This window comes from Cydia pomonella, chromosome 26 (assembly GCF_033807575.1).
Source record: "Cydia pomonella isolate Wapato2018A chromosome 26, ilCydPomo1, whole genome shotgun sequence".
NCBI classification, from domain to species: Eukaryota; Metazoa; Arthropoda; class Insecta; order Lepidoptera; family Tortricidae; genus Cydia; species Cydia pomonella.
Window position 1 is genome coordinate 10,016,232 of NC_084728.1, and position 113,691 is coordinate 10,129,922.

A 113,691-nucleotide genomic window follows, 5' to 3' on the forward strand; every position below is an offset into this window, starting at 1 on the left:
CTTAATCATAAGATGTAATGTTTTGAAAAGATGTTTCCCGCCGAGGTTCTTGCAATACCCTCCTCCAATTGAGAGGGGATTTAAATCTTCTCGGGTCAGAGGTGTAGAGTAAGAGCCGGTATAGCTTTATTTGACGTTCATAAGCGCATTGTAATATGCCTACTTGAATAATAAAATATCTTTATCTTGAAGTTTGACAGGGATTCAGGGACGAATAACGCTGTCTAATTCTAATGGAACTATCCCTTTCGGCTATTTAGGGCTGTCAAAATTCAAGTCATTATCTTGTATAATGGTTGTACACGCAAAGGGACGTCAAGTTGTGCCAACCCTAATAATTGCTCGTAGGAATGCTAAGCTGAACGAAGCCGAGGATGCCCGAAAGGATCAGTGTCCCTATCCCTAGTGATGTCATGTGCCATACCCACACTGAACTGTCCATCGGTGGACCTTTTTACAAGTTGCTGTTTGTACGATTGAAATTAAAGAGATGTTTTATATATGGAGTGTGGAATTAAGAGGAGTGACATCTCTTATGGTAGAACTGTTGCAAAAGTGTCCAGCTGTCAGCTACAAATAATAGTTCCAAATTCCAAATCTCTCCAGAGTAGCGCTAGAGTAGCTAAGAACCTAGGCGCTATTTTACGGAGTGAAGTGCGCTGTCTATTTGATGTTTTTATTCAAGTATTCTAGGTATTGTAGCGCCACCTATTTAAGGTTTTTTGATGACACTTTTTGGTACACGGGGATTTATTTCCTTACCTCCACCTTCCGTATTTTTATACTTTAAGATTAGAATTTTTTTCTTCCATAGCATAGAGAAATATGAAGTGAGCATAGAGTGCTCACTCCATACATCAGCTTTGGTACCAAAACGCTTATTTTCGTTATGGAAGGTAAAGGCAAGGAAAAGAATCTCCATAGGCAGAACTGTTGCAAAAGTGTCCAGCTATAAATAATAGTTCCAAAACTTTCCAGAGTAGTAGCTAAGAACCTAGGCGTTATTGACGGAATGAAGTGCGCTGTCTATGATTTGATTTTTATTTTAAGTATTCTAGGTATTATAGCGCGACCTATTTATGTTTTTAAGTCGGAGATTTTTGGTACATGGAGATTGTATTCCTTAACTCTACCTTACATAATTTTCGTAGTCGACACTCGACAGCTAGCATCGAGTAGCGGAATTATCAGTACCTGGTAGTTAATTTATTTGTTAATTAGCTATCCAATACTTTACTCAGACTTTGTGAAACAGACCCATAAACTAAAAGACATTTAACTATACTAATTAATTAAAACTAAGTATTCAAATTAAGTATAAATGTAGATATGTCTATTTGTCAAGGACTTAGGTCATATATCGGGGCTTAAACTAATTAAGGTGTATTATTCTAATTCCGATTGGCTACCGAATGGACACCGTAGGTTAGCCGGGGCAGAGGCCGACTAAGAAGGAGGCGGGACGGCTTCGATTCATTTTGCAGCGAGTGGCGGTAGCATGCATTATGCACCAGTGACCAATGGTGGAACAAAGGGGAGCCTAACAGTGGGACACGAAATCTTTGACGTATATCTAAGGACGGGCCTTATGGACAACAAGAATGGGGCCAGTACAGCGGTGTCACACACACGAATTCTCGCCATTCGTGCAGTTTAACGCCACAACGTGATTGGTTGATGAGTTCGCATCACGCGCACGATTGGCTCGAATTCGTTAGTGACACCAGTGAACTAGCACCATTATTTGTGCCCGTAAGGCCCGTCCTTAGATATATGCCAATGCACAAAATACGCTATAAAAAAAAAAACCTTTTTTTGACATAAGTGTATAATGAGATTATCTTTATTTACAATAACAATATACATAATGGATATAATATACAGCTGATTACTATAACTAACTTATATCTAAAATAGGCCCTTGAGGCATTGTACCAAGGATGCTGGCGGCATTTCCTCGTTGTATCGCAATACTGATACGTTGTGCTAGGAAGCCGCCAGCTCTTCGGTCACCAGTTACGTCAACCAGATGCTTCGTGATTTCTCCAAAAAAACTTGTGCGCGCTGGGACCCCTTGGACCTAGAGTTTCAACGCCAAATGGTACAAAATGGCACTCTATACCGAGGCTCTTATATTTATTACATTTCGGCGCTTTCCGCCGCTGCGCCCGCTTTTACATTAGTCCGTTGGAGGTGGGACGGTGCCAGTGTGTCTACGCTGGTAGCATCCCACACTAACATCCGTCCCAAGCTCTAAGGAACTAAGGAGACTCCATCAGGCCTCTTGCCATCATCCCTGATAATGCCAGTCGGCTCAAAAAGAGCAGGCACATTGATGGTGGCAAGAGATCGACGGATTAAGTCACTAGGTGAAGCGTCTTGAAAAACGACCTGCACTTTTTTGACAAGATAATCCAAGGTGTGCCATTCGATCCACGTCCGTACCGCAAGAACATATATGTGGCGTACATACGGAAACCCCCAGTTGCAAACCAATCGCCAGTCTTAGGGAGGTCGGATCCAAGAAAGTACCAGTATATATATGTATCTATCTATTATACATATCTTTGTCTAGTACCCACAACACAAGCCTTATCTTAATGTGGCGCTAGATCGATTTGTGTAAGATTGTCTCATGATATTTACACACAGTAGGTACGGTCAACCAATTTGATTCCTAGGCCACTATAGGACCATGTCATAATGACTTCTACGACAGTACTTATTGAGTGATGCATGTCATGTATAGACTAGCTAAAGCGACAAGGTTCTATAGTGGCCTAGGATTCAAATTGGTTGACTGTACAGGTACACGACTTTGATGCATGATATTGCCTGTGGAAAACACCATTTTGAGTAACATCAATCGGCTTCTGTTTAATTTACAATAAATCTATCACGCATAAAAGCATAATACACCTATATCAGCGTCTCTTGCTATCCATAACTTAACAAATAAGCTCATATCTCAGTATGGATTCAGTAGCAAGATACGAGGTTTCGAAGTATATTTTTAATCAAGTTTTGGTTGACAACGTCGCTTACAACCTTCTGGAGGTGTGCGATAGAGTTAGCATGTCATTTGTCACATGTCTGCTAAATACGAAGCCGGATCGAAAATCTGGTTCGAAGCGGTTTGGTTTGGAGATAATTTTCAGGCTGAAACCGTTAGGGTGAGGTCCTGGTGTCGAAGAAAACCACGGATTTTAATACACTTTTAATAGCAAGAAAACACGCCAGATATAAACTCAAAAAAAGTCCAGAAAACAACATATATAACCGAATATCACGTGATACATTTTTGCACGACTACGTGCGGCCCCGTCCGAGGATGCATGCAGACTGGTGGGGCGCAATGATGTTTTACTTAGGTAGCAATTTGCCTATGCAATTTTATATATAGTTATACAGATACATTTGGTTTTAACAATATTTGTGAGCGCGTCGCTAACATAGCCCACCCCTAGTGCGAAGCACTATTCTACAATAGGCACAGGAGCGACGCGTGCCGCGGACCGGCGCAGCACTCCTCTTTGAGTGGTAACCTCGACGACTCTGACTCGTCCATCTCGACCTGGAAAGACAGTTTTTACAATACCTCGTGGCCACACGTTTCGTGGCGAATCAGGATCCACTATCAAAACGAGGTCACCCTCGCGCAGGGGTCTCTGATCCTGCTGCCACTTCTTACGAGGTAACAGCAAGGGCAGAAACTCCTTCAGCCAACGGCGCCAATACATATCGGCGAGCCTTTGCGCAGTCCGCCACTTTTTCCTTAGGTACAGATCGGAATCGTCAAACTCTCCAGCTATAGGTAAATTCGCAGAGGAGCCCAATAGAAAATGGTTAGGGGTAATTGACTCAGAACTACCAGGTTCGACTGACACGTGTGTCAAAGGCCGACCGTTGACCATATTCTCCACTTCGGCCAGCAAAGTCAATAAAACTTCATCTTTTGGGGCGCGTTCCTTAAGGATGACGCCAAGCGATACCTTTACCGTCCGAATTAGGCGTTCCCAAGCGCCACCCCAATGAGGAGTCCTAGGAGGAACAAACGTCCACTGGGCGCGATTGTTGGCCGCCTCTTTTTTTAAGTCCTCATTATTTATTTCCTTAATGGCGTTTTTTAGTTCGGTGTTAGCTCCCCGAAGGTTTGTGCCATTATCCGAAAAAAAATTACTAGGCCACCCACGCCTAGATGCCATTCTTCGAAGGGCTAATATCAGCGAGTCAGTGGTAAGAGAATGCACGACCTCAATATGTATCGCCCGAACAGTAAGGCAAGTAAAGAGAACGCCATAGCGTTTCTCACGGCGTCTGCCGACCACTACCTCCATTGGACCAAACAAATCTAATCCACAAAATGAAAAACAGCGCTGATGATGAGCTAAACGTGCTGCCGGCAAATCACCCATTCGTGGAATCAGCGGCTTAGCCTTTCTCAATCTACACAGCATGCAACGTGATGCAACATATTTAACGGTTGGACGCAATCTCAACAACCAATATTTTTGTTTGAGGTCGTTGACTACTGCCTCCTGGTTCCCGTGCGCGGCCTTGACGTGCTGATGGCGCACCAGGAGTCGCGCCACCGGATGCCGTCCGTCAAGGATGATGGGCCTCTTTGTCGCCAGCGGCACATCCTGCGCGGCGTCAATGCGACCACCAACGTACAATAGACCTTCGTCACCTAAATATGGAGTCAATGTCAACAACCTACTATCGCGTTGCATGTTCTTACCATTTTTTATATCGGCGATCTCATTGGCAAAGGAGTCCATCTGTGCCTGCTTTAAAATCAACAGCTCCGCCCGGGCCATCAATGAGCAGTCGTCATGGGTAAGTTTCTTACATTTAAGTATGAACTTAAGTACAGCAGCCGTTGACCTAAGTAGCCGAAGCCAAGAAGAAAATCGTTCCGGATCTGGAATGGGTAAGTTACACGACATATTTTCTTGTGTGTTTACAGTGACGTGCCCAGAAAATACCTCGATTGCCTCAGGTTCAAAAAGGTTAAGCGGCCAGGACCTTTCGTGTGAGTACAAAAACTGGGGACCCTTAAACCACTCATTCATAAAAGATTCGTAATTGAAAACCTCTCTAGTCGCAATATCGGCGATATTTAATTTTGTAGGCACATAACGCCACTCCGATATATTCGTAAGGCTATCGATCTCACCCAACCGGTTCGCCTCGTATGCTTTGTAGACGCGCGTATTATTATTTAGCCAGTGCAACACGGTAGACGAGTCGCACCAGAAATAACGGCGCGCGGCGGATAACTTATGTTCTCTTCTTATGGTGTCCGCCAAACGTGCAGCCAGCAATGCCGCCTGGAGCTCAGCACGAGGCACCGTCAAGGGTTTAACCGGCGCGACGCGACACTTACTGGCTACAAATGCGACGTATATTTCGTCATCCTTTATCCAGCGAAAATAAGCCACCGCACTCATTGCCTTAGTAGATGCATCGCTAAAAATATGTAACGATAGGTTTGTATAACCATCAGTAGTAGTTGTAATATTATTTTGTATCACCTGTGGCGGCGTAGCACCCGTAGCACTGATGCCGGACGCAGCGCAGGCACTCGCTTGCGTCACAACGTTCGTAGCGGGACAGCGTAGACCATCTACGCGGCAGACCGCGACGGCAGATGCATTCTCCTTCGCGCTCCCACTCCCTGCGCTGCGTTGGTACCATCTAGGTATGCGAATCTTATCAACTACCTTGAGTAGTTCGATCCATTCGCACCACTTTTTATAAATACCATCAGGAATGTCATCATCCCAAGAAATATTCAGACGCCACGTGTCCTGAAGCATAATTCGACCCTGTACTGTAAAAGGCGATAAAAACCCGAATACATCAAATATCGACATAATAACGCGTAACATAATACGTTTTGACGGCCTTTGTTTATGTCGAATTATACTATCAGGGATGCGTTTAAGCGAGACGTCGAAACCTAATTCATCCTTACCTGGGAACCATAGAAGCCCAAGCGCCCGCTCGCCTTGGAACTGCTGGCCGACTTTGAACTTTACCGCAACTGTGCCTAAAGTCTCTTTTGGAATGCTATCGAGAACAGCGATGCTATTACTTGTCAAGTTGCATAACTGGAAACCACCCGCTTTGTGTATGTCAGTGACATTTTTAACCATTTGGATAGCTGTATCTTCGTCAGGGAGGCTCTGTATATAGTCATCGACATAATGTGAATTTACGATCGCGTCGACCGCGGCGGGCATAGATGACTCATATCGCGAAGCATTTTTATTTTTTATAAATTGTGCAACAAAGGGTGCGCAATTTGCTCCAAATATTAAACTAGTCATAACGTATGTCTTAACTGGTTCCGTAGGCCTGCTTCTCCACAAGAAGCGTAGGGCGTCCTGGTCCTGGGGTTGAATCTTAACGCGTAAGAACATGTCTTTTATATCGCCGGTTACGCCTACGCTGTGTTCGCGAAAGCGTAACATAATACCTAGTAAAGAGTTAAGTAAATCCGGACCTTTTAACAGGTAATCATTTAGGCACAACCCTTCCGATGTGGCCGCAGCATCAAAGACCAGACGCAAGCGTTTTTTGTTTACGTTGTCAACGCCGAAATGTGGTAAGTACCACGTCCTTTGAGTACGTTGAGTTTCCTTCAGTTCTGTGGCGAAATCATTATTTAATAAATGATCCACGCGTTCGGAGTACCTTTTAGAATAACCAGGATCTCGACTCATTTTCCTCTCGATGCCTTTAAGCCTATTCAGAGCGCTCGGGAATGAGTCCGGCATCGTACAGTTGGGGTCCTTCCAGGGCAAGCCTACTTGCCAGCGCCCGTCGACGAGACGAGCGGTGCGCTCCAGCTGTTCGACGGCCCGCACGTCATCCACGTTCTGTCGCGGCTTACCTGATATTCCAAGGGCGTCCAGCGCGAATCCGCGCTGCACCTCCTCGTGAAGGTCCCGTAGCGCTTGCTCCTCGCGGCCGCACTCACTCACGAACAATACCGCCGCGCTCGCTTCGCGCTCGGCGGGGGCGTCGGCGGCACGCGTCGCTCTCGTGACGCGCATGGGTCCATGTATACACCACCCCAGGGGAGACAAAGTAGCAGACGGCTCATTTTTCTTACCTAAGATAACTTTTAAAGGCACTAACAAATGGTAGTTATCTTGTCCTATAAGTACTTCCGGCTTTAGATCATTATCATTACACAAGGAACTTGCAATATTTTTTAAATGTGAATATTTAGTACAATCGGTAAATGATAAGCTATTCGGAGGCAAACTTAACTCGGAAACACTTTTTGCTTTAATGGAGTGAACCTTATTGTCCTTACCAGAAAGTTCAAATTTCACCACCATACTGTCGCACGTTATTTGATTATCTTTCCAAGGTCCTTTCACGCGCATTGTTTCCCGATGACCGCGGAGTCCGGCACGGGCAGCTAAGTCAGCACTTATCATTGTTACGCAAGATCCGTCATCGAGTAACGCACTACAGTTTATCACTTTACCGTTAGCCGTATACACACGTATAGGGACCACTTTAAGGAACACTTTGCAACTACTCGCGTTGATGTTTGTAACAACCTCCGCCGTCGGTGGGTCCGCGCCTGCGGCGGGTTCCGCCGAGTGCTCCTGGGGCGCGGCGGGCTCCGCGGCAGCGATAGGTACCTCCCGGGCCGGCGCGCGGTCGCTAGGCCGTCGCGCAGTGATGTTGTTTACAAAGTGAAGTAGCTTGTGATGCGCTTGCCCACAATTATCCTTATCGCACACTGGTGCCGGGCAGGTTTCTCGGCTGTGGCGGGAATCTAGGCATTTGTAACAAATTCCATTACGTTTTACGTATTGCCAACGTACCTTGCGAAGGGCCTTTCGGAATTGTTTACACTCTGATAGTTTGTGTTTTGATCCGTGGCAGAAATAACACTTGTCGGCATTATCTTGCTCAGATTGCAGGAATACATGTTGCGGGCGCGGGTTCTTATCGTAACCTTTAGTTTTTACGTTGTCAGCACGTTGACTCATAGTATAAATGTTAGAAGTAGTAGATATGCGTATAGCTTCCGTATTCAAGAAGTCTGCTAAAATATCCAAACGTGACTTCGAGCTAGTTTTAATAAGAGGAAAGCTATAATCCGACCACTTAGATAATAGAACAGTAGGTAATTTAGATAAGATTAGCGGCACTAAGCTCATGCCCTGTAGGTATTCTTCACGACCCACTGACCTTACAGCTTCTACGAAGTTCTGCACCTTTACAGAAAATTGCACTATATCCTTTTGGTATTCTGAGGAGACGGGTTGGATCCTTTTAATATCTTGCATGAGCTTAGAAATAATGCAGTCTGGATTACCAAATCGTAGCTCCAGCGTTTCCATAATACGTTCAGGCGAAGTTGCACTGATGAGCAGAGCTGAGACTGCATCTTTTGCCGCTCCACGCAGACATTTACGAAGCCTCCACAGGTTTTCTTTGGGGCTAAATTGGCACACTTCTGTCGACTCCTCATACGCCCTTTTAAATTGCAGCCAATCTAACGGGTCTCCGCTAAACTCGGGTAAGTCTCGGGGTGTGCAGATGCGGCTCAAAAGGTTAGTGTTAGGTTTGTTCTGGACAGAGGCAGCGGCTAGGGTCTGGACTGTTGCAGCGAGCATTTGGATCGTGTCGCGTGAGGTACCCGCAACGGGCTCATTCTCAGCCGGAATATGCAGCTTATCCAACTCCTGCTGGCTTTTCTCCATCCAGTTCTCGATGTTTTGTGTGCGATCCTCCTTATCATGTGAACTGTATACTTCCTCCTCCTCCTCCTCTAAGTCGGCTAGGTCTGCCTCTAGCTCTTTATCAATAAGCTGCATCCGAATTTCCGCTTTTTGCTTTTCCGCTTCCAACAACAATCTTTTCTTACGTGCTTCGATAGATAATACCGAAGAACTTGATTTTGATTGTGAAAGCGAGCGCGCACGGCGCGACTCGGGTTTTATAGCACTACCCGCCGCCGCTGGTTCTGTACGATGACTCGTAGTTTCTGGAACTTTCTTTGTTTCTTGTTCGGCATGAACAATATTTTCTTCACCTTGTTCTTGGTTTTCTACGCGCTCTTTGCGTGTAGCCCTCCGTGTCTTCATTTTTGAAGTATGAGACATCAGATCCGGTTCGAAGACCACTGAAACCGTTAGGGTGAGGTCCTGGTGTCGAAGAAAACCACGGATTTTAATACACTTTTAATAGCAAGAAAACACGCCAGATATAAACTCAAAAAAAGTCCAGAAAACAACATATATAACCGAATATCACGTGATACATTTTTGCACGACTACGTGCGGCCCCGTCCGAGGATGCATGCAGACTGGTGGGGCGCAATGATGTTTTACTTAGGTAGCAATTTGCCTATGCAATTTTATATATAGTTATACAGATACATTTGGTTTTAACAATATTTGTGAGCGCGTCGCTAACACAGGCTTTACTTTTATGTCAGCGGCCGACCGTAAATTCCGCCAGATCATGAGGTTCCTAGGCAAATCGTGAAACGTGAAAATCATTGTACTTATCGTTCCCTGGATCGAAGGAGCCTCGCTACGCGGGGATTTTTAAACAGTTTGTCCTTCATTTCATTTCACTTAATCTTTATTGCACAATACATGAAGGTACAAATGGCGGACTTAATACCTTAAGGCATTCTCTATCAGTCAACCAATCATTCGAGCATTTGAAGCAGCCTTACGAACCATTGACATATATCTAAGGACATGCAGGACAGGAAGGCACTAAGAATGGTACCTACTAATTCAGTGGTGTCACTCACGAATTCGAGCCAATCGTGCAGTTTAACGGAACTAGTTGCGACCGCAATCGCGCGCGTGATGCGAACTCATCAACCACTCGCGTTGTGGCGGTCCGGTGATAATCGGCAGTGCAGCTCATGAAATACAGCGTGTCGTGAACAAAACATTTCCTTTGGCGGGATTGGTTCTTAGAACCCAAGGATGCATTTAACCACCAAGTTTGGAGACTGCAAGATTTTTGATGTACATTTTTAGCCCCCTTTTTAACCGACTTCAAGATTTCAAAAGGAGGAGGTTATCAATTTAGTTGTTTTTTTTTAAAGCCCTAGCCCCGGACCCCGCAAGGCAAGAGAGGATCAGGATTGGTTGACTGGTAGAGAATGCCTTAAGGCATTAAGTCCGCCATTTGTACCTTCATGTATTGTGCAATAAAGATTAAATAAATAAATAATTAAGAGAGGATCAGGCCGTCCCAAACAGTCCTGGCGGCGCTCAGTGGCATCCGAGTTGACAGCAATCGGGCTATCATGGCCTGAGGCGAAGCACGCAGCCCAAGACAGAACGAGATGGCGGCGCACTGTGGACGCCCTCTGCCCCACCTAGGGGACGTAGGACTTTAAGTCAAGTCAAGTCACTTAGGGAACTACAACAAACCATTTTGTAAGTAGCTAGACCAATTGGAGGAGCCCAACCATCCCCCAGAACCACATACAGTTTCACACAGACATACATATTAACTGTATCCCATACATTTTATTCAAGAGAAAATAAGTAAGGTCTGGTTCTGGGATCTTAGACTATAATGCGTCACCCTATACTTACTTATGTGTTTTTTTTATTAAGCAGAAACCTACCCTATCCTTATATGTATAGCTGTGAGCCCTGGTCCCTAACACCGAAAGAAGAAAGTTCGCTCCTGGTGGGGAGGAAAGTTTTTCACAAGATCCTGGGACCTATTCAGAGGGATGACGGCACATGGAGAATCCGGAAAAATGCCGACAACGAGAAGTTAGTCGAATATCATCGAAAACGAAAGCCCACATACTTCGCTGGTTTGGTCACCTACAGGGAATGGGAGAGGAACGGGCTGTCAAGAGGGCGTTCCTGGGTAGCCGACTGGTAGCCGGTGGGTCGGCCAGATATCGCTGGGAAGACAGTGTGGTGGCGGATCGCTGGCTGGCCGAACTAGCAGAAAGTTGGGCAGGATCGAGACAGGTGGCATGAACCTATTGTTCCTTGGACCTTATATATAAACCCGAAAAAATCTCACCATCGCGTTCTAGGAAATGCGCGTTGGGAACAAAGTGCCATCTTTTGATTAATTTGGTAATTAATTATCTTAAACAACAAATCGCTAAGTTGTGACTTTAAATCCAAAATATTACATATATTTTATTCTAAATAATTTTACAAATATTTTAGTGTTAATTGCCAACAAAAACAACCATAATAAATTTCCAAAATCGCTACTACTAGTGACATCTATCGGCGAATTAAGTCAAACTGATAATTGCTGAAGAAATTCATAATATTAAAATATACGGTTTCAACATGGCACGCTCTCGTTACGGAGCCCAAAATTCATTTTGGATCATTCAGCCAAACGCAAACTAGTTGAGAAGTAGAAACATCTGCAAACGATGAGAAGAATTCACTTTTAAGCTGTTTCTGCTTATACAAAATTAATTTTCAATATATATTTTGTTCATAGTTTTTTCTCCGTTTTTAGGGTTCCGTGCCCAAAGGGTGATTTTATTTTATTTTACTAAGACTGCGTTGTCCATCCGTTTGACTGTCCGTCTGTTAGACAATTGAAAATTTCACAGATGATGTGTTTCTGTTGCCACTACTAAAAAAAGCGGCCAAGTGCGAGTCGGACTCGCGCATGAAGGGATCCGTACCATTTGAGACGTATTAAAAAAAAATGTACTTGCTAGATCTTGTTCAACATTTTACCACTTTGGACACACATTTTACCACTTTGGAAGTGTCTCTCGCGCAAACTATTCAGTTTAGAAAAAAATGATATTAGGAACCTAAATATCATTTTTGAAGACCGATCCATAGATACCCAACACGTATGGGTTTGATGAAAAAAATTTTTTTTTAATTTTATGACGTATTAAAAAAAAACTACTCACTAGATCTCGTTCAAACCAATTTTCGGTGGAAGTTTGCATGGTAATGTATATCATATATTTTTTTTAGATTTTTCATTCTGTTTTTTTAGAAGTTACAGGGGGGGGGGACACACATTTTTTCACTTTAGAAGTGCCTATCGCGCAAACTATTCAGTTTAGAAAAAAATGATATTAGAAACCTAAATATCATTTTTGAAGACCTATCCATAGATACCCCACACGTATGGGTTTGATGAAAAAAAAAATTTTTTTTAATTTTATGACGTATTAAAAAAAAACTACTTACTAGATCTCGTTCAAACCAATTTTCGGTGGAAGTTTGCATGACAATGTATATCATATATTTTTTTTAGTTTTTTCATTCTGTTATTTTAGAAGTTACGGGGGGGGGGGACACACATTTTACCACTTTGGAAGTGTCTCTCGCGCAAACTATTCATTTTAGAAAAAAATGATATTAGAAACCTCAATATCATTTTTGAAGACCTATCCATAGATACCCCACATGTATGGGTTTGATGAAAAAAGATTTTTTGAGTTTCAGTGCTAAGTATGGGGAACCCCCAAAATTTATTGTTTTTTTTCTATTTTTGTGTGAACATCTTAATGCGGTTCATAGAATACATCCACTTACTAAGTTTGAACAGTATAGCTCTTATAGTTTAGGAAAAAAGTGGCTGTGACAGAATCGGACAGACAGACGGACATGACGAATCTATAAGGGTTCCGTTTTTTGCCATTTGGCTACGGAACCCTAAAAACAATAAAATTAATACTCAAAGGGCTCCTATACAACAGACATGATTTTTTGCCGTTTTTATAGATACCTAATGGTACGGTGCCCTTCGTCCGCGAGTCTGAACTGAATCGCACTTGGCCAGTTTTTCTAATTTCATACGATTTCATATACACCCATTAAAACAAAAAAAAAGGTTGTCTGTAAAGTCGGTTTACTGACGATAGTTGAACATGACAACGAAAAAGAAAATTTTATTTTTATTTGTTTGATAGATATTTTGTATGGATATATTTCACTTCATACTTGACGAAAACATGTAAATGTATTATTGTATAGCAGCTGTCCACGCGGACGCATCGCTCACTCAAGTAGGAGAGAGACAGATGTCGAACGCTGCCGAACGCGGAGGCCGATTGTGCCTCTTTGTCGCTCGTTGCGCGCTCTCGCTTGCACTTCAAGCCTTAAATGGAACGCCTCAGAGCGAGGTAACGCCGCATGAGTCATTTTTTTCGTGCGTGCAGCCGGCTCCATCGAATTACAAGACGTTGTCACGTCAAAATATTACTTAGTTAGTTACTTAGATAATGTGCTAGTCAGTCAGTGCTAACCCGTTATACTTACTTGCGTATTTTTACATGCAATTAATGTTCCCACCCTCCCACCGCAAAAATGAATACGCAAATAAATATAACAACCCACCACCGAAAGTACAAAACTTGACACGTGTTTCGCCTCTCTAGGAGGCATCCTCAGGAGATGCGGGAGATGTTGACGGTCTGACGTCCGACAACTAAATCATTCAGGGAACTTTAATTGCATGTAAAAATACGCAAGTAAGTATAACGGGTTGGCACTGATTGACAAGCAAGTTATCTTTTCGCAGATAAGCACATTCATATTTTTTGTTTTAATTAGTATGCATTTCCGCAAAGTAACGCCTGATTCTATTAATTAAATACTCGTACACACATATCATATCACACTTTCCATAGGTAACTGCATTGTGTTAAATGTTTGCGTTCACTATATACTTAAACAAATTAAAAATTATCTAATCAGTAACCGTTTGTTTATCAGATATCATCATCTTCCTCGCGTTCTTCGGGATCCGCTTGGAAACTAATCCCAAGAATTGGCATAGGCACTAGTTTTTACGAAAGCGACTGCCATCTGACCTTCCAACCCAGAGGGTAACTAGACTGCAGGCGATTATGGTGCAAGTAAAAGATCTTGATGCATACTTAATAGGGATTTAATATCCGGAACTGATACACATACGTAGCTGTTTTAGAAGAAAAGAAAATTAATAAAGAAATGAGAATATACATTATATATATCTGACTGATTGCTAAGAAATTCCAAGGTGTCACATATATGTTACCGACCCTTTCACTTTAAACTTTAGCACTCTTAGCAGTCTATTAGGTACTTTTATATATTCACCCTAAGTAATGGAATTACTTGCTTCCCTGGGGGTCTTAATACACTTAATTAGTCTAAATTTAGGGTTCACGCGAAAACAACTAAATACTCTCTCGAATTTAAATTGTCGGGAGACATACTAACATTTAACTAATTTTTTTTTTATACTAGGTCGGTGGCAAACAAGCATACGGCCTGCCTGATGGTAAGTAGTATCCGTAGCCTATGTACGCCTGCAACTCCAGAGGAGTTACATGCGCGTTGCCGACCCTAACCCCCTCCCACCCGCGTTGAGCTCGAATTATACGGAGTACGCGAATGACGGCCGTCGTGAGCTGCTCGCCCTGTTAGTGCTTTAGTGCTTGAGAAAGGAGACCTAGGCCACAAAGTAAATAGCGGCCTATAACCTATCGTACGTACAGTCACGTCTGAAAATATCGATACGGACAAAGTGCCAAAAATATACACACTGCCTTAATATATGGGAACTAAGGTTGTGTATACATATTTTTGGCACTTTGTCCGTATCGATATATTCAGTAGTGACTGTAAGTAATCTATATTCATGTACAAAATACTAAAAGTTTCGTTCTTTGAAATAAACATTACTAAAATGTATAAATTTACGTTCTTTTATGGATGTAATCGCACACGATCATCCGCGGATGCGAGCATTTTATTATCCGCATCCGAGGATATCAATAAATCTGCATCCCTGGTACGGAACTAGGGTTGCCAGATCGAAAGGCGCTATTATCGGGAAAAGATATCAATTTTTCGGGATTTTGGGACTGAAGTCGGGAAAAAAAAAACGTTCAAATTATAGTAATTGTATTAATAACAACGATATTTTACATTATTGGCACTACGTCAGCTGCTCTGCCCATAGACGTTTTTATATAAAAATAGTATAAATTCTTTGAGATCTTGAACAAATAAAAAAAAATGTCTTCTCATTATCTACCTATACTATCATACTTATACTTATTAGGTATCAATAATCAACCAAATTTATGGAAATAATTTATTTCTTAGCTTGCCACATGTATTTTATATTACTTTTGACCGATTTTACCATTTCTTGGCCTTTTTCGCAATTTAAGCTAAACTTGAAAGTCATGCAGTTTTCGTCAAAGTTGAGTCGAATCATTAATTCGGCTTTAATTAGATCCATTCCCATTCTATTTCTTTCTTTTGTGTAGAGGTAAGGCAAACGCGCTCCCGCCCCGCACCGCACCACTCACCGCACAATCTCACGCCAGCTCGCCACGCGCGCCCCGCGCGCGTGCAGTCAGACGCCCTTGACGCGGGTCGCTCGCTCGTTCGCTCGGCGACAGTTCGGAACTTGAAATTATTGTTTTATTATAACGTGAAGCTGTTTTTCGGGACAGTCTTCACTTCGTCGGGAATAGGGAACACATGCTAAAAATCGTGAGAATCCCGCCAAATCCCGACCATCTGGCAACCCTATACGGAACTGTCACGTACGAGTCCGACTCACGCTTGACCGGTTTTTAATTTAATGCCCTAACCAATCTAATGTTATCACGCTAAATAAACTCATTCAGTACGAAAACACAAGTTGAGAAACACATGTTGTACTGACACTTAAAATGTTTTTTTTTTGTGAGTGTTAAAGAGAACAATTAGGTAAATTTGGCCTGAATCTGGTGACACAGTACCCGGCCAGTGCAGTCTGGAGGCACTGGATTTCCATTCACATGGATTCAAGAGGTATTTATTGTATATAATTGCAATATCATTTTAATATCGGTTTGATAAGTGCACGTTCGATTTGGTCTGTAAAAAAAATATTTAATGCGCTTCCAGAAAAAATTGTTTGTTAAAAATATTTAAGAGATAATTGCCCACGGGAGCAGTAGAGTTTGAGCTTCGCAGTTTGGCAGTACTATTCTGATGTAACACATATGTACCGTGTATTATCAGAATAAATGATTAGAAAAAAAAAGCAAATCTAATTTGAAAGCCAAGCAAGACACATGGCACTGCAACTGTACTGCCATATTTTATAGTAGAAGAGCCGACAGCGAAATGTCTGGATTGGAATTGGTTTCATGGTGGTATCTGATGGGTATATTTTTGGGGTCCCCATGGTTGAGAGCGCGTTTTGAGAGCGTCTGCCAAGCACTTCCGGCAAAAAAATACTGACAGATTTCGCTTTTCTGTGTCTACATGTAAATTTCTAACAGCTGCCATAACTGTTTCGATATCAGATGGGTTATGTCAGCCTCCCTTTTCCGCACTGGAAGTGGCTTTCTTTTTTAGAGTTCCGTACCCAAAGGGTAAAGCGGGACCCTATTACTAAAACTCCGCTGTCACCAGGCTGTATCTCATGATAGCTAGCCAGTTGAAATTTTCACAGATGATGTATTTCTGTTGCCGCTATAACAACAAATACTAAAAAGTACGGAGCCCTCAGTGGGCGAGTCCGACTTACACTTGTCCGGTATTTGTACTTTCGGCAAGCTCCGCCGTGGCAGACTATCAAATTTGGACTTAGCATCACTTTTACGGGAAACCAATTGTGAATTTCATCGCGGTATCAAGTCGGTACGAAATTTTGAAGTCGACTCTTCTACGATTAAGTAATAATTAACTGCCGTTGCCGTGCCGTTAGGTGAAGAAGCTAGATCTTAAATTATAGCTCTTAATTACTATCTATATTTCCACAAATATTTTGTTAGTAAGCGACCAGTATTGTAGCCATACGATTAAATAAATAATAAATAAATAAGTAATAACTAATTAAGTTAACTAACTAAATAAGTTTTGTTATTAACATTTCTATGGACTAATTACGTTTCATGCAAATAAATTGAATAGAAAATGTGTTGTTCTGTTCGAATCCCAGGAATTTATTTGCGTTTTCGTTATCAATGTTGCACTGCAACAATTTGCAGTTAAAAATACCTAACTAGTAAATTAAATTCACATAATAAAAAGATAATACATAATAAACATACAGATAACGATTACTGAGGCTTAATCATAGATTTTCTTTTTATAATAGTACATTGTGATACAAGTGTGCTAGTTTGGTCTCAACACACGAAAAGGCATTGTATAATTATAAGAAAGCCGATGTATGTTAAGGCGTTGAATCTCTAGGTCCATGGGGTCCTGTTGACGTAACTGGTGACCGAAGAGCTAGCGGCTACTTCGCACAACGTATCAGTTTTGCGATACAACGAGGAAATGCAGCCAGCATTCTTGGTACAGAGCCGCAAGTGGAGACCTTAAGCTTAGGCTCGCGGTTGAGGCAGCGTATCCATTTGCGCGGCCTCGGAGCGAGGCTGCCGCTCGACTCGAGGCTGCCTCTAATGGATACGCGGCTTATGGCTCGCACTGTTGAAAAAGATCTCGTGTAAAGCCAAGCTTCTAACTGCGCCCTAACTTCACAAACTCTACACCTTAGTCAAAATGTGTGGCTTGGCCGTTTCGTTACTACAAGAAGTAATATTTATTTGTATGTGTAGTCTAAAACTTTCCCGTCTCTCCTACTATCCTGACTGCAAACCCTACACTCCAGTCCTATCTTCTGGGTGCTCCGGTGTCTCGGGCGGGCTGTGGGTGCCTACGGCGGGGTGGCAGGGGTTGTTGCGTAATGAGCCGGTGTGCGAGCGTACTTCGTTTGATTTCGCGTTTGAGGCTAAGCCGGTGGGATGTGACGCTGACATAATCCACCGACTCGCTGGCTCTTAGGTTGAATCATCAGTCATGCGAGCTTACAGTGCTATTTTGTATCAACAGCACCTCCCCTTTGTAGTCTCCGCTTCCTAGTCCTTGCTGCAGGATCTACTGGCTGGAGTTACCCCAAGTATCAGTATCAGTATGCGTATGAATAGGCATAGTGTTTGTTGTAGTGTGCGTGACAGCTAAAAACGGCGCCCCCTCGGCTTGACTACGCATATGTAAGATCCTCATCCGAATAATGAATATAATCAGGCGTTACTTTGCGGAAATCCATATTAATTAAAACAAAACCATATTACATTGCTTATCCGCGAAAAGATAACGTGCTAGTTAATCAGAGCTAACCCGTTATACTTACTTGCGTATTTTTACATGCATAATGTTCAATGGATTCAGTCGTTGTACTTCGGGCCATCAACATCTCCTAAGGATGTCTAGAGAAGCGAAACACGTGTCGAGATTTGTATTTTCGGTGGTGGGTTGTTATATTCATTTGCGTATTTTTTGCGGTAGGAAGGTGGGAACATTAATTGCATGTAAAAATACGCAAGTAAGTATAACGGGATAGCACTGATTGACTAGCACGTTATCTTTTCGCGGATTAGCATGTAATATTTTTTGTTTTAATTCTTACATCCGATATCGAATAGGACAATGTGAAAACGCTCTTAGGGTTACCTATAATAGATACTTTTGTCAACCCTGATTTTTAATCAATTTGTTTAAATTGTAAACACAAAACCCTGATAACGGGTTTTTTGATCCCTGACACTTCATTTGACATTGCTGATAGTCTATATTTTGCTACTTTTTAGGCAAAAGGCGGACAAATTGTTTACTGACCGCCTGTGAAGTTATGGAACTATAATTTCGACGACCGGTTTGGCCTAGTGGGTAGTGACCCTGCCTACGAAGCTGATGGTCCCGGGTTCAAATCCTGGTAAGGGCATTTATTCGTGTGATGAGCATGGATATTTGTTCCTGAGTCATGGGTGTTTTCTATATATTTAAGTATTTATAAATATTTATATATTATATATATCGTTGTCTAAGTACCCTCAACACAAGCCTTATTGAGCTTACTGTGGGACTTAGTCAATTTGTGTAATAATGTCCTATAATATTTATTTATTTATTATTATTTAAATGGGCCGATTTTCATCTAAAAGGAAACTTATCACAAAAAAATAGTATTTTTAACAATCGTGATATACTAGAGAGCTTTTCAGTCAATATGGTGTTTAGGCAACGAAGCTTGCTGAGTTGCCTAAGTAAGGTACGAGATTGAAAAACTCGATTATATCACTATTGTATACAATACTTTTTCTATGAGTCATCTAAAATAATACTCTTTTTACTATATAACCTATACTAAATAATTAATACGGCCGGCGTAACAAGGCTCGATAGGATACGCAACGAATACGTCAGAGGCTCCTTCAAAGTTGCACCCATAGGGGGGTGGAGAGACGAATGCGTTGGTTTGGCCATGTTATGAGAAGGGACGAAGAGTACCCAGTCAAAAAGGCCTTGGCTATCCCGGAAGAAAGAAGAGGAGGAGGGCGCCCGCTAGCTACGTGGTGGACAACCGTAGCCAAAGATCTGGAACGGGCACAGCTGAACACAGAGACAACCCAGGACAGGTGGTCCTGGCGCCTAAGGACGAGGAGAGCCGACCCCAAATTAAGGGATAAGGCAAGGAAGAAGAAGACTAAATAATTAATGAAAATTGGTAAGTATCTCAGTACAGTAAGTGGAAGCGCTGGTGGCCTAGCGGAAAGAGCGTGCGACTTGCAATCCGGAGGTCGCGGGTTAAAACTCCGCTTGTACCAATGAGTTTTTCGGAACTTATGTACGAAATATCATTTGATATTTACCAGTCGCTTTTAGGTGAAAGAAAACATCGTGAGGAAACCGGACTAATCCCAACAAGGCCTAGTTTACCCTCTGGGTTGGAAGGTCAAATGGCAGTTGCTTTCGTAAAAACTAGTGCCTACGCTAAATCTTGGAATTAGTTGCCAAGCGGACCCTACGCTCCCATGAGCCGTGGCAAAATGCCAGGACAACGCGAGGAAGAAGAAGTTAAGTATCTCAGTAGGTAAAAATGTAGACATATACGCGCGACCTCCGCCCCGCGCCCCTTTAGCGGTTTCGATATGGGAGCGTGGCGGCACGAAATTGTTTTTTTTTTATAGTTGACTCCAGAGTTTCCAAAGGAATTTTATAGGTGAGTGGGATCCCATACATGAAAAGTACGCAATAATATTTTGGTACACGAAATCTTAATTCAACCATTACAGTCGACGAGTAGAAAAAATTATATAAATAAATAAATAAATAAATAAATAAATATTATAGGACATTATTACACAAATTAATTAATAATATAATTTTCTACATCTACATATTCACCTAATTTTATAGAAAAGTGACGAAAAAAATGCAACAATGATATAAAAATCGGACCAAGTACCTACGGTGGACAGATTTTAGCAGGTGGATATGTAATTATGTATTTCGTTCCCAGTTTTCTGTCCAGTAATCTATTTTTGTCACTACATATTTTAGTAACTATTCGATTTCACGGTCACTGTTAAAATAACATCTGCTACTGATGCTGTACATTGAACACGTAAATCGAAGAGGAAACCCATATTGAACAGGTGAGAATTTTATAAGCTAACCATTGCAATGTTCAACATGCTAATGTCCTGTCCTTGTCACCACCTCTATTAATAGTGACGTGTCGTCCAAAACAGATTCATTCAATAGGGTTGTTTCCATCTACAAATCTTAGGGCAGAATTGTATCCCAATAAATTCTTTTGGATTATAAGAACATGTTAAACTACTTTTAGGGGACCTGTAATGACCATATTTTTGTAAATATTGAATTTAAAATATCTTTTGGCATACGTCACGTGACCAAACTCGAAACGTCTTTGAAGATTCTGATGACGTCACAACTCTCGGATTGACACTGTTGACAGTTAGATGATAAACAACAAATGACAAATGTCATGTGTTGACAGTTCGTATCTTCTACGTGTGTATGAAGTTATGTGTCAAACCGTAAACTGTGACGTCACACAATTTTCTAAGAGCGTTTTGGGCGCGAAAGCATCTGTCAAAATATATTTTGTTAATTTAACATATTTAAAGCCGTTTTTAGTATAAAAGTTGAACGCTTGTATTACGTTCTCGATCGTTTCAAAAAATTGGAAACAACCCTATTCTATACATTTTGATCGTGCCGCGTGAACTACCACTCGCGACGCACGACTCCAAGCGTCTTGAATACAGTCCGTGGCCTTAGGGCCAGGGCTATAACCGCGAAAATCGAAGTTCTTCAATTGCAGGCATTTTTCTCTGTCACTCTAATTACGTCTTTACTCGGGCTGGCCTGTGAACGCACGCAAAAAAGATCGTGGTCATGCTGCTGCGTCCACACTAACGATCATGATACGCGTCGGTGCTACGCAACGGAGATATGATAGGTACAGCAAAATGATACAAATGTGGAGACGCACGCTCCGAACGTTCGTTTCGTGGGGTGGCGTTAATTGTAGTTGTACTAATAAAACTTTTTAACAAAAAATAAAACCGACTTCAAAAATTACCAAAAGCGCCATACATGTACCTATAACATTTGAAGAGTTCCCTCGATTTCTCCAAGATCCCATCATCAGACCCCGACTTGGTGCCAACGGGACCATCTCGGGGTTATACCCGTTCGATTAAAAAAAATATTTGAAAATCGGTTCACGATTCTCAGAGATATTGAGATAGAACATACGTACAAAAAAAATTCAATCGAATTGAGAACCTCCTCCTTTTTTGAAGTCGGTTAAAAAAAAGGAAATAACCCACATACGTCATTACCCAGAGGGAAATACGCCTTTAATAAGTATTTTTTGACAATTATCCTTATATTTCGGTACTAAACTGAGTAAATTGTGTAATAATAGTTGCTCAGTATGAGCAATATACTCACCACGGCAAATATGGCCTCAGTATTGAAAAAAACACTCAATAATCTTATGTTATTATGACGAAATATATTTATTACTATTATTTTTACCTTTATTATGTTAAGCTTCGATCCCGCCTGGATGCTGGCAAAATTATCGACAGGATTAATGGAGCCATTTTGCAAGACCAAGTCAAATTTACTAATATAAATAGTATGAATAGTATAATGATCAAATTGCGGGACTTGGCGACCGGTTTGGCCTAGTGGGTTGTGATCCTGCCTACGAAGCTAATGGTCCCTGGTTCAAATCCTGGTAAGGGCATGTATTCCTGTGATGAGCATGGATATTTGTTCCAGAGTCATGGGTGTTTTCTATGTATTTAAGTATTTATAAATATTTATATATTATATATATCGTTGTCTAAGTACCCTCAACACAAGCCTTATTTGGCGACCGGTTTGGCCTAGTGGGTAGTGACCCTGCCTACAAAGCCGATGGTCCCGGGTTCAAATCCTGGTAAGGGCATGTATTCCTGTGATGAGCATGGATATTTGTTCCTCAGTCATGGGTGTTATCTATGTATTTAAGTATTTATAAATATTTATATATTATATATATCGTTGTGTAAGTACCCTCAACACAAGCCTTATTGAGCTTACTGTGGGACTTAGTCAATTTGTGTAATAACGTCCTATAATATTTATTTATTTATTCTATAATGAAAACTATGTAAAAATGTGTAGCTGTCATTACAATGATTTGAACATAATTATTATTCGATATACTTAACTTGAATTATTGTCAAAATAGTTTGAGTCAATGTTAGATATTTACAGTTTCAACAATAATATTTTTAGATTACTTCAAATATGAGTCACTTTTGTTATAATGATTTAGAAATTGCTTGCTATCGATATCGATAACACTGGAGTCGATATTTAATTCATCACTAGCACAGATATGGTTTTGTCCGGGAAAAACCGGGCTATGAACATTACTCAACTTCAATTTCAACATTTATTCAGCAAATAGGCCACAAGGGCACTTTTACACGTCAACATGGAATTTACATACAAACACAAACAAGCACTCAACAATTTTAAAATACAATTTACTATTTTTTTAATACTACGTCGGTGGCAAACAAGCATACGGCCCGCCTGATGGTAAGCAGTATCCGTAGCCTATGTACGCCTGCAACTCCAGAGAAGTAACATGCGCGTTGCCGACCCTAACCCCCTCCCACCCTCGTTGAGCTCTGGCAACCTTACTCACCGGCAGGAACACAACACTATGAGTATGCCAAGGAAGCCGCCAGTTCTTCGGTCACCCCATCATCCTCGCACCGTCATCGCTGGGCTAGGGTTGCCAACCTTAGTGCACAGATTTGCGGGATCTGAGTATAAAATGCGGGACTCCTTCACCCGGCCTAACTGGGTAAGGTATATTGATCGTCAACTTATTGAAAGGCATGCAGAATTAAACCAATTTCACTTTCTTATTGCACATTAAAATATAACTTTTACAACAAATATTTAAATTATGTTGTTCTCGTGCATTACTCGCGTCGTAATATATATTCAAGTTAAAATCACGCGCTATCACATTACTCTAATTTACAAGTGAACGTTTAAGTGCGTAAAATCTGGTCTAGCCTGAAAGCGGGACAAACGGCGTCCCGCGTGGGCTCTTTGGACGCATACTTTAGGGCTCCAGAAACGGGACGTCCCGCATATAGCGGGACGGTTGGCAACCCCAGCTGGGACCCTGGGACCCCATGGACCTAGAGTTTAATATCCTATTAGATTGAATTCGAAAATATATTTCGATTGGTTGATTAATCCTTTTGTTCATTCCCTTATCGCTAGTGGCCTAAATAATCACATACAACGTTTTTTTCCTGTTACTTATTTGAATTATATAAAACCCCGGCCAAGTACGTGTCGAACCATGCATAATGGAGCGTTCCATAATATATATATATATATATATATATATATATATATATATAACCATCCATTCATTCTCCATTATGAATCAAAATAAGTATTCCGTGACTTCATACGTTATGAAAATATATAAATTGAAACAAAAAAAATAATTTTCAAAATCGGTTCAGAAATGACGGAGTTATGGAGTAAAAAACATACAAAAAAAAACATACAACCGAATTGATAACCTCCTCTTTTGAAATCTTGAAGTCGGTTAAAAATACAAAAAGAGAAGTCTTGTGTTTCGTGGCTATCGCGTTTTTCTGTTCAATATTTTTTTAATGTTCCTTAAAATCAGTCAAATTAAAAGCAGTAGTTATTAAAGATTTTTATTTAATTTTATTCAATATTCTTAAACAGCGCGGTCACGCACAATTTAATATTTTTCGAAAATAGTAATTGATTAGCATTAGGTACAGACGTGTGTTACGGACGGAAGAGCATGACGAAAATTATAAGGGTTCCGTTCTTGCTATTTTGGCTACGGAACCCTAAAAACGCCTTTAAGGCACAGAACACACAGACGTTGCGCGGCAAAATTATATTAAACCCACGAACGGGAGTTACGCTAAAGCTTGTAAATATGCGATCTTTACCTGTCTCTTTATTAAAATAGAATAGTATAAAATTCTAAAGTCTTTTGGTATCATTTTTTTGTACTACGTCGGTGGCAAACAAGCATACGGCCCGCGTGCTGCTAATCAGTCTCCGTAGCCTATGTACGCCTGCAACTCCAGAGGAGTTACATGCCCGTTGCCGACCCTAACAACCCTCCCTCCCCTTGTTGAGCTCTGGCAACCTTACTCACTGGCAGGAACACAACACTATGAGTAGGGTCTAGTGTTATTTGGCTGCGGTTTTCTGTAAGGTGGAGGTACTTCCCCAGTTGGGCTCTGCTCTGGGTATTTTTTTAAGGCGGTTTTCAATAAAACGATACGTCAAGATCGTGTAGTATTTTCTTATGCTAAAAAACGATGTATCGCGCAACACGCTACGCTGCGAATTGCGATCCGTGTGTCCAACGCCTAATCTGCTGATATTATTATATAGGATAAACTATATTAAAATTAAATCTATTAATTTGTTCCAGTCATCATGTACCGCTTCCTGTGGCTTCTCTTCTATATGGTTCACGCCAAAAATACCAATACTACTCGTGTATTTAAATATGTGAATAATGACCAAATAGTTGAAGATTGCGAAAATTGTTTATCAAAATGTTGTCCTGGTGCGCAAATTAGTTTGATATTTAACAACACAATCAATTGTGTTGACAATGTGTTCAATGTGACTAAATTGGAAGATTATGAAGTAAGCATTTTCAACAAAGATGTAAAGAAGAAGATTATTAAGACAGGGAAGACGTTGAAGAGCTTCAAGTTCGTGTATAGCGACGTTTTTGAAAAGCTGAAAGACAGAACGAGTTCAAAAAGTATGGAGTTCTACATTTTGGAGGTTAGTGAATATAGTTGGACAAGAGTATATACGTGGGAAACGGTTCTCTAAATCATTGCCAAAAATTATTTTAGCTACCTACCCAATATCATTTCGCAATCAATTATTCGCATAATTTCATTTTGCTGAATGATCTAGTGCAGGGGTTCCCAAAGTGTGCGCCGCGGCGCCCTGGTGCGTAAAGAGGGGCGCCGTGAGTTCTATCATTATCCGAAACCACAAATATTCGCGGGTACCTATTTGAGCGCTCGCATCGGTAAATAATATAGCGTCGTGTCACTCTTTTTCGACCGTGATTTTAAATTTACAAGGGCGCCGTTGCAAAATACTAAACTTGTAACTGCGCCGCATGTTGAAAAAGATTGGGAACCCCTGATCTAGTGGAAACTTAAGAGCCCGGTAACGATTTTGGAGCAAAAATGTAAAATTGATAGATTTAGTCGTTGAAATTGTACACCTTTTGTTACGTAATATTTAAATAACACGTATTGGTTTCTATTAGCACGTCTTCTCGTCTTGCCTTTTAATAATGAGGTCGCAAGCGTGCGTCCCCGGTAATATGTGACGAGAAGATTTAATGTGTTTTTAACCATAGAGACTATACATCTCTATTGTATTGTAGTAATTATTTATTTTAAGATTATTATAATGTAATGTTTACCCAGGTATTGGCTGTTGTATTTATAAATGTTGTTATGTATTTTTCATGTCACTATATGATGTTACTATAAATGTTGTATTGACTTGTAAAAGAGCCCTTGAGGCCTACTTGCAGAATAAATACATTTTTGATTTTGAAGGGACAGTTTTTAAAAGTTCATCTAAAAATTATGGTAGTAAATTATTATTACATTATAATAATCTTAAAATAAATAATTACTCCAATACAATAGAGATGTATAGTCTCTATGGTTAAAAATACATTAAATTTGGAGATGTAAAAGGTCCCCAATGTAAGAGTACTAATACTAATAAGATTTGGAAGTGTAAAGTCTCTCTGAGTGTGAAAATAAAATGTAGTATGTATTGGTACATACTACATCAAGAATATTATACAATATTATTAGTATAGTCTCCACGGTATGTCCAAACGACAGAAAAAATCTATGTATGTCTGAATCTGCTTACAAAATTTCACGAAACTCAGTTGAGAATTGCGAACTGTAGAAGAAATCATCGGACATACGAAACAAAATGGGCTGAGTCAAAATAAGAAAGATCTGCGTCTGACTGTTTTGATTTTTGCGTTTATTGTTGCCGATTTTGTATGTTAGGTGTATGCTTACGGCACATTTTTTTTGCCGTTTTGTGCGCTGTTTGAAGTAACTTAAGTTCTTATAAAAACCAAAATATCAAAAATTCTTCTAGCTAAAATTCAGAGAGGAAAATGTCGGGAACTTTTGTATGGAAAAATTACTAAAGCCCGACCAGAAATATATGATCATTGTCAAGAGGGCGCTGTTATTTTTATGTATAGAGTGACAGTTCAGTTTAGTATGAAATTTTTAGTTCAAGTGAAATTCCGCAATATGGCGCTCAGGCTTTACTAATGTTTGCTATTAATACAAAATTAATTGAACCTATTTATTCCAGGATGGCAGTAAAGCCGTTCGGAAGCTGAACTACCTGGACCAATGGCCTTATCCTCCATGGAACTATACGACACATTGCGTGGAAGTCCAAGCTATAAGCAGGAATGGCATTGACGTTAAATCTACCAGACTGATACATCGCGTCATTTTTAAGAAAATGAAAATGGACAACCACATTAAAGATGTTATCATTGCATCTGGTACGTGAATAAAAGTTCATTATGTAACTGATATATAAACGGCCGGCTAGTCGACCGCGAGCCAGGAACAGATTTCCATGACCAATTGCCTACCGGGCGAAAACTCGTATAGTGGTTACCGGCTATGTAGACCTCGTGGACATCAGCTGCCGCTCCGCTAGTCGGTTGAGTGATGGCAGCCACCGAAATGCGTAAAATAAAACAGATGATAGTTCAGACGCTATTGTTAATTTAAAACGTCAGCCGGTTATATCACGGTGGTAAGAACGTCAGCTGGTCTAACGATATTTGGCTACCTTTTTGCTTTCCGCCGCCTCGGTAGCTGTCCCAGCCCTGGTCGAAGTAGGTACTGGAAGAAGGTAGATGGGACGGTGCCAGTGTATCGCATGTGGCGTCCCAGACTAGCACCCGTCCCATCTTCCACGGGACCAGGATCATACCGTCCGGTCTCTTGCCATCGTCCGAAACGCCGTTTGGTTCAATGATAGCGCGTTGACGGTGGCAATAGACCGGCGGATGATATCGTTTAGGGCAGCGTGCCTGGAGATTCGACCAGCGCTTAAATGACAAGAAAGGCCGTGGTGTCCAAGCACGTCGACGATTGTGCTGCAGGGGCATCTGTTCTCTAGTTGTGTAAATCTAATATTCAATCAATCAATCAATCAATCAATTCTTTATTCGTTCATGACAGGTACATAAATAGGTGGTAAGTCAGTATTCTAAGGAACAGCTATGATGTGCCTTTTGGCGTACGAAATAATTTCTTATTATCTAACTATATACATATTCAATAATTTATTTACACGGGCAATGAGCTAATGAGATTGGCATATGCAAACATATATTTCAATAAGTCAATTCATATAGATATATTAAAAAATAATATTACTTATTTTCTACAGCTATGCTGATATCCTGCTTGTTCCTCCTGCTGACTCTGGTGGCCTACGGTGTGCTACCGCAGAAAAGAAACCTCCCAGCCCTCATGCTGATGGCACTGGTATCATGCCTGATGACCACGTTTTTCTTCAGGGCCGTCCAGGTGTTCACTGAACATGTATCCATCAAGAAGAATGTGTGCACTTTTGTGGGTGAGTATTTGAGCACACATTTATACAATATTACATATTTATACAGTGTGTCCATAGCCGTTGGACAAAGCCGAAATGTACATATGCATTAGGGTATTTAGAACCAGTGTACAAAGTATCATAACAACCGGTGCAGCGGTTTCGAAGAAATTAACAAATTACCATTTTTTACTTTGGAGCAGCCTGTATGTGTTAGTAGCTCCTAAGGTAATATCTTCAAAGAATAATATGGAACCTTCTTCGAACTTTTTGATTATCTTTTTTATTTATGACACTAATAAGCTTCTGCCTTTGAAAAATGTCATCATTATCAAATATTTCGAACAAATTGTCAAAAACACTGTCAAAGATTAACACAGTCTGTTTCTTTTTGTTGTCGATTATTGCAAATAACTTTTGGTCGATTTTTTTTTTTATCTTTTGTTCTAATTAAAAAATATTAACGTCAGAGCATTCCTGAGAAGTAACCCTACATCTGAATTCAGGGTTTGTCCAATGGCTAAGGTCAGTCTGTATAATCCTCGTATAGGTACTTAATATTTTTTAGTTGCAAAACTTTGATAGGGTATTACGCAAAACTCTGCGCAGGGGGCGCCAATAGCACAAACAGTCAACAAACCGCCTTGATGCATCAATGTCATATTTATTCGTAACAAATAATCTGTGAAAACTTGTCAAAAAACTGTTTACGACATAGTATATACACCGTGTTTTTTTTCCGCTCATTTCAAGGGTGCATTCCTGAGCTTAAGTTAAAGTAACTTTCTCAAAGACAATATTCTAATAACTCCATTACGGATATGAACAATTTTTTTTTCTTTTAAGGCCCTTACGAGCGTGTAAACTTGCCTTAGGGCCTGTGTACATATTGATTAGTGATTAGTACGAGTTTATTCATTTGCAAACAAAGTTAAGTACTATCTCGAACGATTGTTCGAAATGACATTAATATATCACAGTTTACAATTGTTCGGTTTTCATTTTTTTTTTTATTAACTATGACATTTAGTTTCCTTAAACGTACTTACCCCGGAGTTAACGGAATTCAATAAAAACACGGTGTATAGGTCACTTTATGGATTACGGTTTGTGCTAGTGCTGCACTCTGGCGGCAGAACATTAGAGTTATACTCCTTATTTTCTTTGCATTTTTGAATCGTCATAGTGATTTCTCATTTTATCGACTACCGATATACATATATCGATACATGTAGAGCACATTTAAAAAAAAGATTAGAGGTAAACAATGTGTGATCTTATCGCTAAAGAGCAATCCCTTCCAGGTAAGTTTTAATACATCAAAATTTTAGAAGAGAAATGCAATAACAGTTAACAATCTCATATTTTACCAGTTTAGCGTATTTTTTTTCTACATCATCTTCAAAATCTGGTTTGATATTCCATTAGTTAAATAAATAAATAATTATAGTTTTTCCTAATTATTTAAATTAATTATTTTATAGTCAAATTTATTATCTGCTATTAACTATTCATTGTTTTCATTGAATATGTTTATTTCACATTTTCAACTAGTCAAAGATCGCTATGTCTCTGACTTCGTTCGTTTCATAAATGTCTTTCATTATATAACAACTACATAAACGGCTATATTTATGTAGGTAATTATTATGAATTACAGGTCTAATGCTCTATTATTCATTGTGGGCCAGTTTTACGTGGATGAACGTTATGTCCTACGACGTGTGGATAACTACATGGTAAGAACATTTATTTTATCAGAAATCAGAATTTTTATTTGCTTACAAACATGGTCAGTACAAAGTACTATGTATAACATAAGGTATTAAATTTCACATGATTTGTGAATAAAGACATGCAAATATAAATACTTATTCTAGTATGAATTATATTACCTATTACCAAACAAATAGTCAATTTATTTATTTATATACTTAATAGGTACGGGCAATTCCAATTCTCTTAGTGTAAGGCTTGAGTGAACGCTCGAGCTGGGCGTGTAGCGTAGCGGGCGTGTGGCGTGCATGTTAAACAAATGCAAACGTATTGGCTATGTGCGAAGTGCATGGTGGGGGTATAGTAAAGCAATCGCAGCGCACGCTGTGGTAATAATTAGCACTAATAGAGGTTAGCGTCTTTAACATTTCGTACAAATTATACGCATGAAATAGAATTTTTAATTTACGATATCTCCTAAGATATTCATTTAAATTGTATGGTGTAAGATACCATTGTAATCTGTATGACAACAACTAACGTACTTAATTTGATAATGATTAATACTGTATACATGTAAATACACACACACACGCACACACACACGCACACACACACACAATTACTGGCTCCATTATTCCTTTTCTTTTTTACTTTTTTACTATTGCATGTCTGACAACCCCGATACTTACCTAGTTCTATAAACAATTGTTATATGTGATTTTAATTGTATACATATATTATTAGACTTACTTAAATTTTCGTGTGACAATCTGTAAATTAAGGAAGAGCGGTGTTGCCCAATACAGGCAAATTTTGCTTACCGGGTAGCACTATCCCCTACTTTATAAACACCTGTATATTTTACGAAAATAAATAATTTTAATTTTAATTTTTTTTTTTTTTAAATAGCTTTGCAAATACCATATATTAGGTGATCTTTTTCTAGATGTTAAAAATAGGTATACTCGTAGTAAGTTTTCCTTAAAGGATAGGCAATACACCATCGCGGACTTTTTTGTAGACCAATGAAAGAGGGACAACTCTTGGATACATTGTGTTTTAATATCACAAACGGATTAGGCAGCGTTTTCGATTAAAGCTCCGAGACAGCGTGATTTTTTCCAACATCCTTATCAAACATCGTCATATTTCAACCAATTTTACAAAATACCTTAACAAATTATACACTTAAACCTTCCTCAAGAATCGTTCTATAGATAGGTAAAAACCATATGAAAATCTGTTCAGTAGTTTTTGAGCTTGGGGGACGTTTTACAAGATGTAGTGATTTGACGTTTTCTGCTGGATTTACGGATGCTGGGTGGCGTGACAGTCATGCACGTAGCGAATAGGAGCGGTCTTAGTGCACGCAACTCAAATTCTGAGCCCGACGCCACGCTGCACGCCCCGCCGCACGCTCCGCTTCGAGCGTCCACTCAGGCCTTACACTTATGGTAAAGGCGGAAGCGAGTTGCTTTACTGTTATCTCGCCTGCGCGACAGCAGCAACAGCATGCTAAAAGTGTTAGCCGAGCACCTCGACTGCCCGCTTACCAAAAACTGGGTGGGGAGTAGGGGTAGTTATGTGCAGAGTTAATTAGTATAACGAAAAAAAAATGTTAAACTACTTCCTTCTGCCGGAGCTGACCAGACTGACTGACTGAGATGTATGTATATTTCTTTTTGTGTAAAAGGTACCTATAGATATTTTAACTTTACGTAAGGACTGGGAGAAGTGTGTTCGACATCTCGAGATTCCGAGCAAAGTCCAAAGTGCAAAGAGTCTCTATAATGGAAATACTCTACGCTGACGATGTATGTCTTATGTCCGACAGCATGGCGGATCTTCGAAGCTAAGTTGACGCTTTACGTCTCTCTTGTCAACGGTTTGGACTCGTCATAAGTGCTTCCAAGACGCAAATCCTCAAGCAGCCACCAAGAGGTAGCGAAGCTGACTCAGCAACGCTTTATCTAGATGGGAAACCACTAGAAGAGGTATCACGCTTTAAATACCTTGGAAGTACTATCCGGAATGACAACACCTTGGCTTCGGAGATTCCATTCCGCATCGCTGCCAATTTCGGACGACTTGCTGACCGGGTTTGGAAGTCCCATGATCTTAAGCTAGTGACGAAGATTAGCGTCTACAAGGCGCTAATTATCCCGGTCCTTCTGTATGGTTCAGAGACTTGGTGCCTTTACAAATCTGATATAAAAAAGCTGGACACCTATCACCTTAGATGTTTAAGACATATACTCAGAATCAAATGGCAAGACAAAGTTCCAAATTCTGAAGTCCTGCGTCGTTCTGGCCTCTATGGTATGGAGGCTCTACTAATGCAGCGACAGCTAAGGTGGTGTGGACATGTCCTCCGTATGGATGACCGCCGGTTGCCCAAAACCGTATTCTACTCTGAATTGGTGGAAGGCAAACGCAAGCACGGCGGTCAGCATCTGCGTTACAAGGACGTGCTCAAACGACACCTGAATGCTTGCAACATCAACCCTGAGCGCTGGGAGGAGCTTGCTGCAGACAGAGCATCTTGGCGGTCCACCATTTTTAACCACATCAAATCGTTTGAGGAAAACCGCCTCAATGCCTTAGATACCAAACGCCAACAACGTAAAGAGAGACCGAAGCCCTCTTACACGTATACATACAACGCGTCTGGCCAACTCTATTGTAACACCTGCAAAAGAGTCTTTAAGACCAAGTTCGGCCTGGCCAGCCACATTAGGGCCCATAATCGGCGTAATCCGTAATTGCTGAGGTCGCCGTCATCGAAATCGATGAGGAGGACTATACACTACTTTTTTTCAAGCCTGTAACGAACACTATTATTTTTATTTTATTTAAAGGATTTTTAAAATTTAAATTATCGATTTTTTTCTAACCTAGGAATCATATACAACATACTTTGTGTAAACTTTATCATCAACCCCAAAATAATACATCTATATTTACAAAAAAAAGTTGGGCGCGATCACTAGTTTTATGGATGTATCGATAGTTCAGATTGTCGATATAGGAACTCCCTATCTTTCACTAAATGTTGCCCCCTAGAATTCGATGTCTGTGCTGTAACCGCGAAAATCGAACTTCACGGCATTTTTCTCTGTCACTCTAATTACGTCTTAGTGAGAGTAAAAGAGAAAGATTCCCACAATTTGCTAATTTTGGTTTTTGCGGTAAACTCTCTGGACATTACGTTTGCTCATGTTGATTGGTGGGCGTGAGATGCAGTGCAAGTCGTGTCTTATAAATATCAAAACTTAAAAAAATAAAAATACTGCACAACAATTAAAATGTGATTTTAAAGTACCGTAACCACATTAGGTACTTATGCATTGTATTCATTTATAATATAATGTATTCATTAGCGAATCAATAATACCTTATCAAATGTGAATATATGCACGTATTTATTAGGTACTCGTTCATTTTGTTTGTGACGTGTAGTGTAATTATTCAAAAACAAATATGGACAAAGTATGTATCTACGTATGTGGTAAATTATAATACCAACTAACACATTATTTATTCGATTTCCTTAAATAAAAGGAAGGAAATCAATTACCCTGTAACATACATTTTTATCGCAAATACGTTGTGCGAGGAAGATTCCAGATTTCTGCATAAAACATGTGCGCGCTGGGAACCCATGGAGTCATGGACCTAGAGTTTCAATACTATTATTGTACTCTACTCGTACTACTATTGTTTTTGCACACTAACCTTCTGGACGATTCGGTTTTTCGACCTCCCGCAGAGCTCGGCTTTCGGCCTTCGCATTTAGACGTAATAATATGTTCTGTGTTTGAGCCTAACCTCCCAGACGTTTCGTGCTTCCGGCCCTACGCGAAGTTCGGCCTCTATATTTAGTCACTTGTACTGTTGTTCTGTGTTTGAGCAGTAACCTCCTGGATGCTTCGGGCCTTCGGCCCTACGTGGAGCTGGGCCTTCGGCCTTCGCAATAGCTGTCCACACCACGTTTCACGTAAACCTTTGCAGGTGTGGCCTTGATACAGCCTACTCTCATTTTTTAAATATTTTTTTATTAAATATATTAAAAACGGGTCACTCACGTATTTTAAATCAAATATTGTTCGATATGTTTCAAAACGAGGGTAATTTCTCGCCTCCCCTGCTGCTGCCGTCGCCTGCGCCGAGTCATCAGTGGCGGAGAGTTGCAGCTTACAGTCTGTGCTGGTCCGCAAACGCGAGCTCCCGATGATTCTTCTCAGTATGGAGTGAAACATGTTGAGCGATTATTGACTTAAAATACATGAGTTTTGTTATTTAAATGTTTTATTTATTTGAGTATTCAATTGTACACAGCAACATATACAGTCAACGCTGGCAACCCCACAGCAAGATCCTCTCCAAATTCTGCTGGTACAGCACATACGGGTTCGGGGTACCCTTATTAATGGCTGCCTTCGTGATCGGTATAGACTACGCCGACCTGTCGGCGGTACCAGCCTTCGCGAAACCACACTTCGTGAACAGCCCTTACTGCTACTTTGAAACGCGTAAGTTTTTGTACCACGTCGGTGCCAAATAAGCTTATTATCCGTCTGATGGTAAGCAATCAACATAGCCTGCTCTAGGGGTGTTACAACCCTTTCGGTATAATCCTTTTTTGAAGAACACGAGTCCTTCGAGGAAACCTTGGCAGAGCTCATTCCAAAACTGAAGCGTTCGCAGGGGGCCTCTATTGTTTCCCATAAAGTTTTAAGTCATAATGTATTGTTTGTCCGCATTTTCGTTAGCCATAATTTGGTTTTTCTCAGAAACGTGTAACTTCTCAGGATTGCCGTAAAACAAACCTAACCTAACCTATCTATAGGATCACTTAACGAAAATCCTGAAAAGTTTTCGGTTTCAGAGTTATGACTAATGATAATATGACTATCATTACATTATGACTTTCAATAATTATGCCAAACAAAGGGATCCGGTTCGTAGGACTGAATCCCTCCTAAATCGAAAACTAACTTATGTAAATGTAACGTTGGGATGTCGACTGCAGCTGCAGTACTGTTGCTGCGTTATTGTTGCCGTCGTTATATCAGTCAATTTTCTTGTTCAAATGATTGACAATGGCCACCTTGATTTCGTCACTCATTTTATCAAGTATATTAAAGTCAGACCAAGATAGGAAGCTATTTTGACAGCCCAGACGGTGCAAGTGTCAAGTAAACGACATAATTTCATAAAAGTTTGACGTTTAAAAGAACCCGTGCACCATCTGGGCTATCAAAATCGCTGCTAACTTATCTTGGTTTGCGTCTAACAGATACACCGGGTGTTACGGTGGGAGAGCCATCTTGGTAATGACGCCTCGTGGTTAATTTCCTTTATTTTTTGCTCATTAATATTGTTTAAAGTGTACAATTTTGCACTAGGGTCTCGAAGGGGAAGCTAGAACAAATACCGTGTTTAATAATAAACAGACGTATACCGGGTGTTTCCTGTAACTGGAGCAATAAATTAAACTGTAGGCTGTACTCGTCAAACTGACCAACATTTGTTCAGCAACTTTTAAAAATAACTTATGTTTTAATTTTTATTACACTTTAAAGTTTATTCTAAGGCGCAATGTATTGCAAAACGTGTCATGTTTAAAGCGCGACAAGCAACGTCAAACACACTGATGTCAGCGTACATTGAAAATAATATTTAATTTGTATGAAAAAGATGAAATCTAAAGATTTCGCAATTTTTAAAAGTTGTTAATCAAAAGTTATATCGTTTGAGGAGCACAATATATGGTTTAATTATTTGCTCGTGTTACAGGAAACACCCGGTATATTCTATGAGTAACAATCTCTACACAAATCCTCAGAAATTACAAAAAAAGTTTAACACCTTATAAAACTACGTTGAACTAACGTTCGCTAGTTGACCGATGTAACAGCGCCATCTACCGGGACATTGGGTAAACCAATTCCGATATGCGTTTCGTACAATACTGATAGCTTATTATGCAGTAAACTAATGTGGAAGCGTGCAAATAAAGAAGAATTAAAGTTTGAACGCGTATGTATGACCCACCATTCTGGAGACAACGGCCGATAGTCCACATGCTACTTGTAGGTAAAGTCCAGCTATCGCTTTACAAGAGCTAATAAGCGTACACTACCTTGTACTAACCCCTACATACAGTATTCGTCGTATATGTAGCTCCCAATACCATGAAACTGGCTAAGTAGTCCCACTGGACTGAAGCCATTTAATTTTAACAAACTGAACTGAACAGATTCCTTAGAGTTGACATCCAAACGTCACCTTTATGTTCATAGAAAATACGCCCGTTTCAGTCGCTTTCGTAAAAAAATTAGTGCCTACGCCAAATCTTGGGATTAGTTGTCAAGCGGACCCCAGGCTCCCATGAGCCGTGGCAAAATGCCGGGACAACGCGAGGAAGAAGAGGAGGAGAAAATACGCCCGTTTTCCTGCCGTTTTCCCGAACAGATAATTTGAACCAGAAGTCTATTTAATCGACAGAGAACGAGCGTCGCCTGTACGTGAACGGGCCCATGCTGGTCACAACCATCATCAACATTTGCTTCTTCGTGATGACGGCGCGTTACATTTGTCGGAACAGGGCCAAGCCTGGCGGTAGCGGCGACAGCAGAAATACTAAGAAAGATCAGAACAGGTGATTACACTAATTCTTCATTGAAAAACCACCGATTTTTCAATACTGAAGAAAACACATTTATTAATGGCAATCAAGCGTGTAACCCAACCACCGCACCTTTTCGGAGCTTGCAACTCTAATGGAGTACACGCACGTTGCCGACCCTACCAGCCTGCAAGAATAAATCCTTAAGAGCACTGGAAACCTTACGCATCATCTGAAACTACTAACTCTACATACATACCTACAGAGTAAGTAGCAGTGCTATTATTTTGGCTACGGTCTTCTGTAAGGTGAAGGTACTTCCCCAGTTTTGCTGCTCCAGATTCGAGTGAGATGACACTATTTTTCTTTTGGTTGGACGCAGTTTAAGTACACACATGAATCCAAAACAACATACACTGCCCGAATGACAAACTATTTTATTCAAAAATAAAACTCAGGCCGGGTGGCCTTGTGGTCAGGGCGTACCTAAATCCCGTAAACTGAAGGCACTGGTTCGACGCCGGCATCACTTTTATTGTATAATACTGAGGCCCACCTAATGGTAAGCACAGTGCCCATACCCTTTCCACCCCTTTCTTTTGAACGTAGTTTAAGGACATACCCGGGTCCGTAAGACTTGGAGGGTTCATTATTATCAATTTATCAGTTTAAATTTAATTACTATTCCCAGATTTATCATCTACTTAAAGCTGACAATAATCACCGGCATCACCTGGCTTCTGGATGTGATGGGGGCCTTTATAGATCCCGAGCACTGGGGGTGGCTAGTGGTCGACATCTTCAACTCCCTGTCTGGATTCTACATTTTCTACTCATTCATTTGCAAGAAGGAAATGATCATGCAACTTTGCAAGAGGTACGCGGCTTATTTTCTATCACTGTTCAGCATCCACAATATCCTAACAGATGAGAGGAGAGGAGTTACGAATGGCAGTTACTATAAATACAAGTTCTGACCAACTCTTAGTGGACTTCAGTCCCCAGGCACAACACCTGCCTGGAGAGAGTACTTTCTCTCTCTCTATCTACAGGTATAGATGGACTTTGTGCATATTTCTCCTTCTCCCTCGTTCCCTCATTGCTGAGGATTGGGACCACATGTACTTTGTCTCTGTGCGGTAATAAGCCATGTGGACTGCATGGTTCAGACTGCCGCCAGCTGACCTCTTCATAGCGTTCGACCATCTCATTTGCGGCCCACCCCGAGCACGTACATGTTACATATCATCCGTTGTGTGGACGACATTCGGTTATTCACGAGTCACTTCTGGATGAGATTAGCTCAGGACCGGGACAAGTAGCGTACTTGGAAAAGAGGCATATGGGCTATGCTAAGTAGTAGGCGATAAAGGGCTGATATATGATGAGGGGTATTTTTCAGCCCTGAACTGGGAGTGGATAGTCTCCCTAGACCGGACTCTTCATCTTCTACTCGTTCAGTTGCGCGAGAGAAATGTGAACTTGGCAACAGGTAACTCAAAGACAATGTATTTGTGGACGTATTTACGTTTGAAAACATATGAGTATATTAAATTTTGTCTCTTTCTCACAAACACAAATTTTCTAAATGACGAATAGGGACAAACGATTAATGTGGCTTGGATTTGACAGACGGTCATGAACGCTATTTATCTTTGTGTTTTCAGATTCAAGATAGAAACGAGTTTTGCACGTCAATGGGAGTCCACGGTGGTCACTAGCGTGTCCGTAAGTACAAACATAATCTGTCTATGTTTTCTGTGCACAGTTAGAATCAATAGTAGCGGATGAAATATATTAAGTGTCAAGTAAAATTCTGAATAAGCTACTTGCCACTTATCTGACGAATAAAGTCATCATAGGCGTTTCACAATCTTCAAATAAGCTTAAAAGGTAAATAAAGTACTCAGTTTTGTAGGAAGTTTTATCTGGCAGTTATTTTATTCCTAATTAGCTATCCAATACTTGGACATTGCGAAACAGGCCCTTAGCCCCATAAGTATCTGACATCCTGGATAACTCTACCAAATAAAGATTTGCATTCAAAAGTAACATGACTTATAATTCTAAGTTATTAGAGAATTGTAGATACCTTTGACGCGTAGTTTGATCTGTTACCTTTGATGGTGGCTGTAAAGGAGCCCACTCATTACTAGTTCTCCGGACGATATCGGCCTGTCAGTTATTCGCAAAAGCTGACAATCGCCAATAACTGACAGGCCGATATCGTCCGGAGAACTGGTAATGAGTGGGCCCCTTGAATGAATGAATGAATGAATGAATGAATAAATATTTATTGCATGTCACATTACATATGACGAATGTTGCGCCGCTCTGGCTGTCTGCCAATAGCTGTCAAATATTGGGGTCCGAATCTGACCGTAACCATTTCTTTTTTGCGAAACCGAAGGTTCGGTTTTGTTCTAGCTTCGGCCTAAATATAATTTTTATGCCGAAATCTACCGAAACCAAATCTTCGGTCGGGTCAAATATTACGAAGATGTCCTATTTATGTTCACATTTTTTCCACGCCGTGCGTTGTCGCTTGTATGTCCCCCACAACGCACTTCGCATATAGCCAATATGTCTCACTGCTAAGTGTAATCCCTGAGTGGATGCTGGAGTTGGGCGTGCGGCGTAATGTTAAACAAATGCAAACGTATAGGAGCGGCCTCAGTGCACGCAGCTTGTGAGCCCGACGCCACGCTGAACGCTGCGCCAAACGCTCCGCTTCGAGCGTCCACTCAGGCCTTACACTAACCATTTTTTTGACGAAACCGAAACCGAAGGTCGGTTTTACTCTAGTTTCGGTCGAAACATGATTCATGTAATACCTTATTCTGACAACTCGAAAATGTACGTTTATTTGCAAACGTCACTAACTGACATGCCCGCAAAATGCCGCCTCGAGTGCGGTATATGGTAATTATATTGTTTCCGCTCGCACAGTGGCATTGACAACAGCATCATGGGCGAGACAGCAATATAATTGCGTGCGAGCGATAGAGATAGGATCAGGCGGGTCAATGTACAGCTTTAGACCTAACACGTATACGAGGCGTTTATTTAGTCACCTGCAATAATTTACAGGCTGAATCTATAGATGACCTTATAGGTCGTACTGAGCAACTTTTACTATGGGACCAACCTCGAAAATGCAAAAAAAATAGTTATTTGCGATACAAGGGAGTGTTTTAAATCGACACGAGTTGCGAATTACCTATTCGCACATGTATCGTACAATGTTTTACAGTACATATGACCCTTTAAATTTTCGACATAGTTACATAATGTGCTAATTTACGCACTAGTGCGGAAAAGTAGCACCATATGTACTGTAAAAATTATTCTTCCATGTGTCAGAACACGTTAGAATTGGCCTGTGAAACCAGTGGGGAGACACTTAGAGCGTTCGGGTATTCTCGGCTCCGTTCGGCTCAGCATTGCTCTGAGCAAGTATTAGGGTTGGTACAACTTGACGTCCCTTTGCGTGCACAACAGATAAGATAATCACTTGAATTTTGACAACCCTAAATAGCCGAAAGGGATAGTGCCATACATTATAAAGAGACAGCATGTATCCCTGAACTGCTGTCAAACTTTGGTTTTATAGGAAGTGTCATTTCTGTACGGAAGTACTATTATTTATTTTGTCTGTCTTTTACAAATTTTCGGGACCATGGGGTCCCGGACATTTGGTAGGCGTGCGTGGGGCCGAAGCCAACACGTAGAGGCCCCTTGTATATTATTATTATTTTATTTGATACACTAGCAGCTCTTGGAGCTGATGCGTGTATATCGCATCACTTGTGTTTATTTAGCACTTTTTAATGTTCTAAAATGTGTATCTAGTCTATTATATAAAGAGTTCACTGCGGTTATTATGCGGTGAAACTAAACTAAATATTTATTTTGACAGGTGACGAAGAGACAGCTGTCAGAGAAAGAAACGACGCCGACCGAGCAGAAACTGGAGTTTTTTTCTGATAAACCGGGGGTCAACTAAACTAGAACCATCTACTTTTACCATTGACATATCTAAGGATATTGACTGCCATCTTTCGACACGGCTAAAACTCTTAGAATGACATAGGCTATTAGACCCATGTTCTTACACGGATATGTGTTAAATATCAAACGGTGTCGCCATCTACTATCCTCTGTATCTTTAGGTATTTAAATAAAAGTAAACAAAATCTACCCTCATATGGCTCCATAAAATAGTTGAGGGTAGACGAAAACATTACATGATCAAATAATGTAGGATAGAGTCAGGTCGTTCAGTGACAGCTCCAGGCGGTTTTGTATTTGGTTGGCTAACCAATAAATGTTATAACTACCCGAAAATGTATAAATTGTTTGTTTACTTTTATTTAAATACCTAAATATAGACTTATAGAATATATGCCAAAGGTATATTGCCATCTATTCGCGCATTTTTTATTTTATTATTCGAGGCACGTTTTATTCTTAGACTTAATTTATTTTATACGGAGTTACAGAGGCGGCGTTAGGCGTGGGCGACGTGGGCCTCCGCCTACGGCCTCGCGGTCCGAGGGGCCTCGCGCCTCTAATGAGTATAATATCTCGGACACAACATTAAAATGTTCGTTATTTCCTGCGCCACCAGAGGGCCTCGCTAAATGTAACTTGCCCACATAAAATGTTGGTCTTGCCCCGCCACTGCGGAGTTACATATTATATATTTGACTATAGCTCGTGTCATCCACGATGACGCGAAGATTTGTCAAAACTTTGATAAAATGACAATACGTGTCAAGGCAGCAGTAGCAGTATGGTTCCATTTTTATCACCTGTCACTATGCCTGTCACTTTCGCGCTTACATACTTGTCAGAAAGTGACAGGCATGGTGACAAATGATAAAGAGCCGACCATATTAGCCCTACTGGTGTCGTCGTGAATGACACGATATATAGTTAAATGACCTGTTAGATATTATTTGAAAATATCTGAACATATTTAACCCCTTGATAATAGAGTTCCTGTTCAGATATTTTTGAACACCTTGACTTGATTGTAGTTGGTGTGAAGAAGCTTAGTCTTTATAAGAGTGAGATTATTAAGTTCCTGGTATAATTTTTATAGAAGTTTTTGTTCCTAAGTGTTAAAGTGTTTTCCATGTGTTTAAGTATTTTTATTATAAATATTGTTGTCTAAGTACAGTCAACCAATTAGATTCCTAGGCCACTATAGAACCATGCCATAATGACTTCTACGACAGTGCTTATTCAGTGATGCGTGTCAATTATCTAGTAGTTAACTAAATAATAAATAAATAAATAAAATATCTTTATTTCGAAGATCAGGCTTCATAGTTGTTAGTATTATGTGAAAACAAAACAAACAAACTTAAAACTAAAGGTTAGTGTTATCGGCACATTTCACATTGCTTAATTAATCCCTCAATATGGGCTAGTTGCTACCCCTTTAATTTGCCCAATCCAATGAGCGAGGATTGGGCTTTCATATTTGTTAGCAATAGCTAGTTAGTTAAAACGACAAGGTTCTATAGTGGCCTAGGATTCTAATTGGTTGACTGTACCTTCAACACAAGTCTTATTGAGCTTACTGTGGGACTTAATCAATTTGTGTATTTTTTTTATTCCTACCACTTAAGGGCGTCCGCTGGCTGGTGCGGATGACGAAGCGGGCGCCACGTTTGATGTCCTTGTTAAATGGCATGCTTCTCTGAGATCATCTGTTAGAGAAATGCAAAAGAATTAATTTGAAAATCTAAGTGTAAACAGTCGTACGAGAACTACATTCAAATATATATATATATATATATAATATATATATATATATATATATATATTTAATTTTTCAAATATAATCATAGTAAACATGTTGATTGCTGAGTCATAGACTCCATACATCCGTAGTTTTGGTACCAAAATGCTTATTATATTCCCAGTCGACATCTAGGTTATAATATTAGCTGAAAATCGATTATTTTAATAAGACTTTTTATTTGCCGCGATATCTATTGTCGAGTAGCAGTACTGAGAGTTCCGCTACTTGATGCTAGATGTCGACTGCGAATATAATAATCGTTTTAGTACCAAAACTGATGTATGGAGTGAGCACTCTATTAATTCTTATTTCTCTATGGCTGAGCCCAGAAATAAAATCACTTAAATTGTGACACGAAAAAATTCGCGGGGTCAAAATAAGAAAAGCGCTCAACATCTTCGAGCAGCACCATTTTGTAAGTGGGCATTCGCACTATTTCCCCTCTGCCGAAACACATGCCAAACTGGGGGCCTACCGCGAAAACCGAAATTCGCAAATTGCGGAGATCTTTAGAGAATTAGACATTTTTTTTTATATTAAAGATCTCTTCTTCATATAATTTTTAAATGGCATTTACTAAAAATTACAATATTGCTTATAAATGTATTTACATAGATGTTAGGATACTTTGTTACAAGATATTAAAAAGGTATTAATGTGCGTTATTTTCTAAGAAACATTGCAGTAAGTAAAATACCGTTTTTCAAAATGTACCAATAAGCATATTGTCACCTGATATTTCAAACAAATAATAATACTCGTACATCATAAAACTTATTATAATAAATGTATAATATTGTGATGTAAAGTTGCATAGTTTTATTTAATGTTCCTACATAGCATCATAGAGAAACAAGAAGTAATAGAGTGCTCACTCCATACATCAGTTTTGGTACCAAAATGCTTATTATTTTCGCAGTCGACATCTAGCATCGAGTAGCGGAACTCTCAGTACTTCTAAATCTAATGCTCAACGATTTTTCGCTAATATTATAACTAGAGTAACCGGAACTCTATTTTCAACTCCTACGCTTACTCTGGTTATAATATTAGCGGAAAATCGTTGAGCATTAGACATTTTGTTTGCCGCGATATCTATTGTCGAGTAGCAGTACTGAGAGTTCCGCTACTCGATGCTAGATGTCGACTGTGAAAATAATAAGCATTTTGGTACAGTTAGCATCAAATACTTTGTAGCAACCAAAGTAGCCAAATAGTTTGGTACACCATATATTTAGTATGGTGTACCGAACTATTTGGCCACTTTGACTGCTACAAAGTATTTGATGCTGACTGTACCAAAACTGATGTATGGAGTGAGCACTCTATTACTTGTTATTTCTCTCTGATATCACTGAACCATCGTGCTCATATAACGACGTAGGTTGTCAAATAGATAACTATGTTCATAATATTTCAGTACAATTAATTTGTTATAAAACAGCAAAGAGCAAATAAATAAGCAAAGAGGATTGAGTATAATTTTGTAGTCAACTAAATTTACTGCCATCTTTCGACATAGGACTAAAACTCTTAAAATGTCATATAGCTATTATACCCACGTTCTTTCACTGATATGTGTTAAATATCAAACGATGTGGCCATCAACTCGAATATAGGCCAAAGGTATATTGCCATCTATTCGAGCATACATTTTTCTTGATTTTGGTGGTATGTTTTTTCTTGACTTTATTTATCATAATTCATAAAACGGGGTTCTATGTATCTTTGCTGCATATAAAATATAAGATTTAATATCGACGCCTCCTTCCGGATATGCTCGGAAGTAATTGGTAGGTTTCGACTAGTCAACAATAGATGGCGCAGTAAACAAATTTTTAAAAACACAAATGTCATGTTCAACTACTCGATAATAGATGGCGCTATTAGTATCAAATCACTGAATTTGATGTCATTCGCTTTAGCTTGCAAAGTTTGGAAAAAAGGAAACCTATAAACAGTATTTCATTGTGTACAGTATCATATGGACGAGTACATGGTATACTTCATGTGTATCCCCCCCCCCCTCACCCTGTACACATTTTTTGGACTTTCAAAGCGACTATTTTCAAAACTTCACTTATTTAAAAAATAAAGGACCTATTGAATCTTAAGAACTTACTTGTTCTTGTTGTTGTCTTAGTTGTTGTATGTTATTTTGAGGTTGTGCAATAATAGTATTTTATGCAACAGTTGTATAAGAAGGGTCAAAAAAGGCGAGTGGCGTGAGTTACAATGTGAGCCGGAGCCGAACATTGTAAAGGAATACGCCACGAGCATTTTTTGACCTACTTATACAACGTTGCATACAATATTTTTCCTACGAGTCAACAAAAATAATATATGTACCAAAAAGTCTTATTTCAACCATCTGGGAAACTTAAAATCTAAAAATAAATAATTAAAAACTATCCCCCTGCGGCATGGTGCCGTAGATGCTGGCAGTATTTCCTCGTTGTATCGCAATACTTATTCTCTGTGCGAGGAAGCTGCCAGCTCTACGATCACCGGTAGTGTCTGCTATTTTCTTGGCTAAATCCTTGAATAGTGTAGACGCACGTCGGACCCCACGGGCCAAGGGTCTCGACGCCAAAAGGTACGAAATCGTATTCGGGGCCGATACCCCTATATTTGTTTTTTTTTTTATATATTCGGCCGCCTCTACCGCCGCGCCGGCTCTTGCAGTTGTGCCGTGGAGATGAGACGGGGCTAGGGTCTCTACACATGTGGCGTCCCACACCAGCACCCGTCCCATCTTCCACGGAATTAGTGACATTCCGTCCGGTCTCTTACCATCGTCTCTTACAATACCAGCTGGCTCAAGAAGAGCTGGCACGTTCACGCTGGCAAGAGACCGGCGGAGAATATCATTAAGCGCGGCGTGTCTAGAGAAGCGGCCGGCGCTCCTTTTGCAGGAGAGCCCGTGATGTCCGAGGGCGTCGACATCAGTGCCCCAGGGGTGCCCCCTATGTGGAGCACAGACCCGGATGCCGAGTCGCAGGCAGGTTGCAACGCGCAGAGTGTGCGGTTCCAAAAATGTGCCTGTGTGTACTGAAGGAAATGCGTGTAGCCAGGCGCCGGATTCCTTCGTACCCGCCGCTAAGAGTCTGGCGCGTGAGGAACCTATGCTGCGACTTAAGAGAGAGTCATAGATAATTTTACAATGGATGTCATCCCAGGTCCTTTAAGAATTTAGATTTTCGGGAAAATCCTTACCCGGGCAGGCGATGGACCAGGCGTTTTTAGCCTCGGTTAAGCCAGCAATCTCATAGTTTGGAGGACAGGCCCTTAGGATTTTGCCTACGAGAATTGCTGAGCTATGAACGGAAGATAAAAACGCCGGGGTAGAAACACTTGAAATTTTGCGGATCCCTAACCCACCGTGGCGAATGGGCAAGGATGCCTGGGTCCAGGACTCTTCGCTAAGCTGCAAGTTTAAAATTGATTCCAAATTAGTTTTGATAATGTCGTCCAGAGGTGTTAATAAATTTGGAAAAAGAGCAACAGCGAAGTACATACATTAATTTTGGTACAAAGAGGCAGAATTTAATAATTGATAAAGCGAAATGTGGACTAATTTCGAGAAGACGACGGAAATGAAATTCGAATACGATTCTTCAAAGATAGGGAACCCAAGGAGGCAAAGAGAGCTTTTGTTTATTATTTTAATGTTTGGTGTATGAAAACTAAATTTTTGCCTTACATCCAGTTGATTTAAAGAGACATTATGGATAAAAAGTTCACATTTACTGTAGTTTAGGTCTAAGCCAATTGTTTCAAATTTTGATTTAATGGGCGAAAGATCGGATAGCACGGATTCGAGGTCGCCTCCCAGGGTTCCGTCGTCTAAATACCAAACATTAAATTTTGATTTTAAGTTTTGAATAATTGGATTAATGGCCAAACTGAATATTGCCGGCCCGAGAGGATCACCTTGCTGGCAGCCGACTTCTAAAGATATCATATTATCGCGGTGAATTAATTTGGTAGGGTCAGCATAGCAATGCAAAAGGTAGTTATAAATTTCGGGTATGTTGTTCTTTATTTCTGTCTGTAAGGTATCCCTATCCTTATTTCGAGGCTTTATATGTTAAAAAAAAAAACAGATGTATAATCCAATAGTTATTTACGATACAAGTGCAGAAAATAGGAAATTCGCATTAAATAGTATTTTATGCAAACGTTGTATAAGTAGGTCAAAAAATGCTCGTGGCGTATTTCTTTACAATGTTCGCCTACGCCTTCGGCTCCAGCTCATTGTAACTCACGCCACTGGCCTTTTTTGACCCTTATTATACAAATGTTGCATAAAATACTATTCTAATGCATATAAAACGAACTATAGCGGGTAAAAACAATTCATTTTGTTCTATTAAGTCACTCAATACCGCTTGGTAACAATGGTAACATGAAATAATCTCAAATAATAAAGACAACCCTAAAGGGTTAAAAAATAAACATAAATGGTTAGCGGGTATGGTGATAAATTTATTTTTCCTAAAACGCGTTAAAGCAGATAAATAGAAATACCTAGGTCAAAAACAAAATTGTTTGTTTGTTTGTTTGTTTGTTTAAACTTTATTGCACAAATTTACAAAAAGAGTACAAATGGCGGACTTAACGCCTTGAGGCATTCTCTACCAGTCAACCATTGGGCTAAACAGAAATAGTTAGTTTGGTGCAGGATTGTAAAGAGTTGATATGGAAATAGACACAAGTCGAGACTACTATGATACTATACTTACACAAATATATATTTTAAATATACCTACATATATACATATTCAATATATATAAATAAACATACATATATATAATAATAATGTACCTATTAGTGTGAGATATCACGCAGACATTTAGTCACGAATGTTTTCAAATAAGTGCTTACGCAACTTGCTTTTGAAAGAAAGCTTGCTCTGAGCTTGTCTGATAGGCAGAGGGAGAGCATTCCACAGACGTATTGCTTGGCAAGTGAATGAGTTGGACAAGAATCCAGTCCGATGAGGGAGGACAGCCAGCTTCAGAGTTCGAGAAGTACGAAGAACATAACCAGGATGGGCTGTTATAAATTCAAATTTAGACCTGAGATAACTGGGTGAGATAAATTGTGTTCACGTCTTGTACATTTTTCTTTCCTGTGGACAATAGTTAACAGCTTGAGGGCATTTAGGTAATGATTTTAACGTATTTATTCAAATAAAAGGAGATCCTTTTCATGTGGATAAGAGTTAAATAAGAATATTAACCTTTAAAGCCCTTAACTTTTTGGTATGTCTACAGGAAAGACGTGAACAAAGAACGATTCAAAGTACGATAAGATGAGGTAATCCATCGTATGAAAAATACAGAAAGCTTTTACGAGCGTGGTAAAATAGTTATTTTGCAACAGAAGAGCAAAGTTTGATATTTCTTCGAGTGCTTATTTTGAGTCCCGTGCAAGCGAAATAATTTTGAAAAAAAAAAACATAAAACGCCTATAAACTGTCTTGAGTTATATCATTGATCGTCAAAACTACTTTTATCGATCAAATTCACAGCCTAAACTATTAAATTGAATCATCGAATACCTGTTTTTTAGTGTTCTTGTAACGTTATATATCTCCAAAACGATGTCTGAAAAATTATTAAAACTCACGAGTAGTATAATGGTTGTAATATAAAGCACAAAAATAACTTTAGCTATGTTCTATGTAGATAGCTACTCTTTTAATTTTATTTATGTTAACGGCACCAATCATGGGACATTTAAGAGAAAATTTGGAGTATTTTTGATATTCCACCGACATCTGTAAAATTTCTACCGCTTTATGCTTTAAAAGTTGAATGTTCAATTCGTCCTTTATGTTTTCTATGTATTTAATGAAAGCTACTTCAATTGTATCAATATTATTAACCAATTGAAACTTTGGTTTTTTGCTCCAGACATGGGATGTATGGCGCAATTAATTTTCAAACTAACAAATATCAATGAAAAATTAAACTTAAGCAACTTTTTGGCTCTTGTTTATGGTAAAATATTGCCAGCGATGTTAAGCTGATGGTAAATACTTGTTTTTGTGTTTTTGTTGTTTACCGGTGCTGTACAGGGGTATTACAGGGGTGTGTACTATATAAAACTATTTAATTTTTTGTTTACCTTTTTTGTCAAGATTAAGCAAGGTTAATTACGCCTAGAATAATCCCGTTAACTAATAAACACAACGACCTCTAAAACCCAAAATTTCATTTAAACCTACCTGCAAACCCATTACCCGTTCTAGTCCAAATTACTACCAATAAAGTACTTACTCCGTAATAAAATACTTAGTCTGTGCTCACAGCTTGGCCGCAGGCTCCAGTATTGAACGAGTCATTATTGGATGAAATGAGTTTAAACTTACACGCAAATAAACATACCAAAATACGCCCTATTCATTTTAAATAAAGCTCAAAATCCTTCCTCTTAAAATCACCTGCAGTAACCTTAATCTATCGCTATTTAAAACTACGCTTTATCTCTTCGATCTTAAAGCTCAAAATGCCTTAGTTGTATGTTATAACAGTCAACTCCCAACGGAATAGGCGTGGCCTCAGACACCACTAAGCATTCGCTACAATCTTCGTCAGTCGAGATCCGACGCTCAATCGCGAAGTGAGTGCAGTGTTGTGTGAAATGGAGTCCGAAATAAGCAAAATGCCTACCAAAATACCACCGAAAAACTTCTCAATCGAATCCATCGTCGGAATAAACGAGCGAAGATCACCAGAGATCGATATCGAGAATTCTATATCGCAGGATTACGCGAATTCGGAGGACGAAGAAGCTAAGATCCGGGATGCGAAGATGGGGTACTATTTCCAGCAGAATCGGGTGCCGAATTTCCCGTTTTTCATGTCGTATGACAAGAGGGTGATGGGATTTGAGGGTCAGGGGGAGGAGCTGAAGCGGGCGAGTCCGGGCAGCGCGAGGAGCGAAGTTGATAGCGACGGGGTTGACGAGAGACCACATGGTGAGTGAAGAATTACATTTTTATCATATCATAAAAAGAACAAAACTATTTTATTACTTATCACTCGGTAATAAACCTGAAGAATGCCCGATAAAAAGATCGCACTAAAGATGACTTCAATAGGGCGCTTGATAATTTTTTTATCTTGTTTATGATTTACGATAGTTTAAATGTTTTTTATGATTTTTTTATACCACGTCGGTGGAAAACAAGCACACGGTCCACCTGATGGTAAGCAGTCACCGTAGCCTATGGACGCCTGCAACTCCACAGGTACATGCGCGTTGCCGACCCTTTAAAAACATGTACACTGTATATGCTACATTATGGTATAACAGTGTTTTTCAACATATTTGCTACCCCCTCTATATGTAAGCTTTGTCGTTAATAGGTAGAGCACATTGAAATTTCTAATTGTTTATTTATAATTAATCCTAAATTTCTAATTGTTTACTGCATATCAATTACCGGGAAAACATTTTTATACTGATTTTTCAGGTTATAAGTAGAACATCTTCAATATTATTTTCATATGAGTAGTTATAATATAGGTACATATTTATAAATAATAGATTTAGAGCTTACACACAATGTATTATGTATAAGGTTTTTTTTAAATCTTTATTTATTTATTGAGGGTTTTAAACAAATGCCACCCTCATAGCGGCTCTCTAACAAAACTACACCAGTCTAATTTTCACTATTTCTACGTGCTATGATATCGATGACCATAGAATAAAGGAGCCCAGCCTCTTCCGAAGCTGGGGATGCTAGGATGCTATTGACTCGGCCGAGGTCATAGGAACAGACATTAAGCAAGCGACGCTGTGCGACACCTCGGCGACATTCCATTGTTATATGAATGGTATAAGGTGTGCGATACCTATTTGTTTCGAGACAATGAAACGCCTCCTCAAACCGACAGTAAAATGTGTTTGCCGTCGGCAGCGTTACAAATATATATAAACGCGGACTTGCGTTTCAACCTTACGTCGTTACTTTACCACTGATTCGCACTAAACGCTACGCATCCAGCTTTATCATGCGAACGGCTAAGGAGTGGAATTCACTTCCTGCAAATCTATTCCCAGTCCACTATAACTTGGACCTTTTTAAATCGAGAGTGAATAGACATCTTTTAGGTAAGCATGTTCCATCCTAGACTGCATCGGCACTTTCCATCAGGTGAGATTGTGGTCAAATGCTTACCTTTTCGCAATAAAAATAAAATAAAAAACCAACTATTTTGCAATAACACTCTTGATTTAAACGAATTATTGAATAATAAGGATTAATTAAACTATAGTCACAATGATAACAACTATCCGTACTTAAAATTTACTCCAAATTTACATCTATTAAATTAATATACGTACCTATAGTTCGTTTTTTTGCATTAGAAAAAAAGGTAAACAATCCTGACATGTCTTTTTATTGAAAAACGCTTTTTTTAAATCAGTAACTATTACTTATGAACGCAAAAAAAACCGACGAATTGAGAACCTCCTCCTTTTTTTGAAGTCTGTTAATAATGTAAATGATCGTATATGATTTATAATTGTTACATATTTACCGTGGCATATTTTTCAAAAGTGTTTTTCAAAAAAAGACACGTCATTATCGCTTACCTACTTTCTAATACTGAAAAAAAACGAACTATACACCGCAGAAAATATTTATTCTGTAATTTGTATTGATATTGACTGTATGTGACGTTATTTACATATACAGGATATATACAGATGTAGTTATTACTATAAATAACTAGCTTAAATCTAAAATAGACCCTTGAGAAAGGCCATAGCTGCCAGGTTCTGCAAAAAACTTATGCGGGCTGGGACCCCATGGACCTAGATTTTCAACGCCAAATGTATTTTACCTAAAACAAAATGTAAACATGCTTTACCTACTTTTTTTCCTGGATATTTTCTCAGTCATTAAAAAGTACCTCTATTTGTACTTTTTATGAAGTCGGTAAATGTCGGCGTGTTCAAATATTCCCAACATTATTACCGTATTGTTTAAGTTATCTTGTAGCGGTAAATTTTTAAAGTCCCGCCAAAGGTTGTATTGTACCGCAAAAGGTTTATTAGGCTTTTACAGACATTTAGAACATTGTCATTTCATTTAGATTATTATGACAAAAAGATATTGCCGAGTGTGCAAGTAGTTTTGGAAATATATCCGTTAAATAATTCAGTAATTGCAGGTGTAATAAAATCTTTAGTTTGTCACATTAAATATTGCAAGTTGTTTATTAAAGTGTGTAAATTCAATACGAATACAAAACCATATTGATATTAATTTTGCTTAGAAATACAATCAAAATATTAACCATACAACATAATTGGGGCCGCAATTAAAGCAACACGTGACGAGCTTTTTAAAGTAACTGTCAACGCTTGATGATATTTACTATAAAATAAAAAGATCGTATCTAGTAAATTATTGCTCGGTAAATTTCCAAAAAATAATTACGGGGTTACCTATTCTTATTTTAGTGTAATTTTATGTGGAATTAATTTCTGAATTAAATTGAATAATTAAGTGTAACTTATAAAAAAACTAAATCAATGATTACACGGATAAATTATATATCTGGTTTAATTTATCGCCCTCATTAGATTTACACACTGTATAATTTGATAATATCTTCTTGCAAGAAAACAATGTGACTAGGAACTTTGATTAAATAAAAAATCAAATATAAAGTAAATCCCAATAAAAACACAATAAAATATTTCCCCATTTAGCCTTTTTGTAGGTACAGTCCACTTCATAAATATGTATACATTTCTTTACCTTAATCCATTGTAATAAGATGAAAAAATTTATAAATATTTATGAACTAGACTGTAATAGATGAAAGTATTTTAAATGTTACATTTGTACGCTAAGTCAAATAAAACTATCACCCCGACAAGCAGATAAAGAAAGGATTACAATTAGCTTAAACTAAAATAACAGTTTATCCCCAAACAAAGACACCCTAAGCGATCTCCCTAAGCCTGCTTATTCTCCAATCGAGCATCACAGTGTTTACAAAACACATAAAAATATTCTCCCTTCGTCAGTCGGCTAAAAAGGGGCACGGAGCCCCGCGGGACGCACTTATTCAATCAAGTGATGAAAAGGGGCTCAAATCACAATTATTTCTATGCATCAGGTGTTTTATCATCAAGTGATTAAGTATGTAATTTGATAGGCAATTTGAAAGGGGTTTGATAGTTTTTTAATGATTTGTTGATACCGTGTTTCGGTATTTTGTACTTCGATTTGATATACATATTTATTATAGTCGGTCAAACAACGTTGTCAGTAGAAAATGGCGAGAAATGAAAATTTTCCACGCCTACATTTTTAAAATTTGCCGATATTTTTCTACCAATGGAAATGGCTTGACAGACTATTTCTATAAATACGGGAATGTCACCGTTAAAACAAAGTGTTCTAATACATAAAATATGAGTTTGGAGACAATTCTAGACAGGTCTAGAGTGGCGTCCTTTTGGAGTAGGCTGCGCAGCTCTGAGAACTGTATCCTAGCCACGATTAGTGAGGATTTGCACAGTCCAATCTGTAGGTTTTGGCTGTCTCTGCATCAAGATGCGAACCGAAAGTAGTTATTTTATTTTATTTTATTCTAAATTGTAATTTAAAAAAAAATATTATTGTTATACGGTTACTTTACTTTTTACACTTTTGTGCCATTTCAAATTGTAAATTCTATGTATCACGTTATTTTATATGGGTGCTTGCCTGAAATAAAATCAATTTTTTTTTTTTTTTTTAATTCTACAAACTCATATTGTATTGAATATAAGGCAATAAAAACTGTCACTAATCGTAGGAAACCTCGAAAATAAACCAAGGTATACATTTCAACACTAAAATTATAAACAAATCTAGCAATAAATAAAATCCAAGGAGTTACCAAGTCACGCTTTAATAGACAAATTGAACACAGTAGCACATATTGTTCTTCATTGCTTCTGTTTGCCATTGTCAGCCATCTTGCCAGCGTGACGTCTGTCAACTTTGCCGCCAAAATGAAAACTATAGACAATACCTTTTCCTTTGTTAGGTGTTGGGCCACAACTTTTGTTTTGCTCAATTATGGAGTATTTATTTTGACCGCGTCAACCTTTGAAATTTCTCTTTTATGGTGTACTATGGTTACTTGTCTGTTGTTTGGTTTCTATTTGGTTTTATTGCTTCCACATTTTTGGTCAATGCGGTGTTTTCTACGAAAACGCTTGTTTCAAACGGGAAGTTTAGTTACCAAATAAAATTCTTAGGAAAGTAGGTTGGTATGCTTTATTTTTGCACGAAAAACTAAGGTTAGGTTAGGTTACATGGAACAAACATGTGAAAGTTAAGGTAATAGATTTTCAATTGGATAAAATAATTACATGTTACTTGCTTGCTTAACTTGTATTGCTCTGTCCATAGCTATATTTCTTTGATCGGTCTAATCTTTTATATGGTTATTTTTTAAAGGTAATACAGATTATTTTTGCATCAATTTGTAAATTTTTGATTCAAAGAATTTGTTTGCATCGATGGCAGTTATATATAACCATTACAAAAAAAAAGAAATCAGTGCATTTAGTATGCATGCAGGCGTGCAAAAATTGTAAAAAACAGGTAATATCTACAAAAGCACATATATTTTACATAATTTAATAACCATAAATAAGAACTATTTACTTTAAAGCTCGGGTTGGGCGTTGGTGGCATAGAGTCAGACCAAGATAAGTTGGCAGCGATTTTAATAGCCCAGACAGTGCAAAGTGTTATTTTAAACGTCAAATATCTATAAAATTATGACGTTTCCTTAACACTTGCATTATAATAAATACTTTTCTAGCATGAATTTTTTCTAGCATTTCTAGTGTGCATAGGCTGGGTTATCAAAATCGCTGCCAACTTAGCTCGGTCTGACTCTAGCAACAGATATTATTTTCAGCTATTTATCATTAAATTCATTCATGCTAGAAAAGTATTTATTAAAACAAAAAAGATATAGTCAGGTTTATTCCAAAATATGAAAATGATATTTTATTAAACATATTTAAACTCAATAATTTGTTGAATATCCAACTACAGATTGTTTCATTAACACATCATAAAATTAAAACTGTTTGACATGTTCACTATAAAGCCTAAGGTAAATTAAAGGCTAGCAATTAAAAAAAGCTAAAAAACAAATGCAACCATAAAAGCCCCGTTATCTTAATCCCAGTGTTACCCTACCTCGTGAGCGAAAGAGACGGCGAACGCCCCGCCCTGATTGGTGGGGATAACTGGACACGTTATTGGTTAGACGCGTTATAGATTTTTAGTACACCCACTTGCTACAGTCGCCTTAAATGTTGTCATAGACAATCTTCCTTTTAAGCGCGCTTGAAATTTGACAGTTTGTGTTCAGCCAGTATTTTTTACTTTTGTAAAGTTTGAATATGGAAGCGTTCAGGAATTATTCGTTGGATCATAAAATGTTGACAGTTGATTTTATAACGAATCATTATGATGTTACGCCTCCGCCATCACCGAAAAGCAAAGGTATTTATTAATGTTTTGTCAACTAATTTGATTTCTTAAAGTTACTAGTATGTTATAGGACATTATAGGACATTATTACACAAATTGACTACTTAAGTCCCACAGAAACCTCAATAAGGCTTGTGTTGAGGGTACTTAGACAACGATATATATATAATATAAAAATATTTATAAATACTTAAATACATAGAAAACACCCATGACTCAGGAACAAATATCCATGCTAATCACACGAATAAATGCCCTTACCAGGATTTGAACCCGGGACCATCAGCTTCATAGGCAGGGTCACTACCCACTAGGCCAAACCGGTCGTCAAACATGTTACATTCGAAAATCAATTAATTGCGTAACTTATTCTTGAATATGCTATCACAATTGGTATTCTAATGTCATAATACATATAACTATACATACGCTTGTTATGCATGACTATACATACGTATTATGTAATTAAATCGTCAAAGCGTGATCATAAAATCAACTCTTATATACACTTGCCATCTGGCACTAGATATCTAGACTTTCTCAAGCTAATGAAAGGTTCATTATTCTTAGTACTTAATGAATACAGATGTTGTCAAGGCGTTTTGATATTGAAAGCTAAATAACTTAAGTACTCACAAGTTAAATTATAATAAACGATTTGGTTGATGTAGCCAAATGGACCTAAGTATTTTTATATGTTTCACTTTTTTAGGTAATTTAGGTAACGTATGTATAAAAATACTAGAGGCATATTGTGGTTTAATAACAGGTTATGATTTGGATCTAGATTGTTACGGATTTGATCTGTCAAATCATATAGGTAGATAACAAATACAAATTAAATCATAACCGGTTACTATGTCAGAATACAGCTCCTTGTGTCTATAATTTTAAACGGGTTTTTATTGTCTTTAAGCGATATCGTTATTTTCCTGTTATTATTTTTATATTTAAACATCCAGGATATAATATATAATACGGACACAGAATAATATTATCGTCATCCTTTAATAAATATTATATTTTATAAAATCCCTTAACACACACACACACATACTCACACACACAAAACACACACACACACACGCACATACACATGCGCGCAAAACACTTAAAAGTGGCTCTTATACTTGAAGATTTAAAATTACATTAGTTACTTTGCTACTCGCATCTTAGTTTAGTATTACATAGTTTACTTACATATTAATTATTTAGTTTATACTTTGTAGCCATCATAGTTTTGCTTTTAGCTTCTAGGTAATCACTAAGGAAGAGCGGTGTTCCTTAACACAGGTATTTCTATACTTAAAAAGGGACACCAACCTGTATTTTGTTAAATATGCTTGTGAGAGAATAAATCATTTTTCATTTCATTTTCAAATACCATATATTATCGAACACTAACGGTCTTTAAATTTGAACTTCGAAAAGTACCGTTTGTTAGGAAATTAGGCCCAGTTTTAAACCTAAACAAATCGCCATAAACACCTTAAGATAACACCCAGGTAGATGAACCAACAACAATGCATGTACTAAACCTTTTAACTCGCTAATTTCAACGTTAATCCAAACGGAATAAGACTTCATAAAATGAGATTGGTGTTTTCGAGCTGTAAAGTTAACCTTGTCAAAATTGTAAAAGTAATTATGAGCTTTTTACAACATCTTTGAAAACGCCGACTCCTTTGTTGTTGTTTATAACGTACAAAAACTTCGGTACCGTATTCTTCTCGATAATTTCGAGTTTAATATTTTTATTAACGTTTTATTGCGCACCGTTAGGTTATCACATTATGGTCACATTTTATGGCCTTTGGAGTTGCCGCTAAATTCGCTTAGTGTTTGTATTCAAATAAAAAATTAGTCGTGAAGACTACAATATCTAAATGAAGACGTTCCTATTATCGATAATGTTTTAAAACTTTACATATAGGTTGTTTGAGTTCATATAAATATCAGGTGAATTTCATTCCTCCACCAGCCTAAGCTAATATCACCTGATATTAACTGTACTATAATGACACAAATACATGTATATCCCCGTGCTTCTAGAAATAAAATATCATAATTATTATGTGTCGATACTTATAATAATGTAGTTATCATAATATTACCTAAATCAATTTCAGTCAGTCATTACCAACCACAGCAGATTTCGGACCAAACAATTGACGAAATAGTTTATTTAGCCGCATCATTTAACGTCAATATTTGAGGCTAAAACCGTGAGCATACGTCACGTTGGCAGTTTAGTGAAGCTAAATGGTTCAATTAACATCAAATAAAGCCGTATTACTGGCCACAGCTGCCAAATTAAATCAAAGGCATCAATGCATTGTCTATGGTAGAAAAAGTTAACAGCGCGGGTGGATTCCCGCCACAAATTGACAAGTGGCCATTTTTAATTGTGCACACGTTTACCAACTTAACAATGCTGTTAACAAAAGCGCTACTGTACTCCGCAAGCTCTATTTTTGTACGCGGTAAAGCTAATTCAATATTTCGCCACCGGTAAATATAAAATTGTGCAGGAGCGAGGGTCGAGAATGTAATATGTCTTGTCAATTGGGCTTAAACTGATTTTGTTTTTATTGCGCCGTGCTCCCTACTGAGATATTTATCTTCATTATATCGTTGCCGACTAGTAGATACGAATTTTATTATGAAAATTGTGTAGGGGAGAGCGGGGACATGGGTAATTGGGTCCGTAGGATAATTGTTCAAATGGATGCTGCAAATTGTTTCTGGTCCGCTGGGAGCGTAATCCTTGTAACACTATTTTCAGCATATTGTTTTAATATTTTTAAACATATTTATTATTGATGAAGAGAGACGGTAATGGAATTATGCTGATTATATTTCATACAATCAAGTTTTCTTTATACGTTGCTTAGGTAAGTTATTTTATGTTCATTTTGTATTTTTCTAATCTGATATTTTTAGTTTAAATTATTTTAACTTTGAATTGTCTTTACAAATAAGTTTTAACTCTTCTACTATTAGATACTACCGGGAAAACTAAAATATCCTTACATTTCCAGATTATTTGAAAAAAATACAAGAAAATCTTTTAAGTTTACGTCCACAGTTTATTAAAATGGTGCTCGATTCAATGCAGAGCAAAGCTCAGTCGTTCGGATAAAAGTATTGTCTTGAAACAATATCACAATCCTATTTCATCAATCTCACCCAATTAACATTAGTGCTGGATAATGGATTCACCGTAACTATCTGGCCAGTTCCATCCATAGACAACCGGTCTATTAAGCGGGAACACACGAGGCAATCGCCGGCGCGTGGCGAGGGTGCCGATAATGCCAATAGCAAATTTAGCTAACCATGATATCTGGTTGTAAATCAAGCTGAATTAAATCGTAGCCCATGGTATTAAGGACTTGATAGATGCAGTTGTATATTGGGCGGATTTGCCGCTTAAATTGAACGTCACTATTATTAATGAAGCGTTCGATTGGGCGTTCTTTGGCATTTATGGCGTTTTATGGCCAATTAGCTACCTCCGTTAGTTTTGTGTTTAACATTTTAGTGCTTTATGATATATTCTTCAGTGATGAAAGGTAGAAAGTATTCAAATTTTAAGTCTATTTTTAACCGCCTTCAAAAAAAAGAGGGTTCTCAGTTTGACCCGTATGTTTGTATGTATGTATGTATGTTTGTCCGCGATTATCTCGCGATTGGCTGAACCAATTTTGATGCGGTTTTCAGAAAAGTGTCACATTCTAAGGAAGGTTTTAGTATATATGGATGGTTTGAAAAACAATTGGACCCGGTAGGTAGGCGCTGCTATCTGTATATCGTCAAACTTGATTTGCTGAAACCGATTTAGATGAAATTTCGTGTGTATATTTCAACGGGATCCTGGATGGTTTGGAAACACTATTGGACCCGGTAGGTGGCGCTATATTTTTCTTTCTGGAAACATTTTGAACAACCTAATTTAATAGACTAGACATTGATTTAAGTTTTTTTTTTTCATGCACTACTGTGCTTGAGAATGGAGACATAGACACTCCGAAACTATCGCGCGAGTGATTAAAATTACGTGAGTAGTATAACACGCGATAACATCAATTAAGTTATCATAAAATTCTGAGTGTAACGTAGTACGGTTATTTTTTATCATAAGATTGTCATTTAACACGTACCTAGGTCAAGGACTTTAATTTCGATACCATTTCGTACATTGTCACAGTGACAATAGTATGAGGTCCCTAGCTATCACTTATACAATTAAATAAATAAATAAATAAAATAAATATTATAGGACATTATTACACAAATTGACTAAGTCCCACAGTAAGCTCAATAAGGCTTGTGTCGAGGGTACTTAGATAACGATATATATAATATATAAATATTTATAAATACTTAAATACATAGAAAACACCCATGACTCAGGAACAAATATCCATGCTCATCACACGAATAAATGCCCTTACCTTACCAGGATTTGAACCAGGGACCATCAGCTTCGTAGGCAGGGTCACTACCCACTAGGCCAAACCGGTCGTCACAATTGCAATTGATACCTAAAATAATTTCCCCGATGTTTGAATATGACGAAAACGCTAACGCAGCTAAATAAATTTGCAAAAATTTAAAAACACAGACTGTTTAACATTACAACCAATTATATGACGTAGAAATCTTTTGATAATAAATGATTAAGCCTTAAGGGGTTGAAATGAGTGTTGAAAATTATTACGACTTACTCGGACATATAATCGTATACAGACTATTCTGTACCCCTAGTGTAATTTTGTCGATAGCGAAACGTGACGTACGCGTTTGCGTTAAGTCTCATTTTGTATGGGTTTTTGAACAGCGCGTGTGACTAGCCATATGCCTATTATATTAGCCTCGACTTTATATTAAAATACATAAAAAATAACGAAATACCTTGTAAAAAACAAGTCTTCTTCATTTGCATTTTTCATTCATAATTTCACTGCGTATTCTGACAATTACGACTTGAAGGACACGTTTCCGTATTTCACCACTTGTGATGACAATTAAATACGTAACATACAGTAAATATTAATTATTTTGGTTTATATCAATGTGCGAAAATAATAAATAATATTAAGACCGCTAGTTGTTACCTGGTATTAGTTTTCTTTGAAAAGAATATTTGTAGTCTTACATGCATGTAAAATGTATAAGTATTGGTACAAAAAACATTGACTTACTTAATAATAAACATAAAATATTTCAATACAGGCGTTATTTTCAGAAAACAAAACTATAATACCTGAAATTAAATAATGGTGTTAGCATATTCATGTTTGACAGGTTTTGGAACGATCCCTTTTTTATCGATTGTTTTGGTCTACTTAAACTGACTATTAAGCAAATGCTGTCATTGTGAGCGTAAACGACATTGTGTGCGTGAACAAGGTAGTGTGCGTAAACGTCATTGAAATTATCTCCGTCTTTCTCTGAGCCGTGTATGCGAAAGAGACACAGTTGATAATTGGCATTAATATGAACGTTATTGTATAGGGAGTATGGATTGGTAAATAAGATGTAACTTATGACCTTTCTTCATGAATCGTATGTTGTTACGTGCCGCGAAGCGAACAACCTCTTCTCTGATTTTGATGCCCTGGTACATCAAAGCTAGAAATACGTCATAAATCTTCACCTGTCGTCATTGTGTCGCTATTGTGTCGCTATATTGTCGCTAGTCGCCAATGTGTCGTCATTGTGTCGCTATTGTGTCGCTATATTGTCGCTAGTCGCCAATGTGTCGTCATTGTGTCGCTATTGTGTCGCTATATTGTCGCTAGTCGCTGTTATGTCGCTATTTTGTCGCCAGTCGCTAATATGTCGCTACTAAAGAGTATAAAAGGGCCGGAAAGTACGGTAGGGGGGGATTCATTCTTCGACCATCGGACTAGCAGTATCTCTGGCTTTGAGTAAGTCAAGTTTCTCTACTATTCTTTCTATTTGTTTGTGTTTGCTGGGAATTATCCTAGTGAATTTAAACTTGTAAGATTGTGTCTGTGTTTGGCATTGCGGGGACAATGTTGTCGTAATGCTAAGCTTAGGCTATGGTGGAGATTCTTTACTTTCTTATCTGTGTTACTATATTGTGAGTTTTGTTAGTGAAATCTAATTTTGTTATTTTACTACCTTTCTATGAGGTTAGTTTGTTATTTTATAAAGCCAGATCACTGTTTGGACTAACAGTTTGTCCATCTAAGCAGCTTCTCCCTAACGGTGACAAATTGCAGCTGTTTAGAAGTCTTTTGCTCCAGGTTGAGAGGACTTGGCGTCTCTTCTTTACCAACATAAGAGGCTAGCATACTCTCCCTAGTCTCAAAGTCCAGCTGTTAGATGAATGTGAGGGCATCACGTGCGTGCCATTGGGAGTAATCCCTACTCACTGAAGTCTGCAGTAATTGAGGCTAGGTCCCGTATTAAATATATTTATATATTTCGGTACTCTGGTTCGTGCTTGTGCTGGTTGCAGGGAAAACTTCTGTCGTGATTGATACCAAACACAAACAAAGTCTTAGTCATGGCAGCGTTTCCCATGTGGCTAGTGCGGGTGTGGGCTAGGATGCCGATGTTTTTATATACATGCTAGGGCGGTCTATTCTCATCCACCGTGCCCACGTGGCGATGAGGAGGGGGCCAATCACACAGACACTAGGGTTTGCTATACCTCGGTTTTGTCGGCCGAATGCTTACAACTTAGACTTAGGGATACACTTGTGTATGTTCCAAATCACTAGATCAATGGTAAGTACGATCTGTGTTCTGGACATACTAGATTAGGGACTAAGGGCAGGAATAGGGTAGAGTCAAACACACTGTTATAGGGTCTCTCTTAGGTTTGGTCTATAAAGTTGATTGGTTGGTGTATATTTCTCTTTTAAAGGTTCTAATGACGAGAAGCTATGGTTTTATATCTTGTACTAATGCTAATATTAAGTGAAATATTGGTAATGGAGTCTAATTACCTAAATCTTCCAGACTGTTACTTATCCTGAGTGGAAAATTGAAGGTTACCTGTAAAATCTTTTATCTATTTATTTTTATTTCTGGGTTTTTTTGGTGTAGAGACGAAGTACTGAGTATTGCAATCAGGTTCTAAGGTATTTATAAATTCAATTCTTAAATATCAAGTTGGGTTTAGGAACACAGACTATTCTAAGATTAAAGAATGGTTTGTTTTAGAGACCCTTTGGCAGGCGAGCGCAGTCCATTGGAATCTTTGAGTGGAATAATGCTCACCTTGATATTTCGATCTCATAAAGTACAATAATGAGCTAAACTTGTACTTCGTTTATACATTTGAAAGGCCTGGGAATTCAGCCTTCCTTTAGCTATGGGGATTGGGTAATGGCTTAGTAGCCTTAGTTTTTGGATATGAAAAAAGATAAGTAAATGGTGTCTGACGAATACTTATCGCTTCTCTTCGTCAGCCCCTAGGATTGCATAGGTTTCGAAGCGTTGGTCATAGCCTGTCTGGCTAATAAGATAGGAGTAGGTGGCCCGATTGATATTGCTAATCGGAGTAAGAGTCTTCAGACCTGCATCTAGCATTAGAGGCAGCACGTGAGAATAATTCACACCTCGCTTAGAAGATAATAGGTAATAATATTTCATTTTAAAAGAATTGTGTGTAAATGGGCTTAACCCAGGAGTGCTGCTTCAATGTTACCCCGAAGACTTAATAGGAGTAGCAGGATTTTACCAAAAATATTTTTATATTTATATTATCTTACATGCTGCAATACTATTTTTATATTATCTTACATGCTGCAATACTATTTTTATATTATCTTACATGCTGCATTACTTTTCTAACGATTTAATATAAGCATATTTTAAATTACTTCAAAAATCACATTGACGTTTCTGTATTTGTAATTTAAGGCTACTCCCGTCGTCTACGACCTTGCGCGTGTGGGCGGAGCCTATATCCTTTACCACGACACTGCTCATACCTTGTCGATGGTTATATATTTTCATTCTACTTATAAGGTGTCATATTTAATATAGAAAAAGGTTTGGAATAACTTAGTCTTACGGTATTTTGCTGAAGGTTGAATCTTAACATAATATCCTATCGATTATTTCCTATCATCATAATAAATTATTTAGTATAGTAAATTTCCGAGTCTTAACATCTAGGTAATACTTAATCAGGTAGAATCAGAGTCCAAGATTTAGTTGTTACTCATTAAAGAATCTAGGGAACCGCGGTTCACTTCGAGGGGTCCTAACCTTTAACTAGACGATCACTTGGCCAAATAATTGTCAAGGTAAAATTATTGTTGGGGTAAAATTATGAGGGTAGAATTTAAGGGTGGTATCAGCTTAAGGTGAGGTACATTTTGGTAGGTAGGGGAGGTTACATTTTGGTGCCGTGACGCAGGATTTATTTTACCTGGTTTACTATGGTTTTTCAAGATATATCTATGTAAAAGTAGCCATTCAGGCTACATTTTGGTAGGCCGTGTCCAGTATGCAGCGTAACCTCGATGGTTATATTTTAGTGGAATCAACACCAAGGATAGAAAGTAAAAGTAGCCATTCAGGCTACATTTTGTTGCCGTGAGAGTGGAGTGGGTACACTGAATTTTGGACTCTGTTTTTATTGTGTTTTAAATAAAAGTCATAAAATCTAACGTTTATTTTTCAAACTGTTATTATGTACAAAAAAAATCCTTAGAGTTATTTTCTACTTAATAAATAAATCCTTATAGTTATTTTCTACATAATAAGTATATCAGTCTTCTTTACTCGTTTTCTTATCGCCGTTGTTAGGGGATTCATTTCATATTTAAGACGTGTCATCACAAAATAATCAATTATAATTTCATCTTCTTGCGCCTTGATACCTGAAAAATAATAATAGCAAAATTAAAACCTATGTAGTATAACTTTAGTACATACAACGACTATCTTAAGCGAAAATAATCATACTTGTTCCTTTCGCGTCATAGATTTGTTAAGAAATTATATTTGTAGCAGGGACCAATAACAATAATGAAATAAATAAATAAATATTTTCAAGTCAGTCTTTCACATATCGACCGTGTCTCAAATAGGCAAAGTTTGTGCTATAGGTACTATGCGGCGTAGTGTATATTTCTATGGATAAGTACATACTTAAAACTTAGATAAATAGATAATATCCATGATTTAGGAACGCATATTCGTAGTAGACGGGCAAGCGGATGCTTTTGTTAGGCAGCTGTCATAGGAAGGGTCGCTACCTAGTAAGCTAGGAGGCTAGTGCCAATAGTCTAGACATAAGTTAACATTACCTAAGTCTACCTAGGATGCGGTTAGGTATAGCCTAGATAAAACACAGGTCTGTTAGAAGTTGTGCTTTACTCGAAAAATCATGGGGGCGTGAAATAGCTCCATTTCACGTAGATTTTCTTAAAATACTAAGGAATAGGGGGCGTATTCCGCATCTTTCGTACTTTTCTATATATGCCGGCAACGCAGTTACAACTCCTCTGGTTTTGCGATCGCTCGACTCACCATTGGGCGATTTGTTTGAAATTTGTTTTCTATGTCATATAAATAAGCTACGCGCATGTGATAATATAGGAGTTCGACTGTTATTAGAAAGTTTATAAACTCATAAAATATCATCCTATAACCTACAGATCGGATAATAAAGTTCATGCATTATCTGACGGTTAAGCACAGCTTTGTCACTCATAGAATAGTAGCAACAAACAGTTCATTCTGTTAGGTACAATTAATCTGTATGAACGTGGGTCTAAGTAACAACCACACATACGTTAGGACTATGTTTGGTTTGATTATTGTATGTGAACATCATACATTAGTTACTGTAGGATAATCATGTATATATGTATGAACTAGGGATCTGATTAAGTACAGTTGACAGAGTTATTTACCACACATGTTAGGACATTTAGACTAGGAAAGCAAACAGTCATAGTACGTCATATAATAATTATTAGAAGATTAGTAGTACATATACATATGTATGAGAATTTAGCTACATAGGCCTTCTTCAGAACCCTCACTATATTTATTAAGAATAGCAGTGAAATATGTGCATAGTTACTATCTACAGTCATTGCTATTATTTACTAGGACCTGTAAGAGTGCTTTGTTTTTCATGAAAATCGACCGAGATATGTAATACGTTATTGCCCTGACTAACGGCGCACATACAAAAACATACTTATTTGTAGTATAAAAGTATATTAGACATAGGTTGACTAAGGATTACAGTACTGACGACGGTACGGACGGACGGTCTGTTGACGGTACTTTTCCATCGTATTCTGACTACGGTCGAATAATAGTACATGATTGGTTAAGCCTAGCATACTAAGTACCTAACATAAAAGATCTTGAGTGTCACTTTCCCTATAAGTAGTATTCAATGTAGACCACTGCTGTTGTGGGTGCGGGTTTCTAGAAATAGAGCCGTGGGACAGGAACTTTGAAGTGGCAGTAGACAGCAGCCATTGTTACAGCAAAAGTTGTGAAATAAAATTATTGAACAGGAGTCTGGAGAGGTGTGGTCCTTCGTAATCTGAAATAAATAGGCAAGCATTAGAAAAAATCTGTTAAAATTAAAGAGGAATAGGTAGCATTATATTTTCCTTTATGAGGGTCAATTTTAGTTAGGCTATATATCAACAATTTTCTTAAGGCGTCCATTCGCGGGGGCGCGTTATTATTTTCAATACATAACACACATTTTATAGAAATATTAGGGTTCATAATGTAAGAATAGGTGGTACTTAAATTTTGCAAATAAAATAATTCTAAAAAGTTTGAAAATCTTTGCCTTGCAGGACATACTTCTATAATCTAGGTCCCAAATAAGCTAGGCTAAGTCCAATTAGTCAATAGAATTAGAATAGGTTATGTGAGGCTAAGCACATACTTAATTTCTCTACTCTTTCATTGGGAACTCATCACTTAGGTTTTAAAAAAAATATATATTAGTGTCAGTCATAAGTCAAGAGGTCCATACATAACATTACATTTTGTACAATTTATTACAAAAAGAAAAAAATACCTTTCAGAAATAGAAGCATTCCATAGTGTGTATTTTGAGGCTAGACGTAATGACTCTGCGGGGCACTGTTAGTTCTCCGGAACACTGAAATTGAAAATGTTTAGCTTAAGTAGGGTATATTTAAGAAAACTTAATTTTAAGTCTCTTTAAAGGGTTTTATTTTCTACTATAAGATACTTCACATACATCACAGTTCAGAAAAAGGAAGACTAAACAGTTCAGATTTTTTTATGACAAATGAAGAAAATTAAGTTGCTTATTTTACTAAGTAGGCTTAATTCTAAAGATAGCTTTTCAAGGTGGCATTGGTTACTATACTTACTTGAAAATTGTGGTAAGACATGGAGAAACAGGAATCATGAAAATAACCATCGAGATTTCCTTCGCTTGGCTTAAGTTTAACTGACTGCTAGGTGACCTAACGGCCAGGTATCAGGAAACCATTCTGTTTGCTGAAAATTTAAACATATGTATATTGTACATTTTATTGCATTAAGTAGGATATTTGAGACCGATAAAAATAAATGAGTAGATAGCAAACATCAAAATGACCAACTCAATGTACTGCACGTGGTCAATGTTCAAAATAACACTGTAATAGGATTTATACAAAAGTTAGTCTGAAATTATATAAACTTGAGGATAGCTATTTATAAGTATTATTAGAAGTGTTTATTTTAAACTAGAAAGGTTTTAATATTTAAAAAAAAAAAAAAATTTTAGTAGGTACAAAAAAAAAATTTTAAGCGAGAAAGTTTTTTCTAAAATTTCTGTTTTTAAGTAGGATTAAGAAAAAAATCTTTTCCTTTTAGTGACATAGTTGTTGAACTTACTTGGAGATTATCGAGAGACTCGGAAAAGTCCATGAAAACAGCAAACGGAAATTTGCTCCGCTCGGCTTAAACATCACCAAACACTAGGTATGGGTATATATAGGCAGCCATCAGAGTTGTCTCTGTTTGCTGAAAAATTAAACATATATTGTAAGGTTAATTGCAAGAAGAGGAATATTTATGACAGGTTCAAGTTTAGGTTCACTTTTTCAGTTACCGGACAACTGCCGGGATCCTTTTAGAAAGAAAACTACAAATTCACTAACAAATTTTCAGTAACGCAAGAAATCCTATTCATATTTTAGCTGAAGTCATCACATAATTTTAAATTTTCATAACATCTTGCACTTCCAAATTAAAAAAAAAAAAACTCATATTTAAAAAAAAAAACAGACATCCATATATCATCTTATAGAACAATAACATTTTTCGAATTCCAAATACAGTCAAGTAAGGCCTAAAGGGAATTTGTTTAGTAGTAGTCTAGTACTAGTATTAAAAATGTCATACTTACTCTTTAAGGTTGTGTAAAGATTCATCAAATCCAGCAAGCGGGGTTCTCCAGCATAATTTCAATACATTGTCATTGTTTACAGTTCATGTAAGTCAGGCAACAGGGACTATTCCAATAGAGTTGTCAGTTTACTGAAAGACACATATAGTTTGTAAGTCTTATTGCAATAGAAAACGCGTAGTAAAGGATCAAAATAACATTAGATAGGCAGCATAAAACAAAATTATGAATGTCATCCCGTCAGTACTTTGATTATTTTCAGTTTTATTCGAAAAGAAATGTGTTTGTATTGGTGAACAAGACAGTAAAAATAAGGCAATACAATACTCTAGGCCACTATAAGTAGAATAATACCAAATTAGGAAAAACTTAATGCTAGCCTGAAACAGACAGTACTCGTATTTATTGGAAAAGCAGTTTTATTGATAGATAGGTCAATTTGTGGGTGTTATTATTTTCTATCAGGCTTTAAGTATGTGAGTATGTTTGACAGGGCTTCAATAGCAGTGATTTTTCTAAATGACAGAATAAAAATAGAAACTTACCTTGCTAGGAGTGACAGATTTCATATTTGAGCCCATTTCGATCGGTATATCGATTCGAACAGGAACTCGGCACATTAATTAAACATCCTTGTTTCTATACAGTTCAAACTTTAGGTCATAGGACTCATAGGTCATCGTAGGGCACTAGATTCATTGAAGATTTATAAAATTTGACGAAAGTGAAGAACATGATCGTGTTTTAATCCGAAATTCTATTGCGTTTGTCTTGTACAGTTCTTGCGATTGGCAATGGGTAGAATATTTAGAGAATCGTAAAAAGCACACGCGAGGACGATCTTTTCCAGTACAATTAAAATTTCTGTCGTGATAATGCTTTGTCAACTTTCTCCATACAGCTTATTTATTTACAATATGGCGGTTAGATGGTTGTCATTTATTTGCTTATTAAGGTTTTAATTCACTGTGACACTGATAGTTAAGGTAACTTTGGTATTTATGACCTTAATTAATAATTTCGAGATTTAATAACAAGTTTTAGGCATTGAAAATGAATGCTCTTAATAGAAAATACTAATAAAAAAAACTTAAATGAACGGAAGTAAGAAAAGTGTCAGAGCTTAGGGCTGCCATGATTAAAATATCATTGTACGTCTAGAATCGTTTATGGTATGACATGATTAAATTACTTGACCGTCACTGGAAGCTTTATAATTGAGATAGCATATCTGTTTCCGTCGAATTATCACCAGTCTAGTGCTTTATTTGACTTCGTTTTCTGGCGACAGTGGCGACACCTGGCGGACCGCGCCATTTTTACACCAGGTAATAAAAGATGTCCGGTGAACGCTTTGTCATTGGCGTTCAGTTTCCCGTCGAAGCAACAAGTGCGCAGCGAGTCAGGCTCACTGACCCTGCGACCGTTACAATTTAAAGATAAAATCGTTATGCGTGATTACTAAAATCGATACGTTGTATAATAAAGTGTTTTTAAATATAAAAAAGTGATCACGTAAGTACCTGATTTCTAATATTTGCACAATAAGTATGTGGTCATATATTTAACAGTTTTACTGTTCTGACCACTACCTACATATTAAATTATTGTGCCAAATAAATAACCAGTATGTTATAGTGTTTTATTTGCAGATGTTTCTATCCGATTGTATTTTTTTGTAAGAAATTATACAATCGAGAGCAAGTCTTGAAATAGAATTAATATCGTTGCTATTTCAGAAATGGATAGTGATCAAATAGGCCCGGCAGAGCCGCAGCCTGGTCCAAGTGGGATGTCGCACAAACGAGCTAGGAGTAGAAGTTCATCCAGCAGCAGCTCAAGCAGCAACACGTCAAGCTCGTCATCCTCGAGCGGTCACAAGCGTTCGCGCCGCCACCGTCATAAGAAAAGTAAGCGATCTCGGCGCTCCGCGCGCTTAATGGATAAATTATTCAAGGAAATGGGTGAGCTTCGCAAACATATTGCAGCTGGCAATGACAACACTATTAGCCACGATACAATTTTTTTTGAAAATAATAGTTGCCTAGAAAATTCAAATGTTGCCTTCCCTGATAACGAGTCAATTCTGTCAGAGGTTAGCGGTGAACTATATGAAGTTAATAATGTGAATGATGCTCCGTGCCCAGACGCTGAGAGTCAAGATGCAAATTTGAATTTGCCGTTCACTTTTGATATTGAAACGAAATTAAAGGAACCATCGGTACCTAAGACTCCAGAAAATTTTCTGAAAATGCTTCTTGACGTTCAGCGCTTGGGAAGCGCAGCATGGTCTGAGGTTAGGTACTCTGAGACCCAAAAACTTTACAATCATACTCCAGGTTTCGTAGACCTGGAAACAAACGAAGAGGTAAAAATGTATGATACCTTACGCCATCTAGCTTATGCTGATAAATCATATGCAGCTATTACCTACTGCATTTTGAAACAAAAACAGGCGATTCAAGATAGTATTCGTAGTCTTTTGTCGTGGGCTAAAAGTATGAATTTTTCTTATGACGAATTAAATTCTAAAGTTGATGAGCTTTTCCAAAAAGGCGATTTACAAAAAATTTCGTCTGATCTTTTACAATTAGTTTGTGGTCACCGCGCCGAAGCTATTGAAATGCGCAGAGAGGCCATTACAAGCCAAATTAAAGAACCACTTATCAAGGCATTAGTAAACAAAATCCCCCCTTCCACATCTAACATTTTTGATGCTGATACTTTTACATCGGCTCTTGAAAAGGCTGGAGGTGTTCGAAAAACTTTTTGGCCTCTTAAACGAAATGCTTTAAGCAAGGCAAATCAGCCTAATAGCCGCCCCTCGCGGGGGCAAGGCATACGAAAATCTACAATTCCATCGCGTGGAATTCAGTGCAATGCGAGCCCAGGGTACTTTCCCTCGCAAAATATGCATATGCAAACCTGTAACAACGCACCCTCGCGGGGTGTATTTCATTGTCAAAATTGTCAACAACCGAATTACCCATGGGTAACTCAACCTTCAAATAATCATCCCGCTTACCAGTCTTACCACACAAGTGGAAGAGGGTCGTTTCAGAATCGAGGCTCGCGGCCCGATCGTGGAGGTACCAGAGGTCGAGGAAATGCCGGTAGAGGGTACAAAGGTACCCAGAAACGGCAGAAACCATGACTTGGAACCGTTTCAAGCAGGCCGATTAGCGCACTTCCTCACACAATGGAAGAAAATGGGAGCACCAGAAATAGCATTAAAGTTAATCCGAGGGTATCGCATACCATTCCTTGCAAAACCTCCTCTGGTGTGTCCCAATTTAAAATCGGGCCCCTTTCACACTCCTGTGTCAAAAGAAATGACTTCAATCGTGCACAAAATGAAAGCTCAAGGTGTTCTAAGTGTAGCACAACCGTCACCAAGCTTCATCTCTCCTCTTTTCCTTGTGCCAAAACCGGACGGATCAGCTCGACCAATTTTCAACTTGAAAGCGCTAAACAACTATATACTGGCCGAACCGTTTCACCTCATAAACATGCATCGGATTCCCGACTTCCTCCAACCAAACGACTGGATGTGCAAGGTCGATATATGCCAAGCTTATTTTCACGTGAAAGTAGCCGAGGCACACAGACGCTTCCTGCGCCTAGTTTACAACGGAGAATTGCTAGAAGTGACGTGCTTGCCGTTCGGGCTAAGCACATCTCCGAAAACGTTCTCAATACTAACAAATTGGGTAGCTCAAACCTTGCGGCAACAATGGAACGTCAGAATTATTGTTTACCTGGACGATTTTCTGATTGTCCATCAAAATGCAGCCATATTACAAGATCATGTAAACATAACTATTCGAACGCTCATAAGTCTCGGATGGAAAGTGAATTTCGAAAAATCAATTCTGTATCCACAAAAAAGTATAGTTTACTTAGGGATACTTTGGCGAACTTGGGACAACTTAAAATCCTTACCAAAAGAAAAAGTAACCTCATTACGTCGAAAACTAGAAGAGGTTCTTATTCAAGGAAAACTGACCTTGAAAAACACTCAGAGAATAGTAGGGTCTCTGAATTTCGCCAGTTTTGTCGTTCCAAGGGGTCGGCTCAATCATCGACGACTTCTAATGTTTCTAAACTCCCTGCCAGACCCATCGACCACGTCATTCCCGATACCGCAAAGTGTGGCGATCGAACTAAATTGGTGGGTACAAAATTGCCAGGCATCAACAGTTTTACATCGCCCTCCCCCCACCAATTTTCTAACAACCGATGCATCGGACCAAGCCTGGGGGGCGCAGTTGAACGACCTAGCTCTTTCGGGAGCTTGGTCACGAGAAGAACAGCACCTTCATTGCAATCAGAAGGAAATGTTAGCCATCCTTCATGTTCTTCAAGGTTACGCTCACCTGTTGCATCACAGTTCGATGCTTATACAATGCGACAACAGGACGGCCGTAGCCCATCTAAGGAAAGAAGGGGGATCGAAATCGTTAGCCCTGGTAAACATAACCCATCAGATTTTAGATCTTCTAGATCAAAATCAAATACACGTCAGCGTACACTATCTACCGGGCAAATACAATTGTCAAGCCGATCACTTATCGCGTCGTCGTCTACCGCCGGAATGGCACTTATTACCGGCTTGCGTAGAGACAGTTTTTGCGAAATGGGGAATACCGGTGGTGGATCTATTCGCCTCGGCAACAGCCCATGTGGTACACAATTATGTATCCCGAGACCTGAGAGACCCACAAGCGATGTACCACGACGCATTCAGTTCTCCGTGGAACTACCCACTCGCGTGGGTGTTCCCACCACCTTTTCTGATGCCCAAAGTCCTGTCTCACTTGAACCAATCGACCGGGATATTTCTGGTAGTGGTGCCTCGCTGGGAGAAAGTGTTCTGGCGGGCAGATCTCAAAACCCGAGCGCTAGCGGCGCCACTTACTCTGAGGAACCTGCGGAAGAATCTAGTCGACACGTCGACAGGCCTACCACCTCCCCAAGTCGAGGAAATGATTCTCGAGGTTTGGAAGTGTGGGGGTGGTCTGAGGCCCTAGAGTCATGGAGCTCAGATCAATTATCATTGCTTAAAAATTCATGGAGAAAATCGACTTTAAGAACTTACAAAACAGCTTGGCAACGTTGGATTTCTTGGGCAGAAACAAAAAATATAAACCCAAAAAATCCGACAGGAGCTCAACTAGCACAGTTTTTATCAGATTTACATTTAATAAATAAATTATCTTATAATACAATACTTTTACACAAGTCAGTCGTTTCTACATTGTGTAACACTGAAACATCAAGTTGTTTGAGTTCACATGTTCTGGTGAAACACATTCTTAAGTCGATTTCCTTAACATGTCCTAAAACGGCTAAACCCCCAGTTTGGGATGTTGATCAACTGATAAATTTTTTATCCGATTATACAGTAGATCAGAACAATGCTTTCCAAACAACGCGTCATACTGCCACTTTATTACTTCTTTGCTCTGGTAGGCGCATACACGATTTAACCTTGCTTACGATTGACCATGACAAGTGTATAAGATCAGATGAATGTATCATTTTTTGGCCCCAGTTCGGCTCAAAAACAGACTCTAGTAATTACAGGCAGTCCGGTTGGAAACTATTAGCAAATACCAGTAATAGTAAGCTAGATCCCCTTTTTTGGATAGAACGAACTATATCACTTCTTAATGACAGACGTAATACTGCTAAATCATTTAATTTGTTCATGACACTTAAGGGTCGTTCGAAACCGGCCTCACGGACGGTCATTGCTAATTGGATAAAAACTTTATTTAAAGAAGCAAACATAGCAGCTGCTCCAGGTAGTATTAGATCAGCTGTAGCTTCAAAAAGTTGGTGGGAAAATCATTCCCTAGATGACATTATGGCGCGTGGCAACTGGCAATCAGCTAACACGTTCCAACGATTTTATAGGAGAGAGGTAGCAAGAACAAGTACTTCTTCTACAAATGTTACAAAGTTGTTTAATCCTGTATAGGTATTATGATAATTGATTTATATAATACAGTAAAGTTGATTTCTCAGGCACTGTGCCTGATGTAATTATTGTACCTAATCATTCAGGCAACATTGTACAATATAAAATATAAGTACATAAATAAATTAAAGTAAGTAACTCTACATAAATCATTAAATGATATTACTAAGTGTACAATTAATTATATGTTTAAAGAATAAAATAATTGAAATCGATATTTGAGTATTTTAATTAATCATTAATTCAGATACTAATCAATCACATTGGCGCTATATTACATTAAAATTAATCTAATAAGGGGCGACACCAGGCGATAACAAACAGGTCTCAATTATAAAGCTTCCAGTGACGGTCAAGTAATTTAATAGCAGCGTTTTACCTGAAATAAAACGCATATTAAAATACTTACCTCACTGGAAGCTTTCATTTCATTTCTGCCTGGTGAAATTGAGCCAATGACAAAGCGTTCACCGGACATCTTTTATTACCTGGTGTAAAAATGGCGCGGTCCGCCAGGTGTCGCCACTGTCGCCAGAAAACGAAGTCAAATAAAGCACTAGACTGGTGATAATTCGACGGAAACAGATATGCTATCTCAATTATAAAGCTTCCAGTGAGGTAAGTATTTTAATATGCGTTTTATTTCAGGTAAAACGCTGCTATTGAATCAATTACTTTAATTTACTTATTGGATAAATGCATCCTTACTATCATATTAATATAAAATGCATATTTAAATCTTAAAACGGCCAAATTTCATTGTTTTCTTTTATTTCTAGTTACACACGCCATCTATGGGGAACATTAACTAAGTCGGCTACAATCCGATTAAATCATGTAGGCAGTGTTTCGTATGTTGTCAGGGATGCTAGGACGTATTTCTTAAAAACAAACGTTCAAGTCACTCGTGCAGGCGTTTTTTTTAGGGGCTTAAATGGATTTATTCTTTCTGTACGTCAAAATGACATCACCAATGTCAAAAAAATAATTTGTTGGACGTATTTTAAATTTGTCGCACATGGCCGACATCTAGAAAACATTGTTTATGATTAAAAGCGGGTTTACACGATCGATTTAATTTAGTATTAAAAATAGTTAATAAAATATTGCATTTTATTTTTAACAGGTCAGATACGAAATAATCTTTTGGCAGAGAATTGAATAAACTCAAAATGTATAAATTCCGAGTACTACTTCCATCTAGTGTCGAGTAGAAGTACTTAGACGTTCCATGATTGATCGATGACTAAAATTAATTAGTAGGTGGCGCTAAAAATCAAAAATACTAGAGTAATTTAATTAGTCAGGAGGTTTTATTTATCATCGTTTTTTATTTTACTTTATCTTTGGCTAGTACTATTCATCGATTATCATACAGTAGCATGTATTTCAAAATTTATTTTCTCCAATCTGTTGTGTTTCGAATTGTGAAATGAAATTTGGCAGCTTATCTTTACGGCGTCATCTGACGGCGAACTGTGACATTACTAGAGTGCGGAAGTGAATACGTAGATAACCATCGTAATAGTGTCGCTACTTGGCACTAGGTGACAACAACATCGATTATTGATACATCGACATGACAACAACATCGATGATAATTATGGTCAAGTTTATTTGTATATTTTGCTAAGAATAAGAAAATAAAAAGAATGAATTCTTAAAAATCAATAATATAAAATACAATCCAGCAGGATGCACCGGGTACAAGTTTTGTTTAGGGAAGTCAGCTTTTCGCTCATACATTTTTGAGATTCCGCCTATAAAATACGCTTTCGATGCGTTTGACAGTTTGAAGCCGTGAAGATGGAGGAAAGACTGTCTAATTGTTTTTGTTTTCGAGTGATCGTAAAAATAAGCCTAGGTCGTTTTAATAATGGAAATCCGTATGTGAGAGAAATGAAAATCGTTGTGAAGTTTAGGATAATATGTGTATTAGCAAATCGAGTTCATGACGTGTGATCGATCTTAGTTATAATAAAAAAATGGGGTTTGTAACCGGGAGTATTTGTCTAGACAGAAATATGCCATTAGGAAGTGTTAAAATAAATTGGATAGTGTTTAGAACAAAAACAAATATAGATATTATCCCAGAGATTGATTATAAGTGCTGTAACAGTGGTTAAAAGTGGATACATTAGCAAGGAATTGCATTGGAAACGTGAGTACAGAATATTTTGATAAGAACATCTGTAGGTTCTTTGTATATGAAACAAATTTTAAATCTTCTGTTCGCGTTATATAAAGTCAAATAATAATTTACTCAAATTCTTTAGAGATTTCGGATTGTTAATTAACATGTGTATTTGCGTTTTAAATATATATATATATATATATTTTTCTCTTCATTTAAAAATTAAACTTGCCAGTACGTGTGTGAAACACCTGAATAACAAAAGGAAATCAGCGAAAGGTTACGCTAAAAAGCTATTGCTAAATTCACCTCTTACAATAACTCTCCCGTGGCGTAATTGTTCTGTAGGTTGCCTAATGTATATAGGCTAAATGCTTTTTGCCTGAGTTCGAATCCCACTGTGAGTAAATAAGTTTTTTTTTTTGTTTTTGTGAATCAGTATTAAATGATTAGCCAACTTTGAGATTACATTACTATATTTTAGATCATTTTAGGGCTTCGTTTTTTTTAGTTTGTTGTAGTTACGTGGCTTATTATTTTTCTCCGTTTAAAATTCTTAAGAAAAACTTTACCTTTATAAGTTGATTTTAAATATCAAATGCAGGCATTTAAAAAAAAGGGGTTTAAATTATGTGTATCTGAGTGAAAAGTGGAGTGTCTTATAGTGTGAAAAGTGTTAATGTGGTTATAGTTAAAGTGAATTAATGAAAACCTGAACTATAATTCAAGTGAATATTGTGATACCGGGACCAGATTATTAGTTAATGCCGGGCAATTTGGAGAAGAACAGACACCATAGCCAGACTTCAAGCGCTGGTGCCGCTGGTGAAACCAAGTAACGACAATCACTGACTTTCCTGTTGCAACTGTCCTAAGGCCTACTGAGCATCGTGGTAAATGAAGGACATTAATGTGTGAAATCACAAGCAACTTGTGTTAGTCATAGGCAGATACTGTAAGTATGAAAAAAAAAAATGTTATAAAATTATGTTTCTTTGCTATTAAACATTTTATACATGGAACTTTTGTGCTCTTAACATTCTTAATTTATATTGGGTTTTACTATGAAGTAAGAAAAATAATTAAGCAGATATATTGAGTAAAGTACATTGCAGTGGCGGCGCGTCACAAATATTCGTAGGGAACCCGGAGCTAATTTTACTTTCCTTTTCTTCATGATCCGATTGTGAAAGTCCTTAACGGTCTGAAATTAGACAAGGTGGGAATCGAGTTCTTTGAACGATCCGCCACTGGTACATTGTTGGTTCCAACCTTGTTAAACATATTTGCTGTAATTTGGGTGTAATTATTACATATGTATAGGTATATTTTTTTTGATGTAATGAAAATGTCACATGTTAATGACCTTTGTAAGATGCATTATGCGGGAATTTTTGTTTTAATTCAATTCATTATTTAAATAATCATATATGATCAATTAATATTTATTATTTATCATCATCATCATCTCAAATGCTATTTGAGACATGTTCGGAATTTTACTGGGAAGAAATGCCTAATATTTCATTTTATCACACGGATTGGTTTTATAATAGATTCTTGAGTATATTTTAGGATATTCTGCCTAGGATATGGCTTAATCATATAGAGGCAGAGTACATCTAGAGTCAATTTAAGGTTTTTATTGCCATAGCATTCCAATTTAACCCAAGTTTTGTAGATAAGTGGCTTTTGCCCAGTGGGACAGTTTTCCCGGTATCAAGGTAATGAGAACAAAAATTGTATGACATCTAGCTGATATGTAATTGTTGCATAATAGTGCGTGGTTTTTTTTTTAGAGCAATAGTTAGACATCAAGAGCAATCATATCGATTCTCTGGGGTAGACAGTGGAATGGTTGGGCGTGTTTCGAGATTAACTCTTCATTATATTATGTATGTACAGTTAGCAATACTATTCGTTTGTGTTCTTGCTCGGCTCCTCGTGACTCAGGGTCCCGGCCATCTGAGGTCATTCTTTGGTCCACTGAGGCCTTTCATTCTGCACAATGCCTTCGTAGTAGTAGGCTAAGCGCCAGCGTAGATAATTATATTCAATCCTTCCATATTCGCATAGAATTCCGGCATACAAACTTTAATACAGGGTGGGGTACTTTTGGCAATTGACTGTACATGTCCACGATGCGATGGTCTACTGTATAATGCGTAAACGACACTGCATTTTTCAACGGCATTAGTGAGCAAAAGGCAGGCGAATTAGTTGCGGAGCGTTGTCATAAAATATGACAATAAAAAATAATATTTGAAAAAAAACTTCGTGTGTCAATTGAAATAAATACTTAATAAAAAATATATTCAGGTGGTAATTATTAAATAAATAAAACCGGTATTGGGCTAGTATGGGGTTAGGACAGAATGTTTTTTTTTCTTACATTTTTTTTTATATTACGAGTGACAGTACAATAATAAATTTTGTGTTTTTATTTACTTAATTTTTGATTGCGTCTCAAGAGTCTTGGCTGTCTGTAAAAATCGTGTGAATGCGTAACTGAGGAGGAATGTATATGCATGATGAGTGTTTATAGTTATGAATATGTGAGGTTTTTATGAATGAGATGTATGAATATCAGATGATGGACGTAAAGTAGACAGATGTACCTATATTGGAAAAAATGGATTGATACAGATAGACAAAGGCTGGAGTGTAATCAAACTAGATTTGTCGGTGTTTGCAGGGGAACAGAAAGGGGGGAAGGGGAAACACAACTAACTGGAAAAGTCTTATCAGTAGGTTAAAATCCATTGGATTAGACCCATTTAAAAGGGTAGATTTTTCTAGTTAGTACTCTACAAGGTATGAATACACTTACGAAACCCACACACTCATCTTGGATGGGATATATCCGACATTCGACATGTTTTATGGGCCGTGAGCGTCTAGAAGGGACGAGGCTCCTTTCAAGAATTAATTAAACATATTTATTGTTTTTATTGGTATAAGGGGTAATAATCAGCAAATATTTTTACCTTATTTAACTTGGTTAAATAATTCTTTTGTTTAGACGAAAATATCTTCGCTGTACCATATTGAGGTACTCACTAGTGTCAAATTTAAGTTTGTTTAAAAAAAAAAAAAACAAAAAAAAACCACACCCAAACAAACTTAAAGGTCGGTATATCTTATTTAAGTATGAGGCACGCGCCAAGAAAACGTGGCTGAGAGTGATAAGGCAGTGAAATTTGGTTCGAATTTTGGCAATGGAACTTGAAAGCTTCGTACTTATAAAAATTAAAGGTTTCTTCGTTTTGCATGGGAAGTTTTTGCTGTCTCATTAGATGCTCTTCTACGGAAGTGTACGGTCCACAGAGGGAAAGAATACTCGCCGAGACCGGGGTGAGCTGGCAAGAACGGGTTAATAGGACCTATCGGACTCACAATCTGGTATCTCTGGCAGAGCGAGGTTTCTGGGGAAAAAGTTGTCTTGGTTCATTGACGGAGTTCTGATGAACTGATTTCAAAGCTGAGTCGTTAACAGTCACTTAGTATTGGAATACACACTACACGTTTAAAAAAGGGGGGAAATTTACCGACTAATCTAGAGGAAATTGAAATTTTTTATGACTTTCTCTGTAAGTCATAAAAACATTTAAATTTGGGGGCGATTGTGACTAGCCATATGCCTATTATATTAGCCTCGACTTTATATTAAAATACATAAAAAATAACGAAATACCTTGTAAAAAACAAGTCTTCTTCATTTGCATTTTTCATTCATAATTTCACTGCGTATTCTGACAATTACGACTTGAAGGACACGTTTCCGTATTTCACCACTTGTGATGACAATTAAATACGTAACATACAGTAAATATTAATTATTTTGGTTTATATCAATGTGCGAAAATAATAAATAATATTAAGACCGCTAGTTGTTACCTGGTATTAGTTTTCTTTGAAAAGAATATTTGTAGTCTTACATGCATGTAAAATGTATAAGTATTGGTACAAAAAACATTGACTTACTTAATAATAAACATAAAATATTTCAATACAGGCGTTATTTTCAGAAAACAAAACTATAATACCTGAAATTAAATAATGGTGTTAGCATATTCATGTTTGACAGGTTTTGGAACGATCCCTTTTTTATCGATTGTTTTGGTCTACTTAAACTGACTATTAAGCAAATGCTGTCATTGTGAGCGTAAACGACATTGTGTGCGTGAACAAGGTAGTGTGCGTAAACGTCATTGAAATTATCTCCGTCTTTCTCTGAGCCGTGTATGCGAAAGAGACACAGTTGATAATTGGCATTAATATGAACGTTATTGTATAGGGAGTATGGATTGGTAAATAAGATGTAACTTATGACCTTTCTTCATGAATCGTATGTTGTTACGTGCCGCGAAGCGAACAACCTCTTCTCTGATTTTGATGCCCTGGTACATCAAAGCTAGAAATACGTCATAAATCTTCACCTGTCGTCATTGTGTCGCTATTGTGTCGCTATATTGTCGCTAGTCGCCAATGTGTCGTCATTGTGTCGCTATTGTGTCGCTATATTGTCGCTAGTCGCCAATGTGTCGTCATTGTGTCGCTATTGTGTCGCTATATTGTCGCTAGTCGCTGTTATGTCGCTATTTTGTCGCCAGTCGCTAATATGTCGCTACTAAAGAGTATAAAAGGGCCGGAAAGTACGGTAGGGGGGGATTCATTCTTCGACCATCGGACTAGCAGTATCTCTGGCTTTGAGTAAGTCAAGTTTCTCTACTATTCTTTCTATTTGTTTGTGTTTGCTGGGAATTATCCTAGTGAATTTAAACTTGTAAGATTGTGTCTGTGTTTGGCATTGCGGGGACAATGTTGTCGTAATGCTAAGCTTAGGCTATGGTGGAGATTCTTTACTTTCTTATCTGTGTTACTATATTGTGAGTTTTGTTAGTGAAATCTAATTTTGTTATTTTACTACCTTTCTATGAGGTTAGTTTGTTATTTTATAAAGCCAGATCACTGTTTGGACTAACAGTTTGTCCATCTAAGCAGCTTCTCCCTAACGGTGACAAATTGCAGCTGTTTAGAAGTCTTTTGCTCCAGGTTGAGAGGACTTGGCGTCTCTTCTTTACCAACATAAGAGGCTAGCATACTCTCCCTAGTCTCAAAGTCCAGCTGTTAGATGAATGTGAGGGCATCACGTGCGTGCCATTGGGAGTAATCCCTACTCACTGAAGTCTGCAGTAATTGAGGCTAGGTCCCGTATTAAATATATTTATATATTTCGGTACTCTGGTTCGTGCTTGTGCTGGTTGCAGGGAAAACTTCTGTCGTGATTGATACCAAACACAAACAAAGTCTTAGTCATGGCAGCGTTTCCCATGTGGCTAGTGCGGGTGTGGGCTAGGATGCCGATGTTTTTATATACATGCTAGGGCGGTCTATTCTCATCCACCGTGCCCACGTGGCGATGAGGAGGGGGCCAATCACACAGACACTAGGGTTTGCTATACCTCGGTTTTGTCGGCCGAATGCTTACAACTTAGACTTAGGGATACACTTGTGTATGTTCCAAATCACTAGATCAATGGTAAGTACGATCTGTGTTCTGGACATACTAGATTAGGGACTAAGGGCAGGAATAGGGTAGAGTCAAACACACTGTTATAGGGTCTCTCTTAGGTTTGGTCTATAAAGTTGATTGGTTGGTGTATATTTCTCTTTTAAAGGTTCTAATGACGAGAAGCTATGGTTTTATATCTTGTACTAATGCTAATATTAAGTGAAATATTGGTAATGGAGTCTAATTACCTAAATCTTCCAGACTGTTACTTATCCTGAGTGGAAAATTGAAGGTTACCTGTAAAATCTTTTATCTATTTATTTTTATTTCTGGGTTTTTTTTGGTGTAGAGACGAAGTACTGAGTATTGCAATCAGGTTCTAAGGTATTTATAAATTCAATTCTTAAATATCAAGTTGGGTTTAGGAACACAGACTATTCTAAGATTAAAGAATGGTTTGTTTTAGAGACCCTTTGGCAGGCGAGCGCAGTCCATTGGAATCTTTGAGTGGAATAATGCTCACCTTGATATTTCGATCTCATAAAGTACAATAATGAGCTAAACTTGTACTTCGTTTATACATTTGAAAGGCCTGGGAATTCAGCCTTCCTTTAGCTATGGGGATTGGGTAATGGCTTAGTAGCCTTAGTTTTTGGATATGAAAAAAGATAAGTAAATGGTGTCTGACGAATACTTATCGCTTCTCTTCGTCAGCCCCTAGGATTGCATAGGTTTCGAAGCGTTGGTCATAGCCTGTCTGGCTAATAAGATAGGAGTAGGTGGCCCGATTGATATTGCTAATCGGAGTAAGAGTCTTCAGACCTGCATCTAGCATTAGAGGCAGCACGTGAGAATAATTCACACCTCGCTTAGAAGATAATAGGTAATAATATTTCATTTTAAAAGAATTGTGTGTAAATGGGCTTAACCCAGGAGTGCTGCTTCAATGTTACCCCGAAGACTTAATAGGAGTAGCAGGATTTTACCAAAAATATTTTTATATTTATATTATCTTACATGCTGCAATACTATTTTTATATTATCTTACATGCTGCAATACTATTTTTATATTATCTTACATGCTGCATTACTTTTCTAACGATTTAATATAAGCATATTTTAAATTACTTCAAAAATCACATTGACGTTTCTGTATTTGTAATTTAAGGCTACTCCCGTCGTCTACGACCTTGCGCGTGTGGGCGGAGCCTATATCCTTTACCACGACACTGCTCATACCTTGTCGATGGTTATATATTTTCATTCTACTTATAAGGTGTCATATTTAATATAGAAAAAGGTTTGGAATAACTTAGTCTTACGGTATTTTGCTGAAGGTTGAATCTTAACATAATATCCTATCGATTATTTCCTATCATCATAATAAATTATTTAGTATAGTAAATTTCCGAGTCTTAACATCTAGGTAATACTTAATCAGGTAGAATCAGAGTCCAAGATTTAGTTGTTACTCATTAAAGAATCTAGGGAACCGCGGTTCACTTCGAGGGGTCCTAACCTTTAACTAGACGATCACTTGGCCAAATAATTGTCAAGGTAAAATTATTGTTGGGGTAAAATTATGAGGGTAGAATTTAAGGGTGGTATCAGCTTAAGGTGAGGTACATTTTGGTAGGTAGGGGAGGTTACACGCGCCAAGCGGGACGTTTTGGAAAGTCAAAAATCTCATACAAAATGACACTTAACGCAAACGCGTACGTCACGTTTCGCTGTCGAAAATATTTACACTAGGGGTACAGTAATTAGTGATTACATAACCAAAAAATATACAAAGGATCCTTTAAGAAGCCCCGTTTAAAATCAAACATTGCGCCATCAAATTATTGGCAACGCGCAGGCGCTAACCGATCCATAGACAAGTGGTCGTTAGACGAATGATGGCCGCGTGTGAAAAGGTTGTTTCGTCACTCGTGGTCTATGGTTGGTTTCATGTTAAGGTGTGTTTACATGATCGCTCAAGAGCTGAAGAACAGAGCAGGGGCCGTATCGTAACCAAAATGACACTCATATACTTAGGTATATCGGAAAATGCCAATCAACAAGTAAATATGTATCGGGATAACTGCGTAGATTCTAGATAGGTATCTAAAGATTGTCTAAAAGGGATCGCTTTTTGGCGGTAAGAGAGCCTGTTATTTACCTCCATTTATTTTGCTGTTTTCTTGTTGTATCATTTTTTTCTATTGAGGGGTGCGGTAAAGAGTATTTGTATTGTGTTGTAAAAAAAAACTATTTTTTTTAAGTTAAAATTTCCTTAATCATCAATAACGTTCAACTCGGCGGCTTACATGACCGTACTCACGGCTTTTTCCTCTGAACAGTCAGAATTCGTTGTTTCTTCCAATTAGCGCGGACAAAGACGGAGAAACGTTTCGACATTATTCTTCTAAATGACACACTTCATTACGGCATTTTTAAGAGACTAAGTGAAGGGAAGTGGGTGTTCTGTTAGGACATTTAGTAGTTGGTGTAGTTGTTGCTTAATATACGAGTCGAAGAACCAAACCCAACTGAAAACTTTTCCGTTCGCTACTTTCAAAAACAATTAGCATTTTATTTTATGCGGTTATAAAACGTATCGAAAAAATACGGACGGAAGCTCTCAAACGGAAGCTTTTTAAATCTTGTTTCGTTTCCTCGTTCTTTTTTCAAAAACAGACACACGCCATAATAGCGCAGCTGGTGACCATAGAGTCAGAATATGTTACGATTCGAAAAAAGTTTGTTTGACAACAACGTTTTGAATGAGAGGAAGCGAGGCTAGACGTTGCAAATTGGTTTAAGTACGCTGTCGCCACCCAGCATGGGAACGCTTCAAGTGGCCCAGACGCCGGCCCGATTAAAAAAAAAACATCATGTGTTTGTAATATTCAAAGTGGTGATAAATTCTCAATAACGATGTCTTAATATGGTTGCAGTTTTTTTACAAGTTTGTGGCGACGTCTATGATTCGAAAGATTTTAAATTTAGAAGCGTCTTAATTCCCCGTTTAGCATAGACAATGGAGTTGTGTTTTAACGGCCAGTGTCAATAGCGGCAGCCGTTTAAATTTAGAACCACTTCAACATAATCAGATCTGTAAAGGCGGCGTTTCGGTGCCACTTTTTCTTAAATTGAGCGGCAATGGCTGCCGGTTTCTTTGTGGCCAGCATATAATGGCGGGAACACACATGGGAAAACATTTAATTAGACAACAGCTTATTTGTGTTTGCATTGTGTTAATGTATTCCTTTTGAAACGTTGGCTGCGTACAATTAGCACCTTCGCCGCGGCTTCCGAACGTTTTTTTGATAACTCAATTCCATAGACTAATTAGTTTTTTTTTTAATCGCGGCTCGCTTTGTGTTTCTGGAGTCTGGTGTAATTAAGATTACGAGACTGAAGAGTGTACTTGTAACAGTTGTAACCCTTTATAAATGCGGTAGCTTTTTCGAATAGATAATCGGTCCTCTGGAAACCAGAAGTTTAAGAGGTTATTTTTAAAACGGATTATAATTTGAGACTTTCCTTGTCTACAGAATCACTCAGTCCGCAGTCGGAACAAATGACGAACTCAAATTCGGTGCCAGACCCAAATATAAGGTAAGAACTCTTTATAATATACTTTTTCCGGAAAAGCGGGCCAAAACGGTTACTGTTATAACCTGTCCGCTTTTCGAAGATCAAGTACGCCATAGTAATACTATGGCGAATTGGACAAGCCATAGTGTGTATTAAGCGCTTATTACACTTATCCTGCCATCGAGCGTTACGATTAATCGAGAGCCAGAGCAAGATAATTTTCCGTTTCACGAAATATAAGAACATATAAAAAATTATTTGTTTTGAAGTGCCAAAAATATTTGTTTGATATTTTTGCAGTTGAACTATTTTTTAACATCAAGAAATATATATGCTGATATTTCCTAAAACGAAAAACCCCTTGAAGAGTCATCGGGCCCGATTTCGCAGCCGAAATATTGATCGTTCGCCGTCCGATGGCAGGATCAGTGTAATAAGCCCTTTACATGGCGTTGGCAGGCTGTCTTCACATTCTACCTAAACTGTTGGGAAAATATCATAAAAATGGCCTTCCAGCCTTAGGTTCGGTTTCGATCGAAACTAGTGCAAAACTGAACCTTCGGTATCGGTAAAAAATCTGATTTCAGTACACTACTGTTTAAACAAGTCGCCCGACTGGTTGAAAGACTGGTTCTAATCCAGCATATGTCCACAGGCGATACCGCACCGCATTCACGCGGGAGCAACTGGCACGGCTTGAGAAGGAATTCTTCAAGGAGAACTACGTTTCCAGACCGCGACGTTGCGAGCTCGCTGCGCAGCTTAACCTCCCTGAGTCCACCATCAAGGTAGGTTCTTACAATTCCCTATAGGGACCGTGCGCGTTGGAGGGTCTGCCATCTTGTGGCCTGAATCAGAACCATAAACATGTACATTTACACGTCACGTGTTTTCTTGTGCATAGTAGGTTCTGCCATCTTGTGGGCTACATCGGAACAATAAACATCACATTTACGCCTCGCTAAAATCTGACGGCTCCTGTGCTGCCTCCTACAGTTCATGCACGCTCCCTATTCACCATGACAAGTTAACCTTATGAACGCTTTATTTAAACACAAACGTCACTCAAACACCAAGCTCCCAAAAGCGAGCTAATAAAGTGTGAAGGTTACTTTGACAGCGTCCGCCATAACACCTAAAGTTATCCTTGGCGCTTGGCACGACTATAAACGACGCCTTTAAATGTTCTTGGCGTTCAAAAGTTTTAGAGAGACCCCACGCTAGCGTCTACCGAGCATTAGCGTCTAGATAACTCTGTGACTGCTGCTGAAGACCACTTTCCATAGCACTAATTAGACGTCGGCGCTCAAAACACGCTAGTGTACGGTCGCTCACTGTGAAGCGGTTTCAGAGGAAGATATATCAGTTGAGACATCTTGTTCTTATTTCAAAAATTATATAGTTTTCTTCTATGTATGAAAGCTTCAAGAGCTTTTAAACATCAGGTTTTAAGAGCCATCATTAATTCCTAATCAGCTTCTCAATTCGAATTGACAATAATTTTACAAGTGTATTTCTAAAACAATATTTTGGTCGACAGATCTTAGTATTTTTACAGAGATTCTCATCTTAATTTACCTACTTTAAATAAAATATGCATATTTTTCGTAACTAGTACTACCTACGTAGTAACATTTCATAGAGTTGCGAACTTCTACAGCCCACGCGATGTCCTACATGAAAACGGCCTTTTGTCAATTATTATGTTAGTGACAATTTCGTTACTTCGTTATTTCGACTGCACAATTATGTTGTAACGTTTAAATGAAATATACAAAACGGTGAAGATTAAACCTATTTTTTAATTCAGATAAAAACAACGGCATTCGTTATTAATCATTCTTTGACAATAGTAATAAAGTTTAAGTCTATGGAAGGTGGAAGTAAGGAATGGAATCTCCATGTACCAAAAAGTGTCATCGAAAAACCTTAAATAGGTGGCGCTACAATACCAAGAAATCTTGAAAAAAAATCAAATCATAGACAGCGCACTTCACTCCGTCACTAACGCCTAGGTTCTTAGCTACTCTAGCGCTACCCTGAAGAGATTTGGAACTATTATTTATAGCTGACAGCTGGACACTTTTGCAACAGTTCTGCCTAAGGAGATTCTGTTCCTTGCCTCTACCTTCCATACTATGTACATTTGAATTCAAAGTTCGGTACGTCGAACCGAAATCATACGCTCGAATTGGCCCATTTATCTGTGCCGCGGAAGGCTGTATATGGCGCTGTATGATGCTTCAATTAGACACACAATAATTTCCATCACGAACGTTTTATGGGCTCTCGATAATTCGCAGAATCACGATATGAACGTGTGAAGATACTGTACAGGCAACGTCAAAGATATGTTTACATTTTTCGCCTTATTGCAAAGGTATAAGGTGCAAAAGTGTAAACATATTTTTGACGTCGACTGTACACGCTAAACGCATTCCATTTTTGAAACAAAAGCGATAATTGATGTACAATGATTTGTGAAATCTAGTTTAACGCTTAAATACTCTTTGTTTGAATAGAATAGAATAGAATAAAGAGCGATTATTCGTGGAAAAAAAAGAGAAAACTACAAGTAACATAACATAGCATAAAAGAAAAGTTTTATTTAAAAAATAATTACTTACTCATTGTTTTTTGTTTGTTTATGAACGCTGGTATGGTATACAAAAAAGTGAGCCAGAGAAATAGAGTTAAGGACCAAGTTGGCAGCGATTTTGATAGCCCAAACTGTGCAAGTGTTATTTATACGTCATTATTTCATATGACGTTTAAAATGACACTTGCAGTCTTGCAACCAACTTAACTTGATCTAACTCTAACTTATTTTTATTTACATTACGAATTCCCGGAACACATTTATAACGGTTATACCTAATCAAAACGAACATTATAAATTCAAACATGACAAGTATTTTTTAACGATGAAGTCTAAATTCCTCGCAGCCAGTCATAATCTCAATTATCACTTCCAAGTAAAAAGAAAGCAGCGGCCGAATAAAAACATGTGTTTTTATAGCTTCATTCGAATTTTACATTCCCGCTAATTTGTCGATGTATCAAACAGCGCCGGAATTATTCAGTAGCAACCTCTAATGAACATTAAAAAAAAACTAACCATAAACTAGCTATTAGTGTGTATATGAAGACTTCATCGGTTGTCTATGCGCGCATCTGTTTTATGGCGGCAATACCAATTAAAAACTATTAAATTAAACCGTGGCTACCACATGATGTGTCGTAAAAATCGAAATTTCTTCTATTTGTTTATTGTGATGGACTTTTATAGTATCTATAAACACGACAAGTCTAATTTCGTTCGCACTTCATTTCAATTTTATTATTACAATTAACAGGTTTATGAAAAGCGATAATCTTGTCTATGGTTTGGAAATTTCGCAAGAATTCCCGCCAATTAGCAACGCGGCCGCCATCTTGTGGACAAAGGAGGTTTTAAGTTTTAAGTTTGACGTCGCTTTGTGTGTGTACTTTGTAATAACAGCTCTCAACTGAGCATCAGTGAGTCTTATGTCTATACGAATAAGGTTTACAAATGGTCATTTTACAGTGTGATGGGAACCATTATTTTGCGTTGATGATTTTAGATGGCTTGAGCGTTTCTCGCACTGCAAATATAAATATGTACGTTTTATTGGCGTTTTAGTGTTTAAAAGCAAACATCTGTTGGATTTCTCTCAGTTTGCGGTTTCATTATGAAGTTAGCCTTTATTTTATTTTTTCTTGATTTCTTTTCATTATTTTGTTGAAAATATCCAAATTTAAGATATGTACAGTAGATGGTCTGACGTCTGATTCTCTGAGAGCTTAATAAAATCATACTGAACGACTTTTACTATGGATCTATATCGAAAAGGCAAAAAAAAACACACGTGTATTTTAGTGAATCATATATTATGTTAATACATTCTATGGTATGTTATTTCTGATTATTCACAATTTCTGGGTTAGCCTATAGTACAAAATGTTTAAACTTCAACATTTATTCATTTACATGTCAACATGGAATTTATATACAAGCAAAAAAAGCACATCAACAATTATAATTATAAAATACTTAACTGAAAATTTAAAAACAAACTAAATTATTAATATTACATTTATTACTTAGAGATCTATAAAGTCTCTGAACGTCGAAATACAAAAAAAAAATATGATAAGAATATTTGAAAACATACAAACAGATACAAAAAAAAACAGGTTGACCTATAGGTATATTCACCTCAGAGCATGATCAGACAACGAAATCCCCCAGTATGACTAACGGCCCGATTCGAAGAATGATTAAGACACGTTTAAGATCTTGGAAAGATCTTTAAAAGATCGGTAACTAAACGACATGTCAAAATTGACGTTTTACGATATTTCTAACGTCAAAGTGATATTGGTTGCCCGAATCGAGCTGCCTCTGTCGATTAATACGACATACAAACGATATCTAAATGAGAACTTATCTAAACCAGAACTTATCGTTATCGTATCTCATTCTTCAAATCGGGTCGTAACCGTATGTGCTAGCTATTTAAATTGCGTGAGGCCTTTAAATGATTCACACCTCATTGTTCTGTATCATTTAAATTCATTCATCGCGGCCATCTTTAGAATAAGACAAAGAGACTAATGAAAAAGGCTACTTTCTCACTTACGTACTTTGGTTTAATTAACGCGTATAATTTCGTAGAACCGCTACGGCGTAGCGTCGTAGACGCTCTACGACGCTAAATAATATCTACTACATGGTTATAACTAGGGTCTTTAAATTATTATTACGGAGTAAATTTAATATAAAATATAAAAAAAATACTGACCAAGACATAACCTACACAATAGTACATTACGATACAAGTGCGAAAAATAGGTACGGTCGTGTTTTCACTTATTGACACTAGTTGCGAATTACCTACATATGGTCATTTTTTTTTACGTAATGTGCTAATTATCTCACTAGTGCGTTAAAGCAGCATCATATGTACTGTACTAGTTATTTACAGTACATATGGTGCTACTTTACCGCACTAGTGCGATAATTAGCGTATTATGTTACTGTGTCGAACATTTAAAGGGCCATATGTACTGTAAAACGTTGTACGATACATGTGCGAATAGGTAATTCACAACTCGTGTCGATTTAAAACACTCCCTTTGGTTGTGCTTTAATTTATCACCACGAGTTACCAATTACCTATTCGCACGTGTATAATATAACGTTATACAGTACATATGTCTTTTAAAGTTTCAAAATATGCACAGTAAGTGCTCATTTCCGCACGCGTGCGGGAAAGTAGCACCATATGTACTGTCAAATATATATCACCACACCAACGCGAGGAAAATACCAACAATAAATCCAAATCAAATTCAAATGAACGTTATTAACTATGTATCATTCAAAATCATTATTTAAAAGTCAATTCTACCAGCCACAAAGAACACAACTCAAAATTAGCATCAAATTATTTTGCCAGACTCGTTGATAAAATGCAACTTTATAAAAAACTTAAAAATATAAATATCTACTAGCGAAATGAGAAGCGATTTTCTATAAAATTACACCTTTATTGTCATATGAAAAACTTTTTTATTTATAAGCCTTTTTGTTTATTTTTAGTTATTATTATTATTATATTTCTGTTTATTTATAGTTACTGTTGCGTTATTATTTATTTATTAAAACTTTATTGCACAATATATATATATCAATGTACAAATGGCGGACTTAATGCCAAATGGCATTCTCTACCAGTCAACCATAGGGCCTAGAGATACCTAGAATTGGTGCAGAGAAAAAAAAATTGAATGGATACAAAAAGCAAACCATACTTATAAACTACATAAATAAATAATAACAATAGATCAAATATAGGGGTCTCGGCCCCGAATACGATTTCGTACCTTTTGGCGTCGAGACCCTTGGCCCGTGGGGTCCGAATGCATCTACACTATTTAAGGAATTAGCCAAAAAAATAGAAGACGCTACCGGTGATCGTAGAGCTGGCAGCTTCCTCGCACAGAGAATAAGTATTGCGTTACAACGAGGAAATGCTGCCAGCATCTACGGCACCATGCCGCAGGGGATAGTTTTTAATTATTTATTTTAAGATTAGTTTTATTTATTTTTAGATTTAGATTTTAAGTTTTATATGTATTATGTTGTTATTCCCAGATAAAATAATAATTAGTCTATTAATAAAAATAGAGTATGCATTTATAAAAATATATTATGTACTTTATTTTATTGACTCAATTTACTAAACCATGTCTTCTTTCTCCAGGTATGGTTTCAAAACCGAAGAATGAAAGACAAGCGTCAACGCATCGCGGTTGCATGGCCATACGCCGCCGTGTATAGCGACCCAGCCTTCGCGGCGTCAATCCTACAAGCCGCCGCGTCCTCCGTCGGCCTGCCCTACCCCTACCCCTCCCCGATCATACCCCCCTTCCACAACCCCCAGCTCATCCCCGGCAACTACCCGTACTACCCCCGCTACCCATACATCCCCCCCACACCCCCCTCGCCTGTCAACCCCGAGATACGACCACAGTACTCCAACTTCAATTTAAATGTAGACAAGTAGGTTTTTAGGTTATTTATTGCGTTTGATTGTTATGTACTTGTAAAATAGTGAAATCCAGTGATTTTTAATTTAAATACAAACTGTTAAAATAACGATACAATTTAAATTATTTAAAGTTACATTGGCTTTCGGCCCGAACTTTAAGATACGTCAAAAATTTACTAAAGATGCGATATGGATTAGATATGTCAGAGTCAAAGGTGACGTTTCTTCCATCAAAAATACTTTTTAGTGTTTTTCTGTCCCGTTTTCCGAGGGACAACATTATGATGCAAAGAAATAGATACCATATGCATTAGATATGTTTCTTCCAACAAAAATATTTGGATGGATTGACTTTTTAGTGTTTTTCTGTCCCGTTTTCCAGGGGACAACATTTTATATTAAATATGTTAAAACGGATCACTCACGTATTTTAAGTCGAGAACGCTCGACAACATTTTGATGCAAAGAAAAATGATACAATATGCATTAGATATGTTAGTGTCAAAGTGACGTTTCTTCAAACAAATGTATTTGGATGGATTGACTTTTTAGTGTTTTTCTGTCCCGTTATCCAAGGGACAACATGTTGTAGCAAACATGTTGTATCACGTTTTGTTAAAATGTTTAGTAGACCCATTGTTTAGCGATCCATTATGGAAATGGCTTATAAGTAAAATTGCATGTTTCGTAAATTTAAATACAATAAAATCAGGGTAATACTAAAAGGTTGATTCACCCATTTACCAATTTCCAAGCACAGAGGGCCTACCGCGAATACCGAAGTTCGTTAATGAGGGCTAACGCGTTTAATAACGCGTTAAACTTCTAGTGTAGACGGAGGTCTTTCAAAATGTCAAATGCATAGTATTTTTGGGGGTTACCAGCTTTTTTATCGCAAATTTTCACTCCTCATTCATAATTATGGTTAATAAAAAATATTTCTGATTATTCAATAAATGTTAGTATTTTTAAAAAAGTGCCTACTAAAATATATGCAAAATTTTACAGCTTAACCCCTAGCTACTGCATGTAAGTAATAAAAAATATTAGTTGAAATTTGAACTTTAATACTTGCCAATAGAATTGAATGTTATATCCGCCATATATGGTTTCATATGTGGTAAGGGGTTAAATATTAGCGTTATTTGACGTATCTTTAAGTTCGAATCAGTCCATCATACATTTACCGCTAAGCTACGTTCGTAGCGCCACGTCGTAGCCAATAAAATAGTTTAACTGTATGATTTAAGAATTTAATTTAATATTATTCTACCATTCCATAAAATAGTCTGAACACAATTTTGTAATATCACTCGTTTGATGATATTCCTTCGTATTTTTTATAACTTATACTTGTTTCTGACGAATTCAAAGCCAAGCGAGTGATAAATTATACTGTTAAGAGCAATTCCTAGTTGAGCAACTTTTCAAATCTCGAATTTTTGAAGCTATGTTTCTGTCGCGCTGCGGTGGGCCGGAGTGCGTGCGTGCCATGACAACTGCAGCTCGGACTAAAATTCCCACGCAAAAAACTCAAAAATCGATGTTTCGTTCTCGACTGTTTCAACCAATCATTATGAAATTTTGGAAACTGCAAGAGGAAGAAATAACCTATGTTTTGATTTTTTGGATATTTGTGGTCATATTTGTATACTGCACCTTTTTTTGAAGCCAATTCAATTGAGCCGTTTTTGCGATTATCGAGGCGCTGTAAGTTTCTTTAAAATAAAATAATCCAAAAAAGCAAAACAGCGGCATAGATATTGATGATATTAATCTTATTAATTCAGGGTTAAAAATCCAGGGAGGAAACAGTCGAAAGCGTTTGTATGGAAAAATCGCAACTAGGAATTCCTCTTAAAATGGATTATACATAATACTCCTCTTATTACATAAATCTTAGGAAATGTTTTATGTGAAAAATATATAAATATAGGATAGAATAAATGTAAAAACCAAAGTAAAACGCCTCATAGTGCAATACAAAATACAGAGGCGTTTTTTGAAATGTAAATAAATTTATTATCTGTCAGCTTTCAATGGCTGATTTACCTCCAATGCCTTTTTGTAATTATAGTCTGTCAAGCCATTTCTGTCAGTAGAAAAAAGCTACAAATTTAAAAAATGTAGGCACAAAGGTTATCGTCCGATAGAAAATTTTAATTTCGCGCCTTTTTTCTAATGACAAAGTTGTTTGATCGGTTATAGATATTTTTCCTCTAAACTTTTTAATTGCAAGCAGGCACTGGATTCTTGTAAAAAGCATGTATAGACTTCATTAGTGTTCATAATAGATTAGTGAAATGTTTTATTGTAGGAAATAAGATTGTAAATAGTAACATTTTAAATTAAAAAAGAAGTTATTTATAAATTTATTTCGTTGTTTCAATGTTTAATACAAATCATAATACCTACCATCAACCATACGAGTAGGTACAGTCACGTCTGAAAATATCGATACGAACAAAGTCCCAAAATATGTATACACGACCTTATTGCCGTGAGCATTGCGAGAGATTTTAACGGTGCATTCCAGATGGCAACAGAAGCAAAAAATGTTATATGACTTTTTGTTAAATTCGACAAAAAAAATATTTATTTTTGTATTTTTTTTTAACACTCCTGTACATAAAACGTAATTTTTATTGATAAACACATAAGCTAAAATTACCTAAAAAGTTATTTTGTTTATTTGGGGGTAGCCTCTCGAATACATTTTTTTAATTTTTCGATGTCAATCAATAGGTATGTCCAGACTCGAACTCAAAGTGGCAATACCGCAGTCAAAAATGTATTTTGTACCGACTTATGGTGAAAGAATGATTTCGAAAAACATTTAATTATCTCTGAAACTAGGCCTAATCCAGAAAATTTTATACGACATTTTAGTTTCTAAATATTACCAGGAATGCTTAGTTAAAGTGTCTCGCAATGCTCACGGGTTGTATAGGAAAACACTAGTAATAACCATCTCAAATGGACACCTGCAACACCAACGGGCTTACAAGTGCGTTGACGGCTTTTGAGATGGGATTACGCTTCTTTTCTTGAAGGTATAACCGTCCGGAAATACCACTGGCGACTGTTCATTCCACAGTTGTCATCTTAGTGTCATTTTCAAAATATGTAAAGATAAAATAAAGATAAAGATAGTTTATTATTCAAGTAGGCTATTACAATGCGCTTATGAACGTCAAATAAAGCTACACCGGCTCTAACCCTACACCTCTGACCCGAGAAGATTTAAATCCCTTCAAAATTGTAGAGGTTATCCCAATATGGGGCAAGCAAGAAACTCGGCGGGACACATCTTTTCAAAACATTACATCTTATAGTTAACATGCAGTAAAAAAAATACAATTTAATTTACTATAGAAATCATGCAATTACATGCAGTAGGTTCTTTTCTTTTGGAAGTTTGATTTAAAAATATACATATATGTACATCAAATCATACGAATATGTAGCTCTTTCAGAAAACATATCGAGTTCTTACAAAAGGAAAATAAAAGAAATGAGATGAATATATAGTAATCAAAATTGTATTTCTTTTTCTTATTTAATGCATGTTAATTATAAGATGCAATGTTTTGAAAAGATGTGTCCCGCCGAGTTTCTTGCCGGTCCATATTGGGATATCCTCCTCCAATGAATGTATTTTAGCTAATTTACTTTATGAATAGGTACGTATGTATAGTCAGACTATAATGTACATACTATACTTTCATTGTATTAAATAAATAAATAATAATAAATAAAATTATTTTATTTCAGATAAAAATCCATAGTTGATCCAGTGTTGTTGTGTAGTGTTAGGGGAATAACAAAATAATTTTAACCTAAGTACAGAGTTATTTTGCAACAGAGTGGAGTTTTGTCCACCGCTGCAGCAGAGGGGAGTCCCACCTGTCCAACAACGCTATCATGATACTGTTAGCGCTGCCCCGCCAGCGGCTAAGCAAAGAGGCGCACCGCTTCCGCATGATAGCCGCAAAGCCGTCGACTTCCGCCTCCGCAAACATCCCGGAGGCGCTACAGTGTCGAGACAGCCCCATCAGCATCCTGAAAGCGTTGTTGTACTGCACTCGTAGGTCGCTGTACGCCCGCCGCGTATAGACACCCCACAGGCTGCAAGTGTAGAAAGACTGGCAGTAAGCTTTATTTAAGTATTGCAATATGATTGTTAGTTATAAGTTATTTTGCCAAAAGCTGGACTTTATGTTTGTAACTTTCACTCTGTTGGCTAATGTATTCCTGGTACCTCGCGATACAGGCAAAGCCTAGTGCGGAGACCCGTGCTACATTCTGTAATTTTAATTTCTGGAAATAAAGATTTATATTATTTTAATTTATTTAATTGAGGGGGGATTTAAATTTTCTCGGGTCAGAGGTGTAGGGTTAGAGCCGGTGTAGCTTTATTTGACGTTCATAAGCGCATTGTAATATGCCTACTTGAATAATAAACTATCTGTATCTGATTGCTATGAAGTACCTGTAATTGTACCTATCAATACTTAACCCCGAAAAGAGGCATGAATATAGTTTACAGTACATATGGTGCTATTTTATCACACTAGTGCGAAAATTAGCATATTACGTTACTGTGCCGAACATTTAAAGGGTCATATGTACTGTAAAACGTTGTACGATACATTTGCGAATAGGAATATATTTTTCGCACTTGTATCGTAATGTACTATTTTGTTCCACTGTTTTTGACAAAATTAGTTTGTCAGACTCTGTGGCTACGACCGTGCTTGTCCAATAATGAAGCGACCTCTATAAATCTCATAAAAGTGCCAATAAAGTGCCGGATCGTAATTGATGACAGGACCGCTATATCTAGCCTTCTCTCTTACACATATAGGTAGGTGTTTAGAGTCAGACCAAGCTAAGTTAGCAACGATTTTGATAGCCCAGCCTGTGCAAGTGTGGTAAACGTCATAATTTCATAGAAATAGATGGTTCAAGAGTTAGAGGGAGGGGCACTTTTTTTTTCTTTCGTAGCGATTATCTCCGAATAGATTCACTTTATCAAAAAATGTTTGTTGAAGACCCCTATTAGTTTTGAAAGACCTTTCCAACGGTTGAAGCAAAAAAAAAAAAAACACCCCCACTTTACGTGTAGGGGAGGTACCTCAAAAAAAATATTTTTTTAGATTTTATTGTACGACTTCGTCGGTTTTATTGATTTATATATTCATGCCGAATTTCTGCTTTCTAGCACTAACGACCACGCACGGAGCAAAGCCTCGGAAAGACAGACAGACAGACGGACATGGCGAAACTATAAGGGTTCCTAGTTGACTACAGAACCCTAAAAATTTGTGTACAGATTATCCAATCTGGATATTGAAAATATTTGGACACTATTTGCTGTATATCAACCACAAATATGCCCCTAAGTACGTTTAATTTTTTTGGAATTTAAATTCTTATAAGAGTATTTAAAAAAATGTATCAAATCTGTTATTCGCTCCAAATTTTACAATAATTAAATAATTGAAAAAAAAAACAAACGTAGGCTCATAGCATAGCTATGGTTAATATACATCAAATTATGTAAAAATATTTTCCATAATGTCAATATGCAGGGAGGAAAATGGGGTCTACGTTTGTATGGAGAAACGGCCGTCCCCTTTCCTCTTAATAAGCGTTTAAGAGTACCTACCGTAGCAAGGTCGAAGCCACCATTAATTTGGAGCAAGCAATTACCTGTCGAGGAAATGAACGCAATAAAAGCGGCTCGCCAGCACCTTACACCCTCAGACCTATAGTTGTGCCGTTCTCGAGAATATTCTACATTTACTTCTCGCGCGAGAACATTACCCATACAAAACGGAGAACATTCTCGAGAACGAAAACTATCAGACCCTCAGAGCGTTTACACATTGTCCGATCCGATATCGGCTGTCGGAAGGATGTAAATTGTAACATATTTGTGCTTCTTTGTGTTAATTTATGCATTTACTAAATCATTATTACCAAAAAAACGATATATAACGGAAAAAAGACGCACTTCATGGCATACTGCACTGTCCCGCAGCTTTTCTGTCATGAACACAGTTTTAGCTATGTCGGACGATAATTTTTGTTTGTGTGCGTGCATGTGTAGCAATATGTTTCTAGTAGTGTGCGTGATCTGAAATGACCGAAAGGGATAAACTTATGTATCTTTTAGTATTGTTTGTCGCAAAACGTTCAAGTTGATAAACAAGACCAAGTAAGTAAATATTCTTTCAAGTGCGGGTAGTTCTATAAACTCGCGCAGCTAGATGTTGATAATGATAACTTAAGCCAGTCTTTCTGCGGGACCACGCGGACAATGTCGTCTTCGAAACGTCGGAGGAGGTAATTACCTATACGCGATTAAGAGGAATTCCTAGTTGCGATTTTTCCATACAAACGCTCTCGACTGTTTCCTCCCTGGATATTTAACCTAGAGCAATGTTTTTTTTTTCAAATATCATCAATATCTGTGCCGCTATGCTTTGCTTTTCTGGATTATTTTATTTTGAAGCGACTTACAGCGCCTCGAAAATCGCAAAAACGGCTCAATTGAATTGGCTGCAAAAAACGGCGCAGTATACAAATATGACAACAAATATCCAAAAAATTTAAACATAGCGGCATAGATTATTTCTTCCTCTTGCAGTTTCCAAAATTTCATAATGATTGGTTGCATGTTGGAGGAGGAAACAGTGGAGAGCGAAACCTCGATTTTTGAGTTTTCTGCGTGGGAATTTTAGTCCGAGCTGCAGTTGTTCTAAATTAGAACTTCTAATCACACGCACGCACTCCCGCCGAATCTTGCTCAACTAGGAATTCCTCTTAAGTCGGGATGCCAGACGCGCAAACCCAGTAATATTGATAGCATAAACTCTAGGTCCATGGGGTCCCAGCGCGCACAAGTTTTTTGAGACAAAAATCGCGAAGCGTGTGGTTGACGTAACTAGTGACCGAAGAGCTGGCGGCTTACTCGCACAACGTTTCCGTATTGCGATACAACGAGGAAATGCCGCCAGCTTCAATGTCTCTAGGGCCTATTTTGGATTTAAGCTAGTTATAGTAATCCTCTGTATATATCCATTATGCATATTATTTTTATAAATAGTCATTCTATTTAGGATAGCATTAGTATATTTTCTATTTTTATTTTCTTTATTTAGAAACAAACAGTCTCTTATATTGATAATTTTTTACAATATAGGGTAATAGACTTATAGACCTACAGTTTCCTTAAATATAGTATGAAAACCATATAACCTAAATATATATAATTACTAAACTAAACCTGAAATTCTAAGTTGCCAAATTGAAGTTACAAATAATGCTCGTACATCCTAACAAAAATAAAAGCAAAGATGAAGTACATTGCAATAACACTAATAACAAACAATAATTGTAATTAAAGTTAACTATCTAATTTAAGTCCATTAATACATTTCAATGTAAGTTGTTTGAAACTACCGAACTTTTCACTGAAAATATCTACATTTTGAAACTTATCATCATACATCCTGCATGCTCTTCTAATGAAACCGTTTCTCGCATATGCGGTTCGACTACGAGGAATATAAAAGAGGTTCTTCTTTCTATAAAAAACTAGTCGTTTCTTTAACTCGACATTGTACATCTTTTTCCAGGGCTAACTCCTAGCATATACAGGGTATTTATTTAGTCACCTGCAATAATTTACGGGGTGAATATATAGGTCATACTGAGCAACTTTTACTATGGAACCAACCCCGAAATCGCGAAAAACATTAACTGTTTCAACCACTTTGGCTGCCCGATCTTTACATTTTCTATGGGAGATTTTTTTTTTTTTTTTGCGATATCGGGATTGGTCCTATAATAAAAGTTGCTCAGTATGACCTATATATTCACCCCGTAAATTATGGCAGATGACTAAATAAACAGCCTGGAGGGTCTGCTATCTTGTGACCTGAATCGGAAACGTAAACATGTACATTGACACTTCACGCCAAAGCACCAGCCAAAGCAGCCAGTGGATGTCATTCCAGATCTAGAGCAGAGCCCAACTGGGGAAGTACCTCCACCTTACAGAAAACAGCAGCCAAATAACACTAGACCCTACTCATAGTGTTGTGTTCCTGCCGGTGAGTAAAGTTGCCAGAGCTCAACGAGGGGGTTGTGTTTAGGGTCGGCAACGCGCATGTAACTCCTCTGGAGTTGCAGGCGTACATAGGCTACGGAGACTGCTTACCATCAGGCGGGCCGTATGCTTGTTTGCCACCGACATAGTATATAAAAAAAAAACAAGTGCTGTCATGTACGTTTTCTTGTCCATAGTAGGTTCTGCCATCTTGTGGGGTACATTCGAAGCATAAACTTCACATTTACACCTCGCGCCAAATATCTGACTCCTACAGTTTATGCACACTATATTGCCTACGCGATAATACGTCGCGATATAAAGACAATACAGTAAATTTCCATTTAAATAGACGAGATGATAATATCTCGTGAAACTCTATTACTGAGAGTATATTACTATGTGATATGATATCAGATAGGGGATGAGGGATGACAATATAATTCACAATAAATTTTATCAAATCTATTATAAACTGAGCTGTAAGTAAGAAGGAACTGTAAGCAGTCGGAGGTCAAGGTTTCAATGGTTCTTGGTGATAGTAGTTAGGTAGTGAACTAAAGGCGTTTAGGGTGACCATGTCGTCTAATAATAAATAAATATAAGTACAATCTTTCACAAAAGAGCGATGGTGGCCTAGCGGTAAGAGCGTGCGACTTGCAATTCGGAGGTCGCGGGTTCAAACCACGGCTCGTACCACTGAGTTTTTCGGAACTATGTACGAAATATCATCTGACGACCGGTCTGGCCTCGTGGGTAATGACCCTGCCTATGAAGCCGATGGTCCCGGGTTCAAATCCTGGTAAGGGCATTTATTCGTGTGATGAGCATGGATATTTGTTCCTGAGTCATGGGTGTTTTCTATGTATTTAAGTATTTATAAATATTTATATATTATATATAACGTTGTCTAAGTACCCTCGACGCAAGCCATATTGAGCTTACTGTGGGAATTAGTCAATTTGTGTAATAATGTCCTATAATATTTATTTTATTTGACATTTACCAGTCCCAACAAGGTCTAGTTTACCCTCTGGGTTGGAAGGTCAGACGGCAGTCGCTTTCATAAAAACTAGTGCTTACGCCAAATCTTTAGATTAGTTGTAAAGCGGACCCCAGGCTCCCATGAGCCGTGGCAAAATGCCGGGACAACGCGAGGAAAAGACAAACAGCTACACTCCCTCACACTTTTTGGAGATAAAAAACAAGACAGTGCAAAGAAATTTTACCTTTCCACTGCTGCAATGCTTTCGCAACTGGAATGTAACCTTTAATATATATTCGTCGAATAAACATGGTGCGTAATAATAGCATCAGATAAGTATCATCTTATATAGCGACGTCAGTCATTTCAGAGAGTCAGTGGATGATATCATCCACTATTGCTGTAGGGCGACTACGTTTTGCGGAAAAAAGGATACCAAAAAATCAGTGCCCCTAGTGTAAATTTTGTCGATAGCGAAACGTGACGAACGCGTTTGCGTTAACTCTCATTTTGTATGGGTTTTTCAACAGCGCGCCAAGCGGGACGTTTTGGAAAGTCAAAAATCTCATACAAAATGACACTTAACGCAAACGCGTACGTCACGTTTCGCTGTCGAAAATAGTTACACTAGGGGTACTGTTTTCTGAAACTTGCACTGAAATGTTGACATGACTTACTTCAAATTCGGTCTAGAAATACTATATATCCGGCGCGATGAGTGAAGATGATATGTAAAGGAATTTCATACAGCCTTACACACCTAGGCCTGTAAGGCAACCTTCTTTTGTTTTTAAACGTCAAATTATGACACAACGTCTTGGCATTAAATCATCAAATAGTAGTAGATTCGTAATTTGTTTTTAAGTGTATAAACCTACGAATAAATTCAAATTAAAATTGACTTCCATTTTTTTTCATTGCAACTTTGAGAAAAGCACTATACTATTACAACATTGAATGATCTCCCACTCAACATCAGACAGGCTCAAACCAAGATCTCGTTTAAGAGCATGTTACGCAAGCACTTTTTCGACAAGCTCTCTGGTTAATTGTCCTTCGTAGTCATAGTATTTTTTGCACTGGGTACATAGATTAATATATATGTATGTATATTTAATTATAGTATATTTATGTAAGATTATTACCGTTAGTATATATTATTTATCGCTATTTCGCTTGTTTTAAGTTACTTATTCTGTTTTTTTTTTTGTTTAATGCCTGCACGTACTACTGTTTCTGTTTAGCCTGATGGTTGACTGGTAGAGAATGCCTTTAGGCATTAAGTTCGCCATTTGTATTTTATTTGTTATATTGTGCAATAAAGTTGAAATAAATAAATAAAAACATTAATACACAATGTTCTATTACTTGTATGTACAGCATCAAATCAAGAAACGTATTAAAAGTTTATTAAAATCAAATTGCTAGATTTTACTAGGTACATTGTTAGGAAGACAATAACAATAAATAACATCAGAAGGCGTAAAATAAAACTACCCTTGATTAGAGCTGGTTAATGGAAAATAACTATGAATACTGCTTAGCGCAGATGGAGTCCGGGAAAAAATGGCGGCCATTTATATCACAGCCACGGGCAGCTAAGCTAGTGAAGTGGGGAGGTGACATCATTAATTTTACATTGATATTTTCAGTTATAATTATTTGTGCAACAAGATAGGAAAGTTGGTTTTTCTTGCGAGTGTTGATTTTAAGTCATGAGTAAGCAAAAGATTCTATAATTGAAGATTCTATATTCTAAGTTAGAATCTTGAGCGTATCGAAGGACTCAAAAACACGAGATGTAAAAAAAGTTGCTCTCGTGTAACACATACAACTTCTCACCTCACAAACGACCGTCCCGTCCCCTTTCCTTCTAAATAAATATTGAAGGACAATATATAGGTAAAACAAATTACGGTAGGTATAACTATAGTAAACACTCCTGTAATGGAACAGGCACCAGTAATGGAATAGTATAGAAAAATCCTGTAAAACAAGTATTTACCATCAGTTTTTAATCGCTGGCAACATTTTACCATAAACAAGAGCCAAAGAGCTGCTTAAGTTTAATTTTTCATTGATATTTGTTGTTTTGAAAATGAATGGCGCCATACATTCCATGACTGGAGCAAAAAATCACAGTTTTGATTAGTTAATAATATTGAAACCAATTGCAGTAGCTTTCATTAAATATGTACACAAAAAAATAAAAGACGAATTGGACATTCAACTTTTAAAGCGTAAAGCGGTAGAAATTATACAGGTGTCGGTGAAATATCAAAAATACTGCAAATTTTCTCTTAAATGTTCCATGATTGGTGCCGTTAACATATAAGTGTTATTATAAAGCTAACAATTTTAAACAGGAATAATATAGTTTAGATTCCTGGTTAGTTAACAGGCTTAAATTAATGCGAATGAACTTTACAAGAACATCTTTCAAGGAATAGATAGTTTTTTTTATATGTGTAAATATTACATAATTATTTCCTTCTAAATAAAACAAGTCACTATTCCATTTTTTACAGAATCATTCGAACCATATTTTTAATGAAACATATCCTTGTTAATTTTACGGTCCACACAAAGAAAGTCTACACACCCAGAAGCTTGACATCATCTTTTATTCCCAACTTATTATTCTGTCCAAATTCCAACAATTACAATGTTAAATTAGACATGGCGTCAATTAACATTTCACCAGAAGCACTCACCATCGGCAATTTACAACAAAAAGGTTATAATTCTTCCATAGACAATAGTGTTTTCATCGGTGACACAAACAATAAGTTGTTTTTAAACCCCGGTAGCAATTATTGAAGCTAAGCTTTTGTACACATCTTTTTTTTTACAGTTTTGAGACTTGTGTTGTATAAATAAAGGTCTACCACATTCAGATTGTTTATGGATTTTAAATAAGCGTTAAAGGTTTCATAAAAAATATTATTGCACTGTAGAGCTCTTAATTAAAATTTATTAGGTATATAGTCTGTCAAGCAATTTGCGTCAGTAGAAAAATGCGGCAAATTAAAAAAAATGTGAGCGCGATTGGTTTTCGTCGAAATTTGAAATTCGCGCCTTTTTCTAGTGACAAACTTGTTTGACCGGCTATATATTATAAACATCTGGTAAATTTTGAAATTTACTCCTTAAAAATCTATTTCATATATAAGATTTCAAAAATGTATGGGAAGTAAACTGCATGGTGGGGGTAAGTAAAGCGATCCCAGCGCATAAGGTGGTAAAAATTTGAACTAACTGCGGATAGCGTCTTTAACATTTCGTACAATTATATGGCTCGAAATGAAACTTGGATTTACGATTACTCCTGAAATATTCATTTAAATTGTATGGTGTAAGGGACCATTTGTAAGCTGTATGAAATGCTTAATATAACTAACGTATTTATTTATTTTGATAATTGTTAATAATGTATTCATGTAAATAGCTTTGCAAATGCCACGTATTACGTGATCTTTTTCTAGAAGTTACGAATATGTATAGTAAGTTATCCTTAAAAGATAGACATTTAACATCGCGGACTTTTTTGTAGACCTATGAATGAGAAACAACCCCACCATACATTGTGTTGTTATAGCTCAAACGGATTAGGCAGCGTTTTCGATTAAAGCTCCTAGCCAGCGTGATTTTTTCCGACAACATCGTTATATTTCAAACAATTTACACAAAACCTTAACAAGTTATATAGGTACTTAAGCCTTCCTCAAGAATCACTCTATTGATAGATGAAAGTCGTATGAAAATCCGTTCAGTAGTTTTTAGTTTTGGAGTAGTTTTATAAGATGTAGTGAATTGACGTTTTCCCCTAGACTTACGGACACTAGGTTGCGTGACAGTCGTGCACGCTCCCAAATAGCAACGGCTGCATGGAGGTGGCATAGTAGGTCTTAAGTGGTCGGTTTGGATGTTTTTTTTTATTTGAAAGGAGGTATTATATCGGTGGTTCTTAAAACATGTATTATCAAAATCGGTTCATCTGTTTTATTGCGTTAAATGTTTATTATTGAAATTTAATTTTGTATTTCCCATTGTACTTATAGAGTGACGGACGTATGATTTTTCATTGCACTAAGAAATTAATTAGAAATATAAATAAAACTCACAAAGAATTTACTTATAGCACTTTTGAAAGATGACTATAATGTATTTGCTTTCGGTATTATACTCATAAACAAATCTATTAGTTTTTGCTGAGCGAGAGCGAAGCGTAAGTTGACTCCGTTACAGGGGGCCTACCGCGAAAACCGAAATTCGCAATTTGCGGGGATCTTTCTCTTTTACTCTCACTAACACGTAATTAGAGTGACAGAGAAAAATGCCCGCAATTGACGAATTTCGATTTTCCCGGTAGCCGCCCAGGTTGTGAACAATACTTTCGTATGTTCTATCCGACTGTTCTCCTCTACACGTTGTATTTCTCGACAGATTCTCGTAAAATATTCTAAAAGGATTCGAAATATATACAGATTTGTTTTGTCGCTTCAGTTTTTGGAAAAGATTTAAAATGGTTGAGTATGTAGGTTGACAAACTTGTGAGCCCCTAGTATTCTAATGTTAACTTGTTAAGTCGATCACCTCCGCAAATTTCATTCCCATGGCAGAAGGAAAATCTGGTATAATTGTCCTAATATTGCAATTTCTTTCCCATTCCAAACATTTACGTAAAAGCCTTTACTGTTTAATTTTAAAACGCCCTAAAAGCATCAAAATACCTTGAACACTACGCCCTTTCATACTAACTAAATACAGGCAGTTGTGATATTTCCAGCAAATTCAAATAAAGAACGGAGCGCGAGCAATTTGTTTTGGCCAATCACACGCTGCGTAGTTTTTTTGAAACAGCCAATAGCGGGAGAGAGATAAAGGCCCGTTTCGCTCCAGGATTTCTGGGCTGAAGTCCCTGACCGCTTTCACGTATATTTTACTAAGAAAAGCGTTCAGTGAATTTTGGACCGTATTGTATTGTATAATCAGCCATGATGGCAGGCGAGGGCGATTCATGAACGAGGTTTAGAAACGAAAGGACTTATTTCGCCTGTTTTTCCTCTTCGTGCAAGACAGGGATAGCGCTATTGGGGGGCTGTGGAGTGAAAAGGACGCACTGCGAGGACGGTTAGGCTTTTTAAAGGGGAGATTGGGGTAAAGTAATTTCCCGGCTTTTATTCAACGTGCTACGAACAATGTTCCGGATTTGGGGAACGTTTTCGTTCTAGCGTTTGAAATTGTAATTTCTTCGTATTTTACCTATAAGGTATAGTGAAAAGTCCTGAAAATGTAGACTTAACTAATTCAAATTTTTGACATTTTAGACCAAACTTAGGTACTTAAATTGAAGTTCAATAGTACTTGCAAATAATGTAAACAAACCAACAGATATAAGACCCTCGGCAGAGAGTACCATTTTGTACCATTTGGCGTTGAAACTCTAGGTCCATGGGGTCCCAGCGCGCACAAGTTTTTTGGAGAAATCGCGAAACGTCTGGTTGAAGTAACTGGTGACCGAAAAGCTGGCGGCTTCCTCGCACAACGTATCAGTATTGCGATACGAGGAAATGCCGCCAGCATCCTTGGTACAATCACGTCTGAAAATACCGGTACGAAAAATGTGCCATAAATATGTATACACTACCTTAACATATGGGCAATAAAGTCGTGTATACATATTTTTGGCACTTTTTTCGTATCGATATTTTCAGACGTGACCGTACAAGGGCCTATTTTAGATATAAGCTAGTTATAGTAATCATCTGTATATATCCATTATGTATATTGTTATTGTAGATGACGATTTGACGACCGGTTTGGCCTAGTGGGTAGTGACCCTGCCTACGAAGCTGATGGTCCCGGGTTCAAATCCTGGTAAGGGCATTTATTCGTGTGATGAGCATGGATATTTGTTCCTGAGTCATGGGTGTTTTCTATGTATTTAAGTATTTATAAATATTTATATATTATATATATCGTTGTCTAAGTACCCTCAACACAAGCCTTATTGAGCTTACAGTGGGACTTAGTCAATTTGTGTAATAATGTCCTATAATATTTATTGTACATAAAGAATTTACATTAATTATTTGCAATTTAATTGAACTGCACTTTGATTCCGCAGCAAGCTCGGTCAAATTTCACCTTCCCATACAAACGGAGTTCCGTTCTCATTTTAAAACTACGTGATGGATTGTAATGAAACTTCGCACATATAATGACATGAGGTATATCTATGCCTGTAATTAATTTATATAGCTCCAGCTTATAAAACAAACGAAATAGAGCAGAAACAAGTTTTGTATGAAATTTTTTTATAACGATAGGCAAGCGTTTGACCACGATCTCACCTTAAACTTAAATTCGCTGTATTTTTTTAACTATAGTATCTGAAGCTACATGAACTAATTACAGGGCCTATCCTGTTGTAAGTACTAAGTTTCAGAGCAATCTAGATAGTCGTTTCAAAACGAGAGCGTAACTACGTTAGTATGGAGAACTTGCGGACTGTTTGCTGTTGCGCGCTACTCTTTTTGAGGGCCTCGGCCGCCTCCGCCGCCGTGCCGGCTCTGAGGACTACCGCGAACCACGTTCGACGTGTTGCCTCTCTGTCGCACTTGTAGATTCTTACGTAAGTGTGACAGGGAGGCAACACATCGAACGTGGTTCGCGGTAGGCCCCCTGTGTGTAGTACCGTGGAGGTGGGAAGGTGCTACCGTGTCAACACAAGTTGCGTCCCACATATTACAGAACTAGATATAGCTGATGGTAATGTTATTATATGTGCAGTTTCATTACAATCCATCACGTAGTTTTAAAATGAGAACGAAACTCCGTTTGTATGGGAAGGTGAAATTCTGCCGAGCTTGCCTAGGTCTCATTTTTTTGTGTTTATTTTGAAATATAATGAATTTAATCTTGTTGTTTTCAGACGAATGTAGGTTTACCATGATATTTTTTTTATCCTTTATGAAGCAGTAAAGATTTGCATCATAATTTGAGTAATCGCCAAAAAACAGGCAGTCTTAATACAAGGGCCTCATAATGTTCCAAAACTTATATGTATAACCTACAAAATATCAAAAGTACGCGAAAACAGCATAATTCTGTTACATTGTAAGCTCAGTTTATGTTTTAATCTCGTTCGTAAATAGTGATGTTACACGTTTTACCTTGAACTGGGATTTTTTATTTTATTTATTATAACATTAAAATATAAAATATGTGTACCACAAAACAAAATATTCGCCAAACTGCGAGACAGTTTGTTGGCGATGAGCTGAGAGATGGGGGATTGGATGGAGATGAGAATGTTGCCGGCTGATTGGGAATTTTGATTTTCCATGTGCAACTTTCATTGAGGTATAGAACTAGTCGGCATCTCTAAAAAAAATAGTTCCGCACCTCAATGAAGTGCCCGCACTTCACTGCGTTTAGTACGTCTCCGACTACTGGCGAGATGCCACGCATGTGCCAAAAAATTAAAAATGTCATTGTGCGTAATGAAAATGTATTCTAGGTAATAATATCAAAAAAAACATAATAAAAGCAATATATTAACAATCCACTGCGAAAAACACACTTGTCTTAAGCTCATTTAGATTATTTTGCAACGTCACTTTAAACACTCGCGGTGGTACGCCATTTTCGTTTGGCGCATACATATTCTGAAAACTAATTACAAAAAAAAAATACATACTCAAACACAAAATAGCATTCACGTAATATTAGGAATTCATTACAATTAAAGCAATAATGCTATAATTATTAATAATAATTTTCGCCTCTGGCTAGCTACACAGCTATGCTTATTCTTTAACTTAGTGACAGACGTCAAACGCCGAAAATGGCGGACACAACCAGTTCTCGATAGCCTACATAGTGCTTAGTGTAGCTTGCATAGTGGCAACTTTAGGACTTTAGGATTGTTTTACCTTGATAATATTAAATCTCAATACTTCTGAAAATATTCTTAGTATATACTCGAAAAGAGTAAATTAAAAAAATAAACAAAGTAAAAGCGTAGTAATTATCGAACAAAGTGATCGAAAAATACACTTTTGATGCAAAACTCAAAAAAATTATGAACGAAAAAAAATTGACAAATAGATTATAAAATAAAAATATTTATATTAACATACATATATTATGTAGGTAGGTACGTATCTGAAAACCATGCATTGCACAATGCATTACTGTGTTACTGAAGGTAACTATGTTTATCATTCTACTAGTAACTATAAGACCTGTACTGTAATTGCACTTGTAATTGTACTGACCGTCTAGCATGAGTTGCGTTCTCGCGCGCGAGTCCATACTTTAAGTTGCGCAGGATTTATGGACATATGGAGTCGCGCCCGAGAACGCAACACGTGCTAGCCGGTCAGGACATAGAATGTAGATTGTGGGTCCACTAAATCCGGATATTTGCTTGCTGAAGGTCACGAATCATGTTGTTCCTCCATATCGGAGCCATCCGTCCATCGGAGCAACCGTGAGCATTAGCGAAGCGGGGACAAAACTCCCATTAGTCCCATTAGCTCGATTCCCTCACCACCCAGATCGAGTCGCTCAACTAATCTCGCTGGAGCGCCGAACTTAATTGGTCTAAACTGAAACAAATGTCATATACTAAGAAAAAGTGACCAAGGTCTCCAGTGCCCAAGGTTGGAATCGAACCAGCGTCCTCTGCTACCGCGGCAGGTGCCTGAGCCGTTCGACCACCGGGGTTACGGCGGCAAGGACGCCGGACACGAGATTAGTTGAGCGACTCGATCTGGGTGGTGAGGGAATCGAGCTAATGGGACTAATGGGAGTTTTGTCCCCACTTCGCTAATGCTCACGGTTGCTCCGATGGACGGATGGCTCCGATATGGAGGAACAACATGATTCGTGACCTTCAGCAAGCAAATATCCGGATTTAGTGGACCCACAATCTAGATTATTCTACATTCTATGTCCTGAACGGCTAGCATGTGTTGCGTTCTCGGGCGCGACTCCATATGTCCATAAATCCTGCGCAACTTTTCCAAGTATTATGCATATCTTACTGAAGGATTTTTGGCGCCCCCATATCAATAGGAGTATTCAAGTGTGACGCAGAAGAGTAGGTATTGCATTTTCCCTCGGACACCTTCCTTCTACACAGCCCGATCGCTCTACTGCTCCAGAAGTTTAACAGCTCAAGTAAGATTAAAATAAGTTTTTGGCAAAAAACGAATTTTTGTTACAAGCTTTTATTGTTGACTGTACTTTTATTAGCACAGGCAACGAATACTTATCGAGGCAATTCTAAAAACTCCAAACACAATTACGTTGGCCACACCCTGTTTCCATCATTATAATATCAGGTCCATATCATCACAATATTGCATTGTCATCCGATTTACATACATTTGCGAAATTTCAGCTTCATCGGAATACGGGAAGTAGGTGAAATTTAACTTGCAAGATTTGACCCGTACAAACGTAGTTTTTTTTATAGTTACATACATTGCAAGTTAAAAAAAAAAGCTTGTAAAAACCGTGACTCAAGCGCATCCGATTGTTGTATAAGTAATTAACATTCCTTGACGACCGGTTTGGCCTAGTGGGTAGTGTCCCTGCCTACGAAGCTGATGGTCCCGGGTTCAAATCCTGGTAAGGGCATTTATTCGTATGATGAGCATGGATATTTGTTCCTGAGTCATGGGTGTTTTCTATGTATTTAAGTATTTATATATTATATATATATCGTTGTCTACATATACTTAGTCAATTTGTGTAATAAATGTCCTATAATTTATTTATTTATTTATTATTTATACTTTGTTTCTCTTCAAGTTACTATCAATTTAGGAATATTCCCGATCACCGGAAAATTCCAGCGGCCATCACTACTGGTAACCCGTCCGCCATTCTTGTTTCCACAGACAATGATCGCAGTTTATCCGCGAGTCTGCGAGCTGCGCGCTCTAAATGACGTTAATTTTGGCGCGAAACGACGCTGCGCTGCTATTGGCGCGTAATTTGTTGTCTGTGCTCCGTTGTTTATGGACGGATTTATTTTCTTGAGGCTTTGATAAATTCATAAGGTCGCTGAGATTCAAAGGTTGCAATGGGCCTTATGACGCATTAAAGAGGTTTCGCTCTGTTTATTATGTACTACGCTCGCGACTTAATTTTCAACTCCATTTTCATCCAATTAAGGGTAGAATTTCTAAAAATCTTTTCTTAGTGAAACTCTACAACAGTTGAAGGATATGATAATCTACCTTCAATGGTTTAGGGTTTGCGATATCTATTAGTACCTATCTATAAAACATGATAGAACGCAACTGTTTATTATAAATATTTAGTTATAATGGGTCGAGATCAATGTATTCATTTCCGACAAAATAGTAATCGAGCCAATAACGTCCCACTTTGTCGCTTGCCAATGGACGAGATTTGCTCGTATCTTGATACAAATAACTTGTCCAGCCGTTCTTATAGGGAGCGTGCATGAAGTGTAGGAGACAGCACAGGAGCCGTCAGATTTTTGGCGCGAGGCGTAAATGTGATGTTTATTGTTCCGATGTAGCCCACAAGATGGCAGAACCTACTATGCACAAGAAAACACGTGACCTGTAAAAGTACATGTATATGGTTCCGATTAAGGCCACAAGATGGCCGACCCTCCAACGCGCACGGTCCCTATGGCAAGCGACAAAGTGAGACGTTTTTTCGGCCGCTATCACAATATTATATTCGTTATAGAAAGAAAATTAATTCGAAAAAATTGTCATGTCCAACCTTAACCACAAGCTTTACGTTATACGACATGTGAAGGTGTAAGTATAGCACGTAAGTACTAATGTTTATTTTATATGCGTGTATTTTCTAGCATGTCATGTGAGAGAATGGATGAAGATCGGAACGTAAAAAAGTTTTTGGTAAAAATTTCATTTTTGGTACAAGCTTTTATCGCTGACTGTACTTTTCTTTCCACAGGCAACTAATACTCATCGAGCCAATTCTAAAAACCCCAAACACAATTTGGTTGCGTTATTTTATCACAGAGTTCCTATGTCCAACTCTTGTCTCCATCATCAGATCAGCTCGATGGTACCATAATATTGCATTGTCACCCGACTTACATATGTATGCAAATTTTCAGCTCAATCGGAAACCGGGAAGTGAATCAAATTTAACTTGCAAGATTTGATTACAAACAGACAACGGTCAGGTGAAAGTAAATAAAAGCTTGTAAAAGAGCGTACTTGGGTTGCCTAGCAGGAGGACGTCCTATCCTGGTCCGTCTGGAGCGACATGGAGGCGGATCTGCGCGAACTTCGAGTCAACAATTGGCAAGATATCGCACAGGACCGAGAAAAGTGGCGCTGTCTTGTGTCGGAGGTCAAACCCCATCTTGGGTCGCTGAGCCAACGGAGTAAGTATTCTCTAGTAAGTATATAAGGCTAACCTATTCCAAATAAAGTGATATCATCTATGACTTGCATTGTTATCACTTGTCTCCAACTTCCGTCCCTACATGGGTATCTTCCTCCTCACGTCACCTTTTTGTAAAATATTTATAGAAATATTATACGCATACCCAAAGCTCAGTAAAAGATTAGGCACATCGTGTGACAATTACTAGAGATGCCACCAATATTCGGCAACTCTTCGGACGAAACCTTCGCATAATAGGGTTGTTTCCATCTACAAATCTTAGGGCAGAATTGTATCCCAATAAATTTTTTTGGATTATAAGAACATGTTAAAGTACTTTTAGGGGACCTGTAATGACCATATTTTTGTAACTATTTAATTTAAAATATCTTTTGGCACACGTCACGTGACCAAACTCGAAACGTCTTTGAAGATACTGATGACGTCACAACTCTCGGATTGACACTGTTGACAGTTAGGCGATAAACAACAAATGACAAATGTCAGTTGCCAGCTCGTATCTTCTACGTGTGTATGTAGTTATGTGTCAAACCGTAAACTGTGACGTCACACAATTTTTAAAGAGCGTTTTGTTCGCGAAAGCATCTGTCAAAATATATTTTGTTAATTTAACTTATTAAAAGCCGTTTTTAGTATAAAAGTTGAATTTTAGGGCAAGTTTTAGTTAATATAGAACGTAATACATGTGTTTCAAAAAATTGGAAACAACCCTATTACTAGAGATGCCACCAATATTCGGCAACTATTATATCTACTTACACCTACCTAAAAAGAAAATATACACAACAAAAATATCAGCAGACCGCTACATTTGATATTTAAAATGTATTCTTTCAAAGTTGTTAAATACGAAGGCTCATTTTAGAATTTGTCAATAGCAAATACATAATTAAATTTTTTTCGTGCGTTCGAGTTAATTGACTCTAACTTCATTGACTAGTTCAGCAAAACGAACTACGCAACATGCGGGATGTTACTCTTTTTGTCTCACTAAGACGTAATAAGAGTGACAGAGAAAAATGCCCGCAATTGACGAGTTTCGATTTTCATAGTTATACTGAGCAACAATTTTTTTTTTTTTATAGAACGTCGGTGGCAAACAAGCATACGGCCCGCCTGATGGTAAGCAGTATCCATAGCCTATGTACGCCTGCAACTCCAGAGGAGTTACATGCGCGTTGCCGACCCTAACCCCCTCCCGCCCCTCGTTGAGCTCTGGCAACCTTACTCACCGGCAGGAACACAACACTATGAGTAGGGTCTGGTGTTATTTTGGTTTAAATCTTCGTTGGCGAACAGTGTCCATAATTAATGTGACTCATAATGTTCACATTGTATCAATTGTATGCCGAATATTCGGAGCTTTGGCCGAGAGGGACCGAATATCGTCGTTGAGAATGGCAAATCCGTTATGTGCTCGATTTTTGATTTACAAATAGTTTTAAACAAATACCTTAACCTAACAACAAAATACATAAGGTATTTTTTAATTTGATTAAAATCGCGCACGGATACCGGTTTTGGCGCATTCTCAACGACGATATTCTAACAATTACTTCGAACTTATCTCAATAATCACTCCAAACAAACGTGTGTTAAAAGCTACAGCAATTAAAAGAAATTGTACCAATTTCTCCTTAGCATATTAACTGGCATAATGAACAATGGCGTCGAAAAAACGCGGGAAACATTTTGACGTTTCTTGAAATGGTTTATGGCCAGTCCGCAATTGTTCAAAAAAGGTTTTATGACCAAAATGGCCGCACCCGCTGCGCTAAGCGTTGGCGTTGATAGCCGTACGGTAGCAAATGATTAGTTTCGGGCGCTTTAAAGTGTAAATAATCTTGTCTGGGTGTGAATGGTTTGTTTGGTATGACTAAACTCTTTGGTTCTGTTTCGTACTGCTATAATTTATTCTCCGAAAATTATGTGTAGCCATGCGTTTTGTGATGCGCAATGTTACCTATGTGTCTTCGTAAACTGAAAGAATCGTGTTTTATAAGTAGTAACAGAGCCCCTAGTCTAAATTTATTCGATTTCGTGACGTGACGTACGCGTTTGCGTTAAGTCTCATTTAGTATGGGATTTAGAAACAGCGCACCAGAAACGGCGGAACGTTTTGGAAACTCAAAATCCCGTACAAAATGAGACTTAACGCAAACGCGTACGT

General features: G+C 37.8%; 3 protein-coding genes and 1 long non-coding RNA gene across 5 annotated transcripts; 2 read left to right on the plus strand and 2 right to left on the minus strand.

Moving 5' to 3' along the window:
- Positions 1–3,168: 3,168 nt before the first annotated feature.
- On the minus strand, positions 3,169–7,013 carry LOC133532048 (uncharacterized). Its single transcript, XM_061870537.1, has one exon. It carries the CDS (start codon positions 6,783–6,785, stop codon positions 3,477–3,479), a length of 3,309 nt encoding a protein of 1,102 aa, XP_061726521.1. The 5' UTR covers positions 6,786–7,013; the 3' UTR covers positions 3,169–3,476.
- A 6,243-nt stretch (positions 7,014–13,256) lies between these two features.
- Positions 13,257–42,220, plus strand: LOC133532097 (G-protein coupled receptor Mth2-like). The gene is made up of 10 exons (XM_061870592.1): positions 13,257–15,818; positions 24,853–25,217; positions 26,811–27,009; positions 27,912–28,100; positions 29,740–29,818; positions 34,137–34,330; positions 36,309–36,462; positions 37,121–37,306; positions 38,097–38,157; positions 40,349–42,220. Exons 1-10 carry the CDS (start codon positions 15,806–15,808, stop codon positions 40,433–40,435), a joined length of 1,527 nt encoding a protein of 508 aa, XP_061726576.1. The 5' UTR covers positions 13,257–15,805; the 3' UTR covers positions 40,436–42,220.
- Positions 42,221–48,320: 6,100 nt separating this feature from the next.
- Positions 48,321–92,750, plus strand: LOC133532122 (segmentation protein even-skipped). The gene is made up of 4 exons (XM_061870651.1): positions 48,321–49,233; positions 84,358–84,421; positions 85,056–85,188; positions 90,691–92,750. Exons 1-4 carry the CDS (start codon positions 48,897–48,899, stop codon positions 90,991–90,993), a joined length of 837 nt encoding a protein of 278 aa, XP_061726635.1. The 5' UTR covers positions 48,321–48,896; the 3' UTR covers positions 90,994–92,750.
- On the minus strand, positions 63,437–68,279 carry LOC133532127 (uncharacterized). 2 transcript variants are annotated; one of them, XR_009801648.1, is made up of 7 exons: positions 67,732–68,277; positions 67,187–67,317; positions 66,673–66,801; positions 66,162–66,291; positions 65,840–65,923; positions 65,148–65,347; positions 63,437–63,659 (listed from the first exon to the last, which is right to left on the minus strand). It is a non-coding gene; the product is annotated as an uncharacterized LOC133532127 (long non-coding RNA). The 2 variants fall into 2 exon arrangements; XR_009801647.1 differs by having other exon boundaries at positions 63,437–65,347; positions 67,732–68,279.
- Positions 92,751–113,691: the final 20,941 nt, after the last annotated feature.

Bases quoted from the DNA above. Each gene is read 5' to 3' on its own strand.
- LOC133532122 (XM_061870651.1), top strand. From the start codon at position 48,897: ATGGAGTCCGAAATAAGCAAAATGCCTACCAAAATACCACCGAAAAAC. The intron at 84,422-85,055 runs GTAAGAACTCTT...ATATGTCCACAG, and splicing joins GTGCCAGACCCAAATATAAG to GCGATACCGCACCGCATTCA. The intron at 85,189-90,690 runs GTAGGTTCTTAC...TTCTTTCTCCAG, and splicing joins TCCCTGAGTCCACCATCAAG to GTATGGTTTCAAAACCGAAG.
- LOC133532097 (XM_061870592.1), top strand. The intron at 25,218-26,810 runs GTTAGTGAATAT...TATTTATTCCAG, and splicing joins TGGAGTTCTACATTTTGGAG to GATGGCAGTAAAGCCGTTCG. The intron at 36,463-37,120 runs GTGATTACACTA...TACTATTCCCAG, and splicing joins ACTAAGAAAGATCAGAACAG to ATTTATCATCTACTTAAAGC.
- LOC133532048 (XM_061870537.1), bottom strand. From the start codon at position 6,785: ATGCCGGACTCATTCCCGAGCGCTCTGAATAGGCTTAAAGGCATCGAG.